General features: G+C 44.1%; 1 protein-coding gene across 1 annotated transcript; it reads right to left on the reverse strand.

The window, feature by feature from the left end:
* Positions 1-1,476: 1,476 nt before the first annotated feature.
* On the reverse strand, positions 1,477-86,083 carry ZDHHC5 (zDHHC palmitoyltransferase 5). The gene is made up of 12 exons (XM_077454668.1): positions 85,894-86,083; positions 78,159-78,656; positions 52,982-53,103; positions 51,133-51,290; positions 32,452-32,624; positions 25,623-25,725; positions 23,175-23,266; positions 20,959-21,088; positions 18,129-18,255; positions 15,584-15,684; positions 7,775-8,208; positions 1,477-2,363 (listed from the first exon to the last, which is right to left on the reverse strand). The coding sequence occupies exons 2-12, from the start codon at positions 78,260-78,262 to the stop codon at positions 2,225-2,227; spliced, it is 1,683 nt and encodes a 560-aa protein (XP_077310794.1). The 5' UTR covers positions 78,263-78,656; positions 85,894-86,083; the 3' UTR covers positions 1,477-2,224.
* Between the last annotated feature and the right edge of the window lie 58,096 nt (positions 86,084-144,179).

The raw sequence follows: 144,179 nt of genomic DNA on the forward strand, positions 1-144,179 counted from the left end.
ACCATTGTGTAGTAGACATGTGCATACTGAAAAATGTTGTTTCGGAATTTCGTTTGTCCGAAAAATACGTGTAGTTACTCCCGAAATTTGTTTTTATTTATTTCATTAAAAAATGCATGCATCCAAAAATCCGAAATAATTAAGGTCGAATCTGTCATTGAAGGCTTATGGTTGTCTGTCGAATGTTCCAAGAAGATACGACGGAGCAGCTAAACTGTACGACGCCGTAATCGTACATTTCCGGTCTAATGTTCCGCCTACAAGTTATAGTGGAATTCTAATGTTGTATGACACTAGTATTTATTAATTATTATTACTAGTCAACCAACATTAGAATTCTTCTATATTCTATGGGCGGAGCATTTGACCATAAATGTCTGCTCACGGCAACTGCTTCATTGAATCTCCATGTCAAATCTTTTCTCTCTATGTTACATAATCTTGGACTAATAGAGTTAGGTTAGACACATTCGACCTTTTTGGTATGGTCTCTATAATGTTGAATCTTTTCTCTCTCTGTAGAATAATCTTGAACTAATAGAGCTAAGGTTAGGCACATTCAACCACAGGTTCAATGGACACAGATCGCGATCGTCAGTGTCATGTCAAATCTCCTATCAATATCGAACTACTGTTGCAACAAAAATAAACAAATGCTTTATGTTGGATTTTCAGATTCCGCACGCTTGTCAAAACGATAAATGAAAATACCCGAAATTTGGAAGAAAACTAATGCACATCTATTGTGTAGCAAGCAAATTTATTGTAGCGATCGGAAAAAAAAAAAAGTTAAGTTGCACTCACAAATAATAGCTTTAGCGTGTCCCCTAAATAAGTGTGCAGTCCAGACATCTGTGGAGATGGAAGACCAGAGCGTAGCTCCCTCCATGGCTGCTATACCAGAGCTGCTGCAGCCAGGCACTAGAGACAGGGGAAGATCCACCCCTGTGGGACACAGAAGACACCACCAGATGATGTGCTCACACTGCCAGGTCAGGTGTAGTCACAAGGGCTGTCAGGAAATGCATTTCAGAGGCAAGGACCTGCCTCCTTCCTCGAGGAGTGAAACGTTTATTTACCTTTTTTGACCGCTTCAATTAACTCGCTAACTACACTATGGTCGACTTAGCGCCCCACTTTCTTTTAAAGGCACTGTATCTAATCACTTTATATGAGATAATTTATGTTCACAGCTAGAAGCGCTGCACATTTGTAATTTTTATTTTTGTTTTGTACTGCATTCACTACCTGCATCCCTCCTAACATCCTGCATTTGTATGCATCTCTTTCTTAAGTTATGCACATCACCCACAAATCCTGCTCTGAAATGGAAACACACTAGTTCAAAATAATAAAATGGCATAAAAAAATGGCACACACAGAAATTAGATGATATTTGGATAAACAGATGAGCAGACATACAAAAACAAATATAGTATAGAAAACATTTCAAGCATCTTTCACACAACCACTTCACACCTGACAATTTTTTTTCCTTTTATTTCATTTTTTTTCTTTTCTTTTTTAATGAAATAATAAAAATGAAGGCACCCTCCCCCATATCTTCCCTGTGTGGAAGGTGGGGGGGTACTTATTGCCTGCTCCCCAGCTGTAAAATAATATCATATATATTTTATCTGTATTTATAAACTTGTGCAGATCACTTTTCTTCTCCGAGAATGGAAAAAAAAAATTATACAAAAAAACGTAAAAAAAAAAAAAAAAAAAAAAAAGCTGCACCCCAACTTCCACGCATAAGAAAACAAAAAATCATTTCGGATTGAAAACCAATCACCAGCTGTAAATAAAAGGGTAGATAATATTCCCTGGAACCTTTATAGAGAATATAGAACATCATTGGCTGTCTGGTGGCAAAAGAATAGTCAAAAAATGGCATTCGGAGCAACCGTGATAAAAGTTGGATGGCGCTCAGTATAAACACTAATTTAATGTTTTTGAGTCCTTTCTCATAAAACCGTATGTGACACTTTAAAAAGATGAGTGGGTGTGGTTTTTAAAAACCCTAAAAAAAAAAAAAAAAAAAGAAATTAAAAAATTAAAATAAAATATAATATTTATATATATTTATAGTGAAACAAAACCCCAAGGGGCGGGGGACTGGAGGACACAGGAGGGCTCCTGGATTGGCAGTCAGAGATTCTGACACGATGATGGGTCGCTTGGACCGTCCTTGTGTCTGAAATGTTCTCGTATTTTTTTTTTTTCATACGGAGATCTCATATGTGGTTCCGCCCACACCTGACACAGTTTTTACACCTCCTGGGCGTGAAGGGCTGACTGGTGGGGAGACAGAAGCTTGGCCGTTGCTGCGGGAGTGCACTGACTTTGCAGGAGACTCATCCCTATAAAGGACACAAAAAAAAAAATGCATCAGGAAAACTCTGTAAGATAATAAGCTGACATGTTTACCAAATTAAACATACAAATCCAAGTAGGAAACAACAGCCCATGGAAGGTGGCGGGGAACGTCTCTTCCTGCTGCTTGTAAAAACGATCCAGCGGCTAGTTAGCCGCTTGGATTACTTAAACAATAGAGCTGACCAATGGCTCTAAACACTGCTGCTTGCAGGCAGCAGAGCTAAATGTTAAGAAAACAAAAAAAAGAAAAGGAAAAAAATAAATAAATAAAAAAGGTCCCTCCTGGTGCCTGAAACCGATTGTCCTGGAAGTCAGAAGATAGGAATTGAACATGCCTGTAAAAGCAAGTATTGGCTTGCCTGTAAATTCCATACCTTGAAGTACCGTACCAGATGCCAGTAACCTAGTCATACACCATAGGTTATAGCTTTGTACTTTTAGTCGATTAGATACTGGCAAGCTTTTTTGAGGACAGGTGCCCCAGGGTACTTCCACTATAACCCTACCCGACTCCATGAGTCTTCAGTTTTATAGCAAGCAAGGCAGAGTAAGAAGACGAGTTTAGAGAGGTTGGTCTGTGTCCTCTACTGTACTCCAAGATAATGATAAGGGCGGAGAAGGTGTTTGTTTCAGAGCATAAGCTCTAGTGATCAAATTCCTTATTTACCTGGAAATTGTGGATTTAAAAGTGGGGTGCCCCTTGTGAGGACCCAAGGAGAGGACAAACAGGGAATCAGTTTGTTGAATGGAAGAAGTTGCTTTTAGCTAGAAACACTAATGGCTCTGATAATATCCAGGTAGGGTAGAGAGACTACCTTTGGATGCTTAGGAGCAGGGTTCATAAGGAACTGAGCATTCCATCTCACTGAGATGGAATTCCGAGACCACCTTTGGAAGGATGTCAAGTATGAGGGGAGGGCTCTTTTCAGGAAAGAGCCACTAGTTCTCAGATATGTTTGACAGACATGATGGCCACCAAAAGGCTATTTGCTAGTAAAGACCCCATCAGGAGTCCCTGATGGGTTCCAATTGTGTTTTTTTTTTTTTTGGCAAGGTAGAAAGAGCCAAGGTAAGGTCCCAGGGGTGCACCAGGTGCTGTAATTGGAGGGCCTAAAATGAGAAACACCTTGAATAAAGATTTGTATGAGGGAACATTAAGCTAGAGGCCTCTGGAAAAGGAATGGCAAAGGCCAAAACTTGCCCTTAAAGGATGTTGAGCTAGATTCTAAGCAAGAGTCGATTGAATGAGGGCCAGAATGCAGGGTATAGAGAAGTCCCTGGGACTGAATTGACTGTGCTAATATCAGGCGAAGTGAGACTTCCAGGTACGATAATAAATATTCCTGGATGTGACATTTTTTACCTACAGCAAGTTAGGACTGAAACGCAAAAACCCCTCTAGCCCGAGTTTCAACAGCCATGTAGTTATAGCCAATGACTGTTAAGCAGGGTGGAATAGAGGGCCTTGAGATAGCAGATCAAGTTTGTTGGGAAAGAGCCAGGGGTCTTCAAGAACTCTGAGCTGTGTACCATGTTCTTCCGGGCTAGTTTGCTGTCAGAATAATCACTGAACTGTCTGTCTTCCTCTCCCACTTAATTTTGTGGAGCAGGTGAGGTAGAATGCTCAGTGGAGTTAAGGCACACATTAGCCTAAACTGAGACCACTAGAGCATCTGATGCCAGAGGATCCCTGGTTCTGCGCACAGAGGCAATTTCTTGTTGCCTCTGGAGGATTGGGTGTACATGTTTGGAGTCCACCATTTTTGGCATATCAGACTGAATACACCTGGATGAAGTGACTGTTGCCCTTTGTCCAGGCAGTGGCAGCTGAGATAATCCACCTGCCAATTGTCCACTCCTGGGATGTGGATTGCAAGAATTGCTGTACAGCAAGTTTTTGTCTATGAGAGATTCTGTTTTTCTTCCTTAAAGGCAGCCAGGCTTCTGCCCCCTTGATGGATGAAATAAGCTACTTTGGTAGCATTGTCTGTCTACACCCAAATTGGGTGTGCTTTTACAAGGGGGGTCCAATGCTTTTGACGCCCTACCTTGACCATGTTCTTTGAACTGTCAAGGATTGGAAGACTCCTCCCCAGCCTGACAAACTTCCATCTGCTGTAAGGAATTTGCAATTGGAGAAGGAAGGATTTTCCCACTGTCTGAGGTGAAGTGATGGTCTACCAAGACCAGGTATTTGTTGTTTGAGGGAAAAAGAAGCATGGGTAGACCCAGGGAACTGCTTTTTCAATTCTGGTAGAATGTTTGGTTGGACAGTTCTTGAATGGAATTGGGTGAAGGTTACTGTCTCAAAAGGAGGCAACCATTAGGCTCACAACTCTCATGGCGAATCTTACTGTGGGATTTATTTTCAATCTCCGTTGTCCAGAATGAGCTCTTACAGAAAGACCATTTTTTTTCTGGAAAACAGACCATTGCCTGAAACATGTCTTGAATTGGACATGGAGAGCAGATTTTATTTAAGTTGGCCACATAGCCTTATGGACATTTACTGAAAGTTGTGAAGGGCCTGTATCCATTAGGAGATTTTAAGTCCAGGATAGGATGGATATTACTGTTGGATTTTGGTCATGTGAACAGATTTATGCAAAATCCCCTGAACCTGCCCTGTGGCAGTACTGGTACAACAGGTGGTTTCCGGGCCTTTTGGAAATCTGACTGCCCTTGGGCAGTTTCTGGTTGATTTGACAGAAATAAGTGCAAGAAGGTAAGAGTTTTAAGCTCTAACCTTTGGAAACCACCAATTGAACCCACAAGTCTGAGACATCTGGGTTGCAAACTCTAATAGACGTCCCCCCACTCTTAGGAATGAGGGTGCCTCAATTTTGAAGAGGGCTTTGGTAAACCTTCATGAGCCAAGCCTTGTGTCAAAAGGAAAAGTCTGAAGCCTGGAAAGAGCAAGGATGTGCTCTGCAGTTGGACGAGCTAAGAGCACCTGAAGGAGGGTTGCATTACCTTTCTCGGAGGGAAGAATGGCTTTTCCACCTGTGATTTCTTTAATGAATTGGTCAAGTGCCTCACCGAATAGGCGTCTTCCTTGAAAGGGTATATGTGTGAGACGCCCCTTACAAGTCAGTTCCGCTGTCCAAGGTGTTAACCAGAGAATCCTGTGCATATGAATAGAGAAAAGAGCAATTCTGGATATTTGTCTCATGACATGTTCCAGGGAATCAACACAGGGAAGAAAAGAAAAGAAGAAGAAAGAAGTAGTTGCTGTAAAAGGATGGAGGAGGAAAAAAAATGTAGTTTTAATTGTTCTGCAACTGTCCAATGCTGAAAATCAGGGTTATGTTTGGTCAGTCATTGTCTTGGTTCAGGTAATTGAGGTTTCACAAACTTAAACTGCAACCTAAGCTGGTTGCAGGGCTTTCAGGGTAAAGAGAGTCTTTAAAAAGTGGATCAAGTTCAGAAAAGATCTTTGGGGAGTGAAAATCATTTCAGGAATGAACCAGTCATCATAAACTGCACATTCTATTTGTTCATGTTTTGCAGGGCTTAGTGGGTCTCTTTGTGCCTAAAAGGGTGTGGCAAGAAGGAGTCCATCTGTACAGTGCCAAGGCTTTTCCAGACAGAGGCAATGAGCTTTTCAAACATTAGCAAGCATATTGCGGGAAGCCTCATTCCTAGCGACAATGTGGGGAAGAGAGATTTTCTTCAGCTTCCTCATCCTCTTTATTTCCCTCTAAATCAACATATCTGAGTCCAACTGGGGTTGAGAAACGCAAGTAGAAGAAGCAGGGTGCGTCTGAGCTCTCGTCAAAGAGGGAGGAATTAGGGTTGTAATTTGCCCGTGAAATAGATGCAGAAAATTCTGCTTTTGTCAAACAGGCCACTTGAATTGTGCCTGAAATAAACCTAGAAATAAAGCTGGTCACCCTGAGGCTGCACAGGCTATTGACAGAGTAAATGCCCCACCTGCCAACTCTAAACACCATTTAGAGTTGGCTCCCTTTAACCTGGTCTCCGCCATAGCTACAAGTTAGGGTAGTCCCCTGTTGTGTAATGTGTAGAGTAGGGTGTGGTGTGGGAGATAGGTTAAGCGTGTCCAGTAGGGGTATGCAATGACACAGATGTAGACAGCCCTTTAACAAATCCTCATGGTGAATGGGTGGGAGGAAGCATCTGAGTAGTTTACAAGGGCTATAGATGGCAGTGGCCTTAAGGTGTTTGACCAGTGGTGTGACTTAATACCTGGTCATCAACCTTAGACTGATCTCTGAGAAGATGAACTGTAGTGCCAAGTTTGAAAAACTTACATTTTAAAAAAGGTGCATGAATTAAAAACATAGCCCCGTATTACACTGCAACAGTCATACAGAGTGACCCTGTCTTACCTGTTCACGATGTTGGGCGATTTATAAGGTCCAGGTTTTGCCCGCCACTGTAGGCATACCTTTGAAGGGGTCTTCAGGGACTGGGTTCCATTGTGATGGACCACAGCCCTGGAAATCTATAGCACCCTACAGCAAACAAAGCATTGCACCAACTGCTAAGGCGGGCGCTCCACCTTTTTTTGGTAGAAACAAAGTTAGGCTGCTACAACTAGCTACTGAGGAACACGACTTCCAGATTCATAGGTCCGTGTTAAAAAATGTAAAGGAGCCTCAGGTGTACTCCGAGCCGAGCGCTTCGATGTTTATTCCACAAAAATTCCCCTTTGCTTTCCACCCGGTTTAAACTCATTGATTGCCATGACATTTGACATGTCCTCTATAGTCAAATAAAGCCTAACTTCAGTAATACTTTGACTTTAAATAGTTAGCTTGGACCAAGCTGGCCCAAACTATTTATTTTACCAATAAATGCAGCAGCTGTAAGCACTGGATAAACTATATGTAGCATCAGCTTCATACAGTATACAGTTCTGTGTTCTGGCAGTGGTAGGGGGATATTCCATCCCTTTCCCGGAAAATAAATAAATAAATAGAGTCAGGTTGAGCACTTCTCAAACATTCATAGGAAGCCTTGTATTTTTATATGTGAAAATAAGACTTCCTCTGATTGGCTGAGATAGACAGGAAGGCAGATGTAATTATCTCTCTACCTCTGCCAATCAGTGGAAACCTTGTGTTCAAACATGAAAATACAAGCATTCCTGGTCAATGGCTGTGCAGCGCTCAGCCCGATTATTTTGTTCCAGGAACGGAATGCACTGCTGCTGGAACACAGCTCTGTATACAATATGTAGCTCATGCTACATATGTTTATACAGCACTCACAGCCACTACATCAATTAGGAAGATAAATAGCTTGTTTGGACAAGCTTGGTCCAAACAAACTAATTTAAGTCATAGTGGTCATGGAGTTAAGCTGAGCTCATAACTATATCCTAGTCAGGCATAGCCTGAGTCCTCAGACTTTAAAAAGTTAAACTTACTTTAATGTCAACAAGGGTAAAGCTGCTGCATCTGAGTCACCTCCTACCCGGTGATGTGAAATTCGTGGCTTTCCGTAACGAGGAGCAATTGGAGGAGGACAGGCTGGTCGGAGGCGCTCTCGAGCTGACAGGTACGGAGAAGAGTACCCAGCGGTTTCTGGTTCTGTCTCATCCGAAGGACTCAGTAGACTCTGGTAAGAAAGACTTCCATTCTGTGTCTGATTTAAGCTTTTGTATGAGGTGGATGTTGTTCCTTCTGATGGAAGAGAGGGAAGTTGTGCGGTGGTACCAGTGGCAGAGCGCAAACTGGAGGACCGAGCTGGTGGTGCGTGACAGGAATCCGGCTCTAGGCTCGGCTCGGAGCGAGAACTGGGAGGACGAGATAAGTCCGAGGTGGGCATTGGTGAATCCTGGAGACTGTCCACACGAGAAAGCTGTGACAAAGGAAAACAAAAAAAACAAAAAAAATCAATGAAGAAATGTTGTTACAAAGCAAGTAAAGCACAGATTTTTTTTTAAAGTGTTACTAAACCCAGGAGCATGCAGCATTCACTATATCGGGTCTCCAAGAGTACATGGGAATTACATTTTTTTGTAAATCTAAACTGCCAAATACCTTTTCTCATCAGCAGTCTTACGAGTTCTGCAAGTCTGGTAAAAGCTTGTAGATGGCGTTTTCATTCTTCGGTGACTGTCCTATGAGGCTGCAGGACCCCTGACTGTCTGGACAGTGCTGATTGGCCCTGTGCTGATCACATGCACCCTCCCAAGGAAAGAAAAAAAAAAAAAACCTCTCTAGCAATACACACCTTAAACCCCCAATGCTGTTCTATCAGGTGATGGATTGGGGACTGTGGAAGGGGAGGATCAGAGAAAAAAAAGAATCAAACCCCCTGTACACACAATGTGTAGGATTAACCCCTTAGATTCCACAGCAAGCATAACAAGCATGCTTTACTGCATATACAGACGGATTTTACTGTTGTGGGTTTAGGAACATTTTAAAGTGCATCTGTCATAACTATTTCACTGTTGTAGCCCTGCGTGGCCAAGTTTTTAACCTTTTCATGCACACTAATTGAATTCAAGGTGCACACTAACCACTTCAATGCTGGACACTTTCACCCCCTTCCTGCCCAGGCCAATTTTCAGCTTTTAGCGCTGTCACATTTTGAATGACAATTGCAACACTGTACCCAAATGAAATTTTTATAATTTCTTTTAACACAAATAGACATTGCTATCGGTGGTATTTAATCACCACTGGGTTTTCTATTTTTTGCTATACAAAAACAAAACAAAAAAGAACACACACACATACATATATAAATATAATATACACACACACATAGAATCTCACAAAAGTGAGTACACCCCTCACATTTTTTTGAAATATTTTATTATATCTTTTCATGTGACAACACTGAAGAAATTACACTTTGCTACAATGTAAAGTAGTGAGTGTACAGCTTGTATAACCGTGTAAATTTGCTGTCCCCTCAAAATAGCTCAACACACAGCCATTAATGTCTAAACCGCTGGCAACAAAAGTGAGTACACCCCTGTCCAAATTGGGCCCAATTAGCCATTTTCCCTGCCTGGTGTCATGTGACTCCTTAGTGTTACAAGGTCTCAGGTGTGAATTGGGAGCAGGTGTGTTAAAGTTGGCGTTATTGCTCTCACCCTCTCATTCTAGTCACTGGAAGTTCAACATAGCACCTCATGGAAAAGAATTCTCTGAGGATCTAAAAAAAAATAATTGTTGTTCTACATAAAAGGTGGCTTAGGCTACAATAAGATTGCCAAGACCATGAAACTGAGCTGCAGCCCGATGGCCAAGACCATACAGCGGTTAAACAGGACAGGTTCCTCGCCATGGTCGACCAAAGAAGATGAGTGCACATGCTCAGCATCATAAAAGTTGAAGGAGTGGGGGGATCAGCCTGTCAGTGCTCAGACCATACACCACACACTGCATCAAATTGGTCTGCATGGCTGTCATCCCAGAAGGAAGCCTCTTCTAAAGATGATGCACAAGAAAGCCTGAAGTTCCCTGAAGACAAGCAGACTAAGGACATAGATTACTGGAAGCATGTCCTGTGGTCTGATGAGATCAAGATAAACATGTTTGGTTCAGATGCTGTCAAACGTGTGTGGCGGCAACCAGGTGGGAAGTACAAAGACGCGTCTTGCCTACAATCAAGCATGGTGGTGGGAGTGTCATGGTCTGGGGCTGCATGAGTACTGCCAGCACTGGGGAGCTACAGTTCTTTGAGGGAACCATGAATGCCAAAATGTACTGTGACATACTGAAGGAGAGCACAATCGCCTGTCTTTGGAGACTGGGCTGCAGGGCAGTATTCCGACAAGAAAAAAGGTGATGGACTGGCCAAGCATGTCTCCAGACCTAAACCCTGTTGAGCATCTGTGGGGCATCCTCAAAAGGGAACGTGGAGGAGTGCAAGGTCTCCAACATCCATCAGCTCTGTGATGTCATCATGGAGGAGTGGAAGAGGACTCCAGTGGAAACCTGTGAAGCTCTGCTGAAATCTGTGCCCAAGAAGGTTAAGGCAGTGCTGGAAAATAATGGTAACCACACAAAATATTGACACTTTTGGCTCAATTTGGACATTTTCACTTAGGGGTGTACACACTTTTGTTGCCAGCAGTTTAGACAATAACAGCTGTGTGTTGAGTTATTTTAATGACTGGTGTAGAAGTGACCAGGGGCACTGACTGTATGAAAAAAAAAAAAAAAAAAAAAAAGTGTAAAACTTTTTCAGTTAACTTTTTATTATACATACAGTGTTACCATAGTAAACACTGCGCTACTCTGGGGAGGTGAACAGGATTTTTTTTTCCCCCCACACCAGGATTGCTTATACCTGTGAATATTACAGTTAGCAACCAATTTTGTTCGGAATGAAGACTATCGATTCAGGGTTTAACTATTGTGATTAGCCACGACTGGCCACAACTAATCACATGGTAAAAATGGGCTGCGATTGGCCTCATCTGTACTATGTAATCACTGAGCTCATCATAATAGTACACAATAAAAGGCATGAATCAAAGCGTGTGTACAACTGTCATGTGATCTGCTGTAAACGCATGGTACCGGCAGCGAGACGGTACAGTGATGTCATCAGGCGCGATCCAGGGAGGACATAATAGGACGTCCTTCCAGGATAACAGGGCTCCCATTTAGCAGTCATATTACAATAAGTCAGGGCGGGACAGGGTTAAAGCAAACTCAAGGCAAACAGCAAATATGCAGATAAATTACATAGAAGAGCTGTTTTCCCTTAAAAAAAGTTTGTATTTCTGGCCATCCACTTTAGAAACGTACATAGTTTTGCCACACGGCATAGCCCTATCTGGCAGGGAAGCCAATTATTGTTGTAGCAGCTCTGGTTGTTACCATATATTTGGGGGGGGGGGGGGGGGGGGGAATATTATACAAAACTATCACAAATGGAAAACATTTTAAGATTGGCTAATCTTTTGATTGCGAGGCTCGCTATGTAAATTTATGCGATCACTTTTTCTTCATTGCATGGTTCACATTTTCTTCATATGTCCACACCAGGGGCAATTATTCTTGCTTCTCCTTCTTAATTGTTTTTGGTCTGCTTTATGAAGAGAGCCAATTCAGCATTTTCCAATATGCTATATCATACAGTTTACAAGTTACACCATCTTGATAGCTGGTTATGTCATTATATTCACTCTCTGCTCCGAATGATTCAGATCTGGATATATGAACTGATATCCCTTGGAACTTTGTTACATGCTTGTTTTAGTTTTACTGTGAACCTTTCTTCTGTTACACTTCTAAATCATAATAAAAACATTATTCAGCCTTAATTTATGAAATCACTTGAAGATTGTGCCAGATTCAATTCGTGGGAAGAACTCAGACGTAAGAGATCATTTTCAGATAAATCTGTACTCGCATACAATATTGAGAAATGACACTCCACAAATGTGGCCCGACAATGACTGTCATGCGGGCAACATTCCTGCAGTGCCAAAGTTATTGAAAAAGCATGTACCATCAAGAGGGGTGGGGAGGTTTTTTCGTCTTCTATGCAGGAGGGAGGTCTATTGGATTTCCATCTCCACACCTGCATGGACGATAGACTGAATTTTGAGTGGGGCGTCACTCATTTGTATGAGTGACCAGCAGTTTGGGGTCTCTATCCTGCAACTCGTTTTTTTCAGTGTCTTCCTTGTGGCTATGAGGGTTTCTCATTCAAATATAACACTTATTAATACTTTGGGTACCTATAACGGTTGTACTTCTATGTTTTTCTTGTTTGCTTTGATTCTTATTTTCAGTATTTAATCGCCAAGTATTGGTTTTACATAAAAAAAAAAAAAAAATGGGGTCTGTCAATTTTTTTTGCCATGAACCCATACTACTGCTACAATTTGAGGAAATACATGTAAATGGATGATGCAAATGTAAAATAAGACATGGCACCGGAAAAGAGGGTCCCGAGAAGGCAGACATGGCACCGGAAGAGAGGGTCCCGAGACGGCAGACATGGCACCGGAAGAGAGGGTCCCGAGACGGCAGACATGGCACCGGAAGAGAGGGTCCCGAGACGGCAGACATGGCACCGGAAGAGAGGGTCCCAAGACGGCAGACATGGCACCGGAAGAGAGGGTCCCAAGACGGCAGACATGGCACCGGAAGAGAGGGTCCCAAGACGGCAGACATGGCACCGGAAGAGAGGGTCCCCAAGACGGCAGACATGGCACCGGAAGAGAGGGTCCCAAGACGGCAGACATGGCACCGGAAGAGAGGGTCCCGAGACGGCAGACATGGCACCGGAAGAGAGGGTCCCGAGACGGCAGACATGGCACCGGAAGAGAGGGTCCCGAGACGGCAGACATGGCACCGGAAGAGAGGGTGCCGAGACGGCAGACATGGCACCGGAAGAGAGGGTGCCGAGACGGCAGACATGGCACCGGAAGAGAGGGTGCCGAGACGGCAGACATGGCACCGGAAGAGAGGGTGCCGAGACGGCAGACATGGCACCGGAAGAGAGGGTACCGAGACGGCAGACATGGCACAGGAAGAGAGGGTGCCGAGACGGCAGACATGGCACAGGAAGAGAGGGTGCCGAGACGGCAGACATGGCACAGGAAGAGAGGGTGCCGAGACGGCAGACATGGCACAGGAAGAGAGGGTGCCGAGACGGCAGACATGGCACAGGAGAGGGTGCCGAGACGGCAGACATGGCACAGGAGAGGGTGCCGAGACGGCAGACATGGCACAGGAAGAGAGGGTGCCGAGACGGCAGACATGGCACAGGAAGAGAGGGTGCCGAGACGGCAGACATGGCACAGGAGAGGGTGCCGAGACGGCAGACATGGCACAGGAGAGGGTGCCGAGACGGCAGACATGGCACAGGAAGAGAGGGTGCCGAGACGGCAGACATGGCACCGGAAGAGAGGGTGCCGAGACGGCAGACATGGCACCGGAAGAGAGGGTGCCGAGACGGCAGACATGGCACCGGAAGAGAGGGTGCCGAGACGGCAGACATGGCACCGGAAGAGAGGGTGCCGAGACGGCAGACATGGCACCGGAAGAGAGGGTGCCGAGACGGCAGACATGGCACAGGAGAGGGTGCCGAGACGGCAGACATGGCACAGGAGAGGGTGCCGAGACGGCAGACATGGCACAGGAGAGGGTGCCGAGACGGCAGACATGGCACAGGAGAGGGTGCCGAGACGGCAGACATGGCACAGGAGAGGGTGCCGAGACGGCAGACATGGCACAGGAGAGGGTGCCGAGACGGCAGACATGGCACAGGAGAGGGTGCCGAGACGGCAGACATGGCACAGGAGAGGGTGCCGAGACGGCAGACATGGCACAGGAGAGGGTGCCGAGACGGCAGACATGGCACAGGAGAGGGTGCCGAGACGGCAGACATGGCACAGGAGAGGGTGCCGAGACGGCAGACATGGCACAGGAGAGGGTGCCGAGACGGCAGACATGGCACAGGAGAGGGTCCGGGAATGCGACATGGTACGAGAGAACAATGCAGCCTCACCAGTGCCAGTCACATGCAGCCTGCCCCCAGCAGCCTAACAAGTGCCCATCATATGCAGTCGGCCTGTGCCCATTATATGCAGCTTGCCTGTGCCCGGGTCAGATCAGCGATCTCAGTGTGTCACGGAGCTGGATTTTAATTGCCCGGGCCACAGTAACAATGTCCTGCGTCCTGTGATCACTGTACACTGATTCAATGTCCCAGCATTGGATCAGTGTGCAGTCTATCAAAGGAGGCGGGACATTGTTACTATGGCCCGGACAATTTAGCCCCTTAGATTGCAGAGAGGGGAGGAGAAGAGAAGAGGAGGGGAGGAGAAGAGAAGAGAGGGGAGGAGAAGAGAAGAGAGGGGAGGAGAAGAGAAGAGAGGGGAGGAGAAGAGAGGGGAGGACTGGGTGCATCAGGGTGACACTCCCACAATGGGTGGCACCAGGGGCGGACCCCGCCCCGTTCGGCATCAGCTGTTAATTTCTTTCAGCCAAATCATTTTCGGCAGCCGAAATTTCGGTGCCCCCTAGTGTTTTCTTATCTCTCTTCACGGCACTGTGTCCTGTAGCTTTTTCCCGCCCCATTCTACTGTTCACAGCATGAGAACTTCTGACAAACACAGGAGATAAAAGCAGCCAGAGTTTTGTGTTGGGGAGGATGCTATAAATAGATTAGCAGAGCCCTGAACTATTCAATGAACAGATCTTATAGTCTCTACCTATGAGGAGAGGGGGTTTGTGCCTTTCCTCCAATCAGCTGCCTTAGCTGTATGCCCAGGCTTCATTGCAGTGCTAACCAGGAAGAGAAAATCTCTAACACAATCTGAACTTTCTGAAGAATATATAAAGCTGAAAACAGCAGGTACACATGTAAAACTTATGTAGGGAGATGTGTTTCATCTCTGCGTATCATTGAGGCTAGGAGAGAGCCACCGCTCCAGGCCAATCCACTAGGATAATAGCTTGATTTCCAGGTAAGAAGTCCCAGGTGCTGGCTAATGCACAAGTAGATAGGAAGGGAGGAAGGTTAGAAACTCTGGACAGCAGCACCCTGGATGGAATCTGTAGTAACTTGTGCCTTTATTTTGAGTAAGCATGGATTTCAGTGCGAAATGTGTCAGCATTTTTTTGTTCCATGTTCTCTTTTTCTGTGGTTCGTGTGATGTAATTTTTACTTGAAAAATAAAGGCACAAGTTATTACAGATTCCATCCGGAGTGCGGCTGTCCAGAGTTTCTTCCCTTCCCATCTATCATCTGAGGCTGTTCACTTCACTGGGTATATGTGAGGGTTTACATCCATGTTAATGAATACCCACAAAGAATAGAAATCCACACGGTGTTCACCCAAATGCCTTTCAAACCCAATTACTACTTACTGTGCCAGCTTTATGTTTTGCTTTTATTTTTTTAGAAGTCTTCAGACTGGTCACATGGCACACAGGGTCCTCTTTGGTCTTTTATTGGCAGTGAGCCCTGATGAAGCAGACAGCAGCTCTGACCAGAAAACATCAGAGCTGCTCTTTGCATCATGGCGACATCCCCTCCGAAAACGGCCCCATGAATCTATGCATTCACAGTATGTCATGGCTCTTCCAGAACGAATGAGTTGAGCCTCATTCAACATGGGACAGTTGCAGATGGAAGGTGGTTATTGGAGCCTGTGCTATTTTTTATATTAAGCTGTTGCCAGAGGACTGTTTTCATTCGCAAAAATAAAATTTGCCCGAGTTGAGCTTTAAGTAGATAACCGACTTACCTTGGAACAGGGTGGAGGCCCACCACTTCCACTGCTGAACCCGGGCCGATATCTGTACATCGTTGGAGTGGGAGGACTCTCTGCGTTCAACAGGGAATTGTCTGGGAATAAAATTTTATGTCAGATGTCAACAAAACCAAAGTAGAGGAAGACAAGCCTATTACAACTCAAATAAACCTAAAGGTGAAATAGATTCACTAAAAATAGTATAACGCCTTCAAGTACATTTGTGCAGAGTTTACGTACACTACATTCTTGTCCTGGCTGGACTGGTACAAACATCAATTGTCACAGTAAGGGCCATTTCACACCAGTCCATTGATCGGAATTTAAGTGCAGCTGTAAAACACAGCGCAATGGAAGGAAATCTGAAAAACAATAGTTTCCAGTGTGTCCTATTCACACTAAAACGCTGCGCATGCATGTCAACGGATGTCGAAATAAACATCAACTGACGTCAGCGCACGTTACAATGCAAATAAAATGGATGGAAATGTACATGCATTTTAGCAAATCAGTGTGAATTAGTCCTAAAGCGTCTGGTAACCACATGTACTTTCAGGCTGGTGGTCACTGCCATTTCACTAGACTTCAACCAGTCATGCCAACCCTTGAAACAGAACCTGATGATTTGGCAGTGCCCAGAGAGCATCTGCCGGACTTACTAGATCTGTATACCACATTTGCACAAAAAAGATCACTGTAATACCCTACATCTTGTGCATAGACGAGGACCATGCTTTAGGAGAGGAAAGGACATAGATCAGGATGTACTGATCCCACTGAGCCGCAAGAGCATCCACGGCTTCCAGCCACAGGCTAGCCCTGTTGCCGCAGGGGTCAGGTAGATTTCCCAAGATGTATATGACTGCAACCAATCTTTATTCCAAAAGCCAAAAACGGCCTCAGGCAGTCTAACCTTGATAAAAGTAAGTATCAGTTAAAAGAAGCTAGTTAAAAAAAAATAAAAATAAGATGTTAATCAAAACAGGAGAAGGTGTCACCACTTAAGGACACTACCAAAAACTGGAGCCTTTCGGAGTGGGCAGGGTTGAGTGTACTTGGGGGCAGACGCAGTAAAGACTTTTATAAGGAAAGGGATGGTCGGCAGTCAGGAGGGCGTCGAAAAAATTGTATATGTTTATTACATAAACATGTACAATGCTGTAAAAACAGCCTACGTATTTTGGACGTTAGTCCTTAGTCATGGCCATGACGAATGAACGTCTGAAATACAGTACGTTTTTTACAGCATTGTATTACTTCATAAAGAAATATTTTTTTTTGGATGTCATCCTGTGTGCCAACCATCCCTTTCCTTTTTCTGGTATGCTGAAGGTGTCGGCAGCCTCAAGATCTGAGCACCAAGTGGAGCTGTTCTGTGGAAAGGTTGCAGTGCTATTATAACTGTTATAACTGTTTTCCAGCAAAGACTTTTGCCAGTGTCCAATCGCCTAAGGGTAGCGGCATGAAGCCCAATGGATTCCCCTTTCCTGTACTATACGACAAGGATAAGCATTTTTTTTTATTATTTCACAATGTATGAATGTATGGGAGCAACATGGTCAGGTTAGTAAAACACACTGAAAACACACAGACCTTTACTATATCCTTCTTTGAATTCTACTGCCTCCAGTTACATAACATGCTCCTAAATCATAATATGCAGAGTTCCAATTTGCTGTTACAACAGCCAAGACTAGTAGTCAGCCCTAGATTTACTCTAATAGGAAAGAAGGAGCGCCTGGTGTCCAAAGAAATACAAGTTTGATGGTAGATTAAAAGGTGTTTGACAGTAACAAGTACAGTACATCAAGCTAATACTTTTTGGTGGAAGGACTCCCCCCTTCTTCAGGGCTATCAAACAAACATGAAAATATGCAAAGAACAGATATAGAAGAGCAAGGTATAAAAAGGAAAATTTCAAAAATGTAAAGTAAGAATGGAAAATACTAAATTTGTGTCAAACAATGCATGCCAGTAAGGGAGGCGGTTTTGAATATGGAAAGGACCAGCCTATGAAAAGAATTAACCTAATGGTGAGGCGAGTAACTTTAGAAACGGCTATAAGCTACACTGGTCGTAGGAGAGAAGGACATCTCCAGTTCCAGGCGGGCACTCCTTCCTTTCTATTTTTCCTAGTCTATATTTGGGAATGACCATAAGGCCAGACCAACAGCAGGCCACGCCCCAAAAAGTTCCACTGGAATTATCCAACATTGTGCACAACCTACCGGAAGAACTCTCTCTACCCGCCCACATTGTAACCCAACCCAACCAGGACTAGTGACTGTGCTAGAGAGTCCAGCGCGGTCTCCTGCACAAACTAGCTTTACTAAAAGATTTTATTTTATTATGTATTCCACCTGGTGATTAATATATAAAATGGGCTTGTAATTTGGCCTAGAGCTACCAATAAAAGAAAAAAAAAAAAGAAAAAAAAAAAAAACCCCCCATCATAGCAACCATTTTATTAAAACAGTATTAAAAGTTTTCCATGAATAAGCAATTTAAATGTTTAACACGCGACACGTGTGCTTCATACCTTCCCTATCCCCGAGGCTTATCTGATGACCTCTCAACCCTGGGTAGCGGCTCAGGTCAGGCTTTGGTGGTGGTGGTGGTTCTGCATCTGCTGATTGAGACTCTGTGAGTTCTAAACTGCTTCGAGACTGCAAAAGAAGAAAACCCCACAGGATGAAAGACATTATAGCAAAATTTTATATTCTAGTAAACTGCTCCAAGTTAAAGTGGTTCTAAAGGCTCAATGTTTTTTACCTTTATGCAATCTATGCATGAAGGTAAAAAGCTTCTGTGTGCAGCAGCCCACCCCAATACTTTCCAGAGCTCTGTGGCGATCCAGCGATGTGCACAAGAGCCTCGGCTCTTCAGGGACTCTCCCTCTTCATTGGTTGATATAGCTGCTGTCAATCACATCCACTCGGATAAGAGTCTGGTATGGATTTTTTTTTTTTTAAAGGCTTGTTTATATATTACCACCGCACATGTTCCTAGATTAAAGGCTCCTCTGTAGTGGGTGCTGCAGCGATCACCAACTGGACACTGAATATAGCACACATGTTCGCCAGCACATAATGGATCTTGAATTGCAGTTCAAAACTTAAATTGCAGAAAGATCACATCACAACAGGATAAGTTAAAAGTTTCGGAGCCACGCAGGACCCCTTCGTCATGCCCCACGAAGGGGGGTCGTCGAACACTGATAGAAGAAGATGAACGAACATCGTGGGACAGTTATTTTTTTGGGATTGCATGCTCGAATAAGGGTCTGGTATGGATTTTTTCTTTAAATTTTGGCTCAGGGTTCCCTTTAAAATCCTACCTGAAGGGTCTGGTATGGATTTTGGGGGGTCCCTACGCCATTTTTTTTATTTTGGCGCAGGTTTCCCCTTTATATCCACACGAGACCCAAAGGGTCTATAGCCGGGACCCAACAATACATTACAGCCACGAGTAGTTTTAAATGACATTTTTCCTTTAGAAACCTAATTTTGCTGTGGTATTATTCTAAACACAGTACTTTACAGGCATATTAAGGACACCCCGGCACGATATTTAACCGCTTCCCGACCGCCTCACGCCGATATACGTTGGCAGAAGGGCACAAACAGGCAAAATCACATACCTGTACATTGCCCTTTAAGGAGGCAGCAGGGGCGCACCAGCGGGAAGCTCTGCGAGTCGGGTCCCGTGGACTCGATCGCCTCACGGAGAGGAAGAACGGGGAGATGCTAATGTAAATCAAGCATCTCCCTGTTGTGTCTAGCAACAAGTGACACTGATCTCTACTCCGTGATTGGGGCACACCCCCCACAGTTAGCAACTCGCCTTTAAGACACACTTAACCCCTACACTGCCACCTCCTGGTTAACCCCTTCGCAGCCAGTGTCATTTACACAGGAATCAGTGCAATTGTATAGCACCGATTGCTGTATAAATGACAATGGTCCCAAAAATGTCTGATGTGTCCGCCATAATGTCAAAGTCACGATAAAAAAAAAAAAAAAATTAATAAAAATGCCATAAATCTATCCCCTATTTTGTAAACGCTATAACTTTTGCGCAAAGCAATCGCTTATTGCGATTTCTTTTTTTAACAAAAAAAATATAAATATAAATAAATATATATTATATATTTTTTTTTTTTTTTTGTGGGATATTTATTATAGCAAAAAGTAAAAAAATGCATTTTTTCAAAATTGTCGCTCTTTTTTGTTTATAGCGCAAAAAATAAAAACCGCAGGGGTTATCAAATACCACCAAAAGAAAGCTCAAAAAAAAAAAAAAAACACGTCAATTTTGTTTGGGAGCCACGTCGCACGACCGTGCAATTGTCAGTTAAAGCAATACAGTGCTGAATTGCAAAAAGTGCTCTGGTCAAGAAGGGGCTAATTTCTTCTGGGGCTGAAGTGGTTAAAGGAATATTTCATTTTTATTGTTTCACTTTAAGCATTATTAAAATCATTGCTCCCGGAAAATTTTTTTTTTTTTTTTTTGCATTGATACATGTTCCCTGGGGCGGGACCCAGGTCCCCACACACTTTACGGCAATAACTTGCATACAAGCCTTTAAAATTAGCACTTTTGGTTTTTCATGTTAGTGTCCCATAGACTAACAGCACTCCGCGGCTTTTGAAATTGCTCCCAATGCCGCATAATTTTCGCTGTTCGGCAAACGGCTGATGTTCAAGTCAAAAACTTACGTTAGTCTCGAACATCAGGCTCATACCTAGTGGCTAGAGGTGCCTTGAGTTCCGGCTAACTGACCTCCTATCTGATGGTGCCTGCATAGTTCCAGGTCCAACACTATTTGTCAGAGCCAGCAGCATATCTGTAAGGGTAGCATTCTGGCCAACCTGTAAGGGGGGCATTCTTCACACTTAACACCACCAGTGTAAGGGGCATTTTCCCAATAACCACCAATGAACTAATCTTACCAGGGGCTCCCTAAAACCCAAAAATTATTTCAAGGGTTTCTCTGGAATAACAACATTGAGAAAGGTTGTCTTCAGTAACAGTAGTATGGAAAACTATTACCCAAGTGTATGGTTAATATATCTGTAATAATAAAAACGTTGTCATCTTCACATCATGTGCAGAAGATCCTCTGGGAACAACCATTTTGATGAAGCCTTTGTGGGGTGTGATAGGCTCTGAATAATACAAACTGGGCTCTCCTTATTTTCTACTGATTCGCTTTCATAAATTTCTTTTTTTTTTTTTTTTTTTAGAAAACTAAGCAATACATAACTATATATTCAATTTTTTTTATACACATCAGTAAGCCCAGCAACCAGACAAAATACAGCCTCCCGCTGAGATGCTTGTGTAATGCGTCCTTTAAAATAATGTACCTGGTAGTGTTGAAGAGGACTCTGTATGCCATTGTCTAGTATTTTAAGGCCAATCTGACTTTCTGAAATCTCAGGGCGTAAAAATGGGGGAGTTATCGAGAGAATCGATGGATTATGGCGTTTTAGGTATCTGGAAAATTTACAAAAAATAATGGTTAATATTTATGACCATATCAATCACAGAATAAAGCTCATTTTTATCAAGCACAGAGTAATAAACTGTAGCAAGTAAACAGAAAAGATCCTCCATAATTTTTACAGCAATTTACTATTTATTCTACCATATTAAAACAACCCCTACATGTAATGAGGCCAAGTAAATATACATAAAGTGCAAATCACAGTGATCATGGTCAACCAGATTACATTTATGGGCTCATTCACATGGGCACACATCCCCATACAGCCTGAAAAGCCCAGCATTTACTTTTCGTTTTAGCACAGAGCAGCCTGCAGGCAGCACATAACAGGGAATGGACACGCATCAGATGTAGGGATTCATCGACACAACTGAGTTCAACGGATACACCGGGATGGGTGCATGGACGCTGACGCAGTGCTTGCACATCCAGCACTATGCACCCGTTGGTGATCTTATCAAACTTGGTTGTGTGGATGAGTCTGTACTGTTGATGCATATCAATTCACTAATATGGACTGCCTGCATACAGCTCAGCATTAGGACAGAAAAGGAACAAATGGTTTTTCACACTGCATAGGGCTGAATAATGCCTATGTGAATGGGCCCTAACGGGTAATCTCACCAAAAACAGATTTTCTTTCACTCATCGGTGGATGCTGTAGTAATAAATGCATAGTATTTTCCTTCACTCATGTGTGCTATCCAAACTACAGCAGCTGTGTATTATCCACTATTACCCTGAAAGTGCCCAATCCTGTCTGATCTCGGAATCCAGGCAGGATCGAACCTGCTTAGTACTTGGATTGGAGACTACCCGACAAGAACTGGAATTACTTATACTGTAGTGAACGTACAGTAGTGGGAAAAAAAAATTCCCCTGCAAGGCAATTTTATAATGTGCTAGTATGCACCACATACTAGCACATAATGAAACACTTACCTTAAAAAACAAAGCCTCCAGTGGCATGCTGTCACCACTGAGAGGGCTCATATCTTCCCCCGATCTTCCCTTTTGGCTAAATGAGTGGCCAAGGGACGCGATGAAGTCACTCCCACGTGTGCATGCAGGAGCCGTTGTTTATGGCACGGGCTATGAATGCAAGTGTTTTGTCAGATTAGGCGACCCATCAGATTTTGTAACGGCAGGGACGTTCCATCGTGGCCATCTTGGTACACTAACACTTGTCGGCAGTAAGCCTACAGTCAGGAGGCCGCAGCGGACATCTTTTTACACCCACCGGCGTCTGGCATTTCACACTTATTTTTACCAGTAAAATGAGCTTATATAGTGCAATACAGTATTTAGAAATCCGTCAGACTGTTTTCATGTTGAATTTTAAAAGCAGCGGGAAGCCTGCTGATCTCACGGGTTTGCTGATCTGACAGAACACCGCTGCTTTTACAATTCAACATCAAAACAGTGACGGATTTCTAAATACTGTATTTCACTATACAAGCTGAGTTTACTGGTAAAAAGTGTGAAATGCAAGACTTCAATGGGTGTAAAAAGATGTCGGCTTGTCGCTTTCTGACCGTAGGCTTACTGTGGACAAGTGCGGATGTACCAAGATGACTGTGCCGGAACGTCACTTCCGTTACAAAATTTAACAGGTCGCCTAATCTGACGAAGCACCAGACCTGCAGAGCACATGCACCGATGACGTCACCGACTGTATGCACTCTGAATTTCTCCTAAACAGGGCAAGTTTAGTAGCTATTCAGAGTACCTACAGGTAAGTCATATTATAGGCTTACCTATAGGTAGACATGGTAAAAACAGAGTTGACTAACACTAACATTTAATTATCACAGATATGAATCATCCCCCAGTAAGATATGTTTTTTGTTTTTTTAACAATACTCACCTTTAATCCAGGGCCAAGACCTGCAGTACCCCTTTGCCCCCATATAAATATATTTCAATGTAAATTATCATTTCAGCCCACTAAGGTGTCACACACACACACACGTAAACATTAGGCTGTATTGGTACAATGCTAAACCTTTGGACAATTCTCAATCCATACAGTATATTGCAACTGCCTGTACTAGTAACCAACACATACCAACATACCTGGGTGGGGACGAGCTACACAAAACATGGCCAACATTTTGACAGCACCCATTACTAAATGGATTCACTCCACCACGGAACTTTCCAGTGACCTATAAGAAAAATAAATAAAAATAATAATAATAATAATAATAATAATAATAAAGTGGCGGCAAAAAAGACATTTATCATGTGTAAAATGCATCTGTGAATCTGATGAGCAAAGTGTAAAATAATCATATCCAAAAACAGACACTAGCGAATGGATGGACATGGAATCACTGAGTCCAAAGTTTATTTCCCTCTACTAAAGTCTGGTACGCACTAATAGTTGACCAAACGACAGCGCCGGTCGGAGCCACTGTACTAACAATCCGGTGATAGTACAGCAATCTTCCCCACTGACACTCCACGAAAGCCATTGACTGAGAACACAGATCGGGAACCGGTAGGCTGCTGGTTTTCCAGCATGCTTGTCTGACAGAAGCAGGCCAAGTGGACAGCTTCCATCGGACAGGCTGACATACACACAGGCTGAACCTTGGCTGGTTTTTATTGAACCAGCTAATGCCTCCCAAAATTCGGCCCGTGTGTACTAGGCATTACAAATATACAAACACACACTAATATATAAAAATTTTATATTAGAGCTGTACGATCATTAAAAAAAAAAAAAAACATTAAATCGCAATTTAAGCCCCCCTCAAGATCTTAACACAGAATTCCTCCGATTCATGTTAAACAAGTGCAGAGCCTTCTCTGCTCAGCTGGCAAATGTTTATCAACAGAGATAAAAAGAGAAACAATGGGGTTTATTTACTAAAGGCAAATCCACCTTGCACTGCAAGTGCACTTGGAAATGCAGTCACTTTAGATCTGAGGGGGACATGCAAGGAAAATAAAGCATTCTTGCTTCTGCATGATTGGATAAAATCATCAGAGCTTCCCCTCATTTCTGATCTTACCCTCAGATTTAGGGACTGCATTTCCAAATGCACTTTCAAGTGGACTTGTAGTGCAGAGTGGATTTGCCTTGAGGGGAAAAATAAAATAAAAATCCCACTGTATCTCTTGGTTCCTTTATAAGGAACAAACTTTGGTCTGTAAGGCTTTTTGCACAGCGAGGTGTTCTTTATGTGCCAAAGACCTAAAAGTGCCCCACTAGCACTATACCGCCAATGACCCCCCCCAGTGTGTAAGTGCCCTTAATGAGGTCAGTCTAACCACTTAAGGACTAAACCTTTTTCTGACACTTGTTGCTTACAAGTTAAAATCTGTATTTTTGCTAGAAAATTACTTAGAACCTCCAAACATACAAAATTAAATCAAATACATTTTTAAACAGAGACCCTAGGAAATAAAAATGGAGATTGTTGCAATATTTTATGACACAAGGTATTTGCACAGTGGTCTTTGAAAAGCAATTTTTTTTTTATAGGCAAAAATATACCGTATTTTTTGCTGCTTGAGGCGCAATTTTTCCCCCCAAAAAAGGAGGAGGAAATGCCTGTGCATCTTATGGAGCGAATACTGACCAGCAGCTGCCGTTTAACAATAATTGGGCCCCTCCCCTCTCCTTTCCCCACGATGCCTTCTTGGTCCTGTAGGCTGGCTAGGGTTCAAGTCACTGGCAGACGTGCAGTGAAGATTTTTTGTCCCTGCTCGATCGGTGGCGTCAGGTGCCGATTGAGCTGGAAATACAAGAGGCCGGCATCTCCAGCGTGTCATCTGCTGGAGTGACCATGCGGATGTGTGTACATGGCTGGCGACAGGTAATCTAATCAGTCATTATCAGGTCTTTATTAGACTGCACCTTCAGTGCTGTGCTCACACACTGTATGGTGAATTTGTTATAAGATGGCATTTCCTATGAATTGTATATAGACTTAATTTGGTGACAGGGCGATATTTGTTTGCTGCCTGGAAGCTATCTGGCACACTTGATAGATGCCTATTTTTAGGCATCAGCTTTTGCAAATTACAAACAATAGTATATTAATTGGGGGATGTGGGCATGCTCTCTCCTGTGCTCTAAATCAGCATTTGGTTTAGAATATTTATTTTCTTGTTTTCCTCCTCCAAAACCTAGGTGCGTCTTATGGAGTGAAAAATACGGTACTTCAATGAAATTAAAAAAAACGAAAAAACAGTAAAGTTAGGCCAATTGTAGAATGTTAAAGATGTTACACCACGAGAACTGTGATCTTTAGTCCAAGCATAAAAAATTGTGTTTCTTATTTTATGCAGAATCGTGCAGCTCTAAATAAATATGCGCACACACACGCGCTTCCTAGGTGCTCCGTATATTTTTATATTCTGACCAAACTGGCCATATATTGCATATGCTATGTGCTTGTGGCCTATGTTCTCTGTTATATAAGTATTATAGAGTAGAGTATGCCGGGACTGCATGAATAAGAGGACTGTAGTGTTGGAAAGTACAGCAATATAAATTAGAAAGCACTGCACCTGCTCGTTAGTAGTGCGACCTCGGGACACCAGGACAATGTGAAATCCTGTAAGTCCTGCAACCGGGAAGAAAAACAAGCCCGCCACACACATCACTGAAATACTGTGCTCTAATTAAGGTACATAAACTGATGAATGGCAGAAAATAGGATATTAATAACAGCTTACCTGTAAAATCCTTTTCTTTCATCACGGGACAGAGCCATAGTAGTTACTATGTGGGTTATATAGGCCACATTTAGGTGACAGACACTGTCACACCCTAAAAAGGAAGTTCAACTCCCTATATCACCCCTCTCCCTACAGGGAGTACCCAAGTTTTGTAGTCAAGCAATATACGTGTATACCCAAAAAGAGGGGAGGACTGTTATGTACTGTGATGTACTTCAAAGAAAAAAGGAATTTACAAATAAGCCGTTATAAAAATCCTATTTTCTTAAAATCGTACATCACGAGACAGAGAGCCATAATAGTTAGTATGTGGGATGTCCCAGAGCAATGCCAACTGAGGGGAGGGTGACACAAAAGTAGGGTGCCATCAGGCCTGAGGACCTATACTGCTGCCTGTAGTACACATTGCGCCCAAAGGCAATAGCCTCATGCCTTCTTACATCCACCTGATAGAATCTGGTGAATGTATGGACTGAAGACCAAGTTGCAGCCTTGCAGATTTGAGCCATGGAGGCTTGGTGACGCACTGACCATGAAGCATTAACAGCCGAGTGCGCTTTGATTTGAAAAGGTGGAACCTTCCCTTAGAAATAGTAGATTTCAACACGACACTTCCAGCAACACAAACTAAAACATCCAATTTTTATTTTTTTTAATCTGAGTAGTCTTCAAATAGACTTGACTGCCCTCACTACATCAAGAGAATGTAGCGACCTTTCTTCTGTTAGAACAGGGTTTTGGAAAAAAATGAAGGTAGAACAATATCCTGTTTTAGATGAAAACATGAAACCACCTTCGGCAGAAAGCTAGGAGAAGGACGCAATACCACCCTATCCTTGTGAATAATTAAATATGGCTCTTTACAAGAAAGAGCAGCCAATTCTGATACCCTTCTGGCAGAAGATGGCAACCAGAAAAAACAACTTCCTTGTCAACAGGATCAAGGGTGTATGTCTTATCGGCCCAAAAGGCTGTCTTTGTAAACTTGACAAAACCAAATTCAAGTCCCAAGGTTTTAAGGGTGACCTAACCGGCAGATTAAGCCGCAACACCGAAACAGGGAATGCGAAGCAAGTGGTCATTGGAATAATACTGATAAGGCCGAGACCTGGCCGTTGATGCCAGCTTCATTTCTAATCCTATTTACAGAAAGGTAAGGAATATACCTTCTAGGATGCAAATCCCTGGACTCACACCAGGACATATGCCTTCCAGACTACAGTAAATGACTCTGGAAGCTGGCTTCCTTGTATTAATCAAGGAAGATATCACTGAGCCTGAAAGTCCACAATTCTTCAGAATGTGGGTTTCAATAGCCAAACCTTTAAATATAGCGTTTGCTAGGATGGGATACTGGTCCCTGTGAGAGCAGGTCTGGATGTGGTGGTAGGGTCCATGGGTCCCCTACCGCCATCATTACAATTTCTGCATACCAAGATCTGGGCCCCACTGGGACCACAAGAACTACAGACTTTTCCTGCTTGATCCTGCAAAGTCATGGTAGCAGCAGAATAGGAGGGAATGCATAAATCAATGAGAACTGATCCCACGGGGTCACCTACGGATCTGTTCCATATGCGAGTGGATCCCTTGCTTTTGACACAAAGTCATCAACTTTTTTTGTTGAACCTGGACGCAAATTAGACGTACGTCTGGAATCCCCCATCTTTGGCATATAGGCAGAAAGATTTCAGGGTGAAGGGACCACTCCCCCGGGAACAACTGCTGGCAACTCAAGTAGTCTGCCTGCCAATTCTCTAGCTTTGGAATGAAGATTGCCGATATCCACTGCACCTGCTTTTCTGCCCAGGCTAGGATATGATTTACCTCACCCTGGGCTGCATGACTTCTGGTTCCTCCTTGGTGTTTGACATAAGCCACTGCTGTGGCATTGTATGATTGAATCCTGACAGGACAAATCCACAACCCGAATGTCCAGGCCCTTAGGGCTAGGTGCGCTGCCCGAATCTTTAGAATGTTGATAGGCAAGGTCCTTTTAATTCTGGACCATTTCCCTTGGACAGTCGCCTCTTCCAGGACTGCTCCCCAACCCAAAAGGCTGGCAGCTGTTACCATCTTCCACATAACTGGTAAAAAGGATTTCCCCTTCTGCAGATTCTTGGATATCTTCCACCAACTGAGGCTCTGGCGCACCCTTTGGCGACAGACGGAAATCTAGCGATTGGGCCTTCTTGTTCCAGTTAGACAGGGTACTGTTTTGCAGTAGTCTTGAATGAAACTAAGCATAGGGTATCGCTTTGAATTGAGCCACCATCTTTCCCAACAACCTGATGCAAAGGAGAATAGAAGGACGCTTCTTTTCCCAGACCACCTGAACCAGCTCCTTTACGGAACTGATCTTTGCTTGGGGTAAAAGCCACCCTCTTCTGGGCTGTATCTATAACCAGACCCAAGTATTCTAAGCCCTTGTACACACGGTCGGAGAATCCGTCGGAATGTGTCCTATCGGACCGTGTCGTCGGATAATCCGACTGTGTGTGGTATGCATTGGACTGATTCTGTCCGAATATCCGTCGGACCCAATTTTCCAACATGTCGGAAATATTTCCCGACCAACTGGTTCGATCGGACATACTCCGATCATGTGTAGCGAATTTTGATCGGACCAAGTGCCACGCATGCTCAGATCAAATTCCTACATCAAAGCTATTGGCTACTAGTCTGAATGTAGTCCCATCGTAACGAAATTACGTCATCACGTTCTGAAAGATCGGATTTTTCGACAACTTAGTCCGACCGTGTGCATGCAACAGTTTCGGACACAATCCGACGGACAAAATCCGACGGATTTGGTTAGCAGAATCTCCGACCGTGTGTACAGGGGCTTAATCTTCTTAATGGTTTTAAAGAAGATCTCTCTAGGTTGGAGGACCCAGCCTAGGTATTCCAGGTAGCTGATCATGGAGGCCATGCTTTGGTCTAAACAACCTACCGCCCTGTCTATTCAGAGCAGGTCATCTAGGTATGCTACAATGGTTATACCTTGAGTCCTTAATCTGGCCAAAGCAAGGGCCAGAAATGTTGTAAACACCCGAGGTGCAGTAGCTAGACCGAAAAAGGCAATGCTACAACTGAAAGTGAAGTTTTTCTACTTCAAAAACGCAGATATTTTTGATGAGCGGGGAAAAATAGGCACATGCAGGTATGCTTCCCTGATGTCAACTGATGCCAGAAGTTCTCCTCCTCATAGGATGGAGACAACAGATTAGATTTACTCCACGTGGAAAAATTGGACCGCCATGACCCTTTTTGAGACGCCATCCACCTGTCTCGAAACTCCTCCTGCCAGACCCTTGAGAACTGCAGAAATCTTCCCCCCTACTTGAGCGAGTGGGACAGGGGACGTTACATCGGGGGAATACACAGCCCTGGGCCTGTAAAAAGCCCCCTGCCAGGAACATGGCTGAAACAAAAAAACAAATACTGGATCCTGGGGTCCAGCTCTCTAAAAAGAGAAGCGTTACAGGTAAAAACAGTTTCTTCAGACACAAGGCCCAGGTACCATTCAATTCGGCCTGGAAAAGACACTTTGAATAGATCCGGTTGCATGGCTTGCCCCAGCAAGAAATATTTCAGTGGAGCTCAGCACAGCACATCTTTACCCATGACAAGACACTGGCGAAAAAAAACGGGAGGTACTCCCAGTAGGGGAAAGGATTACATAGGGAGTTGAACTTCCTGTTTAGGGTGTGCCAGTGTCCATCACCTAAAAGGTAGCCTATATAACCCACATAGTAACTACTATAGCCCTGTGTTCCGCGATGTACGATTAAGAAACACAGTCATACTAAAGTTTAAAGCCCAACCCTTCAATCAACATTTGAAGTTGATTGGACAGCTTTAGACCCGACTCAGCAGGGTGCTTAGAGCCCACTGCTTCCACACAGAGCAAGGGTCCTCCTCTGCAGCAGGCAGGCAGGAAACAGGCCTTTCAACTCAAGCTGCAGCTGCTTGTTAAACAAAAAGCTAGCCTCACATGTTACCAGCTGACAGTACAATCTCCTTTATGTCTTCCAAACTGTCATATGGGTCAGGTGCCAGCTTGTCTGCATATAGATTGCTTAGACCGTTTAGATAGACCCTTATATACTACATAAACTGTACAAAGACTGAGCAGCGAGACTGTCAAATGTATGGTGAGCTTAAGGATAAAATGCATAAATACACATGGCTGAAAATTGCTGTATAGTGTACAAAACAGCTGTATTTTCTGTGCCCAGCGTGACAGATGCAGTGCACAGCAGCAGCCAGTACAGATCAATAGCAGATGAAGACTGAATTTAGAGAAGCGAAAAAAGCTCTGTACACATGCAGCCACTCATCTACATGCATTTGTCACTTAGAAAATATGGCCATATTGTATTCTATACAGCCTTTTGGGGCCGTGTTTTTTTGGTGGTCACCAACGAGTCCCAGTGTTCCAACACAATGTCTCGTTGGAGGGGGAAGTCCTACATCCACCCGCTAGTTGAAAGCAAAAAAAAAAAAAAAAAAAAAAAAAAAAAAACACACATAAAGAAGTTTATGGACAGCACAAGACCTTGAACCACCCTCAGGGTGGTTGCATGCTTGGAATTCAGCTAGCGGGGATAGATATACGTTTGGCTAAGTGACCTGACTAACAATTTACCTCTTGCCTAAAACAGGAATCAAGTTGCAACCAATAAGATGCTTTCGTAAACTAATATGGGATTGCATAATTCCCAGGGATAGGTAACCAGTAAGAGCAAACGCTTACAGCTACCTAAAATTTTACTACAATGTCACCAGGGACCTCTGACAGAGATATCTTGCTGGCTTTAAAGCAGAACGCCTGAGATACAGCCACTTTGTTCTAGGATTGCTAGGGGTTAAATCTAACTATTCTCTTTAACATCTTGACCGCCAGAAGATTTACCCCCCTTCATAACCAGGCCATTTATTGTGATACAGCACTGTGTTATTTTAACCGACACTGTACCCAAATAAAAGTTGTCGTCATTTCTTTTTTGCCACACACATAGCTTTCTTTTGGTGGCATTTGATCACCACTGCGTTTTGTGATAGATCTAATATAAATATATATATTTTTTTATTACTATAAAACATATCAAATATAAAAAAAAAAAAAACACTCAAACTTGTGATTTGTTTACATGAACATTCTAGCGCCTACAAAACTATGGGATATATTTATGGAATTTTTATTTTAATTTTTATACTAGTAAAGTTGGCGATTGCCAACTTATAGCGAGACTACAATATTAAGGTGGACAATCTGACACTTTGCTGGAATCGGTGACACGAATAGTGATCAGTGCTAAAAATATGCACTGTCATTGTACTGACACTGGCTGGGAAGGTGTTAAACATCTAGGGTGATCAAAGGGTTAATTGTGTGCCTAGCCAGTGTTTGTGTACACAGTTTGCAAAGTAGAGACTAGAATCGATCTTTTCCCCTTTGTGAAATCATCTAACCGGATCGCCCCTTCTACCCCTTTCAGAACCGAGATCAAGACTTATTTACAAAAGGGAAAAAAAAATAAAATAAAAAAAAATAAATAAATAAGAGAACTGAGATATGCACAACGATCGACGGGTGTCGCAGGACATTGAGTCCCCGGACCTGCTCATCAGCTTCTGCTGTGAATTATCACAGCAGAAGTGGCCCGCCGGCCATGATAGAGATAAGTTCACAAGGTGGCATGCACCTCATTAAACTCAACTCATAGTATGCCAGCAGATTTTACAAAATGGCTGAAATCCCAGAATTGTGTTTTATTATTATAGATATCGTCTTTTGAAATATACGTTATGTCCACTTGTGCTCTAACCCGAACTAAACAACTGATTGCTACTTGCAGCATAGCTATTTCCTTTTCAACCACTATTTCCTATGCACACCACATCATTGTAAATGGCATCCCAACACACATCAGAAGGTAGTAATGCAATACTGTGTACTGCTGTGCACTAGCGGAACGTGCTTGGGGTGCTATTTTACATGCAATAGATAGCCCTTTAAAATGAAAGGGCCGCCTTATTTTAACCCACATACATTATATGCACTGCAATTCACATAAAAGGTGTATCCTTTAAATGTGCAGTCACTACACAGAAGACATGGTGATTGTTGCAAAGAGGCCAATCGGAATGACACGGGTGGGATAAATGGCATGGATACATTAGGCTGCATCTGTACTACAAAACAAACTTTGGAAGAGAAGATTTTCATTCCTCTGGCCACTTTCCAAAAATTTGTTATGGAAGTGTTGACTGGCAAATTCTTTTATATGGATAATTTTGTACTTTCCAGAGTTTTGGTAGAGGCTTGTTGGTACCTCTTGACCCTTACATCATAACAACATTGCTAATTATACTGCTTTTGTTGAAAAAGTACACAGGGGGTGATTTACTAAAACTGGGGAGTGCAAAATCTGGTACAGCTCTGCATAGAAACTAATCAGCTTCCAGGTTTTTTTTTTGGTTTTTTTTTTGTCAAAGCTTAAATTGAATAAGCTGATGTTAGAAGCAGATTGGCTACCATACACAACTGCACCAGATTTTGCACTCTCTAGTTGTAGTAAATCAACCCCACAGAGTGTATGGGGATTTTCTACAACAACACAGATACTGAGCTGACCATTATAAAGGATACGTCACAATTGCTGGGATGTCTCTGAGTTGGTCTGAATGCCCCAATGTGTAGAAAAGGCCACAGATGAAGACGCTCATTATGTGCAATGTGAGGGACACAAGGAAAAGGAAGAAGTAGCGATAGTTCCTGCGTCCAATGCAGTTATTCACCCATGGACAGTGGTGATCAAACTCCTACAAGGATAAACAATAAAGAAGGTAATTAGAAAAGAACAGACACACTCAAATGGCAGTAAAAATAGTAAAGTCCGGCTACCAAAAAATATTTTTGCTTTATAGCAGAGTTCCACCCAAAAAAATGGAACTTCCGCTTTAAGTGAAGGTGACCCCCCTCTGACATTCCACATTTGGCATATCTTTTTTTTTTTGGGGGGGGGGGGGGGCATACCATGGCACCAGAAGGGCGATCACCACTCCCCCTTCCCTCTAGGCAATCTGGGACACGCCAAAGGTCCCAGATGATTGGCCGGCCAGTCACAGAGCGCAGATCGGCTTGCGCAGTGCACGCCCGGCTTTAAAGCCACAGCCGGGCACCAACAGTGACTACGCCGGCGCGGCGGAGAGGAGGGGGAGAAAAGTGGGGCTTTGTTCCCCAGCATCGCTGGGACAGGTAAGTGTCCAATTATTAAAAGTCAGCAGCTACAGTATTTGTAATTTTTTATAGGCCTGCCACCTTTTCACAGCACTCACATTGTAATTGAGAACATGGTGCCGATTGCATTACATTAGTTGCACATTAGCCCGCTTACTACTAAGAGAAAAAAAAAAAAAAAAACAACCAACACACACGACCCAGAAGGGGAGATTTACTAAAACTCAAGCATTCAAAATCCAAATGTAGCTAGCTGTGCACGGTAGACAGCCAATTGGTTTCTATGCAGAGCTGCACCAAATTTTGCACTCTTCAGTTTTAGTAAATTCCCCTCCAGTGTGTCATCTGTCTAGAAGACTTTGAGGGGGAAAAAAATGGAATTACGTACCGGTAATGTCCTTTTCCAGGAGTCTTTCAGGACAGCCACCTTTGAGAGACACTGGCTCCTCCCCTCTTAGGAAACACCGCCTTCATTTTCATGATTTAAGCCTCCTCCTCCCTTCGTTCCTCAGTTCTTCCAGAGTACCTCCGGCCAACTGGGGAGACACAAGAACACGTCAAATAAACAAACCTTTAAGTCTTACCTGACGGCCTCATGTAATGAGTTCCCGATGATCTGCAAAAAACTTGGGTGGGAACCGGTGCTGTCCTGAAAGACTCCTGGAAAAGGACATTACCGGTACGCAATTCCATTTTTCCCCAATCGTCTTTCAGGACAGCCACCTTTGAGAGGATAAGCGAGTACCCTGTCTTAGGGTGGGACCTACTGCTTGCAGCACCTTGTGACCAAAGGGCTTGGTCTTTGGCTGAGAGAAGATCCAATCTATAGCGCTTCACGAACGTAGAAAACTTGAACCACGTTGCGGCTCTACAGATCTGTTCAGGAGACACACCAGCCCACATTGTCTGCGGAGTTGCCGCTGTCCTGGCTGAGTGTGCTTTAATTCTAACTGGAGGCTTTAATACCCCAACCGCGCAAGTCTGCCCAATGGCTGACCTTAATCATCTGGTTAGCGTACGTCTAAAGGCTTTGGAACCCTTCCTAGCCCCTGGAAGTAACACCAAAGGTAAATCAGACTTCCTGAACTGGCTTTGTGTAACCAAAATAATGAAGGACACGTCCAAGAAGATGTGTTCCTGTTCGCTCACTGGTTTTGAACGAAAAATAGGCAGCATAATCTCTCGGACTCTCTGAGGATTAGAGACTACCATTAGGTAAAAAGGCCAGAATGATCTTAAAAACTGAATGGTCTGGAAAGGGAGTGCCTTAACAGAAAGGGTTTCGAGTTTACTCACTTTCCTTGCCGCAGTGATCGCCACAAAAAACACAGTTTTGAGAGTGATCAACCATAACCAGCCAGATTCCAATTGCTGAAAAAGGTTCCTTTGTGGGAACCTGTAAAACTAATGAGTGACCCCGACTGGGAAGGGGGCGACCAAAGGCTTGGTCTTTGCCTACTTAAGGCTCTAGGAACCTTACTATACCAAGGTCTGATGTTAGATGCCCTTCCAGGAATACGCTAAAAGCGAAAACCTGACTCTTCAATGTTTATGGGGCTAAACCTTTATCTGCCCCTGACTGCAGGAACTCTAGAACGGCTACGAGGCTGTGCACATTGAAGGAGTTCTCTGAGCATCAGCTGTTGAACCGTCTCCATACCTTCAAGAAAATGGTCTGAGTTTCTATTTACCTGCAATTCAGAAGAGTGGCTATTAAACAGTCTGAGACCTCTTTGCCCTTCAGCAATTCCTTCTCAGTAGCCAAGCTGCAAGAATCCACCTGGGGACCGCAGACTGGACCCTGGGAGAAGGGACACTCCTAGACCGGGAAAACCCGGGGGGGGGTTCTACTGACAGGCCCTTCAGAATGGAGAACCACGGCCTCCTGGGCCCAAGAGGTGTGATTAGAAAATAGGTAGTAATCTCCACCTGAAAACTTCCCTGACCCTGCAGGAATCAGAACGGGAGGGGAGAAAGCATAGCACTTAGAGAAACCCTAACTCTGTGCTTTAGTGTGTCTGCTCCCGACCTCCCATCTCCCCTGTTCATGGAACAGGAGATGGCTTCCTTTGCGTTTTCCCTTGAGAAAAAGAGAGGTCTATCCAAGGAATCCCCCAACTCTGGGTGATCCATTCGAAGAACCTCCTGCTTGAGAACCTGGTTGCTCTGAGGAAATCTAATATCAGGATTTGCTCTCCTTCAAGACAGATCACTGAAAAGACAGGATTTTAATATTCGGCCCATCTGAGGATGGCCTTCGCTAGGACCCATAAGGATCCGCTCCAGGAGTCCCCGTCCTGTCGACGCAAGCCACTGCCAAGGGATTGTTTCCACGACTCTTACATGAAGTCTCCAGAGAACTCTGAGAGGTCCTGAGAACCAGATCTACTGTTCTCAACTCCCTCCAATTTGAGGATCTCTTAGATTCCTTCCTGTACCAAACAGGAGTCTAGGTGTGTACCCCAACCTAAGCCGTTCGTATCGGTATCGTAACCACCCTGGATACTGGGAAACTCCATTCTAGGTCTTGTAACAAACGTGCTCCCTTTCCCAAAGGGACCTCTTTACCTGAGTTGGAACCAAAGAGTCCCAAGACCCCTGACTGTGGTCCCAAAGCTTCAAGATGAATAGTTTACAGAGGACGGTAACATGACCCCGTCCACTGAACTGCTAGGAGCGTGGCTGTCAGTAAACTCAACCTGCCTAACTGAGTTTTTGACGGTTGCCCTGGAGAAACAACAGTGCTCTGTCTATCTTCTGGATCTTCTCCAAGGAGGGAAGACCTTTTGTTCTGTTGAGCCCAGCACCTACCCCAGGAAGGTGACCCCCTGGTAAGGAATTTAAGTTGGGTTTCTCTAGGTTCAGAGGCCAACCCAGGCTCACTAACAGGTCTTTTGTTACCTGTTGCTCCCAAATCGACTGCGTCAGAGAAGGTACAAACCGGAGAAGATCTTCAGGACACACGATCACCGAGACTCCCCTGAGACGCAGGAATGCCAGAACATCTACCATCACTTTGGTGAAGATAGGAGGAGGAAAGGGATAGCCCAAAAGGGAAGTGCTTTGAACTGAATGTGTAGCACCCCTACAGAAGTTATCACTGCCAGCCTAAGGAAACGCTGGTGGTTCTCTGCAATGGGAATATGCAGGTATGCATCCATACTATCCATGCCCTGAAACAGTTTTGGTGGAAGAGGTGCCCTCACCCAGTGACCAAAACCAACGAAAGCCATCTGTAGGTGACTAAGACACACAGACATTTCAGGTTCAGGATGAGCCTGAACTTTTTTCCCCAAAGGCTTGTGAACCACAAAAATGTGAGAATAGGAGCCCTTTCTATATATCCTGCTGGGACCTGTATTACCACTTCCTGTTCCTCTAACTCCTGAAGAGGAAAGAAGGGCACATTTTGGCAGCTCAGTGACAAGGAGTCTCAAAAGAGGAGAGTTCTGAAAACTCCAAACGGTAACCTCTTACGATGATCCCCAACACAAACTGATTGGAGGTGATCATCTCCCACTGGGGGAGGAAGGCCTCTTTTTTACTGCTCCCCATATTTCTTCTTAAGGGGAAAGGCCTTTTTCTTATCAGCCGTGCGATCTAGCCCTGCTTCAAGACCTGGCCCAAACTGCAGTAAACAGTAGCAGTAACAGCAGCCTCCTGTAAAAAGGATTCCAGAGCTTTGCTTTGGACGCCTTGTCCCCCTGCCATGCCTTGACCCCCTGCCATGTCTTCAGCCTTGAGGCCCTCCAGGCTGAGTTGGTCAGAGCCGAAGATCTTGCATACATTCGCCTGGATTGAATCGAAGCAGCGTATGCCAACACCTTAAGCAGCATGGGAAAGGAGGATAGAAAGTCTCCTCTGCCGTCATTGCTTCATGCCTTAATCTGGCTAAGCCGACACTTCATATTATGAGCCACCACTGTGGCCGCTATGGCAGGCTTAGATATTTTCTTAAGAGAAAAAGCCCATGCATCCTTCAGAAGTGAGTCCATCATTTCAAACATAGGGTCTGAAAGCATTCCCATGTCCCTGAGGACAGGTCAGTATGCCTGGACGTCTGAAGAAAGGTAGTCTCTAACCTGGGAGATTCTATTCCAGACAAGAGCTTCCTCTTCCGCCCAAGAAAAAACCTTTGCTTTAATGCACCAGAAAAGAAAGGTTTTCCTTCGGGACCCCGCCATTCCTGATGGCATCGATCAAGACAGCATGAACCGGGAACACCCGCTTCCCCCAGGTCCTAGTACATCTGATCGTGGGGTGACAATGCCTTCTTCCTAAAGTGGTATGAATAGCTCTCAAGAGCTTATCCACTTCATCCAGGGGGAAGTTTATATCGAGGGGTTCTTTTGGGTTCCCCACCCAAGCCCTCACCTTTATCAGATTCCCTTGGGAGTCTGAGACGGCACTGTCAACTTCTTCCTCAACTTCCTCTCTGGAACCCTCTAGACTCTCCCTTAACCTGCAGGAGGAACATCCATCGGGTTAGGTGGAACACTCTGCTGTGCTGGTGAAAGAGTGCTCTGGAGCTGAGGCCACTGGAACCTTCCCAGAAGCCGCCAGATATGCACCGTGTTCTGCTGCCTGTTTCCTGATGGCGCTCAAACAGGGACCTGAACCCTCTGAGGCCACTGGAACCTTAGGTTAAAGGTCTGACTGAGCTATCCGGTGCTTCAATACACTCTTTACCAAGTGCCTTTGAACCAGGGATTCCCCAAAGAGGCTCTATATGAAGGACGCTCCCTCCTAGAACCAAGGGGAGACTTGCTCATGTCCTTCAGAGACCTAGAGATAAAAGAGCAGCATAAAATCCTAAAAAAAAAAGAAACACCAGCACTACTTAAGAGGACCACCGGGAGTGCCCTCCCCTAGGATCAATCTCCATCTGGATCCCAGACGCACTGCCCTTCCCCCCGACCACCTAGGGGGAAAAAACACCAGTGGAGCTACTGGTTGTAAGGTAAGGGAACCCCTCGCCAGGGCTTTTACCTTTGAGTGGCTGGTGCCGTTACTCCTGGAGCTCCCGAAGCCACTGCTTTGGACATTCTCCTGTTGAGGAAGAGTGGTACGAACGTGCCTCCAACAGCTACCTGTGCAACTGTAGAAAGAGAGGCTGCACCAGCCGAACGCTAGGTTCCCCTCCACGTGCCGCGTCCGGAACCGGAAGACGCGGATCCAACGAAGAGGTCCGCCCCCACCGGAATTGACGTCGCCCGCCAACCGGTCCGGCCTCTGGCTCCCAGCCGACTGGATACACAGGGGGGCCTTGGACGTCCTCGTTGCAGCGCCCCACTGGGCGAAACGCAGGGATGAACCTCCCCAAAAACTTCCTGCTTTCCCCAAGCGAAGATTGGAGTGCGTATATAGAAAAAGGTCAGTCAAAAGTTCAGCTTCCCCTAGCCGACCGGACTGCCTGTTCCGTTAAAACACCCGCGGGTGAACGGACGGACGACCCTGTAAAACTTCCTGCTTTCCCCAAGCGAAGTTTAGGGTGTATAGACAGTACGAACGCTTCAGCTCCCCGCTGATCCGACTGTCAAGGGCCGACCGATAGACGGTCGGGTAACCGAGTGGGGCCGGGGCTCCGCTCGGATAGCTTCAGTCTCACCAACCGAATTCAGCTAAGGTTCCTTAGCGATGTCTCCCCACCGGAGGAAACACCATAACTGAGGAACGAAGGGAGGAGGAGGCTTAAATCATGAAAATGAAGGCGGTGTTTCCTAAGAGGGGAGGAGCCAGTGTCTCTCAAAGGTGGCTGTCCTGAAAGACGATTGGGGAAAAAAACAAACACCTGTAAGGCAATTGCATACTGTGCATCGCATACTAGCACATTATGAAATACCTTAGAGCGAAGCCCTCCAACGATGTGCCGTCACCACTTAGAGGGCGGACATCTTCCCCAGGTAATTCTTCCAGGTTCGTGCTCCCCAGCTATGTGATTGGCAGGAGCCGCAATGAGGTCACACCTGAACATATGTGGAGGAGCCCTTAGTTCTGGCACAAAGCTCTGAAGGTTCAGCAAAGTATGCCGGACCTTCAGAGCACATGTGCCAGCGACGTAACTGGCTACATCCAGGGTGAATATCTACTAAACGATGAATGTTTAGGAGATATAATAATGCTTACCTGAAGGTAACATAAATAAGTTTACATGTAGGTAAAGAAAAATGACAAAGCAGGCTTTACCCTTTGAAAAAGTCACGTGTCTGACGCAACGCGTCAGGGAGGAGCCAGGTGTCACGTTCGTCACTTCCGGTCGCGGCCGAGAACGGAAGTTCCTTTGTTTACAAGCGCGATACAGCTTATTTGAATGCAAGTGTGGATTTTACATATTTTTATTAAAGTTTGGAAATACTATACGAGGGTCCCCTTTCTTCCCCCCCATGATCGGTTATATTATCTATGTATTGTCTGAGTGTATGGCTGAGCGGGTCATCTGAATAAGAAAAACCAGCATCTTCCCCTTACAAGTGTTTTTGACCCTGAGGGGTCTTGAATTAAGGTGAGAGGCTGGGGGAAACGGGGGGTGCACTTTTGGAGCACTGAAGGTGGAGCGATATATTTGTGGAGCTTGCTTGCATCTTTGAAAACACTGCATTTATATTTATGAACTGTCACTATTGGATATTGAGTTATTGAACAGCACTGGATTATTTTGAACACTCAAGTTGCACATGGACTTTTTTTGCCATTTTGTACTATGATTGTGTCACATTCTTTGCAATATTTGCACATTTTACGATGTTGGACTAACAACGCATGTTATATGCGATTTTTCACTTTAGTCATTGCAATATTTTTGCACTATTGTGTTTGCACATTTATTTATGTACAGTATCTAGATTTGCACATTTATGTACAGTATATTGATTTGTGTCACTGATTAGGTGGTTTATATATTTTTTTAATTTTTGTTTAAAAGGTAGTGCTACATAACTTTTTATATAAGCAGGCTTTACTACCGCTTTAAGTAAAATAAATGTAGAGTGCAGAATCCAGACTAATCTTTATATAGGCTGCACCAGGTGAGCCAGGATGGGAACTTCACATCAGAGAATGGCATCAAAAAATAGAGTGGGCAATTAAATTAGAGATAATCTCTAAGCATGAAGGCAAGCGGTTTTTGCTTTGGTCACTTCTCCTGAAGACATGGGGAGGTTGAGTTACTAAAGACAAATATACTATGCACTGCAAGGGCAGTTGCTCTAGATCTGAGGGGGAAGCTTGGCTGATTTCTATCACTCAATCATGTATAAGCAAAAATGGTTTTCTTTTTCTCCATTGTGATTGGGTATTCTTTGCAAAAAGTGAAGCTTAACCTCAACCAACCCCATAGTGTTTTGGGACACCAGTGTCATGGATGTACCTTGTAATAAATGTTTGTATGTATGTAAAATATTTGTACATAAATTTTATAATATATCTCGTTTCCCCGAAAATAAGACCTAGCGCGATTGTCGGTGATGGCTGCAATATAAACCCTACCCCCCCTCAGTCGCCACAGAAAATGTTCAGTAAAGGTTCTCTGAGAAAAAAAAAAATCCAGGTATCAGATGATGTGCCATCAGCATAGATTTTGTATACATTTCCGGGATTTGCACAGATTTGGGATTTCAAGCCCAAAAAACAAAATGGATTATGGGAACATGCTATTGTTCAATTAAGCAAGTGTTAAGACCAATTGTGCTGCCCTTTAAAATGGCAGGAAAATAATATAGTATTGGTTCAATTTATCTGCTGTAAACCACTTGTGGAAAAAAGCAGTCAAATACTGGACCCAAGCTTTATAGCAGCTTTGTCAAAAAGAAGCAACGATAGTTTGACCTTTTGTTATAGCTAGCCTATGGCATTTATAGTACTGTGCCACCAGCTATAGAGTTTGCTGGCAAAAAATGCTTCACTCCTAGAAATTAAATAACGGGACTCGAGTGGGAAAGGCTACCAACTTCCAAATAAAAGGCTTGCACCAAAAAACAAAACAAAACAAAAAAAAAAAAAAACAAACACCACGGGACATCATTTTAGCTTCACTACAATAGACTGCCAAGATCAAGACACCAATCACTAATGCAGAGAATCCTGTTCACTAAAGAAAACATGGACCAGCTATAACAGAACAAAAGTGAACAAGTATGCCCACTGGATATAAACGAATGCAAATGTTAATTTGCTAGAGAATGATAGATCACGTGTATATGCATGCATGATTGTAGCACTCTGTCTTGCACTGAATTCCTGTTTGTATATGCATCATTCTTGTTGGAAAAGCATATTTACAGTACCTTGAAAAAGTATTCATACCCCTTGAAATTTTCCAGTTTGTTATGTTGCACCCAAAAACATAAAATGTGGATAGGGATCCAGGCGCTACCACAAGAATATATACCGTATATACCGAGATTTTCAGCCTCTTTTTTGAGGCTGAAAGTGCCCCCCTCGGCTTATACTCGAGTCATCGCTGTCTGCCTGCTCGATCAGCGTGTCGAGCAGACAGACAGCGGCCATTCTATAATTCAAAAGCCGCGCCTCCGGCTCCGCCTGTGATAGGCGGAACACTGAATTTCCCAGCAGCCTGTGTTCCGCCTATCACGGACATCGTCTCATCCTCGTACTACGGACGAGGATGAGACGATGTCCGTGATAGGCGGAACACAGGCTGCTGGGAAATTCAGTGTTCCGCCTATCACAGGCGAAGGCGGAGGCGCGGCTTTTGAATTTTACAATGGCCGCCGAGGCGCCGACGAAGAGGGCACGGGACGGAGGCAAGGCACGGCACGGCACGGGACGGGACGGAGGCAAGGCACGACACGGGACGGAGGCAAGGCACGGCACGGGACGGAGGCAAGGAGGCAAGGCACGGGACGGAGGCAAGGAGGCAAGGCACGGGACGGAGGCAAGGAGGCAAGGCACGGGACGGAGGCTCGGGACAAAGGCTCGGGACACACACACACACACACACACACACACACACACACACACACAGGGATGGATGGATGGAGACACACACACACACAGGGATGGATGGATACACACACACACAGGGATGGATGGATGGATGGAGACACACACACACAGGGATGGATGGATGGATGGATGGAGACACACACACACAGGGATGGATGGATGGATGGATGGATGGATGGAGACACACACACACAGGGATGGATGGATGGATGGAGACACACACACACACACAGGGATGGATGGATGGATGGATGGATGGATGGACACACACACACAGGGATGGATGGATGGATGGACACACACACACACACAGGGATGGATGGATGGATGGATGGACACACACACACACACAGGGATGGATGGATGGACGGACACACAGGGATGGACGGACACACAGGGATGGACGGACACACAGGGATGGACGGACACACAGGGATGGACGGACACACACACAGGGATGGACAGGCATGTCTCACCCTCGGCTTATACACGAGTCAATAAGTTTGCCAGTTTTTTTGGGGGTAAATTGGGGGCCTCGGCTTATATTCGGGTCGGCCTATACTCGAGTATATACGGTATGTTTTATAAGGTACACCCGAATAATATAAAGGTGATCTGAGGTCTATCTGCTATGTTGAACCTATATCCCATAAAAAGCGGGAGAAGAGAAACCGAAGAGTCCTCCGCAATATAAAAAGCAAAAGGAAACAAACAAACTATATAGTCCAAAACAACTCTGAGCTTATATGTGGCTTAGGAGTATAACAACAATCACAGGGTATAGTCCAAATAAAAAAAAACCCTATTGTCTATATACACCTACTAGGTCTATGAGGGTACTATATAATAGGGATAGAATAAGTGGATAAAGGTATGTCACATCATTGATACATAATTAGACATAACCAAGCAGTAAAGTTAAAAGGACAACAATTGACCTGTATAGTTCAGTATAACTTCACATTTATCTAGCTCTATATAATTCGTTCAATCCTCATTACATATGGTGCAATCAGTCCACATTAGGAATCTCTAAACACCTGGTATACTTGTTTGGAGATTCCTAATGTGGACTGATTGCACCATATGTAATGAGGATTGAACGAATTATATAGAGCTAGATAAATGTGAAGTTATACTGAACTATATAGGTCAATTGTATAAAAAGAAAAAAGGGGGACAAGTGGGACTTTAAATGAAGCATGTCAATTGAAAATAACAATGTATGAATACATGTGAATACATTAATTTAGATTTAATTTAGAATCAATGACCCCTAGGGGTTGTCCATGATCTGAATGCATACAATAGTAGTACAGTAATATAAATATAGATATACACTCAATATATTTTCATAATAGTAATCAGAGAATCTGGAGTATAGACAAATCAATGGACATACATGGATGCAGTTCATAACAGAAATACATAAATTACTAATCAAAAATCATAAAATCACATGAATGAGTACAAACTATAGGACAAAAGTTGATATTATCAAGGATTAAAATAAGCTTGAGTAGGCATCCTTAGTTTGAGAACCCGACGTGTTTCTTGGCTTCTTGCCAATCATCAGGGGTGGGATGCATGTTTTTACTAAAAAAGCAAATAAATATGACAAATATTAATATAGGTGGAACCTCAGTTAAATAGAGAGAGTATCAAAGTCCCACTTGTCCCCCTTTTCTTTTTATACAATTTACCCGGGATGGAAGCATGCCATTGCTACTTGGTACTGCAGCAGGTCACTTCTCTTAAATCTATATAGGTCAATTGTTGTCCTTTTAACTTTACTGCTTGGTTATGTCCAATTATGTATCAATGATGTGACATACCTTATCCACTTATTCTTTCCCTATTATATAGTACCCTCATAGACCTAGTAGGTGTATATAGACAAATAGTTTTTTTTTTTTATTTGGACTATACCATGTGATTGTTATTATACACCTAAGCCACATATAAGCTCAGAGTTGTTTTGGACTATATAGTTTGTTTCCTTTGCTTTTTATACTGTGGAGGACTCTGTGGTTTCTCTTCTCCCGCTTTTTACGGGAAATAGGTTCAACATAGCAGATAGACCTTATATTATTAGGGTGTACCTTATAAAACATATTCTTGAGGTAGCACCTGGATCCCTATGCCTATCTATATATCAGCTGTAAATTCACTGCCTCCAAGGGGGCAGAGAATCTGGGGGACGGTAGCAACCTATTAGATTAATACCTCAGTGCGGCTCCTTTTATTTTGTATTTGGAAAAACATAAAATGTATTTTATTGGAAATTTATGTGCTAGACCAACACAAAGTGGCACATAATGGTGAAGTAGAAGAAAAAGGATATTTTTTCAAAATATTTTACAAATAAAATATGTGAAAAGTATGGCGTGCATTTGTATTCAGCCCCCCTGAGTCAATACTTTGTAGAACCACCTTTTGTGGTGCAATTACAGCTGCAAGTCTCTTTGGGGAGGTCTCTAAGCTTTGCACACCTAGGAGAGTGATATTTTTGCCCATTCTTTGCAAAATAGCTCAAGCTCTGTCAGATTGCATGGAGGGCATCTGTGAACAGCAATTTTCAAGTCTTGCCACAGATTCTCAATTGGATTTTGGCTAAACTTTGGGCCATTCTAACACATAAATATGCTTTGATCTAAACCAGGGGTCTCAAACTCAAAATTACCTAAGGGCCACTGGACAAGTTTTCATATCCCATGGGGGCTGCATGCAAACTTTAAAACTTCAAAAATATTAAACTATATACAGTGGTAGCTACTGCTTGTTACCAGTTATTGCTTACTGCCAGATGCTTGGCAATGTATTCTCTGCGTTAGATAGTTACATAGTTAGTCAGGTTGAAAAAAGACACAAGTCCATCCAGTTCAACCTTAAAAACAAATTTAAAAAAAATAAACGTACAATCCAAAATACCCAATTTTATGCCCACAATTGATCCAGAGGAAGGCAAAAAAAAAACCCCAGCAGAGCATGCTCCAATTTGCTACAGCAGGGAAAAAAAAAATTCCTCCCTGATCCCCCAAGAGGCGATCGGATCTTCCCTGGATCAACTTTACCTATGTTAGTACCTAGTTATATTATGTACCATCAGGAAAGTATCCAGGCCTTTCTTAAAGCAATCTACTGAGCTGGCCAGAACCACCTCTGGCGTTAGTCTATTCCACATTTTCACAGCTCTAACTGTGAAGAAACCTTTCCATACTTGAAGATGAAATCTCTTTTCCTCTAGACGTAAAGAGTGCCCCCGTGTCCTCTGGGTTGACCGTACAGAGAACAACTCAACACCAAGTTCACTATATGGACCCCTAATGTATTTGAACATGTTGATCATATCCCCCGTTATTCTCCTCTTCTCAAGAGTGAATAAATTTAGTTCCTCTAATCTCTCCTCATAGCTGAGCTCCTCCATGCCTCTTATCAGTTTGGTTGCCCTTCTCTGCACTTTCTCCAGTTCCCCGATATCCTTTTTGAGAACTGGTGCCCAAAACTGAACGGCATATTCCAGGTGAGGTCTTACTAATGATTTGAACAGGGGCAAAATTATCTCTCTCTCTCTCTCTGGAGTCCATACCTCTCTTAATACAAGAAAGGACTTTGCTCGCTTTGGAAACAGCAGCTTGGCATTGCATGTTATTGAGCTTATGGTCTACCAAAACCCCCAGATCCTTCTCCACTATGGATTCCCCCAGTTGTACTCCCCTAGCATGTATGATGCATGCATATTCTTAGCCCCCAAGTGCATAACTTTACATTTATCAACATTAAACCTCATCTGCCACATAGTCGCCCAATTAGACAGTGTATTGAGGTCGGCTTGTAAATTGGAGACATCCTGTAAGGACGTTATTCCACTGTATATCTTGGTGTCATCTGCAAAGACAGAAATATTACTTTTGATCCCAGACCCAATATCATTTATAAAGATGTTAAAAAGTAAGGGTCCCAACACTGAACCTTGGGGTACACCACTGATAACCTTAGACCATTCAGAGTAAGAATCATTAACCACTACTCTCTGAATTCTGTCTTTTAGCCAATTTTCTATCCATTTACAAACTGATATTTCCAAACCTGTAGACTTTACCTTACACATGAGCCGTGTGTGGGGAACTGTATCGAATGCTTTTGCAAAATCCAAGTATACCACGTCCACCGCCACCCCTCTGTCCAAGGTTTTACTTACCTCCTCATAAAAAGAAATGAGATTTGTCTGACAACTTCTGTCTTTCATGAATCCATGTGCCAAGTGTGTTAGCAATTGAGACCCTAACAGCAGCCTGGAGATGGGTATCAGCCTAGACCTGGTTCTAGATTTATTGAAGCTCATAGTTGAGAATACATTTTCACATCTGTATGCACTCACCCCCCCCCCCCCCCAAATCACGTGTGTATAATTTTAATATATACCCTAGCAGCAGCAGGCTCCGTCTCAGCAGGGTAGGATCACCTGCGGCCGTGGGTGGGTGGGGAGCACAGGGAGGAAGAATCAGCTGGCGAAATTCTGTGATTCTCTATTGAGGGCGCCTGCCTGCTAAATGTGACAAGTGCTGTGGGCCATTTGTAACCGGTACTTTGAGAACCCTGATCTAAATCATTCTATAGTAGCTCTGGCTGTATGTTTAGGGTTTGTTCTGCTGAAAGGCGAACCTCCACCCCAGTCAAGTTTTTTTGCAGACTCTAAACAGGTCTTCATATTTGGCTTCATCCATCTTCCCCATCAACCAGATTTCCTGTCCCTGCTGAAGAAAAGCATCCCCACAGCATGATGCTGTCACCACCATGTTTTTCACGGTGGGGATGATGTGTTCAGGGGGATGTGCTGTGTTAGGTATCCACCACACATTGCATTTCACTTTTAGGCCAAAATGTTCAATTTTGGGCTCGTGACCAGAGCACCTTCTTCCAGGTTTGCTGTGTCCCCCACATGGCTTCTCACAAACAGCAAACAGGACTTCTTATGGCTTCACTTTACCAATCTCTTTCTTCTTGCCACTTTTCAAATAAAGGCACCACTAATAGTTGTCCCGTGGACAGATTCTCCCACCTGAGCTGTGGATATCTGCAGCTCCTCCAGAGTTATCATGGGCCTCTTGCGGTTTCTCCGATTAATGCTCTCCTTGCCTGGTCTGTCAGTTTAGGTGGACGGCCATATCTTGGTAGGTTTGCAGTTGTGCCATACTCTTTCCCCTTTTTAGGTGGATTGAACAGTGCTCTGTAAGAAGTTCAAAACTTGGGATTTTTTTTTTTTTTTTTGTAATAACCTAACCCTGATTTAACCACTGGGCACTTAAACACCCTTAATAACCAGACCAATTTTCAGCTTTCGGTGCCCTCACATTTTGAATGACAATTACTCAGTCATGCAACACTGTACCCATATGACATGTTTGTCCTTTTTTTCCCCACACAAAAAGAGCTTTCTTTTGGTGGTATTTAATCACCGCTGGGGTTTTTATTTTTTTGTGCTATAAAAGAAAAAAAGTCTGAAAAAAAACGAAAATTCTGTAAACAAATGAATTTTTCTTAGTTTCCGTTATAAAATTTAGCAGATGATTAGTAATTTTTCTTCATAAATTTGGGCCAAAATTTATACTACTACATATCTTTGGTAAAATTAAGTACAAATTGGTGGATATTATTTGGTTTGTGTGAAAGTTAGAGTCCACAAGCTATGGTGCCAATATCTGAAAATTGATCACACCTGAAGTACTGACAGCCTATTTCAATTCTTGAGACCCTAACATGCCAGAAAAGTACAAACACCCCCAAATGACGCCTTTTTGGAAAGAAGACATTCCAATGTATTTAGTAAGAGGCATGGATGAGTTTTTTGAAGTTGTCCTTTTTTCCCCACAATTCTTTGCAAAAATCAAGATTTTTTTTTTCACTTTTTTTTTTTTTTTTCTTCCACAAAATGGTCATATTATCAGTTTATTTCTCACACACAACATATGCATACCACAAATTACACCCCAAAACACATTCTGCTATTACTCCCGAGTAGGGCGATAGCACATATGTGAGACTTTTACACAGCATGGCCACATACAGAGGCCCAACATGCAGGGAGCGCCATCAGGCATTCTGGAGCACCCAGGACAATTCTGACATTTCTCTCCTACATGTAAAAATCATCATTTATTTGCTAGAAAATTACATAGAACCCCAAAACATTATATATGTTTTTTTAGCAAAACCCTAGAGAATACAATGGTGGTCGTTGAAGCTTTATCTCGCACGGTATTTGCGTTTAAACGGCGGAACTCTGCTTTAAGACAGAGGAGACCCTGGAGCATTCTGGCTTGGCTTGGCTTGCAGGATCTGCCGGGCAGAGTGGAAAAGCAACAGACATGGTCAGCCACCAGGATCCTCTGCTTAGAGGAGCCTTTTTAACTGCTTCCTGCTTAAGCTCCGGCCCCGCCACAGCTGACTCCGTGCAGGTTGGTGGATATACCTGCACATGCTGCTGGTGTCCTCCTTCCTGGGTTTTCATTAGGGAGGGGGACTCTGCTGCTATATTATTATTATTCCCGCCTCCCGGAAGTGATGTCACCGGAAGTGCCCCACTCTGTTATCACCTGGAAGTCTCCAGGCTGGTGCACCCCACAGAGCCTCCACAAGGAAAGAAGCAGGCTTGTTCTGCGGGGTATGGAGGACGCAGATCACGGCGGTAACATAGGCAATTGGGCATGTGAGCACGGACACTTCTCACCCCATAGAAGAGAAAAAAAAAATGGAAGCCGAGAGACACCTACCCGTACGGTGTGGCGGCCTGTGGTCAGGGGGTAAAGCATCCATGCACCCACTGCCTCTGCCACATTGCGATGTCTTGCTCGACACCTGGAAAAAAAAATCCCATATGGAAGCTGCAGCAGGTCCCTCCAACAGCATGGCAAAACTGTATGGGGAAAATGCCAGTGTATTGTTGGAGCTTGGGAGGATGCTTGCAGACCCCTCTGTAGGGGTGAAATCTCAGGCAGAGCAAGTTTGCTCAAATTTTCTGCTACTACTTGCCCTCACTAGGCCCGCTGTGCTGGATCGGAAGCTGGCAGGGGGTCCCCTGCAACTAGCACAGAGACAAGTAAAATAAACATTTCTCTGCAGCTCCTGTGGGTCCAGAGCACAAACAACCGAGGCACGCAGGTAGGACTGAAATTTATAATGGTGGACTAATGCGTTTTCTGTTTCAGGGAGGAGGAGCATATCTCTCGGATGCTGCCCGATAAGACGATTCGAGAAAAAAAAATATTAATCGCAATAAGCGTATATTGATTGGTTTGCGCAAAAGTTAGTGTCTACAAAATAGGGGGCAGTTTTATGGCATTTTTATTATTCTGTTTAGTAGTAATGTCAGTGATCTGCGATTTTTATCGTGACTGCGACATTATGGTGGACACATCCGACACTTGACACTATTTTGAGACCAGTCATTTATACAGCGTTCAGAGTGCTATAAAAATGCACCAATTACTGTGTAAATTACACTGTCAGGGAAGGGGTTAAACACTAGGGGACGATCAAGGGGTTAAGTGTGTCCTAGGGAGTGAATCTAACTGGGGGGTGGGCTTCAACTCATGTCACAGTTTTTTACTGCTTGATAGGGCAACGTTTTGTTGACCTTACATGTTTCCAATAAAATATAAAGCCCCCCCAGGGGAACCTTCCCACGATACACAATTTGTTTTGGGGTGTGCAGCTATCTCTCGTATGCGTCTTTACCTTTGCTACATCTGCCAAGTTACAAGGCAGAAGGGGGAAATGCACGGTCACGCTGTACCTGGTGGCCTGCTAGCCCCGCCAATTAAAGGGGACGTACAGTTAGGCCCATTTGCCCACCGCTGCCATTGTGCTGACGTTCAGCGTCAGCAAGTGGTTAAAGTGATCCAGCAATCAAGTGCTAAGTGCACACACAATAAGTGTTAAATATTCAAGTCCATTTCAAAAATAGTCACAGCTTGTACTGGTGCTAAAACTCGTGTTCACTCAAGTGCTCCCCCCTTATGTGTGTACGCTCACCTTAGAGCGTGTGACCTCACAATTAACTTTAATCAGAACATGCTTGTGAACCACCCCTGGGTTCAGTGTCAGTAATGGAGTCCTGGGCTGCTCAGTCCTGCTGCTTCCACACTCATGCAAAACATTAATGGATAGCTGATAATTGATAGTGTGATACCGTATTATAAAATACATTTTATTAATAAACCATAACCCCTCTGACAAGGTACTTTATCACCAGTAGAAGCTGTGAAGATTTTTGGAATGGCCTTCAATATTTAACGATGTTACTATTTATATGAAATTTGGACACATTGTGTGTGCACTTAGCACTTTTGATCAATGGATCACTTTAAATATATATATTTTTTGGAGTTTGCACGAAAAACACTACAACTATTTATTTTACCAGCGGAGGCACTGTATACATTTCAACAGATATGTGGATTATAAGGTTTGTGATGCTGTGATCACAAGCTCTATGGTAAAACACAAAAAAAAAAAAAAAAAAAAAGAAGAAGAGAGAGAACACAACTTTGTTTGCATGTCACATTTTTTTTATTTAGCGTCATTGCATCAAGGCACTTACGCTAACATTTTCACCTATAAAAATATCATACTTTTTAGATGATATTTATAAATAATAAATTGAACCATTTATCATTTTGCTTCCACTTAATTATGGGCCACTTTGTGTTGGTCTATCACATAAAATTTATTTATGTTTTTGGCTCCAACATGACAAAAATCAAGGCACTGTATATACTAATGGGTTAGGTTTACAGCAAGAATTAGGACAAACAGCCAAAAACAAAAAGCAAAAAAATAGTTGTCGATTTTACCCCTTGCAGGGTCTGGTTCCATTAGCTGGCCTAAACATCACTACCTGTCCGTTAAACATTTAGAGGCCAGCTAATGGAATCTGAGAGCAAAGACCAGAGCAACTGCCTGCTGGAGAGGAGTCATTTTTTTATTTTATGTAGCAACACTTTATAAACAGACTTCTATACATTACTTTTGTCTGGCAATCATGACTATTTGTCACAAACATAATGAAGAGCCAACAGCTTTTTATATCTAAACACAGTGCTATACCTATACTCTACAACTCACCTCCACACAGTTGTCACAAACACTGCAGTGAGAACAGCGAGGAGGTCTGTAAAAGCGGCAAGTTGAACACCACTTCATGCGAACCTGGACGCCCCTCACTTCCACTGTTTTATATAAGGGAGCCCGGAAGTCGTCCTCTTTATCTTCATCCTCTTCAGCTAGTGCATAACAGAGTTGATAAAAATTAGGATCCATTTCAAGAACAGACAGCCTCAAAATTCAAATTGAGCATCTTCCCCAACTATGATTAGATCAGCTGTCATCTCTCTAAACATTTGCTTGAAGCAGATCCTTGCAAAGATACGGTATTCTAAGCTTTCTAGCAGCCCTGTGGCTTTCAACAAACTTCAGAATTCAACATTTCACCTAATGTTGGATGCTTTTGTCCCGTGACGTGCTATGGATCCATCCTTCAGCCTCCACTAGACTTGCATTCAACACTCCAAGAAATGTCAAATCCTGACAATACTCAAGGAAGCTGCAAAATTGCAATACAGTGAAGGTCCGAGACATGGGTCAGAGGGGTGAGAATAACACGACTTCTTTTGCAAGGAACTGCTTCGAGGTGACGACACATTAACAATAAACTACCCCTTACATGTTCCACTTTGCCCAAGAACTGATAAGGTACTTAAGGGCTTAAAGCGATTGTAAGTGATGTATAAAAATAAACATGTTATACTTACCTGCTCTGTTGCAGTGGATTTAAACAGAGCAGCCTGGATCCTCTTCTGTGATCCTAGCCTCTTCCTCCTGTTGTGCCCCCATAGCAAGCAGCTTGCTATGGGAGCACCCAAGCTGAGTCACAGCTCCCCGTTTAACATTCAGACATGGAGCCCCGACCCAGCCACACCCCCTCTCCCCTGATTGGCTAGCTGACTTTAATTGACAGCAGCAGGAGCCAATGGAACCTCTACTGCATTTCAGCCAATCAGGAAGGAGAATCTGGATGACAGACACTCATGGACATCAAGGGACAGAGAGGGACAGAGAGGGACAGAGAGGGACCTCAGGTAAGTGTTAGGGCAACTGCTACACACAGAAGGCTTTTTATCTTAAAGCGTTTGTTAACCTAAAAAAAATAAAAAAAATAAGAACCTGTTCCTTAAAAGCATGTTATACAGCACAGTGCTTGTGCAGTGTAATTTGGCCCACCTGGAATACCTGACTGATCCTGCCTGGCTATGCCCTCCCCCCTGTAAACTGACTAAGGTGTAACATGGCTGCTGAGCCCTGACACTGTGGTCAGATTACGTGCCTCCATCATCCGCTGTGTCCTCGGTGCTCCCTGACGGTCACCTCCATGTCTGTGCCCGCCCCCTCCACTACAACTGCTCTAATTACTAATTTCTCACACTATTCTCTCTGGTTATGTATGTACTGTCCCCCTGTGATTGTGCTTTATAAAAATAATGCAGTATATACCTTGTTTACAGAGCACTGATCTGACCCGCTGCCTCTCTCCCCTCTCACATGACAGATGCAGTGAGCGGGGCCGTCTCTCTCCTTCTCTCCTGACTTATGTAATCGGGAATCCACTGCCCCGCCCGCTGCAGCTCTCAGGTCGAGAGAGGAGAGAGGCAGTAGGTCAGATGAGCACTGTTCAGCGCTCTGAACAAGGTACATACTGCATTATTTTTTATAAAGCACAATCACAGGGGAACATTACATACATAACCAGACAGGAGAGTGTAAAGTAACATTGGTGGGTTAACCACTTTAATGCATAGAATGCATTTAGATAAAAAAAAAAAAATAACACATTCTGCCTTTAAAGAAAGTTCAACCTTCAGACATTTTCAGTCATGAGGTTTCATCACAGATTGTAGGCAGAAATAAATGATCATACCTCTAGGGAAGATTCCGGGATCCATAAAAGTGGCCATGCTAAAATTGGCCAACACGAATAGAAACATGACAGCGTTATAAGCAGGAAGAGCTGGAGACACCTCTATACTGAGCCATGGGCATCTGTGGGGACAAAAGTAGACATAAATGAACTACAGTTAAAAACAATCACCAGTCAGTGAACTCATATACAAGGCTATCCAGGAAACTTTTTATAACTGATGTAAGTTAGCATCACTATTTTCTCAATTACATAGGAGAGCATGTATTTGGATTATATGGTATTACTTTAAAAAGTGGCAGCCGTCTAGATAAAGAGAAATTAGCACCGTGTTTTATAGAATCTTGGGCACAGGGATAAAATTGTTCAGCATTGGGTGGTGGTGCACAATTTTTTTTGGCTATACTGTACAATTATCCATAGACCCTGGATTACAGGCTGGTACCCGCAGGTTGCCCTAGGCACCTCCCTATATAACTGTACCCTACTCCAAGTCCTTAGTTTTGTAGCAAATAAAGTAATCCACGAGTAGAAGGCCTGTCTTAGGTCCAAGAAATTGAATTTATAGGTCAAATTTAAGGTTATCCTAATCGTACAGTACAGCATTCATAGACCATGGATATCCCCAAGCAATGAATAAGAAGGGTGGGCAACAACTAGACAAAACAGAACTATGCCAACAGGTCTAACTATAGGGGTCAACCAACCCAACTTCAAAATGCCAAAGTAGGAAGCTTGCAGCCGAAAGTTACATTCACAGAAGAGTGAACGTTCACCAGGTAGAAAGGCTAATTTGAAAGAAAAAAAAAATAAATATAATAATAATAATAATAATAATAATAATAATAATAATAATAATAATAATGAGGGGGGTTTACAGTTTTGAACTCTATTTTTTACTAATTTGTACAACTTTTAATCCACCAACTGAATCGACAGGTCTGAGATGCTGCCCCGCCCTTAGGAACGAAGGCACCCCTTCATTGGCAAGAGAGCTTTGGGGAAGACTTGGTGGGATTTTTCATTTGAAGCTGGGGTAGAGTGTTGAAGTGCTCTGCATTTTGAGAAGAACCTTTACTGCTATTACATTTTTCATTAATTTCTCAAGTGCCTTACTTTTTTTCTCCAAAGGGCATGTGTTAGGCGTCTTTTACAGACCGCTCCAGCTGACCAGGCTTTAAGCCACAAGATGTGACTGAAAGTTAGAGCCATTCTGAAAATGAGGGAACCATTTGTTCTAGGACATACACACAAAAGAGCCTGGCAGAAAGCAATTGTAATGGCTCAGTTAAGTCATGGTCTTGGAATGCAGAGATCATGTCGGTTTTTCATTGCCCTCAGGGGTCTCCAAACTATGGCCCTCCAGTTGTTCAGGAACTACAATTCCCATCAAGCCTAGTCATGTCTGTAAATGTCTGGGTTTTACAATGCCTCATGGGCATGTAGTCCTGCAACAGCTGGAGGGCTATAGTTTGGAGATCCCTGCAGGCCTAGCTCATTTATCTGCAGTTTGACAAAACAGTAAATTGCAGCAATAACTGGTTGCAGAGCTTGGCCTGCATGTTTAAAAGTGTCTATCCACAGAACCTTTGCATGAAGGAACATCTTAATTTGGTACAGTGAGATGTTTTAGGCATGAAATGGCATGGTCTGCTACAGGAACAGACCAGTTTTCAGTGAACTTAATTTTCACTGGTTAGAGCTCAGCAATGATTTTCGTAAGGGTGAAAGTCTTTTCTGGGTTAATAGAGTGGTCTTAAATTGCCCAATTCTATTTGCTGACAAATGGGAGTTACTTTAGATTTACCAGGTCTCTTTGCTTGACTGAGCTTTTGTAGTGGCTTTTTTTGCCTGGTTACTGCTGTTGCTACAAGTGAGGGTACTCCTCTGTGGCATACTCGTTAAGTAGGATGTTGAAATAAGGTAAGTGTGTCCAAGAAGAAGTATTCAGCAACCCAGGTGAAGATGGTCCTGTAACAAGATCTTTATAGCAAGAGAGCAAGAGTAAGCACCTCAGTAGCTTAAAACATCTCTAGGTAGGTATAAGTGGCTGTACAGTTCAGAAACGGTGTATATGTGATCATCCACCCAAGACTAACCTGAATGGTGGTGTTTTAGTGCCAAGTTTTAAAATTTAACACTTTAAAGTGAATTCCAAATTCAAATCCCATTTTTTATTTTATTTTTTTACAGTAAAGGTCAGAGATACAGGGTGACCCTGTCTTACTTGTTCACCCTGTTGGTCTCTAAAAGGTCCAGGCTTTAGCCATCATGGTGGGCATACCCCCAGAAAGTGTTTTGAGGGTCTGGGTTCTACAGGGATGTACCATGGCACTAGACCTCTATCGCACCCTGTGGTTATCTACATGTGCTGTACAAAGTTCCAGGGTGAGTGTCCATGCTGGATCCAGTGCCTGAAGTAACTTTGCAAGACATTCCCACAGCATGGGGTGTGTGTAAGAGTCCCAAGGTTGCACCGTTTTGGATGCACCGCTTTTGTTGTATTAGAAGATAGCAGAAAAAAAAAGTCATAAAAGTAGATCTGCTATAAGCAATTTCTCCGTAAAGGGAGAAGAGGTCCATCACCTTAAAAAACACACACAAAAACTGAGGACTTCCAAAGTGGAGTAGGGTTGCAAGAGGGATGCCAAGGGGGCAATATCCTCAAAAGTTTGCCAGTGTGTAATCATCTGAAAGTACCAGCCTATGCTTTAACAATACTCAATCCGTGTTCTGTACTATAGGATTAGGATAATTAGTTTACGTCTTCATATGGGGCCTCTGTGTAAACTAAGCTAAATAGATATTTAATGGGTTTGCTTGAACAACTCAAATTTCAAATTTTTACACGTTCAGACCTAGTCTTCTTTCTATGAAAATACGTAAAACATTTTTAGGGATTTGTGATAAATGCAATAGAAATCTGCAATAAAAACAGTTCAACATGTACTTAGTCTTAATGAATCTTAAAAGGAAAAATAACACCTTATGAGGACTCATCAAGGCCGTGACACATCTAAACAGAAAGAAGACATCAAAAGAAATGTGAGTTTTTGAGCAGCCAAGACCAGCTTTTGTGAGCATGGTTATTGCACAATTAGAATTTATTTGCTAGTCCTTAATTTAGCTCTGTTTTGTTTGCTGCAATCATCTTACCAGCATAAAACTGGAGGGAGTAGGAAAAAAAAAAAAAAAAAAGTGTTTAAAAACAAGCAGCTGCATGTGTTCCTCTTGGTAATCCCAGCTGTGCTAGTAACGTTAAAAAATAAAATTAAAGTGGTTATAAAAGGTAGTTTTTTTTTTTAACTTACTGAGCCGGTGTAACAACATATTCGGCGGCCCATCGCAGTTTGCTATGGAAGTGACATTCCCTCGCCGCCATCTTGCTACACCCCACACAGTAAGGTCGAGCTGCAATGATTATTGTCTGTTGACTAATTTAGCAATTCTTTTTTCGATTAGGCATAGACTATAACGATTATTTTTATTTTTTTTACTTAAAGGGATTGTAAAGTGTTTTTTTTTTTTTTTTTTTTTTTTAAATAACAAACATGTTATACTTAACTCCACTGTGCAGCTCGTTTTGCACAGAGTGGCCCCGAACCTGCTCTTCTGGGGTCCCTCGGCGGCTGTCTATGCTTCCTCCCTCAGATGCTTCTCACGTTCATGCGAGCTCCCTCGCATGGTGAGAAGCACCTGCGGCGCGCTCCCGTGATACAGCGAGTGGCTATAGCCGCTCGCTGTATCACACGGCCCCGCCCCTCGGTGCTCCGTGTCAGTGGATGTGATTGACAGCAGCGCGAGCCAATGGCTGCACTGCTTTCCATCCAGCCAATCAGCGGCCAGGCTGAACGGTGGAAAGGACCGTCGGGGGACCAGCGCAGGACATTCGAGTGGCGAGGTAAGTAAAATGGGGGGACTGGGGGCGCAGACACTGTCAGATGTTTTTTCACCTTAATGCATAGAGTGCATTAAGGTGAAAAAACATTTACCTTTACAACCCCTTTAATCTAGTGTTTTTTTTTTATATGCTAATTAATCCATCCTTTACAAAAAATAAGTGCATAAAAAAAAAAAAGAAAGTGTTAGATAAAAGAATAGTACACACACACACACACACACACACACACACGTTATATTCTTTTATCTTACCTTTTTTTATGTTTTTATTTTCTGTTCAGAAGTTTGTGAATGTTTTACGATGCTTTATTTTTTTTAAGGGGGAGGTTGTGTGGGGAGTGCGTCAGTGTTTTTTTAAATTATTATTTATTGCAATTTATTTATTTTTTTTTTTTTTATCAGCCCTGTTGGGGGCTATGGTGAAATATCAGGGGTCTTAACAGACCTCTGACATCTCCCATTCTGTAGCTTCTGCTGCACTGCACTGATTCATTCATTAAATGAGAAATCGTAATCACAGGAGGTTACAATGTTTCAGTTATGTGAATGGACAGAGTCAGTGGTCACCGACTCTGTCCAGTTAGAAAACGAAGGAGCTGGGTTTACCAGCTTCTCCCTCCGCTCATCATCCTGAAATACTGAGGGGGAGAAGAGAGGGGGACAGATGCATGGAGGGGGACACCCACAGAGAAGAGGGAGACTGGGAGCAGCATGGAGGGGGACACGGAGAAGAGAGGGGGACAGACGCACGGAGGAGAGCGGGAGACACAAAGCAGCATAGAGAAGTATGGATGGGGACTGGAGGAGGATAGGGGACAGTCAGCGGTGATCGCGTGTGGGAGAGAAGCACCACGCTGAAAGCCATGGTGGGGGTGTATTGACCTGCAACTCACAATGTGCGACACATCGAAGCCTTTTATGCATGTCGACGTACTTTTGTAGTCGACGTAATCGATTACGTCGACTCGTCGTGGCAGCTCTACAGTAAGGATACACTAAGAAGGGGAAAACAGACATGTTTGCATTTTAGATGTACTTATAACAGTAAAGTGAGCTTCTATAGTGAAATAAAAGACTTAGAACTCCATCTGTAGATGTTGATTTTTAAAAGCATCAAACTTCTGTCAGATTAGCAAACCTGTGATATGAGCAGGGTTGCCGCTGCTTTTAAAATTCAAGATCCAAGTAGTCAGATGGAGTTCTAAGTACTGCATTTCACTATATAAACTGACTTTACGGTTATAAATATGTGTACAATGCAACACTGCGCTGGGTGTAACATGTCAGCTTTCCCCCTTCTTAGTGCATCCTTACTGTGAATGAGTGTGGGGTGTAGCAAGATGGCGGCGGGGGCATGTCACTTCCGTAGCAAACTGTGATGGGTCGCCAAATGTCGTTACACCAGGCTTCTTTCTCCTACATGTTTTAGATATGCCAGCCAACACCTACAAAAAAAAATAAAAAATAATAATAATAATCCATGCATCTCCTTGAGGTAGAGAACTCTCAAACCTTTTGCCAACCATGTGTTTGAAGAAGGTAGAGGAACTAAAACCAGATGGAGGGCCTGGGTCTCTCTGCCTGTGACCAGTGTGAACTTCTGTGGATATTGGAATATGTTCCTGTATTTTAATGAGGGCACGGCTCTCCTGGAACCAGGTGCTTAATATGCTTTCCACTGGTCCATCCCCTCCTGCCAGTAACCCCCTACCCTTACACCCCCCCCCCCCCCCCCCACACTCCTTTCTTCATGTTTTACCAGACTGTTTAACTATAATCCCCCTACACTTCCAGATTTCCCCACATCCCCCTATTCCACATAGAACTCTAAAATTGGTACAACGAGCATTATCTTGCTTATGGTTTTGGCTCTGGCTAACCAATCTCATTAGACATAGTGTACAATAGGTCACCACACTTGATGAAATCATGCACCAAGTTACCTAATTAACCACTGTCAATTTTTTCGTTCAACTTGAGGTTAGTACAGCGATCTTCCCTGCTGAGCTATTGTTTTGGGATGGCACCGCCGCCAGAACACTTGGGTAGGCTCTCAGCTCTCAGGACTGAATGGGAGACAGTCGGCAAACCTTTTTCAGTCATGAACCTACAACCAAATGGCCGGATACTGTCCGACCGGCTACCGTGCACACAGGCCGAATGCCGGCTGACTTCTATTGAACCGGCCAATGTCGCCCAACATTCGGCCCGTGTATACTAGGTTTTATGTTCTTATTGTAATGTAGATCAATTGCTGCTATACCCGTGTATCCAGTCATGTACATTTTGAGATGTTACATCTTCATGTTAGATGGTTTCTTTGCTGTACCTTGTTACTGCCTATTGTTCGCTTGGTACTAAATGGAGACTTTTTTTTTTCCAAAAAAAAAAACTGTTGATTTTTTTTTTTTCCCCCCATCATATGTCTTCTGTTGGAGAGATTTCTCCCTAGGGCTGCTTTCACACTGGGGCGGTATTCAGGCGTTACAGCGCTAAAAATAGCGCCTGAAAAAAACCAGCCCCTTTCACTCCAGTGTGAAAGCCGGAGGGCTTTCACACTGGAGCGGTGCGCTGGCAGGACAGTGAAAAAAGTCCTGCTAGCCGCATCTTTGGAGCAGTGAAGGAGCGGTGGATTCACCGCTCCTACCCATTGAAATCAATGGAACAGCGCGGCTATACCGCCGGCAAAGCGCCGCTGCAGCGGCGCTTTGTGGGCGGTTTTAACCCTCTTTTGGCTGCTAGCGGGGGTTAAAACCACCCCGCTAGCGCCCGCAGACCGCCGCAAAAACGACGGTAAAGCGCCGCTAAAAATAGCGGCGCTTTACCGCCGACGCCCGCACCGCCCCAGTGTGAAAGGGGCCTAAAACTGAAGTGATGACTTCTATTTTGGCTTCCCTGGTTTTTTCACCCCTAACACGTTAATGAAATTTTTAATATTAAAAAAAAAAATAATAATTCCCGTTTCCATTACATACTTTTGCACACTGGGATATCACTGGGTCCCATGCTTCTCTATGCAAATCAGGCAGCTCATGGCAGGTAGGAAGAGTAGGCAGGGTGCTGTACATAACTTCTGGAGAACATCACAGGATACTGCCCTAGTAGTTCTCTCAATGACCCTGAGCCCTGATGCAAGCAGTGGGCCGGCTATTTGGAAAATTTGCAAATATCAAAATGCCTTTAAAGATGACAGTCACTGTCAAATTCCTAGGTATTGTTCACATGTAATGCTGAGCCTCCATCAATGAAACCAAAATTTTAAAGGATAGTGGGCAAATGGTGGCCAACAGGGCCACCCATGTAGCAAATTTCAGCCGGTTTCTGAGGAAATATGTATAGTGCACACCCAACTTTACACTGGGAGACACACTCTCAACCTTTTAAACAAAGAGGAACCTTTGAAAAAATAAAAAAAATAAACACTTTATGCAGATAAGGGGTGTATGTAGATAAATACAAACTGTACAGATTTGATTAATGTTAAATAATGCCCTTGATATAGGTGTAGTCCATTTACGTACCCCCTTATGCAGCCTGGAAAACTCCCAGAACGTTGCCAAGAAAGGCCCAACTGGGACCGCTCACCTTCACCACCAAAAGAAGGAGCTTTGAGCTACTGTATAAAAGGGGAAAAAAAGGCGCATGGTGAGGGAGACTGTATCAAAGAAAGAGCTTACTCCTGTGATGAAGGTCAGGGGTATGCAACCTCGGCCCTTCAGCTGTGGCGAAACTACAAGTCCCATGAGACATTGCAGGACCCTGAATCACAGGCATGAGGGGATTTGTAGTTTCACCACAGCAGGAGGAGTGCCGAGGTTGCCTGCCCCTGGGGAAGGTGAACAGTCACTCTCCTAGCAATGCTTTCAAAGTTTTCTAGTCAGTATGTAAAATGGCCTACACCTATAGCAGGGGACATTCAGTTTTCGTCAAAGCTGCACAGCTTGTTTTTATCTACAGATGTTCCTTTCCTGCATAGGAAGTTTTTGGTTGACCTATGTCTTTAATGTCCTAGGGAACCCCTGTAATAATTACTATAGCTACAGAACGCAGTACATTAGTGTGATCAGTAAGACGAGAAATAAGGATGAATAAAAGAATAAGCAATATTACTTTTTTTAATTCCCATGATATATTAAAACACACAACACCCAGTGTATTAAAAAAAATAAAAAATATAAATAAAAAGCGAGCATACAAAAGTGAGGCACAAAAAAGTACACGGGGTGTACACATGGCCCTCCCTGAAGAGAAAGGACCCTTGCCCTGATGTGCAAGGCTCCCAACAGGGACTGGGGTACTCACCTGGCTGAAACAAGGCACACTCCTTTTTCTGGTAATCTTGCCGAAACAGGCCAAGCCAAGTACTAATTGGGGCTGCCTCGAAGGGAGATTCCATGAGGGGGAAGAACCTGACCAAAAAGTCATGTGCCCCCACCCCCTTCCTCCTCCTCTCTTCAGCCCCCAATCCCCCCCCAAGACTTTCATGGCAGGCCAGTGGACTTGTACCCGACAAAAAAAAATAAAAATAAAGGGGGGGGGGGTGAGTGGGTAAGTGCATTTGTGCCATGGCAGGCCTTTAGGAGAATTATGACACCCCTGGGCTGCCACTCGAGGGGCACATATACCACAGGCTGCTTTCAAAGCTCAGCCCTCAGCCAGACCAGTGCAGCCCCATCTCCAGCAGAAGTTAGAAAGCTTAGGGAGAGCCTTACTTATGACCGGGGACAAGTCTGGTGCACCAGGGCCAGAATCAACCCGAGAGGAAATGGGCCCTCCCACCATCCTCTTAGCATAGTTAAAACCCAGGGCTGCTCTATACAACAAAAGTATTTTCAATAATAACAAAATGGACAACTATGGCCAGCAAAGAAACTCAGAGAAAACTGCAGTGTTCCGCCACATTTGTGCTTAGTGGAGATATGACCTCATATACAGATAAGTATAGGGCCTATTACATTAGTGGTCAGCACCTGTAAATTGGTGATCAACAGGAGATGTTTCCTTGTCACAACAGTGGGCTACCTTTTATTGGTGGTCAGTGAGGGAAAGGCCCCTTTACTCTGGCGGCAGGTGGAAAGAATGTCCCTTTACAGACAGTCAACATAAAGTGCCAATAGTGGCTACTTATTTGAGACTTAGTAATTGCTCATTGCACAGAAAATCCTTAGCAACTTCTGGAGGAACCCTAGAGTTCCTCAGAACCCCAATTACGAAAGAGGAGCTTGTACTACTGTGCGAGACTGAAGGTAAGGCTTCATCCCCAACTTTCATAATTTTTTTTTTACCATTTTAGCTTTACAGCCGATACTGTGTGAGGCCGGGCGCTATTTTCTTTGTAGTAATTTAGGGGAATAACTTATTTCTTGCTGGCACAATTTTGGATTGTAATGCATTCACGCAACTCATGGTTTCTTTTTCTTGCTAGGTGTATAAAATGTTAGGATTTGTAGAATTGCCGCTATAATTGGCGCTTTGTGGCTCAGCTCATTTATTCAAACTCTCTCAACTCTAGAGATTATAGCACAGGTTGTGCATTACGTCCAGTGAGTGAGCTGATTCATACATTGTGGGAAGAAGCAGTAACGCACAACCGTTGTGCAGCAATAAAAAAGGAGGGAGACCTGTACATGAAATTAAAATGTGTGTTAGCCCATGTGGATTTATATTGGAAAAAAAAAAAAAAGAAGAGGAAGAAGGAGGAGGAGGAGGAGGAGGAGGAGGAGGAGGAGGAGGAGGATATACCCACACCCCCATAAAACGAAATCAAGTGGATTTCTTTTACATGAAAAATAAATTGCCCTTGGCTGATCAGACACAGCTCACCTGTTCAATTCCAAGCAGTTTACCAGCCTACAAAATACTCAGAATTCCTTTTAGTGGATTTACCTGCCTTTACAGCCTATTCAGACACCTTGCGATGCCTGCTTTTAATCCCTTCCTGCCTCACAGCCCTTTAGGAGTTCTAAAAGCCAGTGAGTGAACGAAGCGAATGCGGGCATTTGGGTCATGTGACCGATGTGATTGGCTGACACAGCGGTCGCATGAAAGGAAAGCTCATGATCACAAGTATGCATCGGGAGCTGACATTTCTGGAAGGATCCAAATAGTTTTTGCATTTATCAGATAAAAAATAAAAAAAAGAAGAAGTTCAATGGTATATTTAACAAGTAAAAACAGAGTAAACATTTACTATTTATGGGCTGGTAGTAGACACTCATCTAGTTCAGAGGTGGATCTCCAAAATGTCCTTGCTATAAAGGGCCAGTATCCTCCTGTGATGCGGCACCCATGCCCCTTCCCTCTACACTACTGCTTCCATCTTCCCACAGCCTTCTGGATCTGGAGCCTTCAGTCTTTTGCAAGCCTTCTGTGACCAGCCAGTGGAGAAGAATTAACATGGTCGTTTTGTCCTACTTACTCCAGCAATCTTACAGTTGCTTTAAGTGTATACTGAGCAGCACTTACATAGCAGTCAGTATATAAGAACGAACAAACACACACACACACACACACACACACACACACACACAAAGCAGGAAAGGGGCTTTTAAAAGCAGAAGAAATATAGGCATCTGCTATAACCTACTTGCTACCAGACTGACTTAGCTCTGGCCTAAGAGTACTATTCAAATAATTAAAATATATTTGGAAATGCCAAAATGGGTATTAGACTATTACATAAGATGCAACTTAGTCTTACTGCCACTTAAGTGTTTATATTCTATAAATAATGCACATTACCATGGATATATAAAGACATGAGAATTCACAACATTTTTTCCAGGAGTGAAGGCCAAATGGTAGCGTAATCATTTTCTTAGTACTGTATGGAGTTGTCTTCAAAGAAGACCAACTTAAAAAAAATAAAAAAATAAAAATTCTGGTCGCATAATCCAGGCCTATGTGATGGTAAGCAAAGAGCAAAAAAAGTTCGACATTGTTCTCTCTCCCAAAATTAGAATCTCCTTCATATCTGGGGGCAGGTCATATGGCCAAACGCCATAGTACCGATCATGTGACCTTCACAGAGGCTTGGTGATGTGCTAAGCAGAGCTAACCAATCATCTTTGGCAGACTACTTGACCAATGCCCCAATATCGGAGAGCAAAGTCTAGTATTCTTTTAGCCTTTGCAGTTGCACTCTTTCCTACATCTTGTATTTGAATGCAACTACTCTTCAGGTGAGAAAGTATTCATTTAAAGCATTAAAGTGGTTGTAAACCCTTACAAACCACTTTGACCTACAGGTAAGCCTAAAATAAGGCTTACCTGTAGGTCCAAGCAATATCTCCTAAACCTATATGGTTCAGGAGATATTTGCCCGAAAACGGGCACCGCTGTCTACGGCGCATGCGCCGTAGACAGCGGCGCGCAAAGCGCGGCATTTCCAAAAATGGAGCTGCCGCGCGTGTCGACTCCCGTGCGCATGCGCGGGAGTGACATCATCGCGGCTTCGCCGAATGACAGCGGCGGAGCTGCGAGACGCCACCAGCAAGATGGATGCGGCGGACTACAGGGGACAGCGGCGACTTCGCTGGCTCCTGTGTCAGGTAAGTGACACATAATGGGCTACTATGCGATGCATAGTAGTCCATTATGCTTTGCCTTTGCAGGGAATGAAAGAGGAAGTAAACTCATCAGGGTTTACTTCCTCTTTAAAGGGTTAAATGATAAAACAACTTTGTGTGGTTTTGTAAACAAAACTGAAAGTGATCAGCTTGTAAATAATCTTATGAATGTGATTCAATGTTTTAAAACCAGCATTTCTGCATACACCTAGCAATTATGTTTGTACAGGATTTACACCTATGTTAGCTCATTATATATTCCTGGTTAGTAGCACTGGCTGTACAAAGGTTGTGGCATACTATACATCAGAATTCCCCAAGTTCACTGGCTGCCACACTGTTGAGGGGCTACACTGTGGTGCACATGTGTGTGCGCAAATGTGTCCCCATCCGTGTTCCTCTGTAGGAGGAATAATGGTGTCGTGGGAAGAATGGCATATGTGGGGTCAGAGGGAAGAACTCCATCTCCTTGCTCTCAATCTTTGGCCTCAGTGGAAGGAGTGGTACCCCAACATTGGTGGTGGTAGTAATGGAAGGAGTGGTGCCACATTGTTGGTGGCGGCAGTGGAAGGAACGGTGCCCCAACATTGGTGGTGGAAGGAATGGTGCTCCAATATTGGTGGTTGTAGTGGCAGTGGAAGGAATGGTGCCCCATCATTGATGAGTGGGAGGAAGTGTCCTATCAATTCACTCAATGGAGGGAATAGTGTCCCATTGTCTGTCTCAGTAGAAGGAATGATGCCCCACTGTCGGAGTTAGCGGGAGGAAAGGTGCCCCATCATTTGTGACAGTGGGAGGAACAGTGCTCTCTGGCTGGAATAATCACCAATTTTAATCTGCATCTGTCCCCGGCAATATCTCCTCTCCCCAAAACATGCCCTCTGGCATGAATGCCACCCAGTATCACCAGGAATAATAAATGGCATGTGCAACATGAGATAGAGGGTGTCCGCAGATGAACATCGCTGACGCCAGATATCATCTGTCTCCGCTATGGTCCGATTCTGCAGACGGAGCAAAATCCTATTTTTCTATCCATCTGCAGAGCAGATCGGATGAACATGGACAGGCGGTCCGTGTTCATCCGACCCCCCATAGAGGAGAGCGGAGATCTGACAGGGTGGTCTCTGCACAGTGTGCTGGGACCACTCTGTCATCCGCCGGCTCAGCAGGGATAAAACGGAGCAATACCCACTGAGCAAGCAGATCATCATGGGGCGGATCATCACAGATCCGTCCCGTGTAAAAGGGGCCTAAGGCAGCCCATAAATAGAGCTTTTTATTTTTTACCCCATTCTGCCAGCAGGTTGCATGAAAAAAAAAAAAAAACCCCGACCCGATTACCCCATCCACACATTCAGGATGGATGAGGGATACCTCCCTGCTGAGATATTGAATAGCAGAGAGGCTTCCCCGCCATCAGAATACACTGAGCAGCTATAACCAGCAACACTGAGTGGGTGAAATCCAATAGGACAGTTGTACAAAAGTAAAAACGGTAGATCGATTTCTATACAACCTAACTGCCCATAGATGGATCAAAATTGGGCCAGTCTCTGCTGAACCGGCTGAATTTTGATCCATGTATAGTCAGCTTAAGAAGCAGCATTTCGCTGGATAACATGGTACCATGGAGAACAGCATTCACTGTGTAAAGGTGCAAGGAGCGGAGCCCAGAATCAGGCTTTGTACCATAAGAATAAAAGGCTGATTGTTGTAAGCTCTCTAGTCATATAGTTAGTCCCTGCAATTGCCACTTTTGCTGGACAGTTTTCTCTGCAGGTAAACATAAATAAAGTATGGGGAATTTAAAAAAAAAAATCCATGTACTGAATATGATCATTACAAGTATTCGGCTCACACAGCAATGAGGATAAAATATATATTTTTCATTAGAATAGTTCTTCGAATTAATTTTAACGTAGAACACGCAGCAGCCATATGATTTCTAGTGAGACCACGCCCCCTTCTGAAAAGGTGGTCATCATTACTATGGGAACACGGCTGTGTACGGGCTTTTTTTTTTGTCTAAATAGTCAAGCACTAGCAGGATATATCATGAGGTTCAGACTGCTGTAATCTCTTTAGATGGCTTGTATATACCAAGTAATCCCACAAACTGGGACAGAATTAAAAGGACAGATGGGGTGCCAGACAGACACAGAATGGAAGGCAGAAAGAGAAAAAGAGGCATGGAAAGGAAAAAAAAAAAAAAAAAAAAAAAAAAGAAGAAGAAGAAGGGTAGGAGAACAAAAAAAATACAACAAAGATTGTCTTAAAAATATAATAAAACAAACCATTAAAGGGGGATTTCTAGGAAAATAAAGACAGTCTTTGTTAGCAAGACTGAGGTCCTTTATTCCTGCAGACCTCATGTTTATTTAGGACAGAGATTTTCAAACAAAGGCAAGAACAATAAAATAGTCAAGGGAATACTAAACGCAGCCATGAACTGTTAAAGAGGAAGTAAACCCTTACAAACCACTTTGACCTACAGGTAAGCCTAGATTAAGGCTTACCTGTAGGTCCAAGCAATATCTCCTAAACCTATATGGTTTAGGAGATATTTGCCCGAAAATGGGCACCGCTGTCTACGGCGCATGCGCCGTAGATAGCGGCGCGCAGGCGCACTAAATGCGGCAAGTCCAAGAATGGATTTGCCTAATTTGTCGACTCCCGTGCGCATGCGCGGGAGTGACGTCATCGCGGCTTCGCCGCTGTCATTCGTCGGAGCTGCGAGACGCCACCAGCAAGATGGATGCGGCGGACTACAGGGGACAGCGGCGACTTCGCTGGCTCCTGTGTCAGGTAAGTGACACATAATGAGCTACTATGCGATGCATAGTAGTCCATTATGCTTTACCTTTGCAGGGAAAAAAAGAGGAAGTAAACCCATCAGGGTTTACTTCCTCTTTAATGGAAAATGTGTGCCGCTCAGGCTACAAGGCCACCACTGAGTGCAGGCCAGGGAAGGAACTCATCTCGGCTCCAAACAACTGTTGAGCAAAGGATGGATCCAATGAAGGCGCACACCAATGTGGACCCACTGTTATCGATATGTCTCAAGTCGTTACCAGTGGTACTTCTACCCCGGGGGTTCTTTTAACCACTTGCCGACCGCTGCATGCCGACGTACCTCCCCTACTTTGGGAATGGATATTGTCATGGCAGCAGCTGTTGCCATAACCCCTGTATCCCCCGTGTTTGGCTGGCTACAAAATAAAAGTGGTCTCTGCGGCGGATTCGCCGCAAGATCACTTTTATCTGTGGCAGGAGAGGGCCCCCCGCCACGATCCAGGGCCCTCCGCTGCCACTGGCAGCGCCAGAAGCGTTTGTCTCCTTGCTAGGCATGGAGAGTGAGGGGGAAGATGGGCCCCACCCGTCTCCATACCATAGCAGGGTGGAAGTGATGTCAAAACGTCACTTCCACCCATACGTCTTAAAAAGGCACATTTTTTTGTTGCCATTTTCTCAAAAAAAAAAAAAAATTCTTGACTTCCAGTCTCATATTTAAAGAGATCCTGTCATGCTTTTTTCTATTACAATGGATGTTTACATTCCTTTCAATAGAATAAAAGTGACACTTAAAAAAAAACAAAAAAAAAATAAATAAATAAAAAAAACACACACAACACTGTAAAATAAAAAAAATTAAAAAAAAGGTAAAAATAACAAAAAAATTCAAATAAAAAAAAATGTAAAACATGCAACTGGTAGAATTTTTTAAAATGTTACCTATGGAGATTTTTAAGTGTAAAAGTTTGTCGCCATTCCACGAGCGGGCGCAATTTTGAAGCGTGACATGTTGGGTATCACTTTAGTCGGCGTAACATCTTTCACGATATAAAAAAAAAAAAAAAAAAAAATGGGCTAACTTTACTGTTGTCTTATGTTTTAATAAAGAAAAAAAAATATACTTTTTTTGCAAGTGCGCTTGTAAGACCCCTGTGCAAATATGGTGTGAAGAAAGTATTGCAACAACCGCCATTTTATAACCCAACATTAGAAAATATACGGTGGATATTAATATTTTTTTTATTTTTTAAGTCTACACATCCTGTTAAAATGTCAGGTTTCCGTTATGTAAAAAAAAAATTAGACAAAAATCATTCCTGAAATTTTTCCACCTTTAGTCCCGGGTTCACACTAGTGCGATGACAGACACTGCATGTGATTCACGCCATATTGCTGTTCAGATCACACGATTTCAGCCATACAAACTGTATGGCTGAAATTGCATCGCATCCGTGACAAAATGGTGCAGGACCTTTTTTTGGTCTGCACTGTATTAGATCGCATGGGTGTTCACACCCATGTGATCCAATTCCTGCACCATTTCACAGTTTGCACTGCAATTTGTGAACCGATTTGGGGGTGTAAATTACCTTTACATTAAGATCTGCGAATCGCTGGGGGATGTCAAATGTGACTGTGCGATGCAGGTGCAATGAGGGAATCCGCACTGGATTTGCAAGCTTTCCGCATCACACCAGTGTGAACCTAGCCTGAACGTGACCTATAAACTGTACAACTCGGTTGAACAACAAACTGAAATTTGGCATATTGTGATTCCAAAACTTTAATCATCTTCTGGTGAAGCCATTCCTTGTTGAATTGGTTGTATGCTTTGAGCCATTGTCGTGCTGAAAGATGAAGATCCTCTTCATGTTCAGGTTTTGTGTCAATATTGACTGGTATTTGGAACTGTTCGTAATTCCCTGAAGAAAAACAGCCCCAAAGCATGATGCTGCCAACACCATGCTTCACGGTGGGTATGGTGTTATTTTGGTGACGTGCACCGTTTTTGCGCCAAACATATCTTTTGGAATTATGGCCCAAAAGTTCAACCTTGGTTTCATCAGACCATAACACATTTTCCCCACATGCTTTTGGGAGACTTCAGATGTGTTTTTGCAAAATTTAGCCGGGCTTGGGTGTTATTCTTCATAGAAAAAGGCTTCCATCTTGCCACTTTACCCCATAGCCCAGACATATGAAGAATACAGTTGTCACATGTACCACACAGGCTGATAGTCGCCAGATATTCCGCCAGCTCCTTTAATGTTGCTGTAGGCCTCTTGGCAGCCTCCCTTACCAGTTTTCTCCTTGTCTTTTCATCAGTTTTGGAGGGACGTCCATCCAGTTCTTGGTAATGTCACTGCTGTGCCATATTTTCTCCACTTGATGATGCCGGTCTTCACTGTGTTCCATGGTATATCCAATGCCTTGAAAGTCTTTCGTACCCTTTTCCTGTCTTATACTTTTAACAATGATTTCCCTCTGATGCTTTGGAAGCTCTCTGCGGACCATGGCTTTTGCTGTAGGATGAAACTAAAAAAATATCAGGAAAGACCTACTAGAACAAGTGAACTTTATTTGGGGTTAATCAGAGGCACTATAAAATGATGGCTGGTGTGAACTTACTATTTAAACATGCATTTGAATGTGATTGCTTAATTCTGAACACCGCTACATCCCCAGTTATGAGAGGGTGTGGACACTTTTGCAACCGCATTATTTTCGTTTAGTTTTACCCCCCCCAAAAAAGATTTCAGTTTGTTTTTCAACTGAGTTGTACAGTTTATAGGTCACATTAACCACTTGACATCCACGCTATGGCTGAATGACAGCCACAGCACGGATCTGAATTCCCGGGAGGCCGTCATATGACAGCCTTCCCTGTGCATGCTGCCTGCGCGCACTGTGATCACAGATCCGAGTAAGGGGCCAGTCCCTTAACATGTGATCAGCTGTCGGCCAATGGCAGCTGATAACATGAACAAAAGCTCTGTGATAGTTTTTTTCTGCTCACGCTGACAGCGGATCAACGGCTCACCTTAAAAAAGGGACATCGGTCCCAAAATGGAAGAGGCAATTATGCCCCATTTATGCCATCTGACAGTGCCCACAAGTGCCACCTATCAATGCCCACCAGTGGTGCCAGAGCCACCTAGAAGTGCTGCTTATCAGTGTAACCGATCAGTGCCCATCACTGCCACCCTCAGTGCCGCCTCATTAGCGTACATCAATGATGGACATAAATGACCAGTTTTTAAATTTTATAACAAAATTATTATTATTTTTTATTCAGTCTTTTTACACAGACGTTATCAAATACCACCAAAAGAAAGCTCTATTTGTGGGGGAAAAAAAAATTATAAAAATTTAATTTGGGTACAGTGTAGTATGACCGCGCAATTGTCAAAGTGCATCAGCACTGAAAGCTGAAAATTGGTTTGGGGGGGGGGGGGGGGGGAGAGATTAAGTGCCCAGTAAGCAAGTGATTAAAAGCTGGAAAAAGTTCTGAACTTATTTATCTTTGTATAATTTTTATTATATCACAGATACCTGATATTTTAACAGGGGCGTGTCGACTTTCTATATCCACTGTATATATATTCTATCTTACCAATCCTGAATGTGATGGCTTCGTTAGTTTTCTTTAGGTTCAAGTTTTTACATGAATAAATAAATAAACTGATCATTGTAAGCCCCATCAGCAGTAAATGGCTTGTCTTAATCCTCTAACCGCTACATTTGCAGGAGAGATCGTTCTGTTGAAAAACAGGCTTACTGCCTGGATCACTATATGAAAGTAAAAAGGAAAGAAAGCCTAAAAAAGAAAACCAATGCCATCACATCCAAGAACTGGCAAGGTGCAATAAAATGTTGGCTTTAATATCGTTTTAAGGGGTCCAGGTGTATACCTGCTGTAAAACATAGAATTTTTTTTTAGTTATGGAAAAAGTAGGAGATAGAAAATGGTAAATAGGAGAGGGTGTAAAAACAGCTCCAAAGACGCTGCTTGCAGGACTTTTTCTAACACCGCTCCAGTGTGAAAAAGCACTCAGCCTTTCACACTGGGGCTGCAGGGGAGGCGTTTTTCAGGAGCTATTTTTAAACTCCTGAAAAACACCTCAGTGTGAAAGGGCTCTTATCTAAAAACTGATGGTGCATTAAAGCGGGATTCCGCTGCCGTTTTTTTTTTTTTTTTTTACCCGTGTCACTGGTGGCCGATTCCTACAGTGTCTTTGCAGTCACGATCGGCGTCTTTTTAACCCCCGGCGTGACGATTTCATTGCTAAGGAAAAAAAAACTTTTAAAAAAGCAGTCCGGCGGTTTCCATTTTCACTGTGGGCGTTTGAAGCCCACAGGCATTTACTTCCTGGATGCGATGATGCTGAGCTCCCAGCATCCACTGCTCCATCTCGCACATGCTCATTGAGTGTCTTCTTTGTTTTCCTTCCTCTTGCCTCGTGTGCTATAGTGGTAATGGCAGATAGAGCTGCCTGCCCACTTTCAAAAGGGCAATTTCGGACATGCCCTCGTCACGTGACCGGCGTCCTCCTTCCGAAATCTCACGAGATTTCAGCATGACTGTGTCCCCCACTGATTCCTGGGAAATATCTAAAAAAGTTCCCAGGGACCATTGCGAAGCCGATAAACACGCCTACTCCCACGGGAGGAGAGCCCGGAAGTCGGCATAAACATTAAAAATAAAAAAATACTGCATATTATTTTATTTCAATGGTCATAACTGCATCTATGTTCCAAAGCCATTTGAATAAGATGAACTTGCAATTTTCTGTACAAAACCGCTTTAACTAAATTCCTGGACAGCAACTCTGATGGTTGTTTGCTGGAGGGCCTAAAGGAATGGCGGGAAAATCTAACTACACAGGGCCCTTAAAGAGGAAGTAAACCCTAATGGGCTTACTTACTCTTTCATTCCCTGCAAAGCATAATGGACTACTATGCATCACATAGTAGTCCATTATGTGTCACTTACCTGACACAGGAGCCAGCGAAGTCACCGCTGTCCCCTGTAGTCCGGAGCATCCATCTTCTTGGTGGGGTCTCGCAGCTCCGCCGCTGTCATTCGGCGAAGTCGAGATGACGTCACTCCCGCGCATGCGTGGCAGCTCCGTCGTTGAGAATGCCACGCTCAGTGCGCCGCTGTCTACGAGGCATGCGCCGTAGACAGTGGTGGCTGTCTTCGGGCAAATATCTCCTAAACCGTATAGGTTTAGGAGATATTTCTTGGACCTACAGGTAAGCCTTAATCTAGGCTTACCTGTAGGTCAAAGTGTGTTGTAAGGGTTTACAACCACTTTAAATAATACAATTCCACTTTAAACATAAAACCTTCATTTTTTTTTTTATAAAGATACTGGAATTTATGCCATTTTTCCAATGAAAACAAACTTTTTTTATCAAGTATTTTTAATAGAGAACTTGGCAACATTGTCCTGTGCATCCTCTCAGCACAGGTTACAGATAATCAAAATCACTCACAAATCATTACCAAAACCACACAAGTTATACATGCGCTCAGTTTATTGTCCGTTATGTACAGGGTGCTTTACCCTTTAGGCTGTGACTTGCATTTTGGATGTTTGGAGGTCATTTATGGACTTTGTGACACATACGTGACCCGTTTTATCAGCTCATTATGGTAGTTAATGTATCCTGGTGTTATGCTTTTTAGATTGCCATCTCTACACGATTGTCTTATCTTCTACCTGCAATATTATTCTTGTCCTCAAAATACTGCATCTGCATCCAAAGGCTCTTGTTGTCCACATTTTTGCTGTTGATTCTAAGACCTAGTATTATATTATCATCCCAGTGATGCATTTTTCAATATTTTTCAAAGTATATTAGAGCATTGTTGTGAATGCACAGTGCGATAACCTTCAGATAGGCAGCTCTACATATTTGTTAACCACACAATTTGTGCCAATTCCTGAGAGAGTTATTTACTAGGCACTTTTAGGAATTTTTGCAGCACTTTAGATAGCTAGGCTAGCAGTATTTAACAGGCTAAAGTATTTTATTTATTTTTTCAAATTAACCACTTCAGCCCTGGAAGGATTTGCTCCCTTAGTATGAACACACCATCTCTCTCCTCTCCCCTGAGAGAACCTGGATTTCTGCGTACACACACACACACACACACACAGATCCCAGTTCTCGCTCTGTCATGAGCAATCGCAGGTGCCCGGCGGTAAACGCCCCCCGCCAGGCACGTCTTAAAGGAGTGACAGCACTACGGCGATTTGCCCAGCTGAGCCAACCTGCCGCAGTATAACTGCAGCGGTTGGTCAGCTAGTGGTAAAAAAATAAATAGATTGTTTTGGATTGTTATCAAAATGTATTTTTATAAAATGCTTTTGGAGAAAAAAAAAAAAAAAAAAAAAAAAAAAAAAAAAAAACTCGAGACAGTTTTCCCATTTAAGATATATTAATGATTTAGTTTATTCAGCATGAAATGGAGCTTACCCTGTTTCCCCTAAAATAAGACCTAGCGTGATTGTCGGTGTTGGCTGCAATATAAGCCCTACCACCCAAATAAGCCCTACTCTGTTTCCTCAAAAATAAGCCCTACCCTGAAAAGAAGACCTACAAGGACTTTAACTAGGGCTTATTTGGGGGGGTAGGGCTTTTATTGCAGCTATCACCGACAATCACACTAGGTCTTATTTTAGGGGAAACAGGGTAGTAATGTTGCATGAGGCTTTATTTTCTGCAATATTGAAATTTTTGGTAAACTCATTCAAATCTCATCCAAGCTCTGCAAGCTGAGATAACATGCACTGCATTGATGCATTCACACAATTTCACAGCAAGCATGAGATAAACCAAAGTTCAGGAATATTCCTTTATCCCATTGTTTTGCAAATCTATGTACACTACAAACTCTATGATTGAATCAGTTCTGATATTGCTGTTTTACTAACCTGACAGCTTATTCTAAATAGGCAACCTTCATTTTGTTTGCAAATATTAAGCAGTCCAACTGACAGCAAGAATAAGTCCTTACATTTAAAGAGCACCTGTCATTTCAGATACATCTTGGTAGCGCCTGTTAGCGGGCATCCACTCACCTGCTGCTGCCACGTCCCTCATTACCGCATTACCAGCCGTCCCATTAAAGTGAATGGGACCGTCGGTGAGTCAACAGCGGGTCAAAGAAGGAGCTGCTGCGGGACAGAGATGACAGGTGCTCTTTAAACATTAGGATTTAAAACAAGCTTTTTTACTAGTGATTTAAATCAAATGCACCCTGAAGGCTAGGTCTCGTCTATCGCCACAGTCTCAGTACTCCTCTCAATTACCATCTCTGAACAGTTTCAGTACTGACCTGGCAGACATGTGATGGCAGTGGCTTCTAGCATCTTTGCACATTTATTAAGATTTGTATTATTATATTAAGATTATATTGGTCAGTATTTGACCTGCCCTTTTGGTAGGGTCTCTCTTTTCATACTTGAAATATTGATCTAATGTAATATGTATTTTTCTGTCTCATTTTAGACTGTACATCTCAACCTTACTCTCTAAGAAGCAGAACTTCAAGGAAAACCTGTTAAACTATTACGATTAGGTTTTTAGTACTGAGGGTGCGATACGCTCTCTGGGTGAGCTCTGTACAATAATAAAGTATTATGGTACGATACTATTAATCTGTATGCTTAATCTAATTTGCAAATCAATAAAATCAGAGGTTTCAGATGGCCACAGCCCGCCACAAGGCAGCAGAGGCCACAGCCTGCTGTAAGCTGACACCAAGTCACAAGAGAGCAAAAGTAAGGACACCCCACGTGACTCACAAGAGAAGTATGGTCGAAAAAAAGCTTTAACCACATTTCTCGTTTAAAAGGAAAATTTCAAGACAGAAGCCAAGGGTTATCCTTTTTTGAAGCAGTTTTTTAGAGCACCGACCTAAGATAAACCAAAGCAAATAAGGAGTCACAACACCAATATATACATTCTTGTTTATTGCCAATGATTCCCTGCTTATAGCGAAGCAAGAAGACATTTGACAGCACAGGAGCATAAAGATAACAATGGCAACTCCCTTATTTCTATTCTCAAAGACTGCCTTTAGACACAAAAAAAAAAAAAAAAAAAGACACTTTTACAGAATCTCCTATTGGCTTTATCTTTGGGGACTATGAGAACTCCACATAATGCTGCTTTTCATGCCATTACAAGGGACTCTCATTCTTCTTGAGCCATAACTGTACCAGAAGCGCTGGTAGAATAGACCTTAAAGTGATTGCAAAGGATCGATTGGTTTTATTTTTTTTAAATAACAAAACATGTTAAAACCTACAGAGCAGAGAATGCATTAAGGGAAAACTCTTCTCAACTGCTGGGTGCCTTTTTTCTAACCTGCAAGTCACAATGTGAAAAACTTACCTGAAAACAAAGCATTCCAGCGAGGTAATGTCATCGCTGGAGGCCACTACTATCTTCCCCAGTCTTACTTCTGGGTCCTCGGACTCGACTGTGTAACTGGCCAGAAGCCGCAATGACGTTACACCAATGCATACTCAGGGGAGCTGCAGTTTACAGCACAGGATTCTGAAGGAACGGCCCGGATGGCCGTTCCTTCAGGGCACATGCACAGATGAGGTCATCGGCTGCATATAAAGTAAAGACCTCCTTAACGGTGCATGCTTAGGAGGCATTTACAGTACCTATAGGTAAGCCTTATTATAGGTACAAGTAAAAGACTGACGTTTACAACCACTTCAAGTGAATGCAAACTTTTTTGTTTTGAATAGAGTATGGAAAGCTCAAATCCCCCTGTCAAGTTATTTGCTGTATCCTGGCAGGAAGATTTCCCTTAAACGTCCCATTCCTAGAGACAACAGGAAATTAGGAGATATCTTTACTAAAGGCGGCCATATATGTGGATTGAAATTCAGACAGCAGGGACCATCCGAATTTCCATCCATGTATGGGCAGGAAGGTTGTCTACCAATCGATTTCTGTACAACTTCCCTGTCCGCTGGAATGTGTGAATTGTGGGAACGGAGTCAGTTTTTTTTTTTTTCCCCATTCAACCCACTGTTTAAATGGAAGATAGATAATAAAATTAAAAAAAGTGAGGGGCTTCCCTTTCCTTTGTAAAGAACCTTAAAGTGAATAACTCAAGTTCACTGCATGGACCACGTACGTATTTATAGATATGCAGTGATATCACCTCACTTTTAGCAGTGCGCTCTGAGTCTCCCCGGCGTGAAGCCTTGCATAGTATTGTTAAATTCGATTATCCACAGGATGATGCAGGTTAGTTTGGGAATAGGGGGAAGTTAGAGGTCAGAGAATGAGACCATCTTTCATGTTGCATGCTAATTGCTGTATGTGTGTGAGAGGAAACGGTCAGAAAGGTGATCCAAGCCTTTAAACGTGTCATCAACAGAAGTGTTCCAGATGAATTAGGAAGAGTACAGATTAAAATAAATACTATGTCAACATATACAGGGACCTCAACAAAAATAAATATAAAAAAGCGCTGCTTCAAATGAAGCAAAAAACTGTTACAGCCCTGGTGTATTATGACATAATAGTGACCATCAATTACAGTGCAATGAATGTTAGTGGGGGGGGGGGGGGGGGGGCAGGCGCCCCCCCCCCCCCCACACACACACAGCTCTGGTGAGGGTACCACATCTGTACTATACATTAATGCCCCTGTACTGTGTCCACTTACCCTCCCTCTGTACTGTGCTCTCCTGTCCCCCCCCCCCCCAACTACCAGCTGCTGTGCATTCCAAGCACTGGCAGTCACGCCCACATGGCCATCCATGTATGACCAGCATCGCTGGCCAGCTTGGCAAGATGGAGGCCCAGTCTCTATATCTATCTATATATAAAAGGTGGGTGTCACAAGCCTCAGAACCTGCCACATCCTTGCCTCAGCTCAGGAGAGTGAAAAGAGCGCTACACTTAAGGGGCCCCTGCAACAAAACCTATGATCAGGAATCATCCTGATGACGACTGTAGGGTCACCTTTTTAAGCCAGCATCTTGAACCTGAAGAGCATACTGGTTAGGCAAGCCTAAAGTCTTTGATGGCCAGTTCCAACTTGTGCATTGTACCAATGTGCACTAACACATATGTATTAACCCCATAGGTGTGTGCAGCCTATTGCATAAGGGTGTGCACCCCAAAGCTCAAGCACACTTCTTTCTCTGCAGCCTCAACTACACTGAACAGTGAATGAATGGAAACATGCTCTGTGCTGAGTAGCGGCATCCTGTTCATTCATAAACTGAAGCATAGGAACCGGTTCACATATCTCCACAGCAGGTCCAGTGCAAAAAAAAAAAGTCACTTTAAGAGAAACCAATCAAGAAATATGAAAGCTGCCTTTTCTAGCCTCCTCCTGACAATATAATAAAGCAAACGATTCTGGATGGCTGCACTTCCAATAATACATTTCCAGGAAGTTTCATGCGACAGGTGGTTAACAGATGGAGAAGGGGACAAAGAGGTAGACTTGTTTCGCGCAAATGTTTGTGGTTAGTCAAGAAATACGAAAGCTGCCATTTCTAGCGTCCTCCTGACTATATTAGTTGACTGTCTATCATCCAACAATCCAGCAGCTTGATTATTCTCTCATTAAATGACCCCAAACAAGTGTGAAGCAGGTTAAATCAGACCTGCATAACTGATTGGTCAGTGAACCAAAACCGAACTTCAAGCCAGCTAGAAAGTTTGCTTTTCAGAAGTCTGCCAGCAATAGCAGTCTCTACGTCTCCATTACTACATCTGTAAGGTCAGAATTCATTTTCTGCACAATGCGAGTCCTAATCATCCATGGCAACTAGTAATATACGTGCAAAAGTGAAGAATCATAAAAGAAAATTTAATTACATACTTCAAGAAAGGTGTCAGTGACTTCTGAGACTTACGTAAAAGCGAAGAAGAGAGTCGTTGAGCCCACCAGAAACACAGTTGCTGCGGTCACAGGGATGTACTTGCTGGGTTTGAAAGACTTGACAGTTCCTGCAGGCATCGTGGAGATGGGAGGAGGGAACTAGGGTGTACAGCATATCCCCACGCAGCACTTGTAGGCAATGGGAGAAATGTATTTGAAAGGAGCCTGAAATGAGATGTGGGGGGAACAGGCAGCTCTACCGAAGCTATTAAATAAGCCCCGACATGATAAATGAAAAGGGGCTTGCAGGCAGCTGCTAATAATTCGGGGGCAGATGAGGGTGAAAAAGCCTCCCCTCCTCCAAATCTCCAGAGTGAGGGGAGCGTACAATGTCTTGCAACCCTTTGCCCCCTCCCCTTATTAGTCCGTCTCCCTCCTTGCGCTAATCCCCTGGTAATCCATGTGGCTGATGACACTGGGGGCGGGGGTTCAGGCCGTGGGCTGGAGCTGCACTCCTGGATTAATTCACAACCTGTGAAAACAAAATCAGTAGAACAATCACAACGTGGAAAAACATACAAAAACAAAAATAAGAGATACTTCATTGGATATTAGAGAAAGCACTGAGCATGGTTACATAAAAGAAAAGAAAAAAAGAAGAAGAGCTTGCATACACACACAAACAAAAAAATAAAGATAAAAAACCTTACAGGGAAAATCCCTTCCTAAGCAGTAGTCATCAGAACAGGCGTCCCTATTGGAAGATTTTGCCTCAGCTCCTGTTTGGGCCACAACTATACCATTTTGAATTTGCCAAACACTTCCTGACTTGGAGACAATGGTCACCAGACAAAGAGCCCATCACATTTTATTGTGCATTAATGAATCCCCGCTAATAGCCATTTCTCAGGGCTAACCTTTCACTTCTAGTATTTATGGAATATTATAACTCTAGAAATCTTTGGCAACTTTTTATCCTCTTGTAGACCAATCTGGTTCATCCACAGCCAGTATCAAGCAATACTGATACCTATAGTCTGCTCTATTGCATACAGTCAGTTCCTGCACACGCATTTCACACTGCCCTGTGCTCACTTACAGAATATCCACTTAAAGCAGAGCTCCACCCAAAAGGGGAAGTTACGCTTTAAGTACTCCTTCCCCTCCACTTTTGGCATGTAATGTAATTACAACTTCCACACAGATCTCCCCCTCTCCATCTGCTGTCATCTGGAATGAGTCACAGGTTCCAAATGACTGCCGAACCATTCAGGACACAGCGTGACTTGTGAAATACTCAGCAGTCACAACCAGGTGCCCACATTTGAAATGCTGGCACAAGGGAGGCAAGCAAGCGATGGCTCAGGTGACCACAGCGCTGGATCCTGGGACAGGTGAGTGTTTATTAAAAGTCAGCAGCTCCAGTTTTTTGGAGCTGCTGACTTTAAAATAAAGAAATTAATGGAGCTCTTTATTAAAAAAAAAAAAAAAAAAAAAAAAAAAAGGACCAGGAGTTAACTGACACTTTTTGTTTACAAGTTAAAAAAAAAAAATCAGCAGAGACCCTAGAAAATAAAATGGTGGGTGTTGCAAATTAATTTTTTTTTATGTCACATGGTATTTGCACAGAGGTTTTTTTATTGGAATTATTGTATTGTTCTCGCTATATCGTTTGCAGCGTTACCTCACGTGTGTGGTGTCAACAGCTACCGTCTACATATGCATGCTATGTATGCGTTCACTTTTGTGTGTGAGCATATATGGGGGGGTTGTTAAAAAAAAAAAAAAATAATAATAAATTGTATTTTCATTTTTACTCACTTTTATTACCATCATAAGAAACGTAAACATCTCTTGTGATAGAAATAAGGGATGAGAGGTTCACTTTATGGAGACAATTGGGGCCTAGAAGACCCGAGAGATAGATACATACACACACACACACACACACACACACAGTAAGCCAGAGAAACACCAGCGAGTGGAAGGGGACAACCACTTCCGTTTAGGCCACTTAGGCAGCGTGAGCTCTCCCTGCAGTCATCTGGGACACGTCACAGGTCCCAGAAGATTGCCCAGCCATTGAGAAGGCTTAGTGAGACTCACATGCTCAGTGTGCACATGGCTCTAAAGCCACAAGCTGTGACAGCCGGGTGCCCACACTTGCAAAGCCGGCGCTGGGGAGAGACGTGGAAGAGAAGCGAGGGGTGACCGCATCGCTGGACAGGCAAGTGTGTGCTTATTAAAAAAAGTCAGCAGCTTCGACTTTTAATAAACACAAAAAATGTCTGCAACTCCCCTTTCAGAGATTGTTTATTATTTTTGATGGAACTAAAAAACAAAAACAAAAAAAAATAGACTTTTTTTTTGCTATAAAATTACTTAGAACACATATACACACACATTTTTAATTTTTTATTTATTTTCCCCAGACACCCTAGAGAAAAATGGGAAAATGCATTTTTTTTTTTTTTTTTTTTTTTTATAAAAAAAAAAAAAAAAAAAAAAAACAGTAAAGTTAGCCCCTTTTTTTCTACATTGTGAAAGATAATGTTACGCCAAGTAAATTGATACCCAACATGTCATGCTTCAAAACTGCGCCCGCTCATGGAAGGGCGAGAAACTTTGGCATTTAAAAATCTCCTTAAGCGACATTTAAAATTTTCTATAGGTTACCAGTTTTGAGTTACAGAGGTGGTCTAGTGCTAAAATACCTACGTATAGTTACAGCTATTTGCGTGAAGTGGTTTAACAGTGGATGTGTATGAATGATTTTTGGAGAATAAGGATAGAATTTAGTATTAAAGTGTGATCAGCCTTCTATCTTAAGAATTCCAGGACATCTTTCTTGTGACCTGGTACCAATACTCAACCACCTATTTAATCTAAAGTTGCAGACTGGCGGTACATGATTATTCATTCCAAAACTAGAAGACTCATGTCCGTCAACGTTTTTGATTGCCCAATTTCACCTCCCTAGACTAAAATTGTTTCATGCACAATTTTGGCTCCCAATTGCACAACTTTCTCACAACAAGCATTGTAGTTGCTCAATCACCCAGTGTGCCCAGGGGAGCTTAAAGTGGAGTTCCACTCCTAAAATTATTTTTGCATTTTCCAGCTGTATTAAAAACAATTAATAACATTTGGAAAAATAATTTTTTTCTCACCTCTTAATGCCTGTTGCTAGGGAATCCCTCATAACCTGCCTCCTTACGTTGTAACGATGTTTCAGTTATGATGAGAGGACAGAGTCAGTAATCACCGACTCTGTTCATTCGCAAAAGAAAGGAGCCGGTAAATGACAGATTAACCGACTCCTTCCTCTGCTCTCCATCCTGATAGATCTGTGGCAGGGGGAGATGGGGGGGATGAGTTGGAGAGCAGGGGAGGACACGGGGACCGAAAGAGGAGCCGAAGAGCCAGAAAGAATGCCGGGGACCAAAAGGAGGAGGCGGAGAGTCAGAAAGAAAGCAGGGGGACACAGAGGATAAAACGGATCAGGGGAACTGAGAGCCAGGAAGGACCCAGTGGAGGATATGAGGGGCACAGAGGGGGACAGCCAAGGGCAAGCGGTGCAGTGGTGGGAGGGGGTTACAAGCACCGATCTCCCTGACAACCACTTGAGGGAAAGGAGAAGCAGCTGTCAAAAGCTATATACAGGGGGATTGGTGCTTCTACCCCCCGCTGCCACACTTATCACCCCTGAGGCTGCCTAAGTATTGGGTCAAGCATCGGAGCATTTGCCAATCCTTGGACTTGGCACCGATACTAGTATCGGTGCAACCCTAGTTATAACCAGTCAAAAAAAATTTCACCGTCTGTGTGCCATTGTGGAGAATTTCATGGGGACTTCCAGGCCATCAGAACCAGTGTCCCCATTGGAAGATTTCTGTTTGATTAGTTTTCTGGAGACCATACAAAACTTGGGATTTTTACTACTTTCAATGAAAATGGTAAACAGGACAAATAGGATGAATCTCCCCATCGGGGGCACAGACAGCAATACAAACTAAGAGGTGTTCTAATCCCTCTCCGCTCCATCCAAAAATAAAAAATAAAAGTTTTGCCTTTAGTTATACTCTAAATAAAAGTGATGTAGACACTTTACAGCTAAACCTGAAATTGGAGCGCAACTCCAGGCAAGGCACCAACCCCTTCCTGCCTCCACCTCTCGACCCTTTAAGAACTTCTAGGTGCCGGGAGGTGAAGGCGGGCATTCCAGTCATGCGACCTTTGTGATTGGCTGTCACATCAACAGAAAGCTCCCGATCGCACCAGGAGCATTCCAGACCCCGCTGGTGACTGTGCTGGAAGAGTGCAGGGTGCGCGCTTTCAGCACAGTTGTGTGTTTACATAGTTAGACACACACACACACACACACACACACACACACACACACTTTTATTGCTAATCTTTATTGAGGGTTCTGGGGTTTTCCTCTGCACTTGAAAGTACTCAAAATACGCAAGATCAGCGTTTTTGAATACTTTCTATTTTTTTAACTTTAGGATGCCAGTAATCTGGAAGTGATGGCATGAAATTGCTTCTGGGTTACCAGATCCAAGACCTGAACAAAGCCAATCCCAGCTGGTCGCTCAGGCCTCCTGGTGGGACTAGTGACACGAGTGGAGCGGCAGGAGGAAACTTAAACCCCCCTAGTTGTTATTAAAAGAAAGCTGACCGTCTGCTCTAAAGAACAGTTCTGGGGTGATGTCTGTAACTGCATGCATCACTCCATTACAACCCCTTGAAGCAATATCGGCAAGTTTGTGACCGATACCGAATCTTAAAAAATAAATAAAATGACTATAGGCTGCACTGATAATCAGTCGACCCCCTAAACCACAGTCAGCTAATATTGGGTTCTTGCCCACTATCAGCCAACATGGCAGAGCCGCTCCAGGTGATTGGCAGCTGGCTCCACCTGCTTGGCTGAAACTCAGATCTATCTGCACCTGCCTGCTCCCCTGCCTGGTGCTCCAGTGGGCACTCAAAGAGCAGCGACTGACACGGTTCTCCGCTCTGAGGAGACAGAACTGAGTGATCGGCAGTCATGTGATCACTCAGTTCCTGCCCTTAGAGCCAAAGTGGAACAGCTGCAGCATCACACCAATCATGCAGTACAGAGGGGAGCTTGTAGCTTTTTTTTTTTTTTTTTTTTTTAACAAATCCTCCTTTAATGTGAAAGGAGAATAATCAGGATATGATGTAAAACTGGAACAATTTTCTTGGAGTGGTGTTCTATACATGCATTTTATATAAAACCAAAAATTAAGAAATTGCTTATAAAAAAACATTTAAAAAGCACATTTACAGGTTTTATAAGTACTGCCTTAATTTTTGATGTGATGTTGAAAAGTGTACAAGGGAGCAGCTGCCTTACTGTCTTGAAAGTGACCCACTACTCGAGGGTGCCAGCGTCTGACCTGCCCATTCTAGCCTACTGTTGAAAGTGTGACTCAGAGACACCTATGTACCAAATCAGTAGATGGAAAGTGGCCTCAGCCTAGGCTCCTTAGAGACCACACCCCTGATGTGTTTCAACACACCTACAGGGCTTAGTCAGAGGTACCTAACCTTTTTTTCTGCACAAATATGTGCATTGATTATTTTTTTCCCATAAAGGTGAATTTATCCTTTAGAAAAGGTGGGGAAAAAAAGCGGCACTGCTCCCCAACGGAGCTGCCAGTGTCCACCATAACATGCTGCATTTTTCCCCCCCACACAGGTTAGTGTGAACCTAGCTAAAAGGAAACCTTACAGAGCAATCATTATTATACAGTGCTTTACAACATAAGAGCAGGCAGTACAGTTACAATACTGTAGGAATCAGAGAGCCCTGCTTGTTAGAGCTTACAATCTAAGAAGGGAGGGTCCAAAGATACAAGAGGTGATAACTCCGGGGGATGGGCTGATGGAGAAAAAAACATGGGGTGGGGGCTAGATAGGCTTCTCTAATAAGGAGTTTTCAGGGATCGTCTGAAATTGGACAGAGTAGGAGATAGATGGACAGATTGGGGTAGGGAGTTCCAGAGGATGGGAGAGGCTCAGGAGAAGTCCTGGATGAGAGCATGAGAAGAGGTGAAATTGTTCTCCATCTTCCTCCCCCAAGACCTCCTGCTCTCTAGCTTCCTCATCACCTCCTTCCAAGCCTTCTCCATCCCCTGGAACTCCTTACCCCAATCTGCGACCAAATCGCCACTCAAGCTAATGAGGAAATCCTTCCCTTTGATCTTCGGAAAAGGGGGTGCCAGTGTTCTATCGAAAAAATGCACCCTCGTTGCTCATGTGCAGAATGCAACGGCACTCCAGCTGTTATGTTGATCAGCTGGTATGATGTCAACACTGCGCATATTGGCAGAGGCATTATCTGACAATCTGCAAAGGGAGAATGTAATCGTCAAATCCTGCCTGCCTATCTGCTCATGTGGGAGGATCGGACGATCACGTGACAGGTGGATTTCAGTGTGTTGCACAATTACATTCTCCCTTTGCATCCCGTCAGATAATGCCTCATGCGCAGTGTTGACGTCATTCCCCAGGATCAACATTTTACCTGCAGTGACGCTGCGCAGTATTATCTGAGGCATTAGCCAACAGGATGCATTCTGACAGAAAACCAGCATCTTGCTGTATTCATCCAAAAAACATGAATGAGAATAGAATGGGCGCTGCTCTCCCAACCATCTCACGTGATATAAATATCAGAAATGGCTTCACCCTACGCGTGCAAGTCAAATCCCCCCTCACGCGTGTCGTGTCGTCCCGTCCAAAAGGGCTTAGCCTGGGTTCCCATTGCAGCACACTCCAGCTCACAGTAGGAGTCTGTTGCATCTCCATTCACCGTTTCAGCCTGAATTTTGGGCTGATTTCTGATCTGAAACGGACCAAAAGATGCACAGGACTCTGCGGAGCCGCTCTGAAGATGTGTGAACCAGCTCCACATAGCCATTCACAATCTCCTGACATTCTAATTGAACATGGGAAAACCAGCATCAAATTCGCACCAATGTGAACCCGGCCTTAATCATAAAGGAGGGTGGAGTGAAACGCGTCAGCCGGGTGTTTTGAAGAAAAGCGTAGTCCGAAGCCGTTCCGATATGGGCAGGCTGGGAGAGCGGTATCCGTCCCATTCTATTACATGTGATCCCTACCACAATCTGTCCACATTTAGGTGATCCCTAAAACCTCGTCCCTTCAGAGAAGCTGATCTCAGCAACTGTACTTTTATTAGCTCCATTAGCCCATCCCCCACACAGGTATTACCTTTTGTATTGCTCAACTCTCCCTATTAGATTGGAAGCTCTGAGGATCAGGGCCCTGAGAGAGAGAAGAAGAGAGAGAAGAAGAGAGAGAAGAAGAGAGAGAAGAAGAGAGAGAAGAAGAGAGAGAAGAAGAGAGAGAAGAAGAGAGAGAAGAAGAGAGAGAAGAAGAGAGAGAAGAAGAGAGAGAAGAAGAGAGAGAAGAAGAGAGAGAAGAAGAGAGAGAAGAAGAGAGAGAAGAAGAGAGAGAAGAAGAGAAATGGGTGACGGGGACAAGCCTGATAGATAGATAGAGATAGATTATATATATATATATATATATATATTAAGGGAGGAGGAGAGGAGGACAAGCCTATATATATGTGAGGAGGACAAGCCTGTATGTGAATGGTTGAGGAGGACCAGCCTGTGTATGGCGGGGAAAGCCCTGGCCGGGTCACCTGTAGAGGAGGAGGACACACACCGCTGGAAGACCCCACCATGGTCCATTCTCCCACAGCTCACCTGTACCGCTGGCAGACGGCCCCCCGCTCTCCACCCACTCACACCGACCTCCTCGGCGGTGACAGGAAAATCCAGGGACCCCCAAATATTCTTTCGTCCGCTCGCGTCTCCCCGACACTTCACTCCGCTCTGCTCTCGGGCCTAGTTGAGCCCTGATTGGCCGCTGCGCCCAAAGACGTCATCACCGGGCTCGCCATTCGCGCCCTGCGATTGGTGGAGAGCCTTCTAACCCCGCTTGCGTACTGAGCAGCCTAGGTGTGTGCAGTACCATCATTTCCTCATCCCAAGTCACCAGCTGATTGGTGGAGTACGGGCGAAGGGATTTCCTCTATGGGGCATGTCCTTATTTGGAGGTTATGAAGATTGTCTGCGCGTGTGCCTTAGCTTGGTCTCCGATAAAATGGCGGCTGGCTAACTTGTCACTGCGAGGCGCTGCTGTCTCTTTTATTAGGAGCGAATGCAAGTGGCTGTACTGTATTTTTATTGGCAGTAGTTGTCCTTTGTTATGTATGTTATTAAACGCATAGTTCCCAACTGTCCCTGATTTGGAGGGAGTGTCCCTCATTCCTCCTCATTTGTCCCTGTGGTCTGATCTGTATAGATGTATATAAAATGCACTTTTTATCTATCAAAAAGTGTTTTCCAGAGTTAAACCTCTCATCCAATTTCTAAATTGCTGAATTTGTACATTTCAAAAGCCAATATAAAGGAATAGTAATGGCAAAAAAAAAAAAAGCCCTTGTGGGTTTAAAGTGGTTGTAAACCCTTACAACCAACTTTGACCTACAGGTAAGCCTAGATTAAGGCTTACCTGTAGGTCCAAGAAATATCTCCTAAACCTATACGGTTTAGGAGATATTTACCAGAAGACAGCCACAACAGCGGCGCGCAGGCGCACTTGGCAGGCCGCAGATCGCAGGCGATATGCCGCGAGTGTCGGCTCCTGTGCGCATGCGCGGGAGTGACGTCATCGCAGCTCCGGTGAATCACAGCGTTGAAGCCGTGAGACCCGGAAGTCGCTCCGGGATACATGGCAGTAGCAAAGAGGAAGACGGAGGACCACTTCGGGGTTCATTCTCTGGTAAGTTATTCATAATGAGCTAGTATGCTATGCATACTAGCTCATTATGCCTTTGCCTTACAGGGTGTGTTTTAACCAATCATGTTTTTTTGTTGTTGTACTATTCTCCTTTAAAGGAGCGTGGCAGGGTGTGTGTCCTATGCCTGCATTCATTTGCTGATAAGCATCCCTCCTTCCCATCTCAAAAAGTTTGGAGGTAAGGAAAAATCTCCTAAAGGCCCATACACACGATCAGACTTTTTGACAACAAACATGCAAATTAGCTGTTTTGGAGCAACGTCCGACTGTGTGTACGCTCCATCTGACAAACTTTTTTGGTTTTCATCAGACTTTTGTTGGCTGTGCGAACGGACAAACTTTCTGGCAACAAAAGTCCGATGGAGCAAAGTCTGATCGTGTGTACAGAAAACCATAGGACTTTTGTACAAAGTACAAACAGGCATGCTCAGAACCAATGCAAAAGATCAGACAACATTACAGAAGTTGACCAAAGGTGGCGGTAAAGAGCAGAAAAACCACGTGATTTTGTGAAAGTTGGCTGAAAAAGTCCTGCTGTGTGTATGCAATACAAGTTCAGGGCCGACGCCCTTTGTACAAAAATCCAAGCGAAAGTTTGTACAAAGTCCTATCGTGTGTATGAGGCTTAAGAAAGGCAGCACAGGCTGAAATACTCACCTTCAAGACAGAGGTGTTTCCCACAGTAATTGTATTCTGCCACAAGATGTTCTCAGTCTTCCAGCATAAAGAGGAAGTAAACTCCCCTTGTGAGTTTTTACATATAGGTGAGCCTATAATAAGGCTTACCTGTAGGTACTGTAAATATCTCCTAAATGTGTGCTGTTCTGGAGATATTTACCGTATATCGAGCCCATATACATCATTGGCGCATGCGCTCTGAAGAAATGGTCGCCTGTGCCGTTTCTTCAGAGCCCTGTGCCGTGACCGGCGGATCCCGCATGCATGCACAGGAGTGACGTCATTGCAGCTCCAGCCAATCACAGCATCGGAGCTTGCAAACCCAGAAGCAGCTCCTGCCAATCACATCGTCGTAGCTCGCAAACCCAGAAGTAACTCCGGGAAAGATGTAGGCCGTGTCAGCGGCATGTGGGGACCACTGCAGGGCTTCGATCTGAGGTATTTTATAAGGAGCTAGTATGCGATGCACACTAGCTCATGATGCCTTTGTCTTGCAGGTTTTTTTTTTTTGTAGGTTTACAACCACTTTAAATGACACCCAGCTTTACACAACCCAGGAGACTTGAGGACATACTATGAGAGGAGTTTACTAAGACTGGAGCAGCTGTGCTTGGCAACCAATCACCTTCTGTCTTTCATTTACAAAGCTTACCTGAAGAAGATGAAGATAGAAAGGAATTGTGACTGCTCTAGCTTTGGTAAATTCCCCCCCCCCCCCCAGGAGTAGGGTTGCCACCTGTCCAGGATTCGCCGGGACTTAAATTATGTGTCCGGGTTTCAGTTCACCTGAAACCCGGACACATTATTCAGACCAGGCTGTGGCTCCCCAAGTAACTGAGATAGTCACACACAAATCTATTGCCGTCCACAAGCTGCAGGTTCGGTATCACTGGGAGGCTGCCAGGAAAAGCATTTTGGCCGCACCCACTATTTGCCACCACGCGCTATGTGCACCGCATTACTACTTTACTAGGGGCACCCAAAGGTGTCCCAAGTCTTTTATAATCCTATAGTGTATAGTATGAAAAACAGCTTGCCCTGTGCCGCTAAAGTGTTTGGGTTTGGCTTGAAGAAAACGTGGAAACCCTACCTGGGAGTCAGAATTGTCATGGCCTCTTGAGGCGCGGTTGGCATTGTTTATAAACAGGAGAGCCTTAATATGTTTGTAAAGGCTTAAGGTTTTTTTTACCTTCATGCATTTTATGTATAAAGGTTGAAAAAAACCTTCTGTGTTCCCAGTGGCGTAACTAGAACCTTCAGGGCCCCGATGCAAGAAACCATGGAGGGCCCCCCCCCCCCACCACCTCCGTACAGGGCTCTTTTCTCCGAGCCCGATGGTGGAACACCAGGGCCCGGTCCCAAGTGGGTGGCTGCCCTATAAAGGAACCGATTTCTCCATTTCCCCCCGCTTCCCCTCCTCTCCCACCCACAGGCATTCAGCGGCTGCAGGAGGAAAATTCACATATGCACACACATATAAACCAGTGGCAGCTGGTGCTCAAAATTTTTAGGGGGGCGCAAGCAAACTGAAAAATTCAGAAAAAAACATAAATTACAGCCACTGTACCATCAAACGCCACCACTGTGCCATCAAATGTCATCACTGTGCCCATCAAACTCTGCCGCTGTGCCATCAAATGCCACCAGTGTGCCCATCAAATGCTGCCACTGTGCCCATCAAGCTCTGCCACTGTGCCCATCAAGCTCTACAACTGTGGCCATCAAATGGCGCCACTGTGCACATCAAATGCTGTTGGTGTGTCCATCAAATGCTGCCACTGTGAATCCCCACCGCCCGCTCGCTGTCTGCCTGCCACTTACCCTGTCTTGGTGGGGCAGCGGGTAACGGCCATGAGCGGGGTCCTTCATGCATCTCCTGCCATCCTCATCTCCCGTCCTCTCCTCCTGATTGGCTGAAATGATAGGCGCAGCTATTGGACGCCTATCAGGTGACGGGTAACAGACCCGCACACCTGATTGGTGGAGAGGCGGTTCAGTGTTAGGAAAGTGAATATTAATTCACTTTTCTAACACACCTGGGTGGACTGTGAGCGTCAAGCATGGCGCTCGCAGTTCACCTATTTTGAAGCCTATTAGAGCCTATGGCTCTAATCAGGTGCTGCAAAAACACCCCCCGCTGCTGTAATTCAGGCGTCCGGCACCCCAAAAGGGACCAGACACCTAAATATGGGGGTGGCAGCGGTGGCCATGGATAGATTCATGCTATGCTATGCATGAATTTATCCATTGGTCATAGAGGGGGTGGCTGGAGAGAGGGGGCGGTACCTGTGCACCCTTTTGGATGCTCCGCCACTGATAAACACATGCACATTCACATACATACATACATACATGCACACTCATATACTTGCACACATACATATATGAACACGCTCACACACACACACACACACACACAGACATACAAGCATGCTCTCACACACACACACACACACACACATACAGTGGTGTGAAAAAGTGTTTGCCCCCTTCCTCATTTCCTGTTCCTTTGCATGTTTGTCACACTTAAGTGTTTCGGAACATCAAACCAATTTAAACAATAGTCAAGGACAACACAAGTAAACACAAAATGCAATTTGTAAATGAAGGTGTTTATTATTAAAGGTGAAAAAAAATCCAAACCATCATGGCCCTGTGTGAAAAAGTGATTGCCCCCCTTGTTAAAACATACTATAACTGTGGTTGTCCACACCTGAGTTCAATTTCTCTAGCCACACCCAGGCCTGATTATTGCCACACCTGTTCACAATCAAGGCATCACTTAAATAGGAGCTGCTTGACACAGTAAGGTCCACCAGAAGATCCTTAAAAGCTACACATCATGCCGAGACCCAAAGAAATTCAGGAACAATTGAGAAAGAAAGTAATTGAGATCTATCAGTCTGGAAAGGGTTATAAAGCCATTTCCAAAGCTTTGGGAATCCAGCGAACCACAGTGAGAGCCATTATCCACAAATGGCGAAGACATGGAACAGTGGTGAACCTTCCCAGGAGTGGCCGGCCACCCAAAATTACCCCAAGAGCGCAGCGACGACTCATCCAAGAGGTCACAAAAGACCCCACAACAACGTCCAAGGAACTGCAGGCCTCACTTGCCTCAGTTAAGGTCAGCGTTCATGCCTCCACCATCAGGAAAAGACTGGGCAAAAATGGCCTGCATGGCAGAGTTCCAAGGAGAAAACCACTGCTGAGCAAAAAGAACATCAAAGCTCGTCTCAATTTCTCCACAACACATCTTGATGATCCCCAAGACTTTTGGGACAACATTCTGTGGACCGATGAGACAAAAGTGGAACTCTTTGGAAGGTGTGTGTCCAAGTATATCTGGCGTAGAAGGAACACTGCATTTCATAAAAAGAACATTATACCAACAGTAAAATATGGTGGTGGTAGTGTGATGGTCTGGGGCTGTTTTGCTGCTTCAGGACCTGGAAGACTTGCCGTGATAAAAGGAACTATGAATTCTGCTGTCTACCAAGAGATCCTGAAGGAGAATGTCCGACCATCTGTTCGTGTACTCAAGCTGAAACAAACTTGGGTTCTGCAGCAGGACAATGATCCTAAACACACCAGCAAGTCCACCACCGAATGGCTGAAGAAAAACAAAATGAAGACTTTGGAGTGGCCTAGCCAAAGTCCTGACCTGAATCCTATTGAGATGTTGTGGTATGACCTTAAAAAGGCCGTTCATGCTCGAAAACCCTCTAATGTAACTGAATTAGGACAATTCTGCAAAGATGAGTGGGCCAAAATTCCTCCAGGACGCTGTAAAAGCCTCATTGCACGTTATCGCAAACGCTTGGTTGCAGTTGTTGCTGCTAAGGGTGGCCCAACCAGTTATTAGGTTTAGGGGGCAATCACTTTTTCACACAGGGCCATGATGGTTTGGATTTTTTTTCACCTTTAATAATAAACACCTTCATTTACAAATTGCATTTTGTGTTTACTTGTGTTGTCCTTGACTATTGTTTAAATTGGTTTGATGTTCCGAAACACTTAAGTGTGACAACACATGCAAAGGAACAGGAAATGAGGAAGGGGGCAAACACTTTTTCACACCACTGTACATGCATGCTCACACACACATACATGCATGCTCACGCACACATACAAGCATGCACACATACAAGCATGCTCACACACACACATACAAGCATGCTCACACACACACATACAAGCATGCACACACACACACACACACATACAAGCATGCACACACACACACACACATACATGCATGCTCACTGCTCACACACATACATGCATGCTCACACATACAAGCATGCTCACACATACAAGCATGCTCACACACACATACATGCATGCTCACACACACACATACAAGCATGCTCACACGCACACATACATGCATGCTCACACACACACATACAAACATGCTCACACACACATACAAGCATGCTCACACACATATACAAGCATGCTCTCTCACACACACACACACACACACACACATACATGCTCACGCACACATACAAGCATGCACACACACATACAAGCATGCTCACACACACATACAAGCATGCACACACACACATACAAGCATGCACACACACACATACATGCTCACACACACACATACAAGCATACACACACACATACAAGCATGCACACACACGCACACACACGCACACGCACACATACATGCATGCTCACTGCTCACACACACACACACATACATGCATGCTCACACACACACATACAAGCATGCTCTCACACACACACATACAAGCATGCTCACACACACACACATACATGCATGCTCACACGCACACATACAAGCATGCTCACACGCACACATACATGCATGCTCACACGCACACATACATGCATGCTCACACACACACATACAAGCATGCTCACACACACACATACAAGCATGCTCACACACACACACACACATACAAGCATGCTCACACACACACATACAAGCATGCTCACACACATATAAAGACAAATACAGTAGATAGAATAAAAAAAAAAAAAAAAAACGGCAGACATTTACCTTTGCTTTTCCTGCCGGGTACTGCACTCTAGGGGGAGACAAAGAGCACACACTGTGCTTTTACTTAGGCTAATGCAGCAAGGGGCCCGGTCTCCATGGCGATCTTGGCGACCCCTATAATTCCGCCACTGTGTGTTCCGCAGCCCCCCTAATAATTACCTGAGGTCCATCACAATCTAGCGATGGGCATGAGAGCCTTGGCTCTCCGGAGATTCTGTCTCCTCATTGGCTGACACAGGCAATAAATAAACCTATTAATATACACTTATTGGGATTTTTGTTTTTTAGTCAAAGACGTGGCAGAATACATTTTGGCCTAGATGTATGAAAAAATTAGATTTTTATTGAATATGTTTTATAACGGAAAGTAACATTACATAGTTGGTGAGGTTGAAAAAAAAAACATCAGTCCATCCAGTTCAACCCATGATGTGTATGTGTGTGTGTTTATGTTAATAGTACATCATACCCCTGTATGTTGTGGTCGTTGAGGTGCCTATCTAATCGTTTTTTTGAAACTATCGATGCTCTTTGTTGATACCACTGCTTGTAGAAGAGAATTCCACATCCTTTCTGCTCTGACAGTAAAGAACCCTCTCCTCTACGTAGTTTAAGGATAAACCGCTTCTCTGCCAACTTTAGTAAATGGCCACATGTCTTTTTAAATTCCCTTTCACTTAATAGTTTTCACCCTATGCTGGTCGTCAGTACAGTATTTGTACATTGATATCATATCCCCTCTCAAGCGTCCCCTTTCCAGAGAGAATAAGTTCAATGCTCGCAGTCTTTCCCCATAGCTGAAATCCTCCAGTCCCTTAATTCGTTTTGTTGCCCTTCTTTGTACTCTCTCCAGTTCCAGTATATCCTTCCTGAGGACTGGTGCCCAGAACTGGACAGCATACTGCAGGTGAGGCCAGACCAGAGTCTTGTAGAGCGGGAGAATTATCGTTTTATCTCTGGAGTTGATCCCCTTTTTAATGCATGCCAATATTCTGTTTGCTTTGTTTGCTGCAGCTTGGCATTGCATGCTATTACTGAGCCTATCATCTACTAGGACCCCCAGGTCCTTTTCCATCCTAGGTTCCCCCAGAGGTTCTCCCCCTAGCGAGTAACTTGCGTTTATATTTTTGACACCCAAATGCATTATTTTACATTTTCCAACATTAACCACTTCAATACCAGGCACTTATACACCTTCCTGCCCAAGCCAATTTTTCAGCTTTTAGCGTTGTCGCAAATTGAATGACAATTGCACGGCCATGCTACACTGTACCCAAACAAGTTTGTAAACATTTTGTTCCCACAAATAGAGCTTTCTTTTGGTGGCATTTGATCACCTCTGCGATTTTAATTTTTTTGCGCAAGAAATAAAAAAAGACAGAAAATTTTGAAAACAAAATACGTTTTTCTTTGTCTCTGTTAAATTTTTTTGTAAATAAGTACGTTTTATTCTTCAATGACGGGCACTGATATGGCTGCACTGACGTGCACTGATAAGGCGGCACTGATGGGCACCGATGAAGTGGCACTAGTGAGGTGGCACTGATGGACACTGATAAGTGGCACTGGTATGTAGCACTGATGGGCACTCGTAGGCGGCACTGATGAGCCCTCGTAGGCGGCACTGATGGGTACTTATGGGTGACAGTGATGGGTACTTATGTGTGGCACTGATAGGTGGCACGGATGGTCACTGATAGGTGAGCACTGATGGGCACACATGGACACTGATAGGTAGCACTGATGGGTGGCACTGATGACACTGATGGGTTGCATTGCTGGGCATCACTGTTTTTTACTGTGCCACAGAGGCGCCAGTCAGTGCCCATTTGTGGGCACTGATTGGCATATGTTGCGCATCAATTTTCACATGTGGATGGCCTTGGGTGATGTACCTGGTCATCCACATGCTGGGGGCTTCCCTGGGGGTCCTGGCAGCTTTTCTGGTTGTCCAGTGTGGGCATCTGTCAGACGCGAGTGAGGAAAAGCTGATCACCAGCTCTTCCTGTTTACATTGTAGTAGTGTGTCAGACTGAACACCGCCCCCCTGATCACCGAGATGCGCACCCTCACAGACACGGTGGCTGTTATCCTGCAGGATGTCATATGACGCCCAGTCAGAATAAATGAATTACCGTCCGGCAGTCATTCTGCTATAGGCAGGGCGGGAAGTGGTTAAACCTCATTTGCCATGTAGTTGCCCATCCCATTAATTTGTTCAGATCTTCTTGCAAGGTTTCCACATCCTGCGTAGAAATTATTGCCCTGCTTAACTTAGTATCATCTGCAAATACTGAGATTGAGCTGCTTATCCCATCCTCTAGATCGTTTATGAATTAATTAAACAGGATTTGTCCCAGGACAGATCCCTGGGGGACCCCACTTTCCACACCAGACCATTCCGAGTATTGTTTTGTTTTTTCAAAATTTTCAGTCTTTTTCATTTATATAATAAAAAACCCAGTGGTGAATGGTGATTAAATACCGCCAAACGAAAGCCCTATTTGTGTGAAAAAAATTATATTCGTTTCATTTGTGTACAGTGTTGCATAACCAAGCAATTGCCAGTTAAACTAGCACAGTGCTGAATAAAAAAAATGGCTTGGTCGTGAAGGGGTCAAGTGGTTAAAGAGGCTGATAAGAAAAAAAAGAGTAGTTAATAAATGTGGCACCTTTCCCACTTTATTTTACTATGTTTTAAATAGAATAAACCCTGGGGGTACACTAATGAGAAAGTGTGAAAAAAAATAAACCCTATCTTTCTTTTTAGTGAACACAATATTAACCCCCAGCAATGGTGTCAGTGGCTACAACATGCATCCAAAGCATCAGTGTCAGTGGCTGCAGTAATATCCCCCAACATTGGTGTCAGTGGATTCAGTAATAACTACAAACTTTGATGTCGATGGGTGCAATAAAACCCTCAACTTTGATGTGAGTTGGTGAAATAATAACCCCCAGCATTGGTAAAAGTGGATGCAATAATAACCTCCAGCATTGGTTCTGTGGTTCAAATAACTTGCGGCTTTAGTGTCAGTGGTTGAAATACACCATCCCTACTGTGAAACATGGCGGTGGCAACATCATGTTGTGAGGATGCTTTACTTCTGCAGGGACAGGGAAGCTGGTCAGAGTTAATGGGAAGATGGATGGAGCCAAATGCAGGGCAATCTTAGAAGGGAACCTGTTAGAGACTGTGAAAGACTTGAGACTGGGGCGGAGGTTCACCTTCCAGCAGGATAACAATCCTAAACATACAGCCAGAGCTACAATGGAATGGTTTAGATCAAAGCATATTCATGTGTTAGAATGGCCCAGTCAAAGTCCAGACCTAAATCCAATTAAGAATCTGTGGCAAGACTTGAAAATTGCTGTTCACAGATGCTCTCCATCCAATCTGACAGAGCTTGAGCTATTTTTCAAAGAAGAATGAGCAAAAATGTCACTCTCTAGATGTGCAAATCTGGTAGAGACATCCCCAAAAAGACTTGCAGCTGTAATTGCAGCGAAAGGTGGCTCTACAAAGTATTGACTCGGGGGGGTGAATACAAATGCACCCCACACTTTTTACATATTTATAGGGGTATGAATACTTTTTCAAGGCACTGTATATGTTATGTTTTGTTTTCACTTTTTGACATACCTTTATTTGTGATAAATATCTCACAGGTGTGATTGCAGCTTTCTATTGCTTGTGGATTAAGACTGACATAAGAGCAATCATTTTTTGTTTTCTATTAACCACTTGCCGACCGCTGCACGCCGATATACATTGGCACAATGGCAGAGGTGGCCAAATGGGCATACCTGTACGTCCCCTTTAATTGGTAGGGCTAGCGGGTGCCGCCGTGTACAGCGTGGCCATGCCCGCAAGACCCACGGACTTGATGTCCGCCGGTGTCCCGCGATCCTGTTATGGAGCCGCATAAGGGGGAGATGCCTATGTAAACAAGGCATTTCCCCATACTGCCTTGTAACATGATGGGATCTACTGCTCCCTGTCACCGGGAGTAGTGATCTATGTAAGGTCAGTGGTAGCCCACCCCCCCTCCACAGTTAGAATCACTCCCTAGGACACACTTAACCCCTTCATCGCACCCTAGTGTTTAACCCCTTCCCTGCCAGTGTCATTTACACAGTAATCAGTGCATTTTTATAGCACTGATCACTGTATAAATTACAATGGTCCCAAAATAGTGTCAAACGTGTCCAATGTGTCCGCCATAATGTCGCAGTCACAAAAAATATCACAGATCACCACCATTACTAATAAAAAATGTTTTAATAAAAATGCCATAAACTATCCCTTATTTTGTAGACGCTACAACTTTTTGCGCAAACTAATCAATATAAGCTTATTGTGTCTTTTTTTACCAAAAATATGTAGAAGAATACATATCGGCCTAAAATGGGGAAAAAAATAGTTTTTCTATATATTTTTTGAAACAGAACAACCCCCAAAGAGGTGGGACTTTAAAGCGGAGGGCCGTTAAAAAAAAAAAAAAAAAAAGTCAGCAGCTGCAAACACTGCAGCTGCTGACTTAATCAGCCCACTTACCTGTCCAGGGCGCCCGCGATGTCGGCCGCCCGAGGCCGACCCGGCTCTCGGGTCCCGGCGCCGCCATTCCTTGTAAGGGAAACAGGCAGTGGAGCCTTACGGCTTCACTGCCCATTTCCTACTGCGCATGCGCGAGTCACGCAGCGCTTTGTGAATGGGACGCGCTGTGTTCTGGAACACACAGTTCCCAGAACACAGCGCGACCCATTACCCAGAAGACGCCGCGACGAGGAGAGAAGACCAGAAGATCTCCGCGGAGGAGGAAGAGGAAGATTAGGATTATGTGCCTAGCAACAGGCACTTCTGGTAAGTAAAAAAATAAAATACATTTTCATTATTTTTTTTTTTTCATTTTTTTTTAATTTTTTATATTTTTTTTTTTCAGGGTGGCCCTCCACTTTAAGGAGTGACTGGAAACTCAAAAAGTATTAAAATATATAAATACCTTTATTGTTGTACACATATCTCTCTATATATTTTTTGGGGATATTTATTGTAGCAAAAAGGATAAAAGTTTATAACACAAAAAATAAAAACCGCAGAGGTGATCAAACACCACCAAAAGAAAACTTTGTTTGTGGGAAAAAAATACGTCAATTTTGTTTTGGTGTAACGTCACACGGCGCAATTGTCAGTTAAAGCGACACAGTGCCGAATCGCAAAAAGTGCTTTGGTCAGGAAGGGGGTAAAATCTTCTGTGGCTGAAGCAGTTATTATTATTATTATACAGGATTTATATAGCGCCGACAGTTTACGCAGCGCTTTACAACGTTGGGGTAGACAGTACAATGCAATACAATTCAAGACAAGGGGAATCAGAGGGCCCTGCTCGTTCGAGCTTACAATCTAGGAGGGAGGGTCAAGTTATACAAAAGGGTAATAGCTGTGGGGGATGAGCTAATGGAGAGAATAGTGAAGTTGTTAGATGGAGGCAGGATAGGCTTCTCTGAAGAGGAAGGTTTTCAGGGATCGCCTGAAAGTGGATAAATTTGGAGACAGTCTGACAGATTGGGGTAGTGAGTTCCAGAGGATGGGTGAGGCTCGGGAGAAGTCCTGTAGGCGGATATGGGAGGAGGTGATGAGGGAGCTAGAGAGAAGGAGGTCTTGGGAGGAACAAAGTGGGCGATTAGGTTGGTATTTGGCGACCAGGCTAAAGATGTAGCTGGGGGCAGAGTTGTGGATGGCTTTGTAAGTAAGTGTTAGTATTTTGAATTTAATTCGTTGGGCAAGTGGCAGCCAATGGAGGGATTGGCAGAGAGGGGTAGCAGTTACTGTGCGGTTTGTAAGGTGTATGAGTCTGGCAGCAGCATTCATGATGGACTGTAGGGGGGATAGTCTATTTAAAGGTGAACCAATGAGGAGGGAGTTGCAGTAGTCAAGGCGAGAGATAACCAGGGAGTGAATCAGGAGCTTTGTGGTTTCATTGGTTAGAAAGGGGCGTAGTTTAGAGATGTTTCGGAGGTTGAGGCGGCAAGCTTTGGAAAGTGATTGGATGTGGGGCTGAAAGGAGAGTTCAGAGTCCAGGATAACACCTAGCACCCTGACATGTGGGGATGGGTGGATGGTTGTGCCATTACTCTTGACAGAGAAGTCAGGGGAAGAGGCAAGTTGGGGAGAAAATACTATAAGTTCGGTTTTGGACAAGTTGAATTTAAGGAAGTGTTGTGACATCCATACAGATATGTCTGTTAGTAAGTTGGTGATGCGTGAGGAGACTGATTGAGTGAGTTGAGGGGTGGAGAGATAGATTTGAGTCTCGTCAACCTTGGGGGACTCCGACAGAGAGGGGAAGAGGAGTGGAGGAAGTAGAATTGTAAGTGACACTGAAGGTGCGTTGGGATAGATAGGATGAGAGCCACTGAAGAGCACAGTCACGGAGACCAAGGGAGTAAAGTTTTTTTGAGGAGGAGAAGGTGGTCAACCGTGTCAAAGGCAGCTGAAAGGTCCAGAAGTAGGAGTACAGAATAGTGTCCTTTGGTTTTTGCAGTTAGTAGGTCATTTGTGAGTTTTAAAAGAGCAGTTTCTGTTGAGTGTTGAGGGCGAAATCCAGATTGAAGGGGATCAAGAAGGTTGTTTTTGATGAGGTAGTCACTCAGTTGGTTGTAAACCAGGCGCTCGAGGAGTTTAGAGGAAAAAGGGAGCAAGGAGATAGGGCGTAGGTTGTTAGGATTGGTAGGGTCCAAGGATGGCTTTTTAAGTATGGGGGTGACCAGTGCATGTTTTAGAGCATTGGGGAAAATGCCAGAGGTGAGGGAGAGATTGAAGATGTGGGTTAGAGAGTGTAGTATAGGGTCAGATGGCGACCGTAGTGTTTGAGAGGGAATAGGATCCAGGGGCAGGTGGTTAGGTGGGCGTTAGAAAGGAGTTTAGCAACTTCGTCTGTAGTGGCAGTTTTGAATAAGGGGAGTGTTGAGAGTACCTGTTATAGTGGGGTCTTAACTGGGGGAGATACCTGTAGAGTGGAGATTTCATCACGGATTGTATCAATCTTGTTTTTGAAGGGATTAGCAATCTCCTGGGCAGTGAGTGAGTCAGTGGGTGGAGGTGGTGGAGGACGGAGTAGAGAGTTGAACGTAGAGAAAAGTTTACGGGGACTGGGCGAGAAGGTGTTAATAAGAGTTGTAAAGTAGGTCTGCTTGGCAGTGTGGAGGAAAGAGTAGTATTTTGGAGGGCAGATTTGTATTGGTTGAAGTCTTTGAGAGACTTGGTCTTGTGCCACAGACGCTCAAGAGCGCGACTACGTTTTTTGAGAATTCTAGTGTCATCTGTTTGCCAGGGTTGTAGGGGTCGAGGTCTGATTCTGCGTGCAGTGATTGGAGCGAGCTTGTCCAGGGTGGAGGACAGGGTTTTATTGTAGGTGGAAGTGGCTTGGTTGGGACAGGACAGGGGAGAGATTTTGTCATAGAGGTGGTCAGCAGCAGAATAAAGGAGAGAAGGGTTGAAGTTGCAAAAGTTTCTACGGGTGATGGTTAGACGATTGGAGGGAAGGGTGTTGGAAGACAGGGAGAGAGAGAAACGAATTAGGTGATAGTCGGAAAGAGGAGAAGGATTATTTGCATGGAGTGCAAGTTGCATGGAGTGCAAAGGTAGGAGAATACAAGGTCAAGGGTGTTGCCATCAGAATGAGTAGAAGCCTGTACCCATTGCTTCAGGTCAAATGAAGAGGTTAGACTAAGAAGTTTAGAAGTCGCAGGAGTGTTTGTATTAGCAGGGATGTTGAAATCACCAAGAAGGATTGTGGGAATTTCTGAAGACAGAAAGAAGGGTAGCCAGGCAGAGAACTCATCAAGGAAAGTTGATACTGGTCCAGGGGGCTGGTAGATCACAGCAATTCTTAGGGAAGTAGGAGAGAATAGACAAATACAGTGAGCTTCAAATGATGAGAGGGAAAGAGAGGGAGGGGAGTGAATAACCTGGAAGGTGCATTGGGGGATAGGAGGAGTCCCACTCCACCTCCCTTGCGTCCATTAGGCCTAGGGGAGTGAGTCCAGTGAAGGCCACCCTGGGAAAGGGAAGCAGGAGAAGGGGTGTCAGATTCGTGGAGCCAGGTTTCTGTGAGAGCAAGTAGATTAAAGGAATTAGTGACAAAGAGGTCATGAACAGCCGTGAGTTTGTTGCAGACAGAGCGAGCATTCCAGAGGGCGCAGGAGAGGGGGAAGCTGGTTTTGGGAAGAAGAGTAATCAAGACTAAATTGCATAGATTGCGACTGCCAGAGGGTGTAAGGTGATGGGTGTGTTGAGTACAGTTAAATAAGGGTGGGCCAGGGTTAGGAGAAATATCTCCAGCGGTCAGCAGAAGTAGAAAAGTAAGGGAGGTAATATGAGAGTAGGATTTGTATGAGGGGGGTTTGTTAGCAAGTGGGTTTAGAGTTAGGAAGAGATGATGAGTGCAGTAGTAAGGAGAGGGGAGAAGTGATGGCGATATGTACAGATTGTGGGGTGGAGCAGGGGGGGTGAAGAAAAGGGAGTTTGAGGAGAGAGGCTGCAATTGTGAAAAGGAGGAGAAGTAAAGAGTGCATGTTTCAGGGAGGAAGGAGAGATAATTAGGAAATGAAGTCACCTGCAGTCTGCTGTGGGTTGCGTTGTGCAAATCGCTGAAGTGCAAGAGCAGAAGTGCCACTTCTTTGGAAGAACCCCCTGTATGTGCAGCCCCCTATATGTGTTCCCCCGTAAAGAAGGCCTTGTTCTTATACTGTGTTGGGTGTGGGTTGAATCTGGCAATTAATCAATCAGGAGGCAATATTGGGCACACATTTAGCAGAGAAAATCTTTTCACATCACATTCAAATTGAAACAGGACCAAAGGCCAAGATTGTAAAAATAAGCTAAGCCATAATTTAGGTAAGACTTACTAGCTAAATAAACATTGAAATAATGTGAGCATGCCTACAGATTGAGATTGAAACAGCAGTGAAAAACAGATTTACCAAATAAGCATGTGAGTAGTAGAGTGAGCAGTAGAATCAGTGTTCAGTTTGAAGTAGATGGGGGTATAAACGCAGATTTACCTGTGGCTGAAGCAGTTAATATTCAATGTTTGGAATTTAAGATGAATAGATATAAAAACATCTATTTATTGTATTAAAAACTAGCTTTTGAAAAAATATGAGATTTAAAAAATAAATATATACATATATTACAGCATATGTTAAAACAAAATAACTGTGATTATTGTTTCTATCTACGTAATTAGTCAGAAAACTGTTGCAATTTGATAGGGAATGGTTTACTGTATGTGATTTAGGAGGCAGGTTAGTATGTTATATACTACAAATAATGATTATTATTATTTGCATTATTCAAATTCATGATTCATTAAATACAGTAATTACATGTAATTACTGTACTTATTTAATCATGAGTTTTTAAGAACTAAGCTTTGAACATCTCTTTCCATATGGGCGCCTCTACTGACCTCACCTTTTACTATTGTAAAAAGGTGAGGTTGAGGTGACCTCACCTGCTTATGAAAATGCTGGTTGCCAGGCTGTATACCATCAATATATTCTGTGATGCAGCGAGCACATACATCAAGAAAGCCAGAGAGAAGTTGTGCCTACTTTTTCTTGTCAGTGACCTTGAAAAAATAATTCCATTGGTCCGAGAATTTAAGCTAAGAGCCAGGGAACCATCAATTTCAGCAACAATGGCCTCATTTCTTCCCTGGTCACTGCATTATCTCATTCTTTAAAAATAAAGAGGAACTAAAATCTGGAATGTGTGTCTAAAAAGGCAGCAGAGGGAAAAGGACTAGTCACCAGAATCAAAGGAAAAAGAGGAGCAAGTTGGGGCATGGACCTAGTGCATTAACCACTTCCGGACCACCGCACGCCGATGTACGTCCCTACTTTGGGGAAGGATTTTGTTGTTATGGCAGCAGCAGCTAGCTGCCATAACCCTGGTATCCCTGTGTTCGGCCGGCAGTCTGGTACAGGATAATAATGGTCTCTGTGGCAGATCCACCGCAAGATCACTTTTATGGGGGGGCCCTCTCCCGCCACAATCCGGTGCCCTCCGCCGCTGACCGAAGCCGTTGGCAGCGATCGGCTCCTGCTCAGTGCTGTGCATGGAGACGAGTGAGGGGAAGATGGCCCCCACCCGTCTCCATGACACTGCAGGGCGGAAGCAACTTCATAACGTCACTTCTGCCCATAGCTCTTAAAGGGCCTTTTTTTTGTTTTTAAATGTCAATTTTTGACCCCAGATCTCATATTTAAGAGCTCCTGTCATGCTTTTTTTCTATTACAGGGGATGTTTACATTCCTTGTAATAGGAATATGTGACACAATTTTTGTTTTGTTTTAAAACAGTGTAATTTTTGTTTTGTTTTAAAACAGTGTAAAAATAAAAAATAAAAGGTAAAATAAATAAGAAAAAAAAAGTTTTTAAACGCGCCCGTCCCTCCGAGTTCGCGTGCACAAGCGAACACATACGGTGTTCAAAACACATGGAAAAATACTCGTTTTTTGATTTAAAAAATAAGACAGCAGGAAAGTTAGCCCAATTTTTTTTTTATGTTGTGAAAGATAATGTTATACTGAGTAAATTGATACCCAACATGTCATACTTCAAAATTGCACCCGCTCATGGGATGGGGACAAACTTTTACCCTTAAAAATCTCCATAGGCGACATTTAACAAATTCTACAGGTTGCATGTTTTGAGTTACTGTTAGGGTCCAGGTGTGGAAGCCCGACTTGTAGGAGGAGACCTCTCTTACAACGCTGGTTCAGGAGCCGCTGGAATGGAGACAGCGGTCTCGAGAGCACAGTGGGTAGGAGTGCCTGCTGGATAGGACCGCTGGAGCTGGTAGTAGAGCGGAGGATCCTCTGGAAAGGCTGAGCGACTGGAGGTTGCTGGAAGGCTGAGAAATGCAGACAGTAGCTTCAGAAGCCGAGCACTGAACAGGCAGCAGGCTGGAGCAGAGTCAGACGGTCCGGGTCAAGGTAAGTAGGCAGGTGGCAACAGGAGGCAAAGAGGTGTCGGTAAAACTGGCAGAGGTCGGCAACGGAATCGTAGGCAGGAGAGGTAGCGAGGTCAGGCAGGCCGGGTCGGGTTTGGAGAAGGCAGAGAAGTCAAACAAGCCGGGTCGGTAACGGTAGCAGGTAATCAGGTTCAGAATCAGGTATTCAGGCACACAGGAGCTGAGACGAAACAGCGCCGCACCGGCGCGCTTGAGGAACCTTTAAACGTTCAGTGGCGGGAAGTAGCGCACGAACGCCACTCACGACCACGCGAACGCGCGCACGAACGCCACTCACGACCGTGCATACTAACGTGTAAACGAACGCGCACGCGAACGCGTACGCGAACGCGCAGGAAACACGCGCCGACGCCTGTGTGAACGCAGCTGTGCCTGTCTATTGCTGGTAAGTTCCTGACATTGCCCCCTCCCAAGGGGCAGCCTTCGGATGCCCAACAGGTCCCTCTTTTCTGGATGGGCAGACAAGTATGCACGAATTAACCGCCTGGCATGGATATTGCTGTCAGGCTCCCAGGAATTGTTCTCCGGCCCAAACCCCTTCCATTTGATCAAAAACTGAATACGTCCCTGTCTTCTTCTGCAATCGAGGATGGCCTCCACCTCGTATTCCTCATTTCCATCCACTAGGATGGGCTCTGGAGGTCTAGTTCCTCTATCAGGAAAAGGATCAGGGACGGCAGGTTTCAGCAGTGACACGTGAAACACAGGGTGAATCCTAAGCGACTCGGGCAGGGTTAACTCATAGGAAACTTCATTAATTTTCCTCTTTACCGGGAATGGTCCCATAAATTTAGGTGCAAGTTTCCTGGAAGGACAAGCCATTTTAATGTTATTGGTAGAAAGCCATACCTGGTCGCCAGGTTGTAGGGTCAGTTCCCCTCTTCTTCTCCGGTCAAAGGCTCTCTTACTGTCTGCCTGGGCCTTAGCCACTGCCTCCTGCAACACCCGGTTATTGTGGCTGAGGAAGTCCATTGTCTCCTGGACCGCTGGAACTGAGGTTTCTGAAAGAAAGTCAGGCAAAAAGGTTACATGAAAGCCATAATTGGCGAAAAAAGGGGACTGACCGGTGGCCGAATGACAAGCATTGTTATAGGCAAATTCTGCCAAAGGCAGCAGGGACACCCAATCATTCTGTACGAATGATGTGAAGCACCTAATGTACTGTTCAAGAGTCTGGTTGGTCCTTTCTGTCTGCCCATTAGTTTGGGGATGATAGGCCGAGGACAGGGCCAGCTCAATTTTCAGGATTTCACACAGGGCCCTCCAGAAACGTGAGGTGAACTGCACTCCTCTGTCGGAGACTATATTTGCTGGAATTCCGTGTAACCTCACAATCTCCTTAATGAATACTTGGGCAGTCTCCACGGCAGATGGGGTCCCTTTTAGGGGTAAGAAATGGGCCATTTTGGATAGCCGGTCTACCACCACAAAGATAGTCGAGCACCCCTCAGAACATGGGAGCTCGACAATGAAGTCCATGCTAATCATTTTCCAGGGTCTGTCGGGCACAGGTAAGGGTTTTAGCAGTCCCCAAGCCTGATTCCTTGGCGTCTTGTTCTGAATACAAACGGGACAGGAGCTGACGTACTTTTCGCAAAAGTCCTTCAGATTGGGCCACCAGAACGTGCGTTGTACGAGCTCAAGGGTCTTACGGACCCCAAAGTGGCCTGCCAGCGGGTGGTCATGAAGAAGGGACAACACTTTGACTCGAACATCTTTGGGGACGAAGACTTGACTTCCCCTCCAGAACAGTCCGTCTCTGGACACTAAGGTGATTCCGGGGGGTTTTGAGGAGTCAGAGGATGCTTCCTTGATCAGAGAAAGTAGGTCTGACTGCAAAAGTAAAAAATTTCCGGCAGGCAGGATTGTATCAGGAACAGATGAGTCCTTGGGGTTGTCATACATTCGTGACAGCGCATCTGGTTTCACGTTCTTCGATCCGGGCCGGTACGTGATATGAAAGGAGAAACGTGAGAAGAACAGGGCCCAGCGGGCTTGTCGGGGTCTTAGTCGCTTGGCAGACCTTAGGTACTGTAAGTTCTTATGATCTGTATATATTAGTACCGGGTGAGCAGCACCCTCCAATAGATATCTCCATTCCTCCAAGGCAGCTTTAATAGCAAGCAATTCTCGGTCGCTCACGTCGTAATTTCTATTTGCGGAAGAAAGTTTCCTGGAGAAGAACCCCACAGGGTGCATTAGGTCCTTGTTGCCTCGACGTTGGGAAATGACCGCTCCTACAGCCACTTCAGAAGCGTCTACTTCGAGGATGAAGGGTGGAGACGGGTCCGGGTGACTGAGAATTGGGGCAGACGTGAAAAGTCTTTTAAGTTCTTCAAAGGCACTCTGGGCCTCCTGAGTCCAGCAGAAGCGAGAGTTTTGTTTGGTCAGTTGCGTGATGGGCGCAATTATAGCTGAAAAGCCTCTTATGAATTTTCTATAGAAATTCGCGAAGCCGATGAAGCGTTGTACGCCCTTCTTATCCGGAGGCGCTGGCCAGTCTAGCACAGCAGACACTTTCTGGGGATCCATCTTGATGCCCGTTGGGGAGATCACTAGTCCCAGGAATCGGATGCTCTGTAACTCGAATTCGCATTTCTCAGCCTTTGCATAGAGTCGATGTTGGCGAAGACGGTTTAGGACCTTGCGGACATGTTCCCGATGCTGATCGAGAGAGCTGGAAAATATTAAGATGTCGTCCAGGTAGACAATCACAAATACATCAAGAAAATCCCTGAATACGTCATTAATTAGGTGTTGGAACGTGGCCGGGGCGTTGCAGAGCCCGAAGGGCATTACTAGGTATTCATAATGCCCAAATCGGGTCCGGAAGGCTGTCTTCCATTCGTGCCCGGCCTGAATACGAACTAGGTTATACGCTCCTCTTAGGTCAAGCTTGGTGAATATGATAGCGGACCTCAGTCTCTGAAAGAGTTCGGGTATCAAAGGTAAGGGGTAGCGGTTCTTAACCGTAATCTTGTTTAACTCTCTATAGTCCACACATGGTCGGAGGGTCTGATCTTTTTTAGTGACGAAAAAGATTCCAGCTCCTGCTGGGGAAGTTGAAGGACGAATGAACCCCTTCTCTAGGTTCTCGTCCAAGTAGGTCTTAAGTGCCCCCTTTTCTGATAGAGGGAAAATGCGTCCGAAAGGGATCTCGGCCCCAGGGAGTAGTTCAATCGGACAATCATAGGGGCGGTGAGGAGGTAGAGTGTCTGCTCCCTTCTTACTGAAAACATCAATAAAGTCGTGGTAATGCTTGGGTACAGTCTGAAGTAGATCTTGATCAGAGTCTACGCATAAAAGGGTGGCAGAAGGTTTGGTGGAGTCTGTTAGGCAGTGCTTCAAACAATAGGAAGAAGGAAACGTGACTTCTCTAGTAACCCAATTGATGTAGGGGTTATGGGCTTGGAGCCAGGGTATGCCCAGAATGATCGGGAACATTGGAGAGGAGATCACATCAAGGGTCAGGAATTCCTTGTGCAGAGAGGAGATGGTGACAGGCAGGGGAAGAGTCTCTTGGATTACCTTCCCAGAACTGATGCTGGACCCATCGGCCAGGAAAACTGAAAGTTCATGAGCCTTGCCTCGTAACGGGATGCCCTGTTGGCCAGCAAAGGTGGAATCAATAAAGCAGCTGCACGCCCCGGAGTCAATGATAGCGTTGACTGTCACCGTCCTTCCTTGGAGCTGTAGTAAAAGAGGAACAGCAAGGTGGGTTGAATTGGCAGACAATGCAGAGAGACTGGCAGAAGCAGAAGATAGACACTTACTTGTCTTGACAGGGCAGTTAAAGACATAGTGGCCCGAACCACCACAGTAGAGGCAGAGATTCTGCTGCCGACGACGTGCCCGTTCTTCTGGGAGTAAAGCAGGGCGCATTAGTCCCAATTGCATGGGCTCAGAGGTGTCAGGAGTCGTACAGGGCGGAATGGAGCTGGTCGGAGGTACAAAACGGGAAGCAGGCATTGGGGCTTTCGCTGTCATCCAAACTGGGCGGCCTTGCTGAGCGGAGCGCTCTGATCTTCGCTCCCGGAGACGACGGTCAATCTGGATTGCCAAGGAGATCAGGGCCTCCAGAGTTTCTGGTATGCCGACTCGAGCAAGTTCATCCTTAAGCCCCTCGGATAACCCCATGCGAAATTGATGTCTCAAAGCCGCATCATTCCATTCCGTGTCTGCGCTCCAGCGTCGAAAGTCCATAACGTAATCCTCGGCCGGTCTGCGGCCCTGCTGGAGCGCAAACAGGGCAGACTCAGCCGTGGCAGTCCTTTGGGGGTCCTCATAAAGCTGGGCCATGGCCTCAAAAAAGGATTGCAGAGAGAAGGTCGAGACTGAATCTCCTTCAAGTAAGCGGTGGGCCCAGGTCTGGGGTTCTCCTTGCAGGAGGGAGATTACAAACCCTACTTTAGTGATTTCTAGGGAGAAAGTCCGTGGTTGTAGGGCGAAATACAGTTGACAAGCGTTCCGAAAGGCCCGAAATTTGGTTCGATCCCCAGAGAACCTCTCTGGGATGGGTACCCTTGGTTCAGGTGGAAGCATGACAACGGATGGTGAGGCGGCAGGCTGTACTGGTGGGGAGGAAGGAGCAGGAGCCGCGTGACCAGTATCAGTAAGGTTCTGGACCTGTCCTTCAAGTCTGGCGTAGCCATCCTGCAGCGATTTTACAGCTTGGGTAAGGGCCGACAGATGCGTGCAGATCTCCTTCATGGGAGAGGTCTCTCCTGCGGGCTCAGTCATGGCTGTTTCGTACTGTTAGGGTCCAGGTGTGGAAGCCCGACTTGTAGGAGGAGACCTCTCTTACAACGCTGGTTCAGGAGCCGCTGGAATGGAGACAGCGGTCTCGAGAGCACAGTGGGTAGGAGTGCCTGCTGGATAGGACCACTGGAGCTGTTAGTAGAGCGGAGGATCCTCTGGAAAGGCTGAGCGACTGGAGGTTGCTGGAAGGCTGAGAAATGCAGACAGTAGCTTCAGAAGCCGAGCACTGAACAGGCAGCAGGCTGGAGCAGAGTCAGACGGTCCGGGTCAAGGTAAGTAGGCAGGTGGCAACAGGAGGCAAAGAGGTGTCGGTAAAACTGGCAGAGGTCGGCAACGGAATCGTAGGCAGGAGAGGTAGCGAGGTCAGGCAGGCCGGGTCGGGTTTGGAGAAGGCAGAGAAGTCAAACAAGCCGGGTCGGTAACGGTAGCAGGTAATCAGGTTCAGAATCAGGTATTCAGGCACACAGGAGCTGAGACGAAACAGCGCCGCACCGGCGCGCTTGAGGAACCTTTAAACGTTCAGTGGCGGGAAGTAGCGCACGAACGCCACTCACGACCACGCTAACGAGCGCGCGCACGAACGCCACTCACGACCGTGCATACTTACGTGTAAACGAACGCGCACGCGAACGCGCACGCGAACGCATACACGAACGCGCAGGAAACACGCGCCGACGCCTGTGTGAACGCAGCTGTGCCTGTCTATTGCTGGTAAGTTCCTGACAGTTACAGAGGAGATCTAGGGCTAGAATTATTGCTCTCACTCTACTGATCATGGTAATACCTCACAGATGTGGTTTGAACACTGTTTTCATATGCAGGCGCTACTCACGTATGCTTTCACTTCTGCACGCTAACTCGTCAGGACGGGGCACATTTAAAAAATGTATTTTTTCTTATTTATTTTACCTTTTTTTTTTTTACACTATTTTTACAAAAATTTAAAATTGTCACTTTTATTCCTATTACAAGTAATGTAAACATCCCTTGTAATAGAAAAAAAGCATGACAGGTCCTCTTAAATATGAGATCTGGGGTCAAAAAGACTTCAGATCTCATATTTACACTAGAATGCAAAAAAATAAAAAATAAAGAAAAAATAGTCATTTAAAAAATCATTTAAAAAAAAATGGCCCTTTAAGATCTGTGGGCGGAAGGGGCGTTTTGACGTTGCTTCCACCCTGCATTGTTATGGAGACGGGGGGGGGGGGGGGACATCTTCCCCTCACTCGTCTCCATACCTAACAGGAGACATGACACGATTGCCTCCAACGCTGCCGACAGCTCCGGTAAGTGGAGGAGGGCACCGGATTGCAGTGGGAAGGGGGGGGCCGATGAAAGTGATCTCGCAGTGAATGCTCCGAAGAGACCACTTTTATCTTGTAGCGGACTGCCCGCTGAAGAAGAAGATACCAGGGTTATTGCAGGCAGCTGCTGGCATAACAATGATAGCCTCCTTCAAACAGCTGACGTAAAACTGCAGCGGGTTTTTACCCTCAGGTGGTCAGACCATTTTTGCAATTTTTCCTTTGCTCTTTTATTTTTCACATAGCTTTCAGAGTTTGTAAAAGACCCACCAAACCATATATTTTCCAAAAACACATGACCAGTAGAATAAAAAGAAGGTACTACTGATTTCTAAGGTCCTACGATATTTGCGCAAATGTTTATCAAAACAATATTTTTACTAAAAATTTGCAGATAAATACACAGCATATTTTACTAAATTCCTACTAACAATAAAATCTTAACCTGTATTGAGTTAATAAATAACAAATATTTGTAATTTTTACATTGTGCCTTTTTGCAAAATGGTGAAATAAGGAAATATAAGGAAAAGTGACCTTAGTAAAACTTTTGCTTCATATACCATAGAAAATATTTCCACCCTTATTATTTTCTTTTACCAAATAATCAATCCCCTTAATACTCATAAATTCATAACTGTAACATTGTTGTATAATACTTTGATGCATGGATGTCACTTCAGAAAATTATACTTTCCTTCCAAATTGTGTTTAGCATAAATATATAATTCATTACAAACTTTCAAATAACTTTGTTAAAATCTAAACATAACATATATTTCTTAACTTCAATTCATTCATATATGTGAAATGATTTTTAATACATATTACAATGTAAAGTTAGTCCTAAATTGTCTATATGTACTTTAGGAAAAATGTAATCTTATCTTAATTAACACCAGATGTTCCTCCTAACTAAAATGACTCCATTGTAAAGAGGCTTAACCCTTTCAATTCTGAAAGTACACTGTATATGATTGTAAAAGTTGATGTGTAAAAAATATCTCAACTTGATATGATAAACATATCACGTCACATTAAAATTTATATATATAAAAATTGCAATATATCTGATGGATAAATTATTTCATCAGTAGTCAAAAATCAAAAGTCAATTGTTTTTTATAAGTTTCTCTCTTATTCGAGGTCTTGGGTTTTTTTTTCTTCTTTTTCTTCTTCCTGCACTCTGTAAAATTGGAAAAACTTTATTGAACATAAAAAGACAACATTAATTATGACAAATGAGTCTCTTGTGTCACATCTTCTCCTAGAACTGATATTATTAAGCTTCAAGGATTTGTTTTCATCTGGAAGGTCTAGATCTATTACATTTCTCTTCTTTTGGTGACTTATAAGTCAGGTCCTGAAACAGAATTCAGTATTATTATTTTACATTTACTATTGCATTGATTGAAATATACCTTAATTTACTTATTCATTTTACATATCACAATCCTAGCATTTTATCATGACATGAAAGACATATTTTGATAATAACATTTCTAATTAACTCGCTTTGCTCTATCTTTCTTAACCACTTAAGGACCAAGCCTCTTTCTAAGATTTATTGTTTAAAAGTTAAAAACATTTATTTTTTGCTAGAAAATTACTTAGAACCCCCAAACATTATCCACAAATGGAAGCCTCCACAAGTGGATTAGAAACAAAATCCAGCAGGAGCTATAGGGTATTAAAGAGAAAAGAGACGCCTCTAAGTGTAGGAATATGTTGCTAAATGTTGTAGCTTCATTAAATGTAACCATAGTGCTACACTTAAAGATGCCTCTCTTCTCTTTTATACTCAGCTGTGACTTGACGCTACTTGTATATCAAGTCAAAGTTTATTAAAAAAATTTAGCATATTTTGCAAAATGCCCAATTTTTTTTTTATATTGTAAGATAATGTTACGCTGAGTAAATTGATACCAAACATGTCACGCTTCAAAATTGCATCCGCTCGTGAAATGGTGACAAACTTTTACCCTTAAAAATCTCCATAGGCGACATTTAAAAAATTCTGCAGGTTGCATGTTTTGAGTTACAGAGGAGGTCTAGGGCTAGAATTATTGCTCTCGCTCTACTGATCATGGTAATACCTCACGGATGGGGTTTGAACACTGTTTTCATATGCAGGCGCTACTTACGTTTACATTCGCTTCTGCAAGTGAGCTTTTTTCCTTATTTATTTTATCTTTAATTTTTTTTTTTACACTGTTCTTTTAAAAAAGAAATGGTGTCACTTTTCTTCCTATCGCAAGAAATGTAAACATTCCTTGTAATAGAAAATCGCATGACAGGACCTCTTAAATATGAGCTCTGGGGTCAAAAAGACCTCAGATCTCATATTTACACTAAAATGCATTAAAAAAAGGCCCTTTAAGAGCTATGCCATCTTCCCCTCACTCGTCTCCACACCCAGGAAGGAGAAGGATCTGATCACCTCTGCTGCTACCTGCTGCTAAGTGGCAGAGGGCACCGAAGTGCGGCGGGAGGGGGGGTCTTCTCTCCCACTGCTGATAAAAGTGCTACCATAACAGAGATATTCCTCTTCTTCACCTAGAGGCGATTCAGTTCGCATTGTGCGCTATACAAGTATTTCATTCATTCATTCTTCAAAGAGAGGACATATATTGGCGTGCGGTGGTCTGGAAGTGGTTAAACTGGCCTATACTTCTTATGCTAGTATTCTGTGTGTTTTTTTTTAAAATATAACAGGATGCAATTTCTCCCTTTAGTCATGATTTTCACAAACAAAGAAAGGTTTCAAATCAACCCAGAAGCCTGAAGTAAACTATGTCCATTCGCTTCTCTTCTTTAAGGTTTAGAGTCATGTGTGCTGTACTGCAATTTTTGGCATCTTCCAATTCAGCATTTTCTGTAGAATTTTTTCTGATAGGCTAAATACAGTTATTTACCCCTGATTGTGTTTTCTTTATTATTCCTTGTAAAAATTATTGTACAATGTCAGAAACTGGACCTATTGATTCTTGTGGCAACTTATTTATACTTAACTTGGGGTTTATGATCTCTACCCTGTCTATTTCAATATCTTTAACCACTTAACAACTGGCCCATAGCCGAATGACAGCTACAGGGCGGTTGTTTAACTCTGGGAGGCCGTCATATGACGTCCTCCCAGAATTCCGCTCTCGCACGCCCCCTGGGGCGCGCACTCGAGTGCATCCGTGACCGCCAGGTCCACGTTTACCATGTGATCGCTCCGTCAAATCATGTTATGATGCCGGTTCCTTCCTCCCCTCTCTGTACCGATCGGTACAGCGGAGGGGGAACAGATCGGTGTCAGCAGCGATGTGAGCTGCATCTGCAGTGCCCACATCGCTGCTCACCGAAATTTAACTCCTCAATTCCCTGGCAATACCCCCCAATACTCTGCAACACCAGCCAATACTCTGCAGTACAATTCCAGCCAATACTCTGCAGTACTATTCCAGCCAATACTCTGCAGTACAATTCCAGCCAATACTCTGCAATACCCTGCCATAAATTGCCATACCCGGAGATACCCAGCCATACCTGGAGATACCCAGCCATACTCGGAGATACCCAGCCATACTCGGAGATACCCAGCCATAGACACCCCCGTCCCGCCGCCCTCCGGTGCTTCTACCGACTCGCCAATACGATCAAAGCCAGAATCTTTTTTTTTTCAGGCTTCCCAGCTTAGAGGTGAGATGCGGGGTCTTACTGACCCCATATCTCACTGTAAAGAGGACCTGTCATGCCATATTCCTATTACAAGGGATGTTTACATTCCTTGTAATAGGAATAAAAGTGATAAAAAAAATGTATTTTTGGGGAAAAAAAATGTATTTTTGGGGAAAAAAAAATGTATTTTTGGGGAAAAAAAAATGTCAAACTAAAAATAATAAAGTAAAATGAACAATAAAAAAATGTCCCCCGCCCACATATGAAAACGGTGTTCAAACCACACATGTGATGTATCGCTGCGAACGTTAGAGCGAGAGCAATAATTCTAGCCCTAGACCTCCTCTGTAACTCAAAACATATCACCAGTAAAAAAAAATTTAAAGCGTCTGGGATTTTTAAGTAGCAATGTTTGGCGCCATTCCACGAGCGTGTGCAATTTTGAAGAGTGACATGTTAGGTATCTATTTACTCAGCGTAACTTCATCTTTCACATTATGCAAAAATTGGGCTAACTTTACTGTGTTTTTTTTTTAAGCACAAAACTGTTTTTTTTCCAAAAAAAAAAGCATTCGAAAAATTGCTGCGCAAATACCATGTGAGATAAAAAGTTGCAACGACCACCATTGTATTCTCCAGGGTGTTTGCTTAAAAAACATATATAATGTTTTGGGGTTCTATGTAATTTTCTAGCAAATAAATGATGATTTTTACATGTAGGAGAGAAATGTCAGAATTGTCCTGGGTGCTCCAGAACACCTGATGGCGCTCCCTGCATGTTGGGCCTCTGTATGTGGCCACACTGTGTAAAAGTCTCACACGTGGTATCGCCGTACTCGGGAGTAATAGCAGAATGTGTTTTGGGGTGTAATTTGTGGTATGCATATGCTGTGTGAGAAATAAACTGACAATATGACAATTTTGTGAAAAAATTTAGTTAAAAAAAAAATCTTGATTTTGCAAAGAATTGTGGGAAAAAATTACAACTTCAAAAAACTCATCTTGCCTCTTACTAAATACCTTGGAATGTCTTCTTTCCAAAAAGGTGTCATTTGGGGGGTATTTGTACTTTTCTGGAATGTTAGGGTCTCAAGAATTGAATTAGGCCATCAGTACTTCAGGTGTGATAAATTTTCAGACATTGGCACCATAGCTTGTGGACTCTATAACTTTCACAAAGACCAAATAATGTCCACCAATTTGTACTTATTTTTACCAAAGATATGTAGTAGTATAAATTTTGGCCAAAATTTATTTAGAAAAAATTACTAATCTGCTAAATTTTATAACAGAAACGAAGAAAATTTCATTTTTTTTACAGAATTTTCGGTCTTTTTTCATTTATAGCACAAAAAATAAAAAACCGAGCGGTGATTAAATACCACCAAAAGAAAGCTCCATTTGTGTGAAAAAAGGACAAAAATTTCATATAGGTCCAGTGTTGCATGACTGAGTAATTGTCATTCAAAATGTGAGAGCACCGAAAGCTGAAAATTGGTCTGGTTATTAAGGGTGTTTAAGTGCCCAGTGGTCAAGTGGTTAAACAAGTCTGTATCAATTTTGGTCTGACTCCAAAGATTTTTATGTGATCGAACCAATTGTTCCAATATGAGATTGCTTCCAGTATGTGGCCAATTAAAATCTGAAAACACGTTAGCGACTGCTGTACAAATATTTCCAACATTACTGTACATGGAAGGATCTATTAACATAGATTTGGGCCCAGATGACTCTTTCCATATAATAGAATGACTTAAATCAATAATCCAATTTAGTTTACTAATCACATCCATGCCTAGAATATGCTCTGCATTTTGACAACACATATGTCGATATTGGTTTTCAAAAGTCCTGGACTTTCAAAATTCACATTAGAAACTTTAGCTGCAACTGCATTTTCTTTTCCATTAAAACCAATTAAATTACATTTTGGAGAATTAATATTCACAGGTAATTTGTGTTTAGCTATACTGGGTTCAGCTCCTAAATCTATTAACCATTTAGTTTTCCTACCATTCAATAAACCATGTAACCATGGCCTTCCACATTCAGCTAATAAAATTAGAGCAACATAATTTAATGTTGGAGGAGTCACAACTTTTTAATCATGATTTTGGCAATGGAAGTAATCCATCTCTTTCATTGACAGCATTGTTTGTCATATTGATTGAACTGTCATTAACAGTCAGTGTACTAATCTGTTTGACTTTTGAGTCATTTTAATCAATTAACCTATTGTTTGGACAGGGATGAATTAATTGCTCATAAATCTCCTCATTTTCTAATTCCAAAGTTTTTCTTTGTGAATCTAATTTATATTTTTGAGACTGGACCCTCACCGAGAGCCCCGGGTCTCGTACTAACGATTGGGAATCGGGAGGTCCGGTTCTTGATCACCTGATCGCTGTGATAAGGCCATTCGTGGCTGAAACATGTCAGCACTGTTGACTGTGACTTCTACCTGGGTGTTAAATAAAGAAGATTTACAAGCCCAGGACAAGTGCTGGTATGGATACATAAGACATACAAGACCGCAGCACCGCTTATTGCACACAGTAAATTCTTTTTATCAGAGTCTATTATAGTGATCAGTCACTGTGTAAACCGTCTGTCATTTTTTCTCCTCTGAATGGAGAGAAAGATACACTTTATCTTTTTCTCCTTGCTAGAGGAGAAAAATGTAAACAAACAAAAGTGTGTAAAAAAAAAAAAAAAAAAAAAAAAGAATAATAAGTATAAATAAATATAAAATAGCTAGATCAGGGTTTGATATAGGTCAGGGTTAGTTTTAGGGTTAAGGTCAGAGTCAGGGTGTCGGGCGTGACCGGATGCTCTAGAGTGCAGGCGTGTGTGATCTAGCTCCGCCGCAGCTCTGGAAGAAATCCTGCAAGCTTGAGCGGATGCAGTAGCGTGGGGACGGCTTGCCCTGGAGCCAGCCGCTCAACTGTTTTTCTGCCTTGCCGTCCCGCCCCACCGCCCTGTCAGGAGAGCCCGGTTCTTTACAGAGGGATCGGGGGACTTGAGAGAGAGGAAAGCTGGTGGTTTGTTTGTATCCTCCACCGCTGTCCTCCACCGCTGTAAGGAAAATTTCCACCCTGGGGAGTGTAAAATAAGCCCCTTTGGGATGGAATTAATGGGCGACCCAGATGAGTTGATGACGGCATTAAGAGAGTTTGTAGACTTGAATAGAGGAACCTTCCCTGTGGGGGATACATGGGACACTTTGAAGGGCTTCCTTCATGGTATAATGATACAGCAAGTATCAAAAATAAAAAAAGGAACAAAGACTGGGAAAAGGTGGCTGGAGAGAGGGTGACAACAAGGGAAGAACAATATGTGAGCAACCCAACCCCTGATACTCTGAGGAACAGCGGACATATAGGACACTAAGCCCTTGTACACACGGTCGGAGATTCCGACAACCAAATCCGTCAGATTTTGTCCGACGGATTTTGTCCGAAACTGTTGCATACACACGGTCGGACAAAGTTGTCAGAAAATCCGATCTTTCAGAACGTGATGACGTAATTTCGTTACGATGGGACTACGTTCAGGCTAGTAGCCAATAGCTTTGATATAGGAATTTGATCTGAGCATGTGTGGCACTTTGTCCGATCAGAATTCTCTACACATGATCGGAGTATGTCCGATCGGAGCAGTTTGTCGGAAAATATTTCCAGCAAGTTGGAAAATTTGGTCTGACGGATATTCCGACGGAAACAGTCCGATGCATACCACACAGTCGGAGTATCCGACAAACTGCTCCGATCGGACACATTCTGACGGAATCTCCGACCGTGTGTACAAGGGCTTATGGTTAGGAAAGGAGATAATAAAACTCTTTTTTTCAGAGGCAGAATATCTTTGGGGAGGGGGGAACGGTGGGGAGAATGCTGGCCCACCTGGTTAAGGCAAACTCACCTCCATCTATGGTCCCCGAGATTAGTATGTGGGGGGGGGGGCAGGGTTTCTTCTCATACTCCGGAAATCTTAGATAAGTTTAAAGAATATAATGAGCATCTGTATAGCTCCCAGCAGGGGGAGATGGGGGAAGAAGTGGATGCTTTCTTTAGGAGTCTGGCAATCCCAGCCCTATCTGAAACTGAAGCTGCTGAAGGAGCTGGTCTCACCTATAACATTAGAGGAACTACAGCAGGCCAAAAGGGAGATGGCAGGCCAGAAATCTCAAGGACCCGACTGCCTTGCGGCGGAGACCTACAGATGATACGGGGAGGTATTACTGCCCGAGCTGCTGGAGGTCTTAACCTGGTGATGGAGGGGGAGCTTCCTACATCTATGATGAAATCTACCATAGTTGTGATACACAAGGAGGGCAAGGATCAACTTAATGCATCCTCATATAGACCCATTTCCTTACTGAATACAGGTATAAAAATCCTGGCGAAGGTCTTGGTGGCAAGGTTAAACAGGGTCATTCAGAAATTTGTCCACCTCGATCAGTCAGGATTTATTCCTGGAAGAACTACTAGTATAAATATGATGCATGTATTTAAATTTACAGATCCTGGCTGATAGGGATGGATCAAAGAGCAATTTTGTCTTTAGATGCCGCCAAGGCCTTCAATGGCAATATTTGTGGAGGGTTGTGGCTGAGTTTCAATTTGGCCCACCCTTTATTAATTGGATAAAATTTCTATATAAAGTGTCAGAAGCAAAAGTGAGAATGAATAGTGAACACATATATTTAAATTGCTGAGGGGGACGAGACAGGGGTGCCCTGTGTCCCCCCTGCTCTCCGCCCTCGCAATCAAACCTCTGCCACTGGCTCTCAGGTCCTCCCAGGGAGGTAAGAGGATTTAGCAAGGGAGTAGTGTAAGAAAAAATGGCACTATATGCGGATGACCTTCTATTATTTCTAGAGGATATGCATACCTCCCTGTTGAGGGCAATGGAAATAATTACAAATTTTTGTCAATTCTCCGGTCTTACCATAAACTGGGAAAAATATGCATTGTTACCAGTAGACTCCTTGGAAGGGCCCTTGCCTGAGGAGGTTGCTCAGATTCAAATAGTGGACAAAGAGGCTCAGGAGGCGGAGTCTAGCTCAATGTCCCACTAGAGCTCTGCTCTGTGAAGAAAGGAGAACCGCTAAACAAAGACAGCCCGCCAAATTATTTCTTACAAAAACCCTGTCTGAACATTCCTGTGAGGTGAGAGAATTATTTGGACTAAAAATGGTATTGGGGGGAGCCCGGAATAACTTTAAAAATACCCCCAGAGGAGGCGCTTAGGCAAAGACTGCCGTGAAAATGGCGCCAGTCTCCTCAGCTACAGGCACAATCACCTCAGCACACAGGATAAAGACACAGCGGTCTCAGCAAGTCTCTTCAGAAGAATCTGACACTGAATTATTTCTGTCACAGAAATCTTCACATGAATTAACTGCATCCCCAAGCCTTATGAAACAATTTGAGAAGATGCTGAAAAAAGCATTAAAGAATACCTCAGAACAAATAACCAGTAATCTGACTAAAGAAATCAGAGAATTGAGAAATCGCACAGCTGCGCTGGAAATTAAAGTTGAAGAAATAGAAAACTCAACACTTGAATGAAATAGATCTTCTTAAAGAAGAAAACATTACACTACAAAATAAACTGGAAGATTATGAGAACTGTGCAAGAAGGTCCAATTTGTGATTCAGAGGCATACCTGAATCGATCACTGACTTATCTGCCACAATAACAGCATTATGCCAAGAATTGCAATCAGAAATACCAATTGAAAGGCTGGAAATGGACAGGGTGCACAGAGCTGTCATGCCTAAAAAAAGCAGATGGACCCCACGTGATAACATAGCAAAGTTAATTTTTATCGTACAAAGGAACAACTCTTAATTGCAGCCAGAGAGAAAGACAACCTAACCTTCCAGGGCCACAATTTTCAGATTTTCGCTGATCTCTCTCAAGTAACCATTTCTAAAAGACGTGCCATGAAACCACATTTAATGGAATTACAACATCATAACATCACATACCAATGGGGTTTTCCATTTTCCATACGCTTCAGCAACAAAGGTACCAAACACATCTGGAGATCACCGAACAAACTTCAACAAGCCTTACTTGACCTTAAATTGAACGATGGAACATCTGCAGCTACAACCTCACGTAGAAGAACAGCATCTACCTCTTCCCTACCTAACTCATCCCATGCAACCGGGAAAAATGGGGTTCATCACACACATAAAAGGGCTCGCTATGTTTCCCCTCCACAGGGCCAAGAAGATCCAATGGACTGACAGGCTATTCTTTAAGAAATACAGTTATAAGCTAATATGGGAGATATGTTCCCAGAGGAACTATAAAATACTGAACTCATTAACTATGCTCAATTGACCCAAAATTGCAGCCTGCACCTGTATCCTATGAACAGAATACATTATGGGTCAGGGGAAATCCCCTACTAAGGTTACACCTGAATATGCTGAGCACAATCATATGGGAACGTAATTTTCTCTTTACCTAAATAGAATGGTTAAAAGAGCTCTCCTTATTTACTACTTGCAACCTAGAGTTGCATAATATCATTAAACATATAAGAATGACTGAAAAGATACAATTTATTTCTAGGGTTGATGTATTTATATAGGCTTTAGAAACAAAGTTTTAGAGAAGTCTAAGTTCTTGATAAAAGACATATCCCATTTACCTTTTTTAGATTAGATTGACTACTCTTTCAAGTATTGCAGGAATTTAATAAAAACTTAATTATTTTTTTATTTTTTATTTTTTCTTAGAAAACCTATTATAGAAAATAGATAATACTTTCATTAAGCCTTAAGGGCTATAAACATGCATCATAGAGATGCGCAAAGTTTTTTTTTTTCCTTTTTTTTTTTATTTATATTTTTTGTTTCTTGTTTAACAAAGCGGTTCTCCTATTCACGGAAGTTCTGTGTGCTTCACCTAGTCTTCCTCGGATTCCCCTCCCTTAATATGGGGGGACTTGATGAGGGCCTCTTGTCCCCTCTTGGGGGTTTTACCCTTCACCACGGGTACACGTTGAATACCTTCATATTATATTTTTAAGCTTAGGTAATGTAAATGTATCTGTCTTTTTCTTCTTTCCTAATCTAGATAACACTGGACTTTTCTTTCTTTTTTCCATTTTCAAGTCCATATGGGTTCAGTCGAGAAATCATCAGGTCGGAACAATGGGTGAGTGCTGCCTATTGACTCAGCTACCATGGCCCCCTTAAACATTTTATCCCTGAACGTACAGGGACTCAATGTACCACAGAAACGCACTAAAGCGTTTAGGTCATTCCAAGCAAAAAATGCACACATTGTGTGCCTGCAAGAGACTCATTTTACAGTAAAATCAACGCCTACATTTTTTAGTTCATCCTATCCACAAATATTCATTGCCTCGGCCAATACCAAACAACGTGGAACTTTTGTGGCTTTCCACCGGTCCACTCCATTCACAATTCATTCGGAAATTAAGGATCCGGAAAGGAAGATATTTAATCCTTATGGCACACATTTTGGACACAGAAGTAACTGTGGTTTCTTATTATGCACCTAACAGCCAATTCCATTCTTAACACATCTATTACAAGTAGTTAATGCACATAGACTGGGAACAATCATTGTATGTGGCTATTCCAACCAGGTTCTCCTACCATTTCTGCACAAAACACCATATACTCCACCCCGTAACCACTCTAAAATATCTCTCTCTCAACTGCTTTCCAAACACAATTTAATAGATTCACCTACTTTTCACACCCTCACCAAACATTCAGTCATATTGACCACATTTTCCTAACCACAGGAATGATACCTGAGATTCTCTCATCAAATATAATCCCCATCCCATGGTCCTACCATAATGCAGTCCCAACAACTATTGCATCAACCATACCTATAGTACAAGATACAACATGGTATTTACCAGAGATATTACTTAAAAACCCTTTATATTGTCACAAAATTTAACACGTTCCAGACATGCTTTCTTCATGAAATCTAACAAACCAGGCACATACCTGGCGAGGGCACTCAAATCAACAAGCAACTCATTTAAACCGATTAAAACTATCAAAAAACATATATACAAGCAACCCCCTTAAAATCATTCACAAATTTCGTTCTCACTTAAATACGCTATACACACGGACACAAAAATGGTCAAGGGATCTTGGACTGGACATATCTCCTGCACAATGGAACACCTCGTTCATACTAACCCACAAATCTTCCATATCCGGATTTTCACAAGAAAAAAATTATAAACTGTTGGCAAGATGGTACAGGGATCCAGTCACGGTAAGCAAAATGTACCCGGGAACTTCGGACAGGTGCTGGCGCTGCCATGGAGGAGAGGGCACATATATCCATGTGTGGTGGGACTGCGACCAAGTCCATCCATTTTGGGAAAAGGTATTTAATATTCACAATAACCTGTATAATGTCTCTATATTACCTTCACTACAAATAGCATTGCTTTCCATTCTCCCAGGACCGCTAAGCTCACACAGAAAGAGCCTATATTGGTTCTTTCTGTCTGCAGCTTGACATGTTATTTCGCAGTTCTGGAAGACTGATGCCATCCCCCCAATTACGAGGTGGGCAGACGCCATGAACGATATTATGCTCATGGAAGAATTGCAAGCTAAACAAACTGATATGTGGGATAAGTATACATCTCTCTGGTTACCCTGGCTTCATCACTCTTCATCAGTCCCCTTTCTCAATAGCATGGCTACGTGAGAATGGGGCCCCACAATTGTGGTGCACCGGTGGCCTATTAAACATGGTCCCCCCCAACTTGGGGGCCCTGCGCATGTTCCCAGGTGGAATGTGCTAATTATAAGGCTATAAGACTCTCATTGCTGAGTTTTCCCTTTCCTGTACCCTTCCCCGACGCCACATCCTTGAACCATAAGGTCACACGCACAGTTGACCTGCCCCATATCTGTTTGATACCATTCTAGGCTTGAACACTAGTCTAGAGAGTGAATATCCCAGGCAGTGTCCATAGATAGATGACACTGCATGGGGGGACCTCACATGTATCATCTCTTTGAACAGTTCTGACTGGACGAATATCTATACAAATTATGAAGATGCTTATAAGATGCCGTGTATACAATGCATTCCCCACCTTGTCCCCCCTCCCCAACTTTCTTTATTCTGTACCCCCCTCCCCCCCTCATTTCTTACTGTATTAAAATGTTACCTGAACTGTAACAATAAACAAATATTCAACCTTAAATACACTATACATGGAATCAAATACATTAAATTCAAACTAAGCAGATTCCTTCTTCTCACAAATTAACCTACCTGAACTAACTGTTTCACAAAAAACACAACTTGAGATACCTATCATGGCACAGGAAGTAGAAAAGGTCATCAAAGAGTTGAAAATTAATAAAAGACCAGGGCCAGATGGTTATTCTGCATTATACTACAGCACCTTTTCAGACTCTCTATTTATATTGGCAGAGGCATTCAATGATTTACTTGAGAATAAATTATTTCGACAACAATCCTTATTGGCAATCATATGCATGATTCCCAAGCCCCATTCCGATGATACTTGTACTAACTACCGACCTATATCAATGCTAAATCTTGATATCAAAATTCTCACAAAGATCTTAGCATGCCGTCTAAGTAGATTCATTGGCACACTTATAAATCGTGATCAAGTTGGCTTAATGCCAACACAACAAGCAGGCGATAATGTCGCCAAGCAGTTCTTTTAGCACAAATTGCCAAAACACATTGCATTCCCTCCTGCTTTCTTTCACTTGATATTCAAAAGGCCTTTGATTCTATATCCTGGCCCTACCTGCATTACACATTACAGAAGTGGGGTTTTGGCCCAAATTTTACTAACTGGATCAGGGCACTATATAATAAACCTAAAGCATATGTTAAATATGCAGGTTATAAATCTGATACCTTTAATATTGAAAGGGGCACTAGGCAGGGGTGTCCGCTTTCACCCCTGTAATTTGCACTTCTTATAAAACCACTTGTCCAAACGGGTGTTGAAGTAGGGGGATTTCAACACAAAATTTGTCTATTCGCAGATGATATCCTCCTATTTCTTTCATCGCCACAAGTATCAGGCCCTAACCTAATGCCAATACTTGATGACTTTGCTACCTTCTCTGGCCTTTTCATTAATCCCAAGAAATATGTAGCACTAAATGTATCTCTTCCAAATTTAGAATTAAGTTCAGCTAAGGTAGGTCTCCCCTTTACCTGGGCAGATAAATCCATTGCATATCTAGGAATACACCTCACTGTATCACTCTTGGATCTTTTTTCAGCTAATTACCCTCCAATGTTAAAAAATATAACAAATATGTTGAAATCTTGGAACCACCTTCCTTTATCATGGTTCGGAAGAATCAACACAATAAAAATGACAGTCTTACCCAAATTGTTGTACCTTTTCAGAGTCTTACCAATTCCAATTCCTGCCTATTACCTGAGAATTATACAGAAAAGGCAAATGCATTTATAGGGGGTTCTTCTAGAACATGAGCAACACTCACTTTACCTCCCTAAATTAAATGGAGGTTTAGATTGTCCTAATTTTGCATCTTATTATAGAGCAGCACATATAGCATCATTAACTAAATATAATGCACTACAAGAATCCCCTCTATGGGTATTGATCGAAGCTGCTGAATGTGATCCCTTATCAATGGCAAACCTGATTTGGCTCTCACCGAGAGATCGTAGAGGGTTGCGTAATCCAATTACAAAACATTTTGTTTCCCTATGGGACAGATACAAATTCAGAAATCAGTTGCAATCATTACATAATCCTCTACTATCTTTTTACAAAAACCCTGCATTTTACCCAGCATGGGTATCTCCTAGATCTTTCAGAGCATGGGCTAGAAGTGATATGCTGCAGATGCACAAATTTGTGAATTCCTTGTCCTTTATCCCTTTCCCAACTTTCTATGATAATTATGGAATACCGCAATCAGAACTATTTAGGTACCTCCAGATCAAAAATGTCTTTATGCCTCTTTTAACCACAGACAGTTCACTAACTAATTTAACTAACTTTGAAAAATATTGTAAAAATGACCCTCATGCTAGGGGCATAATCTCGACCTTATATGTTCAATTGTTAGCTAAACCTGAAACAGTGAAACCTGCTTATGTCCAGAAATGGGAGGTGGACTTAGAACAAACACTGGAAACCACAGAATGGAATCAAGTCTGGTTAACAACCAAAACAGCCTCTCCCAATATATTAGCGGTAGAGGCGAATTATAAAGTACCAATAAGATGGTACCTTGTAACGGCTAGAATAGCGAAATATGTGCACAACTACACATCAGATTGTTACCGTGGATGCGCTGAGTTAGGAAAACATTTCCACATTTGGTGGTCATGTCTCAAAGCTCAAATTTATTGAATGAATGAGAATGAGATCTTTACTATAGCATCTAAAATGTTAGGAATATCCATTACCCCAGATTCCTCAATGGCACTCATCAATCGAAAGCCAAACTTTCTAACAAACACTCAATTTAAATGAATTGTTAATTTATTCACTGCAGCAAAACAAACACTTGCAAGAGCCTGGAAATCCCCTTCACTAATTATGGATGAGATAGTGAATAGAATGAACAACACTATGACGCAAGCCAAAATGGCAGCTCTTGAAGCTGACATGCTTATCAAATTTGAAAAAGTATGGCACCCGTGGATAAAAAATTATTTACCATAAAATTTTAACAAAGAAGTTCTATTACCATGGTAGCTGACCAAATGGGTAAGTGATTACAGTATATGGATTCTGAGTGATATGGCGGCCCTCGACTCGACCCTGCGGACCTCTCTTCTTCTCTTCCTATCTTTCCTTTCTTCTCTATCTATTCCTATTATGATTTTGAAGCGCTTTCCTACTTCAGAAGCTAATTCCTCTAATAAACCATACCATTAATATGCGTTATTGTTATAGTAGTAATTATAGTTGAATATATAATTTAGATTGTATTGAATATATAACTCTCAGCTTCATTACTTCTTTTGTATATTATGTACTTAAAGTATTACAGTAGTATAAGCAGAGCTAAAGTCCTATATTATGTACTTAACCTATTGTCAAATACTTTATTGTATGTTCAATAAAATATTTTTGACAAGCAAATAGTGGAAAAAATTTAATATTTGGGAATTAATATTTCAAGAGACCCCAAACAGTATATCATAAATAATATCGCTCCACTTTTGGAAACATTTAGGGGAAAAAATTAAAATATGGAAACGTCTCCCATTATCAGTAGCAGGACATTGTAACTTGATTAAAATGCTATGGATGTCACAGCTTTTGTATGCATTAAATAATTCTCCAGTGTGGGTATACATAAAGTGATTCTGACAAAAATCTGCTTGCGCACCCTACAATTACAAAGACAGGAAGGAGGGGTTGCATTTCCACACCCTCAGAGTTACTTCCTCGTGGCACAACTACAGCATATGGGGGGGAGGGGGTGTAATGAGTTGGAAGGGGGACATGTAGGAAGAGAAATGTTGCTACAACACACTCTGCACGGATCAATGGTGGAAGCCATCAAGACGGGCTCTTTTCCTCTAGGCCCCCCACATTAAGTTTAATGGTAAGAGTATGGGATACAGTGAAGGCACTGCTGGGATATAAGGGATTGACAGAGTATACCCCCCTATGGGAGAATATAAGACTTGGAGAAATCCAGAAGATGGGGACAATAAAGGAATGGGAAAGGTGTGGAATAAAGTTTATTAGCCAGTTATACAAAGATAAATCTTTTCAGGAACTGAGCGAACAATACACAATTAGGGATGAGCTTGGTGTCCAAGTCGAATACATGGGAAAAAAATCGAACGCATGGGACTCGAACACCGGCTGTTCACCCGTTCGGCGAAGCCAGAACTCCGTGGACCGTTCGCCCCAAATTCATGTGGCGCGCATAGCCCACAATGCACTGCGCCATCGCAGTGCATTGCTGGCTGATGATTGGCCAAGCATGCACTGTGACCCCACATGCTTGGCCAATCACAGCGCCGGCAGCGAGGAGAGTCATAATTGGCCACAGGCAGGATGGAGTTCTCTAATACAGCCATCTGCAGGAGTTAGTGTGTGTTGTGTGCCTCCAGCACAATGTACACCTGTATCTACCCTTTATTGCTGGAGTTCTCTAATACAGCCATCTGCAGGAGTTAGTGGGTGTTGTGTGCCTCCAGCACAGCACAATATACACCTGTATCTAACCTTTATTGCTGGTGTTTTCTAATACAGCCATCTGCAGGAGTTAGTGGGTATTGTGTGCCTCCAGCCCAGTATACACCTGTATCTACCCTTTATTGCTGTTCTCAAATTGTCACGTATCTGGTGTGACCAGAGCTGTGTGGACAGCAACAGAGGAACAAATGCAGATAAGGTGAAAATATACAATTTATTAAGATAAATGAATAAACACAACCGCCTCCAAAATACTACAATGTGCAACCAAACAATCACCAACAGAAACCCACAAATAGATACGCGTAAAGGGGAATACCGGAATCATAAACAGGGCCAGGCCAGGGTCGACAATGGGGGTTCAGCAGCTGGGGATGGAAGAGAAACAGGACAAGGCGAGGATGGATGGTTCACAGGAGGGACAGATCAGGTACAAGGCTCAGAGTCCAGGGTTCAGGAAACAAACAGGTTCACAGGTTCAGAGCGCAAGGAAGATACCAAGGCAAGGTTTCAGTGTGTCTGCCGGGTACTTATACACACCTCCTGCAATTACTCAGGTGACACCTAATTGCAGGAGATGATGTGAGCCCCACACTGCCAGGAACCACCCGCTGGTGGACACAAGTACTGTGGCCCAAGGATCATATGTTACTATCAACAGGGGAAGGCTCCCCAGGCAGTTCCAGACTGCCAGGAGACACCTTCTGGTGGACCACAGTACTGCACGCCAAGTGTCAGACAGTATCATCAGTGGGTGGAACCTTTCCTGACAGTTCCCCCTCTCAAAGGAGCGGCCTCCGGACGCTCCAACTAGCCGTTGCCGAGAAAAGTCCATGTTATCAAGCCAGACAATGGATGGAGGTACATCAAGATGGGTAACAGGCAGTGGCAAGTCCGGCTCAGACTGGGAAGCAGACAGGAACGCATTGGACTGGAAGGCCGGGACATCGGACTGGAAGGCCGGGACGTCAGACTGGAAGGCATCGGACTGGAAGGCCGGGACGTCAGACTGGAAGGCATCGGACTGGAAGGCTGGGACGTCAGACTGGAAGGCATCGGACTGGAAGGCTGGGACGTCAGACTGGAAGGCATCGGACTGGAAGGCCGGGACGTCAGGCTGGAAGGCATTGGACTGGAAGGCCGGGACGTCAGGCTGGAAGGCATCGGACTGGAAGGCCGGGACGTCAGGCTGGAAGGCATCGGACTGGAAGGCCGGGACGTTAGGCTGGAAGGCCGGGACGTCAGGCTGGAAGGCGTCAGGCTGGAAGGCATCAGGCTGGAAGGCCGGGACGTCAGGCTGGAAGGCGTCAGGCTGGAAGGCCGGGACGTCAGGCTGGAAGGCGTCAGGCTGGAAGGCCGGGACGTCAGGCTGGAAGGCGTCAGGCTGGAACAAAGGGTTGGGATATGGCAAGGAAGGGGGAATAGCGGCCAGAGGAAGTTTTTCTGGGAAAGTTGCAGGTAGTAGAGAAGAGGCAGGTGGGTTTTTAGCAGCAGGTCTGGGTTGTGGAGAGCTGACAGAAGCTGGGCATAACAGGTCTGACCATGCCTAAAGTACAGGTAGCACAAAAGTGGGCTCACATACCCTCTGTCTGACCAGGGACTGCACTTCATCTATACAATCTTTCAATAACTGTTTGGGACAAACTGTATAGTGTTCAAAAAAGGATGCAGAGTCATCCTGCAACAGCCATACTAAGGACACAACCTGGTTAATGGTGAAGGGGGGAGAAAAGTCATCATGGCCCTTTGGGATACAGGGTAGAGTCAGCTCTGTACACATTCCAATCAAAGACTGAACATCTTCAAACAGTACACTGCCCTGATCAACCACAGAGTGAGCTAAACGAATAATCTCCAGCAGCTGATCACTGGACCGCCCTTTCAATGTCTGGCGGAGATATTCAGAACTCTCTGTTGCCAGCAGAACATAATAAACAATTATATCTGAATCCATCTCAGCAGTGTGAAACAGAACCAAAATGGTTCCTCAGTGCAGCCATTTCTGGTCAGGAATGGCCTTGGTATACTGTCACGTATCTGGTGTGACCAGAGCTGTATGGACAGCAACAGAGGAACAAATGCAGATAAGGTGAAAATATATAATTTATTAAGATAAATGAATAAACACAACCGCCTCCAATATACTACAATGTGCAACCAAACAATCACCAACAGAAACCCACAAATAGTAACAGACAAATATATACAAGTAAAGGGGAATACCGAAATCATAAACAAGGCCAGGCCAGGGTCGACAACGGGGGTTCAGCAGCTGGGGATGGAAGAGAAACAGGACAAGGAGAGGATGGATGGTTCACAGGCAGGACAGATCAGGTACAAGGCTCAGAGTCCAGGGTTCAGGAAACGAAAATGTTCACAGGTTCACAGGTTCACAGCGCAAGGAAGATACCAAGGTGAGGCATCAGTGTGTCTGCCGGGTACTTATACACACCTCCTGCAATTACTCAGGTGACACCTAATTGCAGGAGATGATGTCGGCCCCACACTGCCAGAAACCACCCGCTGGTGGACACCAGTACTGCGGCCCAAGGATCATATGTTACTATCAACAGGGGAATTCTCCCCAGGCAGTTCCAGACTGCCAGGAGACACCTGCTGGTGGACCACAGTACTGCACGCCAAGTGTCAGACAGTATCATCAGCGGGTGGAACCTTTCCTGACACAAATAGAGCCATCTGCAGGAGTTAGTGGGTGTTGTGTGCCTCCAGCACAGCACAGTATACTCCTGTATCTACCCTTTATTGCTGGAGTTCTCTAATACAGCCATCTGCAGGAGTTAGTAGGTGTTGTGTGCCTCCAGCACAGCACAATATGCACCTGTATCTACCCTTTATTGCTGGTGTTGTCTAATACAGCCATCTGCCGGAGTTAGTGGGTGGTGTGTGCCTCCAGCACAGCACAGTATACACCTGTATCTACCCTTTATTGCTGGTGTTCTATAATAAAGGCATCTGCAGGAGTTAGTGGGTGTTTTGTGCCTCCGGCACAGCACAGTATACACCTGTATCTACCCTTTAATTGCTGCTGTTCTATAATAAAGGCATCTGCGGGAGTTAGTGGGTGTTGTGTGTCTCCAGGACAGCACAATATACACCTGTATCTACCCTTTATTGCTGGTGTTCTCGAATACAGCCATCTGCAGGAGATAGTGGGTGTTGTGTGTCTCCAGCGCAGTATACACCTGTATTTACCCTTTATTGCTGTTCTCAAATAGAGCAATCTGCAGGAGTTAGTGGGCGTTGTGTGCCTCCAGCACAGTATACACCTGTATCTACCCTTTATTGCTGGTGTTCTCTCATACAGGCATCTGCAGTAGTTAGTGGGGGTTGTGTGCCTCCAGCACAATATACACTACCCAATTGCTGGTTTTCCCATCTCCCTTCCGGCCATTACCATGTCTGAAAGGCCAACAAGGAGAGGCAGACAGGCAGGAGCCAATAAAAGAGGGCAAGCAGGCTCTGTGTCAAGAGACAACAGTGCTGGACGTGGATGCGGTGCATCGTCATCAGCATGTGTTGAGCAGCATCATGCTGAGGAATTGGTAGAGTGGATGACCAAGCCCTCTTCATCCTCCTCATCCTCTCTCACCCAGGCTCAGGGTACTAGCAAAGCATCTGCCAATGCATCCTCTTCCCTCGTCTCAATGTCATCATCAGTCACTCCTTCCCTAGACCCACCATGTCCTCCTGAGGAGTCCCCCGAACTGTTTGAGCACAGTGTTGGGTACATGCTCCAGGAGGATGGCCAGTGTTTTGAAGGCTCTGATGATGATACTCAGCTAGAGGAAGGCAGTAGCGTGAGCGCAGAGAGAGGGGATGCTCAAGAAGGACAGCAATCTGGCAGTCATGTTCCACAAGCTGCAGCATACTGCCAGGTTTGCTCCAGTGATGAAGAGGGAGGGGATGATGAGGTCACTGACTCCACGTGGGTGCCAGGTAGGAGAGAGGAGGAGGAGGAGACACATCTCCAGTGAGGCAGGATGCCCTCCGGGGGCCAGCTTATGGGCAGCACACCGACTGAATCACACCGCAGAGCTCTGCCTGTGCAGGGCGGTGCCTCTGCGCGATATTCCAAAAGTTCTTTGGTGTGGGCCTTTTTTGAGACGAGTGCATCAGATTGCAGCGCTGCTATTTGCAACATATGTCTCAAGCGTATCTCATGTGGCCAAAACATCAGCCGCTTGGGCACCACATGCTTGACCAGACATATGTTGACCTGCCATGCAGCTCGTTGGCAAGCGTACCTTAAAGACCCACACCAAAGAACAAAGCGGACCTCTCCTTGCTCCTCATCAGCTGGGATCTCCAACCCCACTAGACCTTCAGTCCTCTCTGAAACCTGCACTGAGAGGAATGAAGGTGTAGAATTAGGTGTGTCACAGCCAAGTGCTTGCGGGCACTCTGCTAGCAGTACACCCACCTCCGATTGTAGCAGGAAAATTTCCCTGCCCCAGCTGCTGGAAAGAAGTTCACTCCCAGCCATCCACATGCCCAGCGGTTGAATGCTAGTTTGGCTAAATTGCTAGCACTTCAACTGCTGCCTTTTCAGTTGGTAGACTCGGCCCCCTTCCGTGAGTTTGTGCAATGTGCGGTTCCTCAGTGGCAGGTCCCCAAACGCCACTTTTTCTCACGGAAGGCAATTCTGGCTCTCAACTGGGATATGGAAGGCAATGTCCTTGCCTCGTAGGACAGGGCGGTCAGCGGTAAGGTGCAAATTACCGCTGACTCATGGTCCAGCAGGCATGGACAGGGATGTTACTTGTCTTTCACGGCCCATTGGGTCACTCTTCTGGCAGCTGGGAAGGATGCAGGACAAGGTGCAGTAGTGTTGGAGGTTGTTCCACCACCATGCCTCCAAAATGCTACTACTGGTTGTGACACACCTCTCTCCTCCACCCCCTCCTCTTCTTCTTCCTCCATGGCCTCTTCCAGTGCTCTGTCCTCAGAACCAGTAGTGCTCCGTAGGCGTTCAAGGGGCTACGCAAGTATGCAGGCAAAAAGATGCCATGCCGTGATTTGTTTGTTTGGGGGGCAGGAGTCACACTGGGGCAGATATTTTGTCAGCTCTGCAGGGGCAGGCCGAGAGGTGGTTGACACCACGCCAGCTTAAGCCAGTAATGGTGGTTTGCAACAATGGCACCAACCTCCTCTCAGCCCTCCGACAGGGACAACTGACCCATGTGCCCTGTGTGGCTCACGTCCTTAACCTGGTGGTGCAGCGGTTCTTGGGCAGGTACCCGGGCTTATAGGATGTCCTGAGGCAGGCCAGGAAAGTCTGTGTGCATTTTCGCCGATCATTTAATGCCAGTGCTCGGCTGGCTGAGCTCCAAAAGGAGTTGAACCTGCCCAAGAACCGCCTTATATGTGACATGCCCACCAGGTGGAACTCAACGCTGGCCATGCTGCAGCGGCTGCACATGCAGCAGAGGGCCATCAATGAGTACCTGTGTGACTACAGCACCAGGACAGGGTCAGGGGAGCTCGGTTTTTTCTCACCCCGCCAGTGGGGCATGTCCACAAGGATGGTGAGCAGTGACAGTGCATGCATCAGTGACACTGTACCTCTTGTCCACCTGTTGGAGCATACGCTGTGTGGAATAATGGACAGGGCACTTGAGGCAGAACAGAGGCAGGAAGAGGAGGACTTCCTTGCCTCTCAAGGCCCCCTTTATCCAGACAGTGTTCCTGCTGTCCCACCCATCACACAGGAAGAGGACGAGGAGGATGGAGGTGGAGGCTGGCACTCAGCATCAGCAGCAGCAGCAGCAGTCTTGTAGGGATGATTTACAGTCCCAAGAAACCCGTGGACTTGTACGTGGCTGGGAGGAGGTAGCTGCGGATCATGTTGTCCTTAGTGACCCAGAGGACTCCAGACCAAATGACTCAGCTAACCTACGCTGCATGGCCTCCCTGATCCTGCAAAGCCTGCAGAAGGATCCTCGTATTCTTCGGATCAAAGAGAAGGACCATTACTGGCTGGCCACTCTCCTTGATCCACGGTACAAGGGTAAGGTTGCCGACCTTATCTTGCCATCGCAGAGAGAGCAGAGGGTGAGACATCTCCGGGAGGCCTTGCAGAAAGGTCTGTGCAACGTGTTCCCAGAGACTCGGAGGTTACAAACTCCTGGTCCTGGACAACGTGTTGCTGAGGCTTCAGTCAGAAGGAGTGGTGGAGAAGGTGGCCGGCTGACGCGCTCAGACAATTTTTTAGTCCGCAGCCCATCACCAGCGTCTGATTTACATGGTGAAGGAATACTTAGAGGCAAGGTCAGACTTGGACACCTTTCCCACCAAAAATCCTCTGGCTTACTTGGTCTTGAGGATGGATCACTGGCCAGAGCTTGCACAGTATGCAATTGAGCTACTGGCCTGTCCTGCATCCAGCGTTCTTTTGGACGCACCTTCAGTGCTGCTGGTGGCTTTGTAACCAATCACAGGGTGCGCCTATCCACTGACTCGGTTGATCGACAGACCTTCATAAAGATGAATCAGTCTTGGATCACCACCAGCTACCAAGCACCTGAAGCTGATGTAACAGAATAATGTTTTTTGAAATATCACATCCCTTCAAGACTGCCTATGCTGATGCTGAGTGACTGTCCTGTTATGTTGACTGTCTATCCTCTTCCTCCTCCGCTGATATCTTGGAAGAACATTTTTGGTTCTGTGTGATGCCACCAGCCCAATTTTTTAGCCCCTGTTTAACAGGGGCGTGTAATTACAATTTTTGATGCAATGCTTTGCAGCAGGGCTCATTCCTGCACTACAACTAGAGTATATGGGAGAGGTTGCAGTGTCGTGGCACCAGTGCCTAGGGCCCAATTTTTCATCCCCTGTTTAACAGGGGCATGTAATTACAATTTTTGATGCAATGCGTTGCAGCAGGGCTCATTCCTGCACTCCAACTAGAGTATATGGTAGAGGTTGCAGTGTATAGGCCCAATTTTTCAGCCCCTGTTTAACAGGGGCATGTAATACAATTTTTGATGCAATGCTTTGCAGCAGGGCTAATTACTGCACTCCAACTAGAGTATAATTAAATGTTGTGGCACCAGCACCACCAGCACAACCACCAAAGGCCCAATTTTTCTACCACTGTTCAACAATGGCATGTAATTACAATTCTTGATATAATCGTTCACAGCAGGGCGCTCCAGCACCCACCAAGAGTAACTTTGATGGCTTACAGTGTTGTGGCAACATCAACACCTTAGGCCCCCATTTCTGCAGAACATATAGGGCAGGCCTCTACTTTCAAACATCTAACTTACAAACGTCTCCTACTTGCAAACGGAAGGAGACAACAGTCCCTGTCTTGTTTGCACCGCCTGTATACTGCTGTTCTGAGTATATAGGGCCTGGGGGCCCCACGCCTTTCCTTTTTTTAATATGGGTACGGGGTTCCCTTTAATATCTGTACAAGACCCAAAGGGGCTGATAATGGGCAGGGGGGGCTACCTATGCCATTTTTCTCAATGATTTATATCCATATTGCCGGAACCAGATATTAAAACCGCAAGCAGTTTTGAATGACTTTTTTTTTGTTAAATGTAATTTTGTGCAGGAACTGTTCTAAACACGGGAAACATGTGCCAATTCACAGGCATACTATAGACACCCCCCAGGCACGATATTTAAAGGAATATTTCACTTTTTTTTCACTTTAATCGTCATTAAAATCAGTGCTCCCGAAAAAACTGCAGTTTTTAAAAACATTTTAGGCATTGACCCAGGAGCAGGAGCCAGGTCCCCAAACCCTTTTTAGGACAATATCTTGCATATTAGCCACTAAAATTAGCACTTTTTATTTCGAACGTTCGAGTCCCATAGACTTCAATGGGGTTCTAAAGTTTGTACAAATTTTCGGTCCGTTCAAAAGTTCAGGTGCGAACCGACCCGGGGGGGGGGGGGGGGGGGGTTGGGGGGGGGGGGTGCACGGGTGTTCGGCTCATCCTTATATCCTTATACACAATATCGAGGCATGCTCTGGGAGAGCAGTTTAGAGGGGAAGGGCTGGAATGGAGCAAGATTGCTTTGCTCCAGAAGGTAATGCAACAACTCTAAAAGGCCTTATTTCGAGCTTATATCTGCATATATACAAGGGGAGCCTGGAGGGTATGGGGCACCACCAAGTAGGAGGAGATGGTAACAGGATGTAGGAGGTATAATGGAATAACAGTGGAGCAGAGTCCTTGAATTGAGCCCCCTGTTCTCACTTTCCCCCTCCCAGAGGATTTTGCATCTGTTTTTGCTATATAGAGCTTATTATACCCACCAAAGGCTTTTTGTGTTTGGCCGAAGATTAGATGCAAGCTGTCCAAGGTGCTGGGAAATGGAAGGTGGTTTAATTCATATGTTGTGGAGGTGCCCGAAGTTATTTCGGTATTGAAGGGAGGTAGCTGGAGTTATAAGTCAGGCATTTGAAGGACCCCCAAACCTGGATGTTAGGCTTTTTGTGTTAGGGCGTGTAGATGGGGAGGGAAACCCCAGATGCACCCAGATAGCAATCCTTAGGTGCCTATTTAAGGCAAGGAAATTGATAGCACAAAGGTGGCAATTGGTCTTTCCTCCATCTTGCACAGAATGGGAGCGAGGCAATTTGGAAGAAAAAAATCTTTATATGTCAGACAAGGTTGTATAAAGAAATATGAAGAGATCTGGAAACCCTTGTGGGAGGCAAAGGGTTATCCCCCCTAGAAAGAGGTGGAAGATATTACTAGCCAGGAACCATTTGTACAGAGGGAGAACGATAAGAAGGGTTGGAAGAGAGGATAGGGATAGATGATATTAATGGTAAAAAAAAAAGAAAAGGGACAGGAACAAGTGCAATAAAGACAAGAGGTGACATATTGCAATGAGAGGATGGGGTGTCTGAGGGTGGAAGATGTGGAATTAGGAAAAGAGGCTGGTTAAGAGTGGGTATTGGGTATTGGGATTGTGAGGAAGGGGATGGAAAGAAAAGGGATTGAATGCTTTGAGAGGGGGCGAAGGAAGGATAGGTATAAAGGAACCAAATGGAATGTGAAATGGAGGGAGACAGACACGATACAGAATAAATAACTGAGAAATGTACTGTGAATATGACACATAATCATTCATTTGTATTTTTGTAACTAAAGGGCTGATGGGAGGGGCGGGGGAGGGATAATGGTTCTTTGTATGTTAATATGTTTAAAAAAAAAAAGTTTTTTTTAAAAAAAGGCCAGGGTCAGTGTATTTTAGGTAGGATTAAAAAAAAAAAAAGGATCAGTGTCAGTGTGTTTTAGGTACTATAAAAAACTAAATGCACATCATTATTTCTGGGCTCTACTAAGCATACAAACAACAAATATACAAACACATACAGTATGTGGTAGTGCTGCGATCGTCAGGAGCAGAAAAAGTTATTTTGGGTTGTTCTTTGGCAGTAGGCTATGATATTAGCAACTAAATAAAAAAAAATTTTTATACTTAAAAAAACCCAGCAGATATTTACTACCATTTACTACCACATAATAGCCCAATTTCTTTGGTATAATTCGCCTGGATACACCAAAGTAGTTGCGATGATATGTACAGTTTTACCAATACATGTGTAGTGATGACACTTTGGACAAAGTGTCTGTTATGTACAAATTAAGTTTTTGCCTCAGAACAGTAAAGGGGTCATGAGGGTTAATTGTGTAGGTTTAACTTTGACATCAGTTTTGGGTATCAGCTTCCCCGGAGCCAATCAGTGGGTGCGCCAGGCCCCGCTGAGGAGTCTGGGGAAGGGTACTTAAGATGTTGAAGTCACGTTTTCCAGGTGGTTCATGAGGCCTTAGTGGTTTGTTCCTGATTCCAGACTGGGGTAGCCCCACAAGGGGTCCCGGTCATGGGAGCATTCGTCGCTCTGCAACATGCTCCGGTTGGCTAACCCCAATAGACCCGCCTGGTCTGGGGTAGGGTTCCATCTGTTCCTGAGTCTCAGAACCCGCTGGTCCAAGGTGTAGTAACTGAGGGAGGATTCAAGGCGTCTGGGTGTGCTCTCGGCTTGGATGGGCATAGCAGCTTGTGTAAGTGACCGGGGGAGGACTCTTCGGAGCAGGGCCAACAAGCTGGCATCCTGAGAAGTGCCTGGTTGCTGAGTTGTGAAGGACACTGACGAATTCACGCTTTTTCCAGTACTGCCAAGGAGACAGAGAACTTTCCAGGTACTGAGGAAAAAGGTTCCTCTTCACTTCTGTTACCTGTTACTCAAGGTCAAAGATTTCACAAGTTCTGGATCAAAGCGCTGACTGCCATAATCTCTGGCTAGAGATTTGTTCAGCCTTGAAGCGCCCAGCTGCGAGTGGCTACTCTCTGGGTGGTATTAGAGGCTTTCTGATATTAGCAGTTCAAGGTTTCTGAGCTTCTTCACCCTTGCCCTCTGTTCCCATACGAGACTGTGTTGTTGGATATTACCCCTGCAAATAAAAACCTTTTCTAAAGGACTTTTATGATGTCAGCATCCAAAGTTGTTGGGTACTAACTCTGGGAACCCCTTGGAAGAAACATGGAAGAACCAGCCAAACGGAGGTAACCGGTAAGCCCAAAAGTTAAGGCCGCCCTGCTAAGGGTTATGGCCGCTACACATGTTAAAGCTGAAAAACAGTATTCAGGTGTTGGGATTTGTTTGACCTTCGTCATGAACTTGCAGGACAGGCTGACAATAAGGTTGGGTTAACACTAATGCGAATTGGCCACGAATCCCTGCATCCAAGACTGTGACCGTCTCTCAATGGAGCTGGCTCACACATCTCCGGGGCGGCTGCAGAGCGCATTGCACAGGTGTCCTGTGTGTCTTTGGCTCAGTTTCAGGTCCAAATTCAGGCAAAAATTTGTCCCAGAAACAGAGAACAGGGACGCACCGGACCCTTGCTGTGAGCAGCATCCAATTTCAGTGTAAACTCCGTCTCAGAGCTGGATTTCCCAATAAGCACTGTAGGCATGTTGATTGCCATACACATGTTAAATATTACTGTGTATGTCAGAGTGAGAGCAATAATTCTAGCACAATTGCTCCTCTGTAACTAGGGATGAGCCAGGTGTTCGAATCGAACATTGTCCGTTCGTCGAAACCAGAACTTTGTGGGCCGTTCGCATTAAATTCATGTGATACGAATGGCCCACAATGCACTGCGCCAGTCGCAGTGCATTGCTGGCTGATGATTGGCCAAGCATGCACTGTGACCCCGCATGCTTGGCCAATCACAGCACCGGCAGCGAGGAGAGCCATAATTGGCCACAGGTTGGATGCCTGTGGCCAATTATAGCTCAGTGGGTTTAGTACACGCCCCACACTATATAAGGCAGCCAGCGCGGCGGCCTTGTGTAGTGTGTTGCGGCGTTCATAGAGAGAAGGATAGGCAGGGACAGTGTCAGCTGTGCTTTACTTCTTTAGATAGCTCTGTTACAGTGAGTGTAGTGTTCAGGGAGAGAGCCGGATAGGCAGGGACAGTGTCAGCTTTGCTTTGCTTCCTAACCTAGCGCTGTTACAGTGGGTGTAGTGTGCCTCCTGCACAGCATACACCTGAATCTACCCCCCCTCATTGCTGGTGTTGTGTAGTTGATTTGTGCAACACAGGCATCTGCCTAATATTCAGTCAGTGTAGTGTGCCTCCTGCACAGCATACACCTGAATCTACCCCCTCGTTGCTGGCGTTGTGTAGTTCATTTGTGCAACACAGGCATCTGCCTAACATTAACATAACATATTTTGGGTGTGGGGTTCCCCTTAATATCCATACAAGACCCAAAGGGGCTGGTAATGGGCTGGGGTAGAGGGTGTGATGGGGTAGCCATGCCATTTTTCTCAAAGATTTTCATCCATATTGCAAGGACAAGACATTACATTAAAGCCGGAAGCAGTTTTAAATGGCTTTTTTTCCTTTACAAATGTCATTTTGTGCAGGGACTGTTCTAAACATGGGAAACACATGCCACTTCACAGGCATACTTTAGACACCCCCCAGGTATGATATTTAAAGGAATATTTCACTTTTTCTTTCTCTTTATGCATCATTAAAATGACTGCTCCAAAAAAAACGTCAGTTTTTAAAACTTCTTTTTGCATTGATACATGTCCCCTGGGGCAGGACCCGGATCCCCAAACCCTTTTTAGGACAATAACATACATATTGGCCGTTATAATTAGCACTTTAGATTTTGAACGTTCGCGTCCATTGTAATTAATAGGGTTCTAACATTCGTGCAAACTTTCGGTCCGATCACAGGTTCTGGTGCGAGCCGAACCGGGGGGGGGGGGGTTTCAGCTCATCCTTATCCGTAACACTAAACTGATGACCTATAGGGGGCATTGAAACATTACCTATAGAAAATATGGGGTACTGAATTATGGCGCCATTTCTTGGGCGCACACAAACTTAAGGTTTGACATCTTGGGAATCTATTTACTTGGTACAGCCTCGTCTTTTATATTTAATGCAAAATTGGGGTAATTTATTGCGTTTGTTTTCCCCAAAAATTCACTTTAGTGTGTTTTTTACAGAAATTTTGCATTTACTTTGTGGTAATTTATCAAGAAAAAAAGTCAGTCAAAAAAAGTCAGGGGGGCACTTCAGAATTCTCTGCCTATAGGCACTTTATATGTTTCATCATAACATGTTGGGGAGCATATGAGTCACTCTGCGCCTTAAAAGGACCAGAATCCCATCTGAAAACGAACACCTGTGATGACACCCAGAGGATTTGGAGTGAAATGGAGACCTGGGTATATGTCTTGGCTTTCCATTATGCGTATGTAAATATATACCAAGGTGAGAGTTCTGTGATCATGGTGGTGTCACAGGAGTTTGGAATGACTGCACATAATTACACTTTGAGGTGTGGGACTTTTTGAAACACTACAGAAGTATCACTTATCAAAACTGAGGATTGTCCAGTTCTTTTATTTGCACATTAATGTGGATGATGGAGAATTCACATTATACATGGACATAGTCTTTTTGAGTGTTTTGAGTGTTTGTTATTTTATGGGATCAATTTTTATTATAAGATAACACGCATATATTGTATTGCTGCTCATCAGTGGCTGCACAACACCATTGTAATATAGTATTGTACTGGTATTGAAGCTTAACAAAGTACTGTACTGGTATTGAAGCTTAACAAAGAATCTCAATAGAACACAGGTTTAGCGATATGCTTTGTACTGCGCTATGCAAAAAAAAAAATTTTTTTTTTACAGTGGGACTGCTGCTCCATACAGTAAGCAGTGTATGGGGGTCTCTTGAGCTATGATGAGCAGAGACTGATACAGTTCTGTGTAAATAGGTGATGCTCTACTCTATCGGTCATTTAGATCGGCCCATATTGCAAAAAAACTGCATTCATACATGAGGAGGTGGTGTACAAATGTGATCCTTGTGCCAGTAGATGGTGGTGCTGAGTTTCAGATTTGTTCTGACTTGACTATAATGTACTCTACACAAGTTGTGCTAGCTTCTGAGTACCACTAACAGTCTGTGTTTCCTTCGTTTTTTTTATTGTTTGCTCACACACTGGAATGCAGTGCACTGCAACGCATGTGTTATCATGTATTAAAGTTCTTTTGGTTAGCCAGCCCATTCAAAATGAATAGGCTGTCAAAGTACCCCAACACATGGCAAAATAGGCTTTGCACATTGCATGCTGTATGTATCTGTGCTTTTTGCTGTGGCCTCATAAGGCCTCATGCACACTATACTCCAATGGACACCCAAGAAAAAAGCAGCTGGAGAAGCACAATAAAAGCCTAAAGACTGAAAGAAAAAGGTTGAGAAAATCTGGTTTAGACAAGCTCTCCAGAAGGTATGACGTGCCACCTAGTGTTTCAGAACTGTGCCAGAGCCAGGTTGTAATTAGCCACCAGACAAGACATGTCTCTAGGCCCCAACCACCTGTGACGCAAGGCCTAGAGAGACATGTCTTGTCTGGTGCAGAAGCTCTTTTTACATAAGGGTAAAAGTGCATAAACTGGCAATCCTCCACACACAAGGGCGTAAGGCAGGGTAATAGTGGACCCAGACTGTCTTTGTTTTGATTTATAGCACTGATTGCAGGCAAAAAGAAGAGTGATCATATTCCAGTTACACACCTCCTAACATTTTGAGATGGGAGCGACGGACATCTTTAGAAAAAGTATGTAGGCATAAGGTCACGTTCTCTGTCACATCCCCTTATAGGAAAATTATATAAAAATAATGTTTAGTTCAACCCACAAGTGATTTTGTTTTACCACTACTATTACTTTATACTAGCATTTGAAATGTAAACTTGCAGCAATTTAGAAATTGGATGTGCTGGATGCACTTTAGCACCGAGAAACACTTTCCGAAAGATAAAAGGTGCCATTAATTTACAACTATATAGATCAAACCAAAATGAGGGACAAATGAGGAGGAAAGAGGCACAGAGGGACCAAATCGGGGATAGCTCTTCGAAATCAGGGGCGGTTGGGAGCTATGCAGTTGTTCCCATCGCCCCTATTAATTACCTGCATTGTTTTTTTTTGCACAACCAGCCCATCCTTATATTAGTATCTGGCCAGGGCCAGATGTTCATCACTGTACCTGTAGTATAGGTGTAGTAATGGCCCCACGAGGTTGCTACGTATTACAGCATTCACACATTTCACCCTGCTGTCAGACTGGCACTTACCGAACCGGTGAGTCCGCTTGGGCAGAGGGTGGTCTCCCGTACGCGTCCGACTTACAACCCCGGATAGAGCAGACAGGTGGCTGAGAGTGCGAAGTGGTAAGAGAGCCTGTGGTATGGCTCCAGGAGCAGGAACTTGCAGGAAACTTCCAGCAGCAGGTGTGTAGGTAGGACACAGGCAAACTGGGTACGGAGCAGGAGCAGAGCAGGCAGGTCCGGGTGCAGGCAGGGTATGGCAACAGGCGGGCAGCAGAGGCACAGAAGGAGCAGGCAAAAGAGAGGTCAAACAGGCCAAGGTCAGGTGCAGGCAGAGGTCAGAGGTGTCTAAGGAGAGCCGGGTCGTCAGGAGATCAGCACACAGGAACACAGGATACGGACAACGGGACAGGAACCGAGAAGCTGTTGATCAGGCAGCACCTGAAAGATGTCAGCAGCAGACCTAAATAGGCCGATTGGCGCCAAGCACCGCGCACGTGCGCGCGCCGACGCGCGCGGGCGCGCGCATAGATGCGCGCGCGCCCCCGAACGCCGGGAGACACACCAGCGGTACCCGAAGTGCCCACAACACCGCGTGCACAGGAACACGCACCCCAGCACGCACCGCAGCGCACACCAACACGGGCAGCACCGCGACCATCCAGGTAACGACCCTGACAGTGCCCCCTCCTTAAGGGCAGACTCTGGCTGCCCAGGTGAGCCGATCTGGAAACCTGGCGGTTCTTGAAGGCCCGCAAAAGTTCTTGAGCATGCAGATTGCCCTCGGGCTCCCAGGAGTTGTCTTCAGGTCCATAACCCTTCCACTTGATAAGGTACTGGGTTACATTACCCCTCTTCCTACAATCAAGGATTGCTTCAACCTCAAACTCCTCTTCGTTGTCCACTATAACAGGTTCGGGTGGGTCAGTAGTGCGGCCAGCAAAGGGATTTGGGGTAACGGGTTTCAGTAAGGTCACGTGAAAGACCGGGTGCACTCTAAAAGAGTCAGGCAGGTTAAGTTCGTAGGCAACTTCATTTATCCTCCTCTTTACTGAAAAAGGGCCCATGAATTTAGGGCCTAACTTCCTGGAGGGACAGGCCATCTTAAGGTTGGCTGTAGATAACCATACTTGGCTGCCGGGCGCCAGAACGAGTTCTCCACGTCTCTTCTTGTCAATCGCCCGTTTATAGCATTCCTGGGACCGGGCCATAGTTTCCTTTAGGAGTTGGTTGTTTTTAGAAAAGAAGTCCAATGTCTCGGAAACTGCCGGAACAAGGCATTCTGGGACTGAGCTGGGTAAAAAGGCTGGGTGGAAGCCGTAGTTGGCAAAGAACGGTGTTTGGTTGATGGCGGAATGCAAGGAGTTGTTATATGCAAACTCCGCCATAGGTAGTAGCGAGACCCAGTCATCTTGCGAGAAAGAAGAAAAACAGCGGATGTACTGCTCCAGGGACTGATTGGTTCTCTCCGTTTGTCCATTTGTCTGGGGGTGATAAGCGGAGGAAAAGGCCAATTCAATTTCAAGAGACCCGCAGAGCGCTCTCCAAAACCTTGAGGTGAATTGGGCGCCTCGATCGGAAACAATACTTGCCGGGATCCCATGCAGCCTTACAATTTCTTTTATAAAGATCTTGGCCGTCTCCATTGCCGAGGGGGTGCCCCTCATTGGGAGGAAGTGGGCCATTTTGGACAGCCTATCTACAACAACAAAGATAGTAGAGAACCCCTCGGATAGGGGAAGTTCCACGATAAAGTCCATCGAAATCATTTTCCACGGTCTCTCAGGGACAGGCAAAGGTTTCAGTAGACCCCAAGCCCGTGTCCGGCTGTTTTTACTTCGGGCGCAAGTGCTACACGAGTCCACATAGTCCTTGCAATCCTTAAGAAGTTGAGGCCACCAGAAGGTGCGCTGAACCAGTTCAGCAGTCTTCAGGGTACCAAAGTGTCCGGCCATCTTATGGTCGTGGCAGAGTTCCAACACGTTCACCTTCAAGGCTTCAGGGACCACAATCTTGCCTTTATGCCAGAACAACCCCTCACTACAGCTGACCTCAGGGCTCGGGGGCATTCCAACAGAAGCCTGTCTGATCCGGGAGATAAGGTCCCCTTGGAGGAGCAGGAAGTTCCCAGAAGGGAGAATTGTATCAGGAGGCCGAGTCTTTTCAGGGTTAGAAAACATACGTGACAGGGCATCCGGCTTGACGTTCTTAGAACCAGGTCTATAGGTGATGTGGAATTGAAACCGGGAAAAAAAAAGAGCCCATCTGGCTTGCCGTGGTCTAAGTCTTTTGGCAGTTCTCAAATATTCCAGGTTTTTATGGTCGGTGTAGACCAGGATGGGATGTGCAGCACCTTCCAATAGATAACGCCACTCCTCCAGAGCCGCCTTAATGGCCAGAAGTTCTCAGTCCCCAACATCATAGTTCCTTTCGGATGATGACAGTTTGCGAGAAAAGAATGCCACCGGAAAAAGAAGGGCCTTGGCACCCTGCCGTTGGGATAACACCTCCCCCACAGCGATTTCCGAAGCATCCACTTCAAGAACGAAGGGTAAGGCTGGGTCCGGATGTTTCAGAATAGAGGCAGAAGTAAATAGCATCTTGAGTTTTTCAAAGGCCAGCTGAGCCTCAGGGGTCCAAGAGAATCGGGTACCCTGCCTGGTCAGTTCGGTGATGGGAGCAATAATTGCAGAGAAACCCCTGATAAATTTCCGGTAGAAGTTGGAAAAGCCGACGAAGCGTTGTACACCCTTCTTGTCCACAGGCGCAGGCCAGTCCAGGATGGCAGATACTTTTTGGGGATCCATCTTGA

Source organism: Lithobates pipiens, unplaced genomic scaffold (assembly GCF_037356315.1).
Source record: "Lithobates pipiens isolate NorthernLeopardFrog02 unplaced genomic scaffold, aLitPip1_a1.2 Scaffold_25, whole genome shotgun sequence".
Taxonomy (NCBI): Eukaryota; Metazoa; Chordata; class Amphibia; order Anura; family Ranidae; genus Lithobates; species Lithobates pipiens.

Coding starts and splice junctions, on each gene's coding strand:
- ZDHHC5 (XM_077454668.1), bottom strand. CDS start 78,262: ATGCCTGCAGGAACTGTCAAGTCTTTCAAACCCAGCAAGTACATCCCT. Junction 18,256..20,958: donor GTCCTCTTCAACACTACCAG/GTACATTATTTT, acceptor CTTCTTTTGCAG/TCTCGAAGCAGTTTAGAACT. Junction 8,209..15,583: donor GGCCTCCACCCTGTTCCAAG/GTAAGTCGGTTA, acceptor CCTTTGTCACAG/CTTTCTCGTGTGGACAGTCT.